This window comes from Podarcis raffonei, chromosome 8 (genome assembly GCF_027172205.1).
Source record: "Podarcis raffonei isolate rPodRaf1 chromosome 8, rPodRaf1.pri, whole genome shotgun sequence".
NCBI lineage: Eukaryota > Metazoa > Chordata > Lepidosauria > Squamata > Lacertidae > Podarcis > Podarcis raffonei.
The window spans coordinates 7,726,977-7,862,279 of NC_070609.1; the positions used below are offsets into that span (position 1 = coordinate 7,726,977).

The 135,303-nt window shown below is 49.4% G+C and overlaps 2 protein-coding genes across 4 annotated transcripts; both read left to right on the top strand.

Annotated features, from left to right (window-relative positions):
* The first annotated feature begins 10,052 nt into the window (after positions 1-10,052).
* HIF3A (hypoxia inducible factor 3 subunit alpha) lies at positions 10,053-66,799 on the top strand. Of its 3 annotated transcripts, none has more exons than XM_053401883.1 (15): positions 10,053-10,197; positions 37,390-37,580; positions 42,020-42,165; positions 45,841-45,925; positions 47,194-47,303; positions 49,079-49,293; positions 50,445-50,551; positions 53,229-53,376; positions 56,647-56,807; positions 56,918-57,159; positions 58,999-59,094; positions 62,196-62,578; positions 64,014-64,125; positions 65,087-65,192; positions 66,109-66,799. In XM_053401883.1, the coding sequence occupies exons 1-15, from the start codon at positions 10,172-10,174 to the stop codon at positions 66,261-66,263; spliced, it is 2,283 nt and encodes a 760-aa protein (XP_053257858.1). In that variant the 5' UTR covers positions 10,053-10,171; the 3' UTR covers positions 66,264-66,799. The 3 variants fall into 3 exon arrangements, with proteins under 3 accessions (XP_053257858.1, XP_053257857.1, XP_053257856.1); XM_053401882.1 differs by lacking the exon at positions 10,053-10,197 and adding an exon at positions 13,427-13,510; XM_053401881.1 differs by lacking the exon at positions 10,053-10,197 and adding an exon at positions 32,304-32,362.
* A 15,786-nt stretch (positions 66,800-82,585) lies between these two features.
* On the top strand, positions 82,586-108,397 carry PPP5C (protein phosphatase 5 catalytic subunit). The gene is made up of 13 exons (XM_053401886.1): positions 82,586-82,925; positions 89,163-89,404; positions 91,058-91,205; positions 94,469-94,590; positions 97,647-97,712; positions 99,129-99,227; positions 101,069-101,174; positions 102,834-102,976; positions 103,072-103,159; positions 106,132-106,172; positions 107,039-107,217; positions 107,426-107,507; positions 108,106-108,397. Exons 1-13 carry the CDS (start codon positions 82,601-82,603, stop codon positions 108,166-108,168), a joined length of 1,704 nt encoding a protein of 567 aa, XP_053257861.1. The 5' UTR covers positions 82,586-82,600; the 3' UTR covers positions 108,169-108,397.
* Positions 108,398-135,303: the final 26,906 nt, after the last annotated feature.

Here is a 135,303-nt window from a genome sequence, read left to right on the forward strand (position 1 = left end):
ACAACAATAAAATAATACAACATTCTAAAAACATTTCATTGAAATTAATTCAACTCAAATTGATGGCAACCATTAGGCTAAGGTTCTGTGAAGATTGCCAAAGGAGGGAGTCAGGCTGTGCCCTGGCCAAAGGCCAGGCGGAACAGCTCTGTCTTGCAGGCCCTGCGGAAAGATGTCAAGTCCCTCAGGGCCCTAGTCTCTTGTGGCAGAGCGTTCCACCAGATTGGAGCCACAGCCGAAAAAGCCCTGGCTCTAGTTGAGGCCAGCCTAACCTCCCTGTGGCCTGGGACCTTCAGGATGTTTTTGTTTGAAGACCTTAAGTTCCTCTGTGGGACATACCAGGAGAGGCGGTCCCGTAGGTACAAGGGTCCTAGGCCATGAAGGACTTTAAAGGTTAAAACCAGCACGTTACACCTGATCCTGTACCCCACCGGGAACCAGTGCAGCTGGTATAGTACCGGATGAATGTGATCCCGTGGCAAGGACCCCGTAAGGAGTCTCGCCACGGCATTCTGCACCAGCTGGAGTTTCTGGGTCAGTCTCAAGGGCAGCCCCACGTAGAGCGAGTTAATGCACACAGATGTATACGTTAGCGAACATAATGTACAAAAATGGCGTCGCTTTGCAGTGCAGTCCCCCACGCAAAAACTGCATGCCGAAATTCGCACACCATTAAAGAGCACACTGAATGTATCTGTGAAAACAGCGTATGAAAATGCATTATACTGAGAGAGAAAATTGCTTGCAGAAAAGAGGCACATCCAGCAATACAGTACATTAACGCATACAGTACAGAAATTCATACCAAAATGCTGACAAATTTTCATGAGGACTTTTTTAAAAAGTTGCAAACTGAGTAGGGTGGATGGCAGTTGTGGTCCAAAACTCCTGAAGGGCATCTCTCCAACGTTGTCTCATCCAGAGGTAGAGCTCCTGTGGAACTCCACACCACTTGGGGAAACGTTGAGGGTGTCACAAGAAGGCTGGACACAGGAACTTCTGAACTGTTAAGAAACCTCTTCTCTCCCACAGGTTCTCCAACTTTGTCACAGATCATGGAAAGGTGTATATATATATTTTTCTCACCGCCCCAATTCCCTCTCATCCCGCTACACCCCAAGGAGCAATTGTTTAGCCTCATGCTCTCCTGCTCGGGTCTGCCTGCTGACTTCTGCTAAAGGGCTTTCTTTCAACAACCTCATTAGTTAAGTGATGAGGTTAAGAGGGGACCCGTCTGCCTCGCTGCCCTCTGGTGAGGACGGACGAGATTTATCCATCAGCAAGATATTCCCATAAAGCCGACACTTCTATTGTGGCTTCCACAGATGGAGAAAAATGGAAAATGCAATGTAGCTGAACGACAGATTAAGACGATGGTTTCAGCACGGGATTAATTCTTCAAGGCGAGAGCTTGGGAGGGTCTCTCGCCAGGGCCATCCTCTGATCTTCTAGCAAAGTTTTGTATTTTTTGACAGACTAGCTTATTTTCACAAGCTGATTGTGGGCCTGAGTGTGGGCAGCGAACACAACTCAGTGATGGTGGCACCTGATCAGATTCACACCTGTTTTGCTACAACAAGGTGCAACATTCGGCTGTTCACTGAGAGTGCTTACTCAGGATCACAACGTAGAGGAATTGTGCCTTAACAGTTAAAATGAGCAAACACAAACCCCTGTGTTGCAAAATGTAAGGTAAAGGGACCCCTGACCATTAGGTCCATTAGGTAGATTAGGCTGAGAGGCAGTAACTGGCCCAAGGTTGCCCAGTGTCCTATGTGGCTGAGCAGGATTTGAACCCTGGTCTCCCAGGTCCTAGTCTGATTCCCTAACCATTGCTGGACAGGAGCCAGGATTGTAGGGGAGAGAGGGAATCTTTCCCCTATTGAGCTCGTAAAGGGGTAAAGGGACCCCTGACCATTGTGGCCGACTCTGGGTTTCCGGCGCTCATCTCGCTTTATGCCGAGGGAGCCGGCGTACAGCTTCCAGGTCATGTGGCCAGCAGGACTAAGCCGCTTCTGGCGAACCAGAGCAGCGCATGAAAATGCCATTTACCTTCCCACCAGAGCGGTACCTATTTATCTACTTGAACTTTGACGTGCTTTCGAACTGCTAGGTTGGCAGGAGCAGGGACCCAGCAACGGGAGCTCACCCCGTCGTGGGGATTCGAACCGCCAACCTTCTGATCGGCAAGTCCTAGGCTCTGTGGTTTAACCCACAGCGCCACCCGTGTCCCTGCTGCAAAATGTAACAACCTACAAAAATGCAAATGCAACACACTGGCTAATAACTGTTAGTGAATATATATATATATATATATATATATATATATATATATATATATTCGGTTGTGATGTCATTCAAAATATACGAACAAGCCACTCCAAAATTATGTATACAGTGGTATCTCGGGTTAAGTACTTAATTCGTTCTGGAGGTCCGTTCTTAACCTGAAACTGTTCTTAACCTGAAGCACCACTTTAGCTAATGGGGCTTCCTGCTGCCGCTGCGCCACAGCTGCGCGATTTCTGTTCTCATCCTGAAGCAAAGTTCTTAACCTGAGGTAATATTTCTGGGATAGCAGAGTCTGTAACCAGAAGCGTATGTAACCAGAAGCGTATGTAACCCGAGGTACCACTGTATATCATACACATATCTCTCAAAATATACAAGGAAGACGTCTCTCCGAAGTCTCAAAAGGACAGCATATCCGGAATAGTTCAACTGTTTCGGAATACAGTGGTACCTCGGGTTATGTACGCTTCAAGTTACAGACTCCGCTAATTCAAAAATCAAGGTTAAGAACTTCAGGATGAGAACAGAAATTGTGCTTCGGTGGCACAGCAGCAGCCGGAGGCCCCATTAGCTAAAGTGGTGCTTCAGGTTAAGAACAGTTTCAGGTTAAGAACGGACCCCCAGAACGAATTAAGTACTTAACCCGAGGTACCACTGTAAAGTCTTCATCAGCGAATAATTATCAATGAAATATTCATACTAGTGGGGATCATGGTAGTGGATCAGTGCTCACTTCGGAGAGACTTTGGAGAGACGTTTTCCTTCAAGACTTTTGTAAGACCTCTTCCTTTGAGAGACGGCCTGGCGTTCCTCGCTATTCATTGATTTGTTTGATTCTTTGTTTGGCTCTGATACATATAACAACTTGTAGTTACTTGTATATTTTGTGAGGTGTGTTATATGATTTATACATCATTTTGAGGTGGCTTATTGGTATATTTTGAATGACATCACAACAGATGGTATATTCACTAACAGTTATTAGCCAGCACATTGCCTTTGCATTTTTGTTAACAACTAAAACTGCAAGGGGGCCGTGGGTGGCGCTGTGGGTTAAACCACAGAGCCTAGGACTTGCCGATCAGAAGGTCGGTGGTTCGAATCCCCGCAACGGGATGAGCTCCCGTTCCTCGGTCCCTGCTCCTGCCAACCTAGCAGTTCGAAAGCACATCAAAGTGCAAATAGATAAATAGGTACCGCTCCGGCAGGAAGGTAAACGGCATTTCCGTGCGCTGCTCTGGTTCGCCAGAAGCGGCTTAGTCATGCTGGCCACATGACCCGGAAGCTGTACGCCAGCTCCCTCGGCCAATAAAGTGAGATGAGCGCTGCAACCCCAGAGTTGGCCACGACTGGACCTAATGGTCAGGGGTCCCTTTACCTTCACCTTAAAACAGCAAGGGAAGCCACAGGTGTGGGGTCCCACATCTAGCCCTCCAACCAACTCTATCTGGACCCACACTGGCCCAGTTTTGCACCCTTTTGAGTGTTTTCCCCCTGGATGGAGTAGAACCCCGATAGTGTAATTTGTTTGTCTGGATGGGGGATAGAGAGGGGTTATTGGCATCCATCTGTCTTGACCATAGAGAGGGGTTTGTGTGCAGAAGCTAGCCTACTTTGCAAAGGTACAATTTATAATCCTTGCTCCACTCACTTTCTCCTTTAGCTCTGCCCACCCCTGGGATGTGGCCCTCAACAGGTCTTCCTGAAGGGAGTGTGGCCCCCAGGATGAAAAAGATTCCCCAGTCCTGGTCAGAGGTATCCACGTTTCAAGGGTGAAAAGTCAGTCAAGCCCTGGGATGAGAAGTATACTGCAGAAAATGACTGGCACGTGAAGGCAATCAGGAAGGTAAGAACTGAGAATTATTTTGCTGGGTGACATTCAAAAAGATTGTACCCGTGAATAATATTTATTTGTAGCTGCAATGATATGCCTTGGCAAAAAAAATGAAATCAACCCCCCCTACTTCTCCCTGTAACATCTCTGGAAAACGGCCGAGGGGTACTGGGCTAATAGATTAATTAGGTTTTAAAACAATATTTATTTTAGCATTTTTTTAAAAAGACTCCAAACTTACAATAAGTCTCTGGTGATGATCATCTGCCAGCAGGCAAAAGCATTTCAGTTTAGTCAGGTCTCTGGCCTTTCAGTTGATCTGTACATATGGTGCTGCTTATTATAACCAGTGGTGGTTTAAAATATTTCTTTAACAAACAATTTTTAAAACAAGAGTACATTGTGCTTTCAGATTTGACGTAGGTGGTTAAAAATAATGTCCTTATAAAGCTTTTTTTTCTTCTCCACTGTAACAATAACTGGATGTCTAAAATGGATGTTTACATGCCTTTTTTGTTGTTTTTTTACTTTGCATATTGTTGATGTTCTTAACTGAATTTCATTATACTGGGTTGTATTTGCAAAGGTTGCTGTTAGCTACCCAGAATGTTTTGTGAATAGGCCGGGTGCAACTTGAACAAATTAATATACTGTATTTTTTGCTATATAAGACTCACTTTTCCCTTCCTAAAAAAGAAGGAGAAATGTGTGTGCGTCTTATGGAGCGAATGTAGGCTGCACAGCTATCCCAGAAGCCAGAACAGCAAGAGGGATTACTGCTTTCACTGTGCAGCGATCCCTCTTGCTATTCTGGCTTCTGAGATTCAGAATATATTTTTTTCTTGTTTTCCTCCTCCAAAAACTATAGAGCGAAAAATACGGTAATACACTGCTAAAATATACGACTGTAATACAATTTCACATAAAACGTCCATCTGTTATGGTACTTAGTTTGGATGTATAAAGAAAATCAAGTAGAAAAGATTTTTACAAAAGGAACTTCTAGAGAAAGGGCACGTTTTATCAATTCTGTTTTTACAGTGGCAATCTGTGTGAGTCCACATTTCCATACAAACTGCTTCTCCTGCAATACTGTACTGGATAAACTTCCCCCCGTTTTCTATGGCTCAATAGTTTTGCCATCTTTCCCTAATTTTATCACGGCCATTAATCTGAATGTACTAAATGAGCGTTGCAACATGCTAACTGTGTGCCAGTTTTGATCTCACTGACATTTGTGGTTTTACAAAATCCCTCTTTCAGTTGTGCGCTAGAAACATTTATTGTTTCCTGCAAAGAGGTAATCATTCAAATGTTAAGAAAGAGGAATGTTAAACTCAGATACTTTAGTGGCAACATGGCAGCCTTTTATTACATTATTTAAAAAACGGTGTGCAAGAACGTGATTGTGCAAATATTAACACACAGCTCAATAGAGAGTTGCGTGGATTAATGTGATCTGACAAAAGTTGCTGTGTTAGAGCAAAAGCTTATACTGTACCGGCTTCTTAAGAAAATATATTGAGAAGGACTGAAAAATATTATTTTGAAGACGGGAAAACACTGTGACTTAATCCCTGCTTGGTTCCGGGCAAAAATCAAATGTGTGGATGACAAAACTGCAGCCGCCTTTGTCAACATGACGCCCTGCAGATGTTTTTTGGGTTACAACTTCCATCAACCACATCTGGAGGGCATCAGGTTAGCAAAGGCTGCACTTCAGTATTGGTACATTTCTTCCTGTTGTGGAAAAGGGAATCATTACAATGGAATTTCAGCTGCACTGTTGGATCAGGTCCCTTTTCTCTGGTTCTAATAACCAGTAAGGCAACCAACTGGCTCTCCCCAAGGAACCTTGATTGTGAGCCAACAGTGCCCTCTGGTGGACAATGGGAAAATGTTGTTTATTGGCAGTTCTTTCCCTTCTCTGAAATATATACTGTACTGTATACATCAGAGGAAGACGTTTGTGCCGCTCCTTACTCAAAAGTGCTGCTCAAAAGTCTTTTATTGAGTATTCCAATAATTTCTGGATAAGCTACAAATTGGGGGGTGATCCTGGGTTACTGGAAGGATATTAATTTTTGAAGAAAAACGTGATTTAAAATGACCTCATCTAGAGATCGTTTGGAGGCAATTAATAGGGGGAATTGAAGGGAGAAGCAATTTATTTGGTGCAGGAATTTGTGGGATAAAAGAACCAAAGAGGAGGAATTGCTTTGGGTGATCTGCAGCGGAGTCAGTGAATCATTTATTTGAGGGTAATTTGGATGGGAAATGAGCCTTCTGCGACACTTTAATTCTGAATTTGCATCTTACGTGTATAACCGGGCACATGAAAATCACATGAAAATTTCTGTCTGTGGGCCCATGTTCCGAATCTTTTAAGTACTTTTGGTGGTATTCAACGAATTTTGCTCAGAGTGGACTTGCTGAAATTAATAGACTGAAGCTAGCCACCCTCATTAATTTAAGTGGGTCTATTTGGATGGGATCCTGCCAACCTAGCAGTTCGAAAGCACGTCAAAGTGCAAGTAGATAAATAGGTAAGGTATAATAATAATAATAATAATAATTTATTATTTATACCCCGCCCATCTGGCTGGGCCTCCCCAGCCACTCTGGGCGGCTTCCATAAAAACCAAAAATACAGTAAAATATCAAACGTTAAAAACTTCCCTGAACAGGGCTGCCTTAAGATGTCTTCTGAATGTCAGGTAGTTGTTTATTGCTTTGACATCTGCTGGAAGGGCGTTCCACAGGGCGGGCGCCACTACCGAGAAGGCCCTCTGCCTGGTTCCCTGCAGCTTTGCTTCTCGCAATGAGGGAACCGCCAGAAGGCCCTCGGCGCTGGACCTCAGCGTCCGGGCAGAATGATGGGGGTGGAGACACTCCTTCAGGTATACTGGACCGAGGCCGTTTAGGGCTTTAAAGGTCAGCACCAACACTTTGAATTGTGCTCGGAAACGTAAACGGCGTTTCTGTGCGCTGCTCTGGTTCGCCAGAAGCGGCTTAGTCATGCTGGCCACATGACCCGGAAGCTGTACGCCGGCTCCCTCGGCCAGTAAAGCGAGATGAGCACCGCAACCCCAGAGTCGGCCATGACTGGACCTAACGGTCAGGGGTCCCTTTACCTTTACCTTTATTCGGATGGGAAACTTAGCAATGCCCCTGTCTGTATTCCAAAATGAAACATCAGCAGCGTCTGGACTCTGATGCACTGGACTCTGGGGTTGGGAAAGTCATTTATATATCTGGAGCCATTAAAACACCCGGAACAACTCTTCCACAAACAATCCTTCACAACTTTTTCAGGCATCTCGTACATATAAATTCTTATTTCAACTAGCACGCTCCTCTATCATATAAATAAGCCCACAGGAGCTGGAAAGAGGGCAGGGAAGGTACCTGCCTATTATGAATAAATAGACAGGGAGTTCCAGTGTTTAGGCCCAGGGGTCAGCAAACTTTTACAGCGGGGGGCCAGTCCACTGTCCCTCAGACCTTGTGGAGGGCCGGATGATATTTTGAAGGGGGAAAAATGAATGAATTCCTATGCCCCACAAATAACCCAGAGATGCATTTTAAATAAAAGGACACATTCTATTCATGTAAAAACACACTGATTCCCAGACCGTCCACGGGCCGGATTTTGAAGGCGATTGGGCCAGATCTGGCCCCCGGACCTTAGTTTGTCTACCCGTAGTTTAGGCCCTGCCGCACAAAAAACTCAAAAAAGACAAATACAGCTGCATTGCAGGGGGTTGGACTAGATCAGGCATGGCCAAACTTGGCCCTCCAGATGTTTTGGGACTACAATCCCCATCATCCCTGACCACTGATCCTGTTAGCTAGGGATGATGGGAGTTGTAGTCCCAAAACATCTGGAGGGCCAAGTTTGGCCATGCCTGGACTAGATGATCCTCAGGGTCTTTTCCAACTCTACAATTCTATGATTTTAAACAAGACAAACATCCTAACGATTGGACACATGTGGTAAAGAGCCATTTACAGCATTCATCTGGGAAGGCTACACCCTCGCTTAACTTCAGGCGTGTTTTTTAAGGGAGGGGGGCAGGAATTGATGGAGAAGAATGTATAGTGGTACCTCGGGTTAAGTACTTAATTCGTTTCGGAGGTCTGTTCTTAACCTGAAACTGTTCTTAACCTGAAGCACCACTTTAGCTAATGGGGCCTCCTGCTGCTGCCGCGCCGCCGGAGCACGATTTCTGTTCTCATCCTGAAGCAAAGTTCTTAACCCGAGGTACTATTTCTGGGTTAGTGGAGTCTGTAACCTGAAGCGTCTGTAACCTGAAGCGTATGTAACCTGAAGCGTATGTAACGCGAGGTACCACTGTATTTCGTGTTCTCACCTTGGTCTGTGGATTTATTTTGGGTGAAGCCAGCGGGGAAAGGGTTGATCTGGGATTTGGAGAGCCTGAATTCTGTCTGTCAAGGAACCATGGGGTGGCCTTGGGCAAGTCCCTTCCTCTCAGATTTAATTCACCCGTGCATTAAATAGAGGGGCTCTATTAAAAACAAAAAACAAGTAGACCTCAATTAAGATTCCCCCCAAAGAAGCATGAAGTCTGCGCACACAGAGAAACCTTTTATAGAGATTTTATCACCCCATTGTATTGTATTGTATTGTATTGTAAGCCACTTGGAGATCTTTAGCTGAAGAGGAGCAAATAAGTGCTTCAAATCAAGCAAATATATAAATGCATTAAAAATTACATCATAACATTGCATACTATGCATCCCTAGGGTGTAGAAACAGCACATTTCAGACGCTGGATATGCTTAAATGCAAAGAAAAGGCTGCTGGAGCTTTCTCTCACCACACGGGGGCGCATTTATACAACCGTTTTAACATCTCCAGGCAACTGTTTTAAAGGCTGCGATCCTATATATCTGGATCCACTATGTCTGGGTGTGGAGTCGCTGAATTGGAGGGGGCTTCGCGGGCCAAACCCGTTCAATTCCGAGCTCCATGCAGGGAGTCACACTGAATTCAATTGGGAGGAATTTCTGAGCAGACATATTTAGAAAGCGTTGCACCGCTTACATCGACTCGAAATGAGCCTGTAAACTGGATTTGAAAGCCAAAAAGCAAGGTGATCCGGTGAGAGATTTATTACATGGGCGCACACGAGAGTCAACTCATCTCCATCACTGAATACCGAGCGGAGAGGGAACGAACGGCGTCGCGCTGCATTTTTTAAATCCGAATTGACTCCCAGAATCAGAGTCACTCCCTTTCCCACACAAGACCCTTGGAGGGGTAGGGGCGGGGGACTCGCACCATTCTTTTGCATTGAGCTGAAGGCTTGCTTCCGAATCAAAAGCCCCCCCCCCGAGCTTCAGTGGAGTCTACTACCAATTAAGCGTGCACACAGTCCTGCAGCTTTAATCCGGAGTCACTTCCCTTCGTGCCGAGCACACAGGTAGGACGCCCAGCTGATTTGCACGTCCCGGGTAAAGACGCTGCGATGGCCACCTTCGGAACGAATCCGGATCCGATGCACGGAACAGAAGCAGTGTGACTCTGGATTAACGCTAGCCCGGAGGAGCGCTCCGCCGTCCGGAGCACCCTGCGCGCTGCGATCCCTGCCCCTCCGCAGCCGCAGCGGAGCCCCCTCGCGCCTGCCAGCTGCCAACACAGAAAGTGGGGTGGGGGGGTTGGGTAGGTGGGGAAGACCCCCCCCCTTGGGCCTCGGACTGGCATCCCCGGCGCCCAATCGGCGCGCGCACCAGCAGCAGAAGGAGGCGTGCCAAAAGCGCCTTGGATCTGCAAGGCTGCGAGGGCGCGCGCGCGCGCCGGGCGTAGGGGGGGGCACCTTGGGGTGGGAGGGGGAGCCAATGGCACGGATGGGGGAGGGGCGGTGGGTGTAGCCTGAAGGGGAGTGGGCTTCGAGGAGGGGGAGAAGGGGGGGCGAGAGAGGCAAAGGAGCGCAGGCGGAGAGGCAGGAGGGGAGAGCGGAGCGCGCGGAGCCAGGCGAGGCGGCTGGACCCGGGCAGGAGGCGCAGGAAAGCCAGCCAGCCATGGAGAATGGATTGCAGTGTCCAAGGTAAAAGCAAGGAAATGTGGGTGGGGGTGCACGAAGCCCCCCTCCCCAGTTTTTTTTTTGGGGGGGTGTTGCACCGCGATCCAACTCTTCCCGGGTGCGCGAGAAATCTGCAACCCAGTTCCCCGATTTGGAGAGGGGGTTGCGCAAACGCAGGGGGAGGCATGCGCCCCTGATCTATAGATATTTTGCAATGGTTTGCGCGCCCCCCAGGCTATTTATCTATATGTGGGGCGGGGGGGGGGGCGGGAGAGGAAATTTGCGGACTCATCAGATTCCAAACGGGGGCTGTGTGTATTTTAAAATACGCAACCTATGTGCGCGCCTGAGTTTTGGGGTTCCATGGAAAGGGCTGGTTGGAGCCCTCCATTCCTTTCCTTCCTTGCGCAGCCCTGAGAACGTCCCACTCCCTTCCCCACCCCCCAAAAAACTTCTAGATCTAGGTCTTCAGTAGTATGTTAAAGGGTGCCCTTCTTGTGGGCAGCTTTTTCTGGCGCCACGGGGTGTGTGTCTGTGTGTTTGGAGGGGATTGTGTGTGACCTTCTTATTCTCATTATTATTATTTTTTAATGAGTGAAACGGCCAGCTTGTTTTCTTTTCATTCTTTTATTTGCATCTTGCTGGTCAATGTCACCCGACGGCTGCAGGAGGACGACATGGGGAGCTTGAGATGTGCAGTAATCCTGCAGAGCTGGAAAGAAGGAAGGGGGGTGTTCTCTTGGCCGCAAGGAGATCTAGTAGATTACAGTGGAGATATGTGCCAAATGTAAACCAGCAAGGAGGGAGCGCAGGATTCTGTAGCCAACCACAAGTCTGGTCACCAACCCTAGCCAGTGAGCTGAATATCATGGAACAGGCCCAAGAAAGCGACAACACAGGCTGTGTGATGTCTCTCTCCTCCTGCTTGTGGATTTGCTGCTTAATCTCCCCGCATACCTTGTTTACAGTGCTGCAATCTTTTTATCATGGCCTCTCTCTCTGCTGGTTGCCTTTAGACCCCAGTTGAGAAATGCAAGCATACAAGATCGGACGGTTTGTGCATATGGAAAAGGTTTTTTTGTTGCTTTCCTGGACAAATATTCCGGGAAATTCCTCCACTTCTATTACTTTTGCACCATTCCCCGATTTTGATTACCCGTTTAAATGGACGCTTTTAAAAAACGAAGCAGGCGAAAGCTGCAAGGTGCATCTTCGCAAAGCTCTGCCTGTAAATCTGGCAGCCTTTGCCAGAAGTGAGTTGGCAGGAATCTTCGTACAGTAGCGGAGGAGAGCAATCCCTGAAAGGGAACTTGCCTGGACGGTGAAATGCACACCCAGTCGCTTAATAATGTTTACCATTGTTGTTATTGACGATGATTTATAAGGTCCTTTGTAACTCAGAAAACTTGGCTTTCAAAAAAACATCTTGGATTTTGGAGATTGTGGAAGCTTTTGGTACTGTGGTGGAGAGAGGTTGTTCGCCTAGGCTGTTTAAATCGCCCACGAAGTTTTGAGGGGGAGAGAGAGAAAGGGGCAAAGGGGGGCGGCAGCTGTTGGTTGGCCAGGAAAATGCATGAAGTTTTGGTGTTCCAAAGGGGCATTTAAAATTAGGCAGTGGCCGCTGGATTGGTACAGGTATGCCAGCCAGCCAGCCACAGCGTCATTTCAGATGTAGGTCAATTCCGTGGAGATCATCTCAGAATTGGGTTAAGGCAAGAATGAACAGGGTGACAGAGAGAGAGATGCATATATTATATGGGGGACGGCACAGGTGTGTGACGTGTGCTTTTCAGCTTCGTGAAAAGTAGGTCTTCGGAAGTTGGCAGCCAGCGCGGGTATCTGGGTCTGGATGTGGGCTCCGTTGGGCGAATTCGACCGGAGCGAGCAAGGGCGTGTGGCCATGGCAGCGCCGACGTGCCCGGGTGGGTGTGTCGTGACTGTCCGCTCCGCTTGGTTTCTGGGCTGCGCGACTAGCTCCGCTAGACGTCCCGTGGACGATCTTGGAACCTGTTGCTGGGTAGGACACAAACTGGCACTGTGCCACCGAGGGCAGGAAGCCAACGTGGACTTAATTGTGTGTGTGTTTTTATCCTTTAAAAAAACCAAAAAACAAACAACCCCCCCTTTTTTTTTGCCTCGCAGGCTGCAGGTCTCTCGTTAACTGTTGGTAAACCAGGGGTGGAGAGGGAGCTTGCCAGGGTGCAGATGTACCCCCCCCCCCCCAATTTCCCCCGAATGAGGTCCTGTCAAAGTAAGGGAGAAAATAAGAACTCTCCCTTGAATTTCTCCAGGTCGGTTTCCTGGAATAGCCTTTTAAAAGAAGTCACTGGTCGCCGCTCCTTTAGGAGAGCTGGACCGAGGACCCTGGTCTGTCAAGCCCCAGCACTTAACCCCCCCCCCAGCCCTATTAAAAGCCAGAGCGCACCTCTTTGCAATTCCCAGCTCCTGCTCAGTTGGTTTGTCTTTCCTGCCCACCAAGGCATTCCTGCCCCCTGCTGGCTGGGGTAGGGGCTGCCGCTGACGATTTTACTTTTTTAAAGACTTTCTCCTTTAAGGCAGAGATCCTGCAAAGCTGGCGCTGCGGGCCCTGAACTTTTGATAAGGAAAATCCACCTGTGGAATCTGGTTTTGAGTGCTTATCTGTCCTGTATTGCTGTGCCTGGTTTGTGACACCAGTCCACCATGACCTTGCCTTTGGGAACATAGGAATCTGCCGGATACATTGGTCCATTTCACCCAGTGTTGTCTATTTCAGCGACCGACAGCACTGGCTCTCCAGCGATTCAGGCAGGAGTCTCTCCCAGCCCTGCCGGCAATTGAACCCTTTCCGTTCCAAGAAGCTCTCTGCTGAATTGGGTCTCCTTCTGCCTCCATGTGATTCCCCTGGCACAGATCCGGCCTGCTTTCCCCCCTGCCCTCCTCCGGCGCCCCCTTGTGGCATCCCCGGAACTCGCTCACTCTCTGCTTTTCCCTCCGGAGTTTGCAGGCGGAATGGACTGGCACCCGTCCCAACCCAGCCTCCTCCTCCTCCTCCTCACACATGTCCTTCCTCTGCAGCCTCGGCTGCTGGCTGTTCTCCTCCGGGCAGGGAAAGCCGGTGGACCTCGTGTGCCGGACGGCGGGCGCATGACGGCTCTTGTGTACATCACGTGCTCCCGGCCCCGTGCCAGGCTGTGACGCGGGGGGCGGAGGTAGGGGGCAGTTCCTATTTGGGGATAGCAGTGCTCTCGGCTTGGGGCTGGCAGCGGCGGTCAGTGGGCGATGGGGGACGGCGGGGCAACAGGGCAGGAAGAGGGCCCTGGAGGCACGTCGCCTGCGGGCAGGGCTCCTTCGGAGGGTGAGTGTGGCACTGCCAGGGGCAAAAGGCAGTGGCAGCAGATGTGCGCCTGGCTTGGCTCCTCTCCCTGTTCTCTCTTCTCTCTTTTCACTTTTCCTTCGGGCTATCTCTTCCTGCTCCTCGTTCTGCGCCCCTTTCATCTTGACACAACCTCTCTCCTCTGTCCCTTGACTTTCTTGTGCCCTCCTTCCCCAGCCGTCCTCTTGTCTGTTCTGTTACTTTCCCATTCACGTGGATTTTTTTCTCCTCCTCTCTTGTCCTTTGTGTTTTCTCATTCACACAGACCCCTTCTTTCCTTCTTTTGAGCTACTGAATTTTCTCCTTTCCTCCGTTTTCTCTGCCCTTTGGCGGCGGGGGGGGGGGGGGATGTTCTTCTGTTTTCCCTGTTCGCATCCCAAATTTGTGGTTATCTCCTCAATTACAGTTCGACTCACTTTCTTTTTATTTTTGTGCATTTTGCCTTTCTCTTCTTCCCTCGAGTTCCCTGTCGGCCTTTCCTTTCCCCTTCTCTTCTCATCCACATGTCCTTTTTAAATAAAAAAAATCCAGTTCGCCTTCCTTGCATTTTTGAAAATTTGGGAACCGTTCTGTTATTTTCCTTTCGATCTCCCTGTTGCACCTTCTCCCAATCCAGGCTGAAATGGCTCTTCTCCAATGAAGGGTTTACTTTTGGGGGGGTGGGACGGGGGTGTCTATGGCCCCCTAGGCCTGCCTGACCCAGACTTTGTTGGGGTTCCCAAGCCAGTCTTGGCTTGGACGAGGACAATCAGCGGCGGGAGAAATCTGGCGCCGCAAAAATTGGCGGCGGAAAAAACGTCTTGGCGCTAAATCACAGAACTGCTTTGGCTGATGTTGGTGAATCTTGAACCTTGGGGTGAGACGTTTTTCACCTTACTTGTGACCTGCATTTTGATTAACGGAATCTGAATGATGTGGTTGTGGTGGGTTTTTGTTGTTGTTGTTAAGTGGTGGCATATATATGGTTTATTTCTTCTGTTGATGGGGATGGAGGTTGATTGGCAAGAGAGATAATTTGATAAGAGTGGACTAGGAGTCAGGACTTAAGGGCTTGTTTTGCGTTTTTGTTCTTTCGCCATTTTGAAAGGGGCGGTAGCTGGAGCTTAGACTTGGAATATGTGACGCCCGGAATTTCTGAGGAAGGAGCCTTGGGATCCAGGACTCTGGAGTCCTGTCACGAGTCTCGCAGCGAGCTAGATCTCCACCATCAGCTTTGAGGACGTGCCTCAGTTTCCCCCTCTTGCAACCTAACTTCCCGACCGGGTGCCGTTTTTATGCATCGCTTTGTGGGTTCCGGAGAGAGCTAATGATGGGATGTCGGGGACTGTGACTCTGGAAGATGTGGCGACTGTGAATGGCCAGCAGGGGGTGCTGGAAAAGATGGAGGTATTTAGTCCTCCGGGACATACGAATTGTGTTGCTGTTTTCTCCTTTAACGCTTAAAGCCCTAAACGACTCGGGCCCCAAATACTTGAAAGACTGCCTCCTTCCCTGTAGACCCTCTCGGGTGCTAAGATCAGTGAAAGGGACGCTCTTTGTTGTTCCACTAGTCTCAGAAGCTTGTGGGGCCGTGGCCTGGGAGAGAGCGCCCTCTGCTGCAGCCGCTGGCCTGTGAAACTCTCTCCCTCTTTTGATGTTTGAGATGCATACTTTTCAAGACCCGCCTTATTTTTGTGGTTGTAAGTTGTTTAAAGCTGTTTTTAATACTGTTGTCTCCCGTCCTGCACATTTTAGACTTCGGGGAGTCCTCATTGCAGGAATTCTTGCCCACCTGCACTGTGTTTCAGAGGTTGTGATCACCAGGCACCCAGCGATTACTGTATTTTTCGCTCTATAAGACGCACCAGACCACAAGACGCACCTAGTTTTTGGAGGAGGAAAACAAGAAAAAAAATATTCTGAATCTCAGAAACCAGAACAGCAGGAGGGATCGCTGCGCAGTGAAAGCAGCGATCCCTCTTGCTGTTCTGGCTTCTGGGATAGCTGCGCAGCCTGCATTCGCTCCATAAGATGCACACACATTTCCCCTTACTTTTTAGGAGGGAAAAAGTGAGTCTTATAGAGCAAAAAATACGGTATTTTCCTAAAATGAGCACCTGGGCTCCTGGTGGCCTAATTAGAGGGCCATGCCCTTCCGACCTGCAAGTTGCTGGCTGCGATTGCACCCTTGGGAGGTATATGTACTTTGTGCATGCTCAGAAGGCACTTTTTTTTTACTATACATGTTTCAAGACCGGCTCTATGGCTGAGGCCTGCCTGAAATCTCGCCCCTCTGAGCACCAAAGCACAAAGCAGCGTTCCAGGAGGCAGAGGGTGACATTGTATTCTGGGGTGGTGGTGGTGCAGGAATCTAACATGGGGAACACTTGTCCCTCTTTCTTCTAGTTATTTATTATTTCACAAATGTGCATACTGGTCTTCAAGGGAAAAAGAAAAGTTTCCCAAAGTGGTTCACAAGTGATGCACAATACAATATAAAATTCAAAATCATTAAAAAAATAATTATTGCAAACATTGTTACATTGAAACGTTCAAAGCCACCGAAAAGCAGAATAGTCGTTTAGCTTCATGCAAAACTGCCAGAAGTCCTTAGATATGGTTTTTGTCTAATACCACGTGGGTTCAGATTCCACAGTTGTGGGGCCCTTGCCAAAAAAGCCTCGCCCTTGTGTGCCTGTCACCGTAACTTACCCTACCAGGTGGGTGCCTGAGCAGGTCTTCAGAAGTACACCTGGTGAGTTGATGCAGATGCGTACGTTCTTTTGGGTAACATCCTGTTGATATGGATTCCCAGTCCCTAAAACACAGAAATTTTTTTGATGAGCCTTACGGGACGGATGGGATGACTGCATGAAAGCCACTTTCTGCGTTGAGCATCCTTGATAATTTTCTTCTTTGAACATCTCTGCCCTGGCCCCTGTGCATAGACAAATTCCTTCCTTACACCCCATTGTAACCTCAGGCTACTGACTTTATATTCCAGCCTTCCTGCAAGGATCTCAGGATGGTATGCACAGGGTTACCTTGTTTTTAATCTACATAACAACCTTGTAAGGTAGGCTCAGCTGAGAGAGTCGTGACTTGGCCAAGGCTGCTCAGCATGGCAGCTGCCAGCAGGGTTGGATATATATTGGGGGGACGACCAGAGACTTTTGAGGATACGCACTTTGAGGATACTCCCATCTCCTCCGCTAGTGATTACATAGTGCTGGTAACATCCCTTGTGTTGGGAGTAATATTTGAAACAAACGTCCGGTGTCATTTTCATTAATAAAGTGAGAGGAACCAAGACCCTTTCCCCTAACCTCTGATGTGCCAAGGTTGGCTGTAATTGTGGAGCATTGAGAGAGAAGCCTTTGTACGCTCTCAAAGGCACTGTTTTTTAATTATTAAAAAAAATCTCATTTCATTTTGCATGCCTTTGACTGAACAGGACCTGGGAGGGACCGCTCCTGTTGCTTTCTCTGCCCCCTCCCCATTGGGCTTTATGGTCAAAAGGGGATTTGAATGCCGTGACCCACGAGATCCAAACCTGCTCTCTCTTTGTTCAACAACCTGTTGCCCCGGGGCTGATGGGAGTTGTAGTCCGAACTTCTGGAGGGCGGCCTTTTGGTAAAGGCCACTGTATGTTCTAGGCCACATTCCCTTGAGGAAATAGTCAGGGGCGATTTGAAGTTACAGGTTCAGTGTGGCCAGGCTAGTACAGAGGCACCTCGGGCAACATACGCTTCAGGTTGCATACGCTTCAGGTTACAGACTCCGCTAACCCAGAAATATTACCTCGGGTTAAGAACTTTGCTCCGGATGAGAACAGAAATCATGCTCCGGCGGCGCAGCAGCAGCAGCAGCAGGAGGCCCCATTAGCTAAAGTGGTGCTTCAGGTTAAGAACAGTTTCAGGTTAAGTACACAACTCTGGAACGAATTAAGTACTTAACCTGAGGTACCACTGTATTTGCTACCTGCCCACGGATGTGACCCCGGGCATTTATGGATAGCCTATTTCTGCTCCAGCCACACTGGACGTCTCACTTTGTTTGTTGCCTCTTGCTTTTCTGGCAATTGTACCAGGTTGTGGTTGTGGGAACGTAGGAATTGATTTGTGCGTCCAGCAGTCTGTGCAACGAAACCTGCACAGGTTGTTTATTCATAATTGCAAAATAAAGTCAAGTCTGCAGAAGTCTTCTCCTATATACTTCCAAGAGCTGGAGACAGGCCTCAGTGACCTTGGGGTGGGGGGGTGGCATTCAGGACCAGATAATACATAGGAATTGCCCTTTAACTTTCCAGCACAGTTTCTACCTGCAGATAGGGTGGTAAAAGTGTGTGTTTTTTTAATGCATGCTTATGAGTGGAACAGAGATTCTAGTCCACATGACTGTAATTTTCTTTTAGTTCCGCCTCCAGTTTCAAGGCTACTAGTCTCTTGTAGCCTAATTGACCATGCAAATACATTCCAAACAAATAAAAATGCAGGTGCTTTTTAATAACGAAGTTAACGTTCCTTGAGAGCGTGCAAAGTTTCTTTCTTTTTGTTCTTGGTGCAGAATCGCTGCCAACACATGCCTGAAATTAGGAAAAGGGGCTTGAGCGATTAGTGGGTGAGGTACTTGCGAGTGGCAGCTGTTGTGAATTAATTCATCTGGAGTAGAAATTGTGTACTGGCGCCTACCGTTTTCGCAAGCTGTAACCACTACGCTTGCCTTCCAGAACCAGAGATCCTGCCTTTCAACCCCCCCTCCCTGGAATGTAGGTAATAATTAAAAAAAACAGTGTTAGGAAATGAAATACTAGAACCTGGGTAGGCAGCCTAAGGCCCGGGGGCCGGATCCGGCCCAATCACCTTCTAAATCCGGCCTGCGTACTGTCCAGGAATCAGTGTGTTTTTACATGAGTAGAATGTGTCCTTTTATTTAAAATGCATCTCTGGGTTATTTGTGGGGCCTGCCTGGTGTTTTTACATGAGTAGAATGTGTGCTTTTATTTAAAATACATGTCTGGGTTATTTGTGGGGCATAGGAATTCGTTCATCCCCCCCCCCATATAGTCCGGTCCCCCACAAGGTCTGAGGGACAGCGGACCGGCCCCCTGCTGAAAACGTTTGCTGACCCCTGTATTAGAAATATTGGCGTGCAGGTCCCTTAGCTGAAACTGATATGCCGTGTTTCGCATCTGAAGACGAATTGCGCTTCTCTCGACACCCTCATCCCATTATAGATCATTAAGCTTCCCTCCCCTTCCTTTAAAGGGGAACAGACATTTGCATCTGGCCTAAGAAGTGCCTTGATGGGGGGGGCAAGTTTCAAGGGTATTTCAATTAGTCAGTCGTGCTTTGATCACCGCACATTGATTTTAATGGGCCCAATGGCACACCAGAAGATTTGCTGCCACGGATCCACTTCAGGTTAATGGACTGGGGGGGGGGGCGGTTATACATTTTTCTTGCTCTATGTGAAATGTGTCTGGAGTCTATTTTTGAGAATTTTCAGTGCTCAGAACTTCAGTATTGCCCAAATAATTGCTTTTCGCTTGCCGCCACCACCTGAAGATTTCATCGGCGTGATCGGGAGTCCGTTCAGATGGAACAGCAAGGAAAACGGAGGCTGCTTCCTCCCTTCGTGAGCTATGAGCCCCCACCCACCGTCCGATCCTGGCTTGAGACAAACCATAGCCTGTTCAGGAGTGCACCTGCCCTGCTAACCATAGTTGCGCACCATGGTTTGTTCCTGGTTTTCAGGGAAAGCGCAAGCTGTATGGAACAGCAACAAGCGAGGGTTTGCCTCAAAGCAGGAATGGAAGAAGAGGGGGTGTTTGGAGATAACTGAGCCGAAGTTCCCCCCCTGGCTTCTTGCCACAGTGGGAAACCATGGTTTGGGACTAAGTCTGAATCAGTCCCGTGTTTTTCATAGGCTATGCCCTAGTCTAGGGAGCAGCAGCTGGCGATCGCATGGTGACGTTGTGCCTTCACTCCCTTCCTCTCTTTTGCTCCAGAAGTGGAAAATAAACTTGTGGTTAAAATCGGGGGGACAGTTGTCTTTTCCAGAGAGTTGAATGTGGTTCAAGAGAGGCTTTGCTTTTCGCCATTGCCTGCGATCCAATGCATCTTTGTGACTGCATGAAAACCCAGGGCCAGCTCCACCATTTGACAGATTGTGGTGGCTGCCTGAGGTGGCGGATGCTGGGGGGGTGCAGAAATAGCCCCATGAGCGTTCCTTTCTTTAGAGGCCTGTCTTGTGCCCCACGTCTCGCTATCTCTTGAACCAGCTTTCCCTTCCTTGAAAACCAGAAGCGGACTTCCTCCTGTCCCAAAATCCTTACTTTTGCTACGGCTAAGCCAAAATGTCACAGCCCCTATGCACAGGCTGTCTTGCACAGGTGCCCTCAAGGCAGGTTTCAGCGCGCTCGTGCTTCCTGGAAACCGTTCATTTCTGAACCCCTGTAATGATGCCTCGGAAATTTCGCAGTCGGTGTAAACTGCTGGACCTGAACTTTTCACCCTGTGAGGGGAGAGTCCCCCTGCGGTGGGGTTTTGAAGCCGTTCAGATGAGAAAGTAGTTTTGGGTCACGGCCACGTCGTACGTTTAAAGTCCCGCCATGGCTTCCCCCATTGAATTCTGGGAGTTGTAGTTTGCAAAGGGTGTGGAGAGTTGTTTGGAGACCTCCCTGTTCTCCTCAGAGAACTACAGTTCCCAGAGTGGTTTGTCAGGCCCTCTTCTTCGCAGGCAGTTCCAGGAATTGTAGTTCTGTGAGGAGAATAGAGGACCCCAAACAAACTACAACTCCCAGAATGGTTTAGCTGCTTAAAGCGGTATCGTAGCGCTTTAAATCTGTGGTGCAGATGTGGCCTTGATACCTCAGTCCAAATAACACGATCTGGCAGGCCCTATTGAAAATGGTGGCTTCAGAGTCTTGCATTAAACCTGATTCTCACCAAAAGGGAAATAAATGCAAACACGTGATTCTGGATCAGTTGGTTTTCTCTCATTCAAAATGGAGGGGGGAAATTATTCTTGCATCTTCGTTGCCCTCCAAGATCCACCGGGTGCTTCCAATGTGTGATTTTACAAATGCCTGGTTAAGTTGGTGGGTTTGACCTGTGAAGGAGTGGAGCCTTGCACATTTTTGGGTCCCTGCCCTGTTTGGAGGAGGGTAGGGTATGTGGGTGGTGAAGGGACGCGGGTGGTGCTGTGGGTTAAACCACAGAGCCTAGGGCTTGCCGATCAGAAGGTCGGCAGTTCGAATCCCCACGACGGGGTGAGCTCCCGTTGCTCGGTCCCTGCTCCTGCCCACCTAGCAGTTCGAAAGCACGTCAAAGTGCAAGTAGATAAATAGGTACCACTCTGGCGGGAAGGTAAATGGCCTTTCCGTGCACTGCTCTGGTTCGCCAGAAGCGGCTTAGTCATGCTGGCCACATGGCCGGCTCCCTCGGCCAATAGAGCGAGATGAGAGCCACAACCCCAGAGTCGGCCACAATGGTCAGGGGTCCCTTTACCTTTACCTTTATGAGCTCAATAGGGGAAAGATTCCCTCTCTCCCCTACAATCCTGGCTCCTGTCCAGCAATGGTTAGGGAATCAGACTAGGACCTGGGAGACCAGGGTTCAAATCCTGCTCAGCCACATAGGACACTGGGCAACCTTGGGCCAGTTACTGCCTCTCAGCCTAATCTACCTCACAGGGTTGTTGTGAGGAGAACTCTGCACGCCACTTTGAGCTCCTCAGAGGAGCGGACGGGATGTAAATTAACTAAAATAAGTAATTAAAGTTATTAAATAAACAGGAAATCAGTTAACACGTTTTTTAAAAGTCATCCGAAGGCAGCCCTGTTTGGGGACGTTTTTAGTGTGTTGTATTGTGTTTTTACTGTTTTTGTTGAGAGCTGCCCAGTGTGGCTGGGGGCAACCCAGTCAGATAGGCAGCATATAAATAAGAAGTTATTTTTATTTTAAGTAAAATATCTGATACGAAACCTGAGGCAAAAATGCCGAATGGCCTGGCGAAATACCCTGAGCGCATACTCAAGAGGGCTTGGTAATTAACACAGGCTGGTTACCATGACTTAGTTTACTGTGCTCAAATGTGTATTAAAGCATGATAAATGGGTACATTACCCCAATTCATCCCCTTTCATTATTATATGCTTACAGGCAAAAGGCGGGGGGGGGCGCAGTTTGGTGGTCAGGAGTGCAGAACGAAAGGTGGTAGTTACCACAGGGTTACTCAGTGCAGATTACGCCGGCGCAAACTTGTATATCTGTCAGGAATGATGAGAAGAGAGTAATAAACATATATACCAGCGTGTCTCCAATACGAACTTGCGTGTGCAAATAAGGTGTAAAAATACCATTTTCCTTTAGTCCTTGGCACATCTTATTTTATGTGAAGCCATTTTTGTTGTTGTTGTCTCGTGTGCGTTAAAACAGGCCTTGCTCAATTTTCAAATTACTTTTGAAAGAGGATTGGGGGGGGGAATAATGTCTCTTTTATTATTTTAACCCTAAGTGCAGGAAACTGAATCTGCACCCTCAGTTATGTTTCTAAAAATGCACAGGGCGCTCTCAGAATCCGAAATGAAAAAGCTCGTTACTTTTGCTGCCTGCGATCTGGCGTGGTATTTCTTTTTTTACAGTTGCAAGCAGGATTGGAGGTGCCTGCGAAAGATCCTTGTGAGGCTTTTGGGGAGGACTTTTTGAACATGCAGTCCCCTCTCCCCCATTGCACACGGTTGTTTTTCCTTCTTGGGGGCTCCCTTTGCCCTGTGTCCAGCTCTCCCCGAGACGAGAGCAGCCTGGCGGCCCTGCCAGCGCCAGCCCATCTGGCAAAGGGCCCGGGCTCTGCGCATTCAAGCCGGGCGCCCAATGGCAGCGCAGTGTTCCCAGCCGAAATTAGCAGGCAAACAGGAAAGGAGGCCGGGCGCTGGTTGGCTGCTCCTGGCCTAGCCCGGGCCCCCGCCCGTCGCTCGGCTCACGTAGGCCTGGCCTGAGCGAGGGGCCTCTGGGCTGCTTTCCAAGCGGTGGAGGGGGGGGCGAGGCTGGAGAGGCACCGAGAGAGAGCAGCTTGGCCTCGCCAAGGCCGCAGGCCCCAGAGGCCTCGGCGGAGCTCGCGTCAAGTCAAGGCCCGCCTGGTGCCCGGGGGACTGGGCCTGCCGTTGCAGCGGTGCCTCTCCGCAGGGGGGATGGCAGCCCGGCACCCAGGCAGACCCCCTTCTCGGTTGTCAGCCTTGCTTGTGCACAGCAGCTGCCTGGCCGAGCTTTGCTAACTGAGCAAGGCTGCAAATAGCACTGTTTATCAGGCTCGGTGCAGCCTAATGGCTGCATTTTCTCCCTCTGTGTGTGTGTGTGTTTTATTTTTGGTTCTCTGTTTGGAAAAAGCTTGCGGGCGCAGATTGATCCGCCTGCCCCTTTGCTTTCTCCCCTCCCTGCTGCTCCAGAGAGAGAGATGCTGGATGCCTGCTGCCTTAAATCCTAGAATCCTAGAGCTGAAAGGCACCCTGGCTGTCATCTAGCCCAGGCATAGGCAAACTCGGCCCTCCCGATGTTTTGGGACTACAATTCCCATCATCCCTGACCTCTGGTCCTGTTAGCTAGGGATCATGGGAGTTGTAGTCCCCAAAACCTCTGGAGGGCCGAGTTTGCCTATGCCTGATCTAGCCCAAATGCAGGGATATGCAGCTGCCCCATACGGGGATCGTGATCTGCAACCTTGGCGTTGTCAGCGCCACACGATCCAGGCTTTATGGAGCTTAAATTCTGGGTGTCTTGGATGGTAGCGATAGGGCAAGATCACACATGACTTGTTAACCTGCCCTTAAAGTGATCGATTTTGCTAATTCCTGGAAGCAGGCTTGCTACGGCAGAAACTATTTGCCTTTTTCTTGCGTGTGCCGCGAACTGATTTATGACACTTAAAACGGCGCTTTTGTGCTCTGGCGGCAAGAAAGGTTAGAAAGAGAGAGCTAGGCGATATTGCATTAAGTTGCGCTGGAGATCAGGAAGGTCTGGCGGAAGTTAATCCAGGTACAAACTCCCAGATTATGTTTACGGACTGTGACTCCCTTTATTTTGTAGAATCGTCAAGCCCCGAGGGTCATCTAGTCCAACCCCCTGCCATGCAGGAATGAAAAAAGATTGTTGATGCTTTGTCTTTTGCAATTGCTTTATCCTGCATGTTGTTGTTTGCAGTTTGGCGAATTGCAAGTTGTTTTTGTTTTTTACGGCCTTTGGTTAATGCAAATGTACTCTTTGAAAGATACATGCATGATATCTTGCGGGACATTGATAGCAGCAGAAGTTGTTTAATTGAATATCCCACCTGGCCTCTAAGGGTGGTGCGTGAGGTCTCCCCACCCCAATGTTATCCTCACAGCGATCCTGCAAAGTGAGGTAGGTCGCGAGGGAGAGGCATAAAATCACCCGAAGAGTTCTTTGCTGAGCTGCAGGGGAAATAATACGAACTCGCCTCTCTTCAATCCTTGGCCAATAAATAAATAACTGCCCTGAATTAGCTGAAACTTGTTTTTAAGTGCTGCAAAAAGATGGAACTGCCCTTGTTCAGGTACAGGATTTGGGGTTGGCGTTCAGCACAGAGCGGCGGGAAATCCCTGGGCGTCTGGGTTATTTTCTCAGCTTTGGGGTGGCCTTGGAGCCTAGTGGCTAGAGTACTTACTAAGTTTCGGCCAGGGGAGTTGAGGCTTGTGGTTCCTTTTCACTGGGAATCATCTGTGGCTTTTTGGGTTGAAGAGAGGAGGAGCAAGGAATCTGAGCCGCTGAACTCTGCGAGGGTAGTGGGGCATAGCAGTCGCAGCAGAGCGCCCGGACACCTGGGTTCTATTTTTGCACTTTGTAGGGCAGTAGGTGAATCTGCGAGGCCCGGTGTCCTAAGCCTTGGCTCCGTATCTGGCTTGGCTGAGAGCAGGTCCTGTTCCGGCCTCCTCTGTTTATTCACACGCTGTGTATGTTCTTGGCTTCCACCGCTGGCTCAGCCAGAGAACAGGCCGTGGAAGAGGGCCAAGGGAATTCGGCTGCCTTGCCGGCAGCTCGCAGAGCCTCTCCACCCCCCAGGAATGCCAGAGGTTCCCTGGCCTTTCCCGGCTTGTCTCAGGAGCTTGCGATTCTCTTGCACAGCCGGGGGAATGGCGCCTGGTGGGTGAGAGGCCCCCTCGTGCCGTGGGAACCTGTGCGGGTAAACCAACAGGGTTTGCTTTCCCTGTTGCATCTCAGCCTGCAGGTGGAGAGGACGATGGCAGTAGAAATGGCTGCTACTGTATCAGGAGTAGCTGCATTTAGCTTTCAAGGAATCTCAGTGTGTGGGAAAACTTGTTTGTGTGTATCATTTATTCAGAGACTTTTTAAAAATCTGGCTCCTGAGTCAAAAATAATAATAAAATAGCCGCTACCTTCTGGTTTTTAATCTGAAAAGACACGACACAAAAGGACAAACGGATTGGGAAGGATGAGGACATAAGCAAACTCAAGTCCAAGTTTTTTAGTTACGACCGGGATGGAAATGTTCAGGGAGAGGAAGCAACAAACATTTGTGATCTCTCAGCTGCATTGCGGGATGCTGATGCTGTTTTCAGTGTGTATGAACAGTTAATTCTGTTGACTTTGTTTGTTTGTTTGTTTGTTTGTTTGTTTGCCTACTGCCCTTTATCCATAGATCTCAGGGTGGCTCACATGTTTCCGTAATATGAATGATTACTATTGTTATTGAAATGAGGATTTCTTTGTCAGCATAGTTGAAAAGGACTTTTTCTCCCATTTTCTTCTGGGGCAGTTGAACAGGGGACCCCCCCAAAAACACACACACTCCATTTACCGTATTTTTCGCTCCATATGATGCACCTGACCATAAGACACAACTAGTTTTTAGAGGAGGAAAACAAGAAAAAAAATATTCAGAACGAAACAGCAGGTGTATGATTTTTGTGGTTCATGCTGTGGCCGCAGACATGTGATTTGACGGTGAGTTTGGTGTAGCCCAATGCAAAAATCCTGAGAATCCATGTTTATCCGTGCTTTGTAACCACATTTTTGCGCCATTGCATGATCTGCTTTTCGCCCCTGGGCAATTCGGCTCCAGGGACCATGCATTCGTTCCATAAGATGCATAGACATTTCCCCTTACTTTTTAGGAAGAAAAAAGTGTGTCTTGTGGAGTGAAAAATACGGTATCATCAGCTGATAATGGTATGGAATCAGCCAGTCTGTGTGCACACACCATACATTTAAAGCACTTTCCCCATCCCAAAGAATCCTGGGAATTGTAGTTTACCCACCATGGAGCTCCAACTCCCAAGCGTCCTTTACAGACTACAGTTCCCAGAATTCCTGGGGGGGGGGGGGCCGCATGTTTCAAACACAGCCCCTCTCACTTTCCCTCCTGCCTCGCCTTGCGGGTGGCGTTGGCGAATGGCAGGGCAGAGCGCTCTTTGCCACTCTGGGTGCCTGGGTGTCGACATCCCTTGGCCTGGCCCGTCTGGCTGTGAAATAAATAAGCAAGGGGTGGCTAAATTTGCACAAAGCAATTGTGAGTGCGAAAGGGGATAAGGTCTAGTGTGTGAGCATAGAGACTTGGCTGAAGGCCCCGCAAGTTTTAGGATTAAATTCTAGCTTCACCGTGGGCCCCGGACCAAGTCCTTGCTCTGTTGGCCGCGGTTCTTGACCTGCGAAATAGAAATAACAAGCTGCGGTTTTGCGGATGTCAATAGCCCTTTAATAAATGCAAAGGCTGGGAAATCCTAGCAGATGGGCTCTGAAAGCCGAGAGTGGCATGCTGTTCTCCTGCGAGCTCAGCCCTGCCCAGCCCTGCAGTCCTGTGTTAGTTCAGGTAAAAGGTAGCTCACCCCTCCCTTATGAACACACAAACACACTCCAGATGGAAAAGCTATGGGGCGGGGAGGCCTGCGCCTTGCCAAGAACATTGCGTTCCCACCCAACCCAGAGGGATGAGGCCCTTGTGGGGGTGTGAGGAGCGGGGCGGGGGCTGGCTTTGCTGGTTCAGTTTTGGGGAGAAGGAAATGGCCTGACAGAAAAGCCTTCTCTTATTTCTGCTCCCCCTTCTACCCCCTTCCCTGCAAACAGAATCAGATTCCTCTCTCATCCTGACTGTTGGTTAGTGTGCGGTGCTGATAACACCCAAGGTTACAGGTTCGATCCCCGTATTCCTGCTTTGCAGGGGGTTGGCCTGTATGACCCTCATGGTGCCTTCGGACAATTCCAGGAGTTTGGTTGCTGGCTGAAGTGTTGCGTTGTTCCTGTAGAACAGGGGTAGGCACCCTAAGGCCCAGGGGCTGGATCCGGCCCAATTGCCTTCTCAATCCGGCCCGCAGACGGTCCGGGAATCAGCATGTTTTTGCATGAGTAGAATGTGTCCTTTTATTTAAAACGCATCTCTGGGTTATTTGTGGAGCCTGCCTGGTGTTTTTGCATGAGTAGAATGTGTGCTTTTATTTAAAATGCATCTCTGGGTCAGTTGTGGGGTCTGCCTGATGTTTTTACATGAGTAGAATGTGTGCTTTTACAGTCATACCTCAGACTGAATGTGCTTCAGGTTGAGCGCTTTCGGGTTGCGCTCCGTGGCAACCTGGAAGTAACGGAGTGCGTTACTTCCGGGTTTCGCTGCCCGCGCATGCGCAGACGCTCAAAATGGCGTCACGCGCATGGACGGAAGCGGCAAAACACGACCCGCAGACATTCTATTCAGGATGCGAATGGGGCTCCCAAGGTACCACTGTATTTAAAATGCATCTCTGGGTTATTTGTGGGGCATAGGAATTCGTTCACCACCACCCCCAAAATAGTCTGGCCCCCCCACATGGTCTGAGGGACGATGGACCGGCCCACGGCTGAAAAAGGTTGCTGACCCCTGCTGTAGAGCTTTCCTTCTTCTAGATGGGCTCCCTTCCCAGGTGGATGAACCCCACTTGCCTTCTTCTCTGTACAGCAGGTGCAGAAACCACCTTCTTGACCATTGGACTACCTCTTGGTCTCAGCTGCTCAACCCACCAGAGCCTGCCTTTACATGCAGGGAAGTCCCCAACCCAAACGAGGATTTGAGACCCCTTAGCCACGCTCACCTGGTTTAGCCGGCCAATCGAAGCCATTTTTGGCAGCTGTCGCCTGCTGACAGCTTCTAGGAGCCCCAGGTGAGAGCTGAGTGCAGGATAGGGACCCAAGGTGGACAAACTACCCCAGAAGGAGCATGATGTGTCCCCCGCCAGAGGTACTACCCTCCCCCTCACACCCCATGCACCCTATTTTACATACACAGCTGTGCACCCCCTAATTTAAGGGGTGAAAGCCCCTCTATTTTTAGCAGTGACGCTGATGATTTATGGGAAGCTAGCTGCGCTGCTTGCAGATCTTTTCCTCTTCCTCCAGCAGCGTCATCTTTCCTCCCACCCACAACCTTTCCTCTCCTCCCCCCTCCTCTCCACCCCCCCCCCCGCAGCCATGATGAGTACTTGGCATTGGTCCCCGTCTACAGTACACAAAGTCCCGGGCAGACGTGGACAGAACAGCTAAAGGCACTGCCAAGTGCACGTGCAACAGGATTCCTGTTTGGTGGAAGGAGGAGGGGGCGGGTTGTTGAAGAGAGTGCAGTGATTAAGGGGCTTGAATCCGTGCTGGGGGTGGGCGGGGAGAGGGGAGGGCCTGCCTGCAGCTGGCTATGCAAGGCTAAGTGGGAAGGGCCTTTGCTCAGTGGTGGCAGGGCATCCGCTTGGCACACAGAACTCCCCCAGCAGAGAGAGCCTTGCTGGGGCGGGGGGGGGGGAGCTGCTGCCGGTCCGTGTTGGCAGTACCAATCTAGATGGGCCAGCGGTCTGACTGGGAGTATAAGACGGCTTCCTATGGAGTCTGACCGGATAATTTTGTAGGAGTTGGGATTTGGGGAGATGTTTTAAAAGGAGGAGATTAGGAGCAGGCCAAGTGTACCAGCTGAAAAGTGGGGATGTGTCGTGGGGGTTGATTTGAGCTGTTGTTTCGTGGGGGGGGGGGTGTTTCCCCCAGTTCCATAACTTAGCCCTGGAATGCAGGAAGTCCTGGAGGGGACAGTGTTTTGTAGTGCCTTTCTCTTGCACATGTGGGGAGGGTCTGAAAGGGGTGGAGGATAATAGAGGGCAGGAAATGGAACAGAAGTGAGCCCTTGAACCTCTTACCTTGGAAATCCAAAGACTGCATGAGCCGTGCTTATTAAGCAGAATTGCAAGCATGGCTGGGACACACACACACACACACATATAAATAGAACCGGGTACTGTAAAACAGGCTGGCCGTAGCCTTGGAAGGGGTCCAGAGGTCAATGAGTCTGACCTGCCTGCTGCTACGCTGTGCCAGTCGCAGGGTGCAGAAGCAAGAAGGAAGTGAGCCAATCTCTGTCTCTCAGGGCAAATTTAGCCCACCCATTAGGGCTGCAAGCCAACCTGATCTTTAAAAGGTAAAGGTAAAGGTACTCCTGCCCGTACGGGCCAGTCCTGACAGACTCTAGGGTTGTGCGCCCATCTCACTCAAGAGGCCGGGGGCCAGCGCTGTCCGGAGACACTTCCGGGTCATGTGGCCAGCGTGACATCGCTGCTCTGGCGAGCCAGAGCCGCACACGGAAACGCCGTTTACCTTCCCGCTAGAAAGCGGTCCCTATTTATCTACTTGCACCCGGGGGTGCTTTCAAACTGCTAGGTTGGCAGGCGCTGGGACCGAACAACGGGAGCGCACCCCGCTGCGGGGATTCGAACCGCCGACCTTTCGATCGGCAAGCCCTAGGCGCTGAGGCTTTTACCCACAGCGCCACCCGCGTCCAAGGGAGGGTAAATTCCGATCTAGAGTTCAGATGTGATGCCCTGTCAGGCCGTGGCTGGTCAAGCCACTGGGCCATCCATTGGTGCTGGTCCATACTGTCTCCACTTAAGAACAGAAGAAGAGTTTGCTGGGTGAGTCTGGTGACTTGTCCAGCATCTCCACAGATGCCTGGGGGGAACCAGAATCTGAGCACAAAACCCCTGTCCCCTCTTGAGCTTTCCAGCAACTAGTCTTCAGAAGCATTTCTGCTTCTGACTGCCATGGCTAGTAGCCATCGACAGCTCTCTCCTCTGTGAATTTGTCCTCAGACAAAGGTTTGTGGGTGGGGAGAAGCTAACTTATTGAATGTACGAGCCTCTTCGGGTGTTCAGTATCTCTGGCATTTGGTTTGCTTGTCTCCGGGCATCCATGTGCATGGATCAGATCGATGGAAATACCAAATGATGGGTCTGCTGGAAATTCATCGGAATCGATTTGGCTGTCCTGATTGAACGGGGTCGCTTCAGCGCAGCTGAGCAGTGCCTTGGGGGAAGCTTATGGTGCTGTGGACTGGATGTTGGGGGTGCAGGGGGGTTGTTTTTTCCTGCCCACCTCTGTCTCTCTCCCCCCCCTCCCCCCAACTTTTCCAATTTTGCGCTAATAAGGAAGAAACGGTTTGTGTGCAAAGTAGCCGGCTGGCAACGCTCTGCATGTGCAGAGCTGAGATATTCTCAGTGGAGGAAGGAAGTTTGACGTCAGAGATGCTTGATCTCAGCAGAAGGCATCAGAGATGCATGCGAGCTTTGCGTAGGCAGCTGTTATCGAGCCGTGCCGTAGTGCAGCAGAATGAGGGAGGGCGCGTGGGTCTGGCACCCTCCAGAATGGTGCCTTCACAAACAGGGGCTCTGTTCCACATTGCACACAGCAAAGCATTTCTACAGCAGATGGCTGTGCAGGGTATATTGATGCCTTCTATCTCTGACCAACTTCTAACCTGCTTGCCGTGGTTTTGCAGACCTCTCTTTTCTTCGTTAATAGGTTCCCCCCCCTTAAGTCACAAATAAATTTAAAAGTGGGGTGGGTGGCAAGACTCTGCATACCCAAACAATTTCCCAAGGCTAAGGCATTCCTGTATTGCGAGGGGTTGGACAAGATGACCCTTCTAACTTTACAACTCTATGGTAATTTGGGGGGCTTCCGAGGCTGCCTTTTGCATCCTTGAGGACTAGGTGCTTGTAACTGTTTGCTGAGCAACATCTGGCGCCCATCTGGCGACTTGGAAGGCACATATTACGGAGTGGAATGTGACCCCCCCCCTCTTCTTTCTATCTTGTTATTTATGTGAAGATTATTTGATCCTAGTTTTTGCCCTATTCCTTTAATTTCGGTGATTATGTTTGAAGGAGGGTAAACACCGTTTGGTGTGGGGAAGGAAGCGGATCTGGAAAGGGGGAAATACAAGAGGGTCTGTTGGATGAAAGGGACAAAGAGAAACGTGGAAATCTAGAAGAAACAGCTGGTTTAGAAAAGCAGGAAAGCAAGCGGAGGTTCTGTGCCTAAACCCAAGTTCTGTGGTGCCCTGATGTTATGACTACAGAACTAGTTTGCCCAATAAATCACCATTAGCCATGCTAGCTAATGTCAGCATCGCCCCAAGTGACAACTGCTGGAGGCAAATGCCTTCATCCTGTCTGCTTGTCAGCTTCCCAGATGGAGCATCTCGCTGAGCCTCCTGGGAAATGGGGACCGGACCTTTGGTCCAAGTCAGCAGGACTGATTAAATCGGATCAGTTTTATCAGTGGAGTGGAAAATCCTTCCTGCGGTGGGTGGGAACGTCAAATTGGCAGCAGGTTTAGGTGATCCAAAAATGGGCCAGAAAACAAGTCTCTTTAATATGTGTAGATCCCGTCCTTTAAGACGTTTTGGAAAGTGAGTGGCCCAGCTTTGGAATCTCCGACAAAGAGTGCCTCTGTTCATGTGCAGACTTCCTTAACACTGGAGCACGCTGACATTCCATTCTGGGTCACATGCAAGAGAGCGAGTCACTTGGAAGGATTTAGAGCAGGGGGAGAGTTTAAAGAATTGCCCCTTCTCTCTCAATCGCCTTCTCCAAAGAGTCGCTTCTCTCCTTTGGCGAAATGCCATAGCTCAGTGGTGCAGCAAAGGGTCTTGGGTTCAATTCCTGGCATCTCCCAAGTCGAAGAGTTAAGGCCTGTGACCCAAGGGATCTGCTGCCAGATAGCATTTCTAAGCTCGATGGGACGGCAGCGTTCAATGTTCCTAAAAAGTTTTACAATTTAAAAAAAAAGTGGCATGAGGCTTCAATGCTGATGCCAGCTGCTAACCGGAGTATGTGTTTCACATATCCAGGAATAGTGAGAACCGCTTCCGAGGCAAAGCATATAATTTCCAAAAAGAGGCTCGTCGTCCTCTTTCTAAAAATCAACCGCTGCCTGATCTGAACTCTCCCTTGCAAATTCTGCCGGGGATTTCATATTCTGGCGCAACATCGCCCCCACAATGCATTTCTCTGAGTTGTTGTTTTTTTTTGGGGGGGGGAGAGAGTTGTATTGCATTTGTCCCTCTCATTCGCCCGGCCGGTGTGTTCCTGCAGTGATCCTTCACTGCGTTCACGCCCCCCTTGCCCATGTGCACCCATGCTTGTCTCAGGCACGTGGTCGCGCATGAGGATTCGCCGCTTCCCTCCTGCCTGCTGCCAGCCCTGTCTGGTGACCCGTTGGCCCACCTGGCCACTGGCCAGGCCCCCTGGGTGAACTCGCTTGTTGGAGAGTAAGCCGAGAGCAGCCACAGATAAGGCGCTCGTCTTCATCCCTCGCGGCAAAACGCAGCTTGCTCTGCGCAACCCGGGAGTGAGTGGCGCCGTGCCAGGGGACAGGAATGGAACAGCATGTACCCTAGATGGGACCTGGGAGGGACGGGTGGCAAGAAGACTGGGGAGATCAAAGCCCGGCTTTATTCGACTCAGGGAGCTGAACGGAGAGCCAGTCACCCGGCGATGCGGCGCCGCCGGAAGAGGCTGAGGTTCAGGATCTGGTACAGGTGAGGTCCCCATCCCTCTTTTTGGGTGGAAGAGTTTTGTGGTCTGCTGCTGGTGTGGTTCTTTCATGCTCCAAAGCGGCGTAGCTTTGTGGCTTCCCACAGATCCCTGGGGCTTGTTCTGCAGGATTCTTCAAAGATCTCCAATCTCCCAGATATTGTGTGGGGTCTCCTTCGTGGGCCAGGGAGGGTCTTTTGGTGGGTTTCCACAGGGTCACACAGAGGTTTTCTGGGTCAGGGACTACAGTCTCCCACCTGCCTTTGCTGCTTGCGTGTTTGTTTTTTAAGAGGAAGGTGGGGACGTAATTGTAACAACAAACGAAATTAAAAATGTTTGCCTCGGGAATCTCTGAACGGCGTGGTTTTCCCCCCTGGAGCTTACAAGGGCGTTTCTTTCTTCGATATCCCGAGGAACTGTAAGCTTCTTGATGGTGTGAGGTTTTTTTTGTGCGAGCCAGCCTGGGCAAATAAGTTTTATGCAGTTCCCTGTTTGGGGGCGTTTGAGGTATTTGGGGGGAGGTGTGGATCTCAGGATACTTCCCATTGCCCAGAGCTTGGGGTGCCTGGGCTTTCAGACACTGACACCCGCATGCAAGCTCCGGGAATACGGTTCTGGGTGTCTGTGGTGCTTGGAGGTCATTCTAGATCTGTGAGACTTTGGGGTAGATGCTACAATGCAAGGGTGTATTTTGGGCTGGAAAGAACTTCCAGTGAAACCCATCAAAATGACTGGCTGGAACAAAATGGGGCACTTTGTGGGGGTTTGTTAAGAGAATAGCACAATTCAAAGTGTTGGTGCTGACCTTTAAAGCCCTAAACGGCCTCGGTCCAGTATATCTGAAGGAGCGTCTCCACCCCCATCGTTCTGCCCGGACGCTGAGGTCCAGCGCCGAGGGCCTTCTGGCGGTTCCCTCACTGCGAGAGGCCAAGTTACAGGGAACCAGGTAGAGGGCCTTCTCGGTAGTGGCGCCCGCCCTGTGGAACGCCCTCCCATCAGATGTCAAAGCGATAAACATCTACCTGACATTCAGAAGACATCTGAAGGCAGCCCTGTTCAGGGAAGTTTTTAATATGTGACATTTTAGTGTATTTTTCATCTTTGTTGGAAGCCGCCCAGAGTGGCTGGGGAAACCCAGCCAGATGGGCGGGGTACAAATAATAAATTATTATTATTATTATTATTATTATTATTATTATTATTATTATTCCAGACACCAATAGGAACTGGACGGGAATTGTTTTTTTTTGGGGGGTGCAATGCAATGAGGCCTAGATTGGTGTGTTTCCAGGTGAGCAACATCAAGACAAGCAGAATTCTGGGTCAAATGAGAAACTGTGAGATTTGGAGGTGCATGTGGGCCCTAGGTCTCAATTTCGGCAGTGGGATATCAGGGCGAATGCTTCTTTTTTTGAGGCGTTGATCAGAATCCAAGGAAAGCGTGTCGCTGTTTTTCAGCTTCTGAGAAAGGGGCCTTGCCAGCCCACTCGCCAGCCCACCACACGACTCCAAAATCTGCATGCATCTTCCTTTGTGAGGAAATCCCACGAAAACAACAACAACAGAACACAGACTTCCCATTTTAAGGGTGCTTCTGTTGCGGGATGGGTTGTGGGTTTGCGGGAGGCTCGGGGGTGGCGCTTGGCCCTGTGTCGGCTTGGCTTGTGCCTTTGTGTGTACAGTTGTGCTTGGAGGAAGAAAATTGCCATAGATGTGCCATTAGCAGCAATTTTGGCGGGCACTGAGAAAATCTGAGGGTATGTTATGTGTCTCTTTGGTTTGGAGGCTCGGACCCAGAGGACGGGGCATTTGTTGGGGGCTCTCCTCAGAAGCCACAGCGAATAATTAGAAATCGTAAGACTTTGATCGACGCAAGCCTTCAAGTATAATGGGGAAATCATAGAATCGTAGAGTTGAGGGGCCCTTGAGAGCCATCTAGTCCAACCCCCTGCAATGCAGGCATTCACAGCTGTCCCATTTGGGAATCGAACCTGCAACCTTGGCGTTCTCAGCGCCACACGCTATCCAGGCTATCTCAGCTCCAGCTCCCTGCCTCTTGAGTCGGCCTAGAGTATGATGTAACGGACTGTGGGAAACCCAGGCTCAAATTCCTACTGAGCCAGGAAGCTTGCCTTGAGCAACGTCACTCATGGCATAGCTTACCTTGCAAGGTGGACGGGAGGATAAAAATCGGCTTAGTGAACTCCTCAGAGAAGAACGGGGAGTCCTGTGTGATAAATGGGATTGTGAATGTTGGGTGTGTTGTTCCATATAACCTGTGGCTTTGCTGTTGTAGAACATGGTGTGCCTGCGTGGGTTGGTGCCACCCATAAACATGTCCTGGCGTGGGTGACGAATCACAGGGTTGCGTTGCTTTATCTTGTGTTTGAAGGTTGCGTGCGCCTGTTGTCGAACCTTTACCCTTGAGGTACTAGATAACCACAAGCAGGGAGAGCTCTAACTTTTCAGACTCCGCCTCCCCCTTACCCATATTCTGACCCATGTTCCCAGGAGAGCTGTCCCTTCTTGTTTCTTCCAAATGAGTGCACCTGTCTTTAATGGTCATCAAATCTTTTATCTTCTTCTTTTCTTCTGCTTTGAGTTCCTGCATTGGAGCGGGTTGGACTAGATGACCCCGGGGTCCCTTCCAACTCTCCAATTCTATGGTTCTGTAAGTGGAAGTTGCAGGAGTCAGGTGTTTTGGAGGGAGAGTTGCCTCCTTTGGTAGGTTATCCTGGGAATAAATGCCCAGGTTGCAGAGCTGATCTCCTCTGTTTATTGGGCCTGGGTAGGGTTGGCGCACTCCCCAAATATTGTCAGCTTGGTCACCTATTATTTGACCATGGGTCAGATATTTCAAGAAGGCCACTTGGTAGATGGCAACTTTTTTTCCTTCCCTGATTTTTCTTTTAGAATTCCTTAGAGCGTTATTTTGTAAGCAGGGGGCAAGAGTGAGGTCTGCCTTTCTCCCTAACCCCGCAGCAAATCTTACTGAAGCTTTCCCTGGTATATGTGAACTCACCTCCAAGTTCAGATCAAAGCCCCTTCCAGCACAGCATCCTCTTCTCATAGTGGCCGGCCCCTAAATCTCAGCCTAACCTACCTCACAGGGTTGTTGTGAAGGTGGAAAGGACAACATAGGGCTCCCTGTGCAAAGAAATAAAATCAGATGTGCTTTTTAAGAAGCTAATGGCTATCTTGTGAAACAAGGATCTCTGGTCCCCGTCCCCCTCTTCGTTTTGTCAGTGGCTTGTCAGTTGTTGTTTAGTCGTGTCCGCCTCTTCGTGACCCCCTGGACCAGAGCACGCCAGGCACTCCTGTCTTCCACTGCCTCCCGCAGTTTGGTCAAACTCATGCTGGTATCTTCGAGAACACCATCCAACCATCTCATCCTCTGTCGTCCCCTTCTCCTTGTGCCCTCCATCTTTCCCAACATCAGGGTCTTCTCCAGGGAGTCTTCTCTTCTCATGAGGTGGCCAAAGTCTTGGAGTCTCAGCTTCAGGATCTGTCCTTCCAGTGAGCACTCAGGGCTGATTTCCTTCAGAATGGATAGGTTTGGTCTTCCTGCAGTCCATGGGACTCTCAAGAGTCTCCTCCAGCACCAGAATTCAAAAGCATAAATTCTTCGGCGATCCGCCTTCTTTATGGTCCAGCTCTCACTTCCATACATCACTACTGGGAAAACCATAGCTTTTACTATACGGACTTGTCAGACTTGTTGACTATTGTCTTCTGCTCTTCTCATAACATAAATCCATAACAAAAATATTATTTGACCGGTCACATCCTCATCCCTTGACCTGGGAATAGAACTCAGAATAGCATCTTCTGTAAATGGGAGTCCTGAGACAATTTTCTTATTTGTTTTCTTGAAAGACCTACATTGGCTCCCAGTACGTTTCCGAGCACAATTCAAAGTGTTGGTGCTGACCTTTAAAGCCCTAAACGGCCTCGGTCCAGTATACCTGAAGGAGCGTCTCCACCCCCATCATTCTGCCCGGACACTGAGATCCAGCGCCGAGGGCCTTCTGGCGGTTCCCTCATTGCGAGAAGCAAAGCTCCAGGGAACCAGGCAGAGGGCCTTCTCGGTAGTGGCGCCCGCCCTGTGGAACGCCCTTCCAGCAGATGTCAAAGCGATAAACAACTACCTGACATTCAGAAGACATCTTAAGGCAGCCCTGTTCAGGGAAGTTTTTAACGTGTGATATTTTACTGTATTTTTGGTTTTTATGGAAGCCGCCCAGAGTGGCTGGGGAGGCCCAGCCAGATGGGCGGGGTATAAATAATAAATTATTATTATTATTATTATTATTATTCTGTATTCCATTGATATCTTGCTTTTCCTCCAAGAAGCTCAGCCTAGCGTGCGTCGTTCCCCTCCCCAGTCTTCACAACAACCCCGAGAGGTAGGCCAGGCTGACAGGCCTAAAGTCACCTAGGGAGCTTCATTGCGGTCGAGCGAAGATTTGAACTGGTGTCTCCTCAGTCCTCCTTGTCTAACATGAACAACATGACACAAGCAGATATCCCATAATAGCCCTGCCTGGAGGCCTACCTCAAAAGTGCTGCTTTACCCTGATGTTTCAGTGCTTTTTCTGGGTGTGTGTGTTTGTTGTGGGCCCAGTTGAAGTGGCCCCCCGCCCCTGGGCAGCGGCTAAATTCAAGATGTGATTAATAAACTCAAGCGAACAAAGATCTGGATTTGAAATAGCTACGATTTTATGGGTTACAGATAGAGGTGGATTTTTGGCTCACCCTGACAAAAAAAGAAGTACCGTATTTTTTTCCTAGGTTTTTTTCCTTAAAAAACAATGTCAAAAATTAGGGGGCATCTTATACACGGGATACATCTCCCCCCATTGTCTTAAATCTGAGTCCCCCAAAATAGGGGGCGTCTTATACATGGGGGGCGTCTTATAGACGGAAAAATACGGTCGTTATTTAATTTTAAAAAGGTAAGGGAGCTCAGTTCTCTTGCTCAAAAAACACATACAAACAAACAAACCCCTGACCTTCCTTCCTTTCCCTGCAGGTCCACCACAGAAATCCGGAAGGAGAAATCGAGGGACGCGGCGCGATGCCGCCGCAGCAAGGAGACGGAGGTTTTCTACCAGCTGGCGCACACCCTGCCCTTTGCCCGGGGGGTCAGTGCCCACCTGGACAAGGCCTCCATCATGCGGCTGACCATCAGCTACCTGCGGATGCACAAGCTACTGAATTCAGGTGAGGGCCGCCATGTTCTCTCGGGGTTCCCCTCTTCCTTGCACCGCCACCCATCCCCAATGGCCCAGTCCTGCTCCACTGGCAGTCCTGAGCCCCCTGGCTTCTCGAAGGGGTTCTGGATCATGCAACGTGCCGTCTCAGTGCGCTGTATTCTGCCTTGCAGACGCCTCAATGCTGGGACTCGACATCTGAGCCGCAGCTGAGCAAATGCTAGCTAGAACCCCAAACACATGGGGGAAAGTGGTAGGCGGGAAATCGAAAGCCACCTGCTGCCCCTTAGAGCCTCCTCCACATTTATGTTATCGCCCCCCATGGACCCCGTTGCTAAGCGACTTCTAGAATCTCCTCCTCCTTTCCGCTCCCACTGGTAGACCCGTGTAGCGGCTGCCGCAGAGGGATGCTCAGTGGACAGGCATTGTCCGATGGGAAGGAGCGCTTGCCCGCCGATGCCTGACAAAAGGACGGCTGTTGGACCAAACCGGCAGCAGCCTTGAACCCGAGACTCCCTGCCTTCCTTTGAAGCTCAAAAAAAGCAAGTTTCTAGTCCTGTTTGTGGCAGCTTGGAAATGCGACGGGCAGTTCTGATCTCGGGACTTGGGTGTCACTGAGGCAGAAGCCTGGGCTAGCTCTGGTGGTGATTTTGAAATTGAGGAGTGGGGCAAGGATGCCTAGTGGTCTGGCTGTCTGAAAGCAATGAGGTCCAGCGCCGAGGGCCTTCTGGTGGCCCCCTCAATGCAAGAAGCGATGTTACAGGGAACCAGGCTTGAGGGCCTTCTTGGTAGTGGTGCCATCCCATCAGATGTCAAGGAAGTAAATAATTATCTGACCTTCTGTAGACATCTGAATGCAGCCCTATATCAGGAAGCTATTAATGTGTGATGTTCTGTTGTGTTTTTGTATATTCTGTTGGAAGCTGCCTGGAGTGGCGAGGGCAACCCAGTCAGATGGGCAGGGTGCAAAAAATAAATAATAATTATAATAATTAAAATTAAAATTTGTATACCACCCTTCATTCATAGATCTCGGGGTGATTCGCAAAATTGAAATACAAGATTAAAAGAATACAAAGTACATAATAAAAACAAGAACAAAACAAAACAATAACCCCCCCCCCGCTTCCTACAAACACATTTAAAAGGTTTAGGATATTAATCAGCCAAAGGCTTGGTTGAAGATGAATGTTTTCACTTGGCGCCTAAAGGTGTATAACGAAGGTGCCAGGCGAGCCTTCCTGGGGAGAGTATGCCACAAATAGGGAGCCACCACCAAAAAGGCCCTGTTCTCGTGTTGCTACCCTCCGGACCTCTCGTGGGGGAGGGACATGAGTAAGGACCTTCAATAATGATCTCAGGGTCTCAGGTAGGTTCATATGGAAAGAGGTCTTTGAGGTATTGCACTCCTAAGTCGTTTAAGGCTTTATAGGCCAAAAGCAGCACATTGAATTGGGCCCGGAAACTAATTGACAGCTGGTGCAGTCAGGCCAGGATCGGTGTAATATGCTCAAACTGCCTTGCCACCATGAGCAACCTGCACCAGCTCAAGTTTCCGAACCGTCTTCAGAGGCAGCCCTACGTACATTGCAGTAATCTAAACTAGAGGTTACCAGAGCATAGAAGCCTGGCTTTCCCTGTCCAAAAGCATCCTAGTGGCTGGGCTGTGTGGAGCTGCGATTATCCATTTTTGTTATCTGTACTAAATTCCACGATTCCTAAGTTGCAAGCTGACCCCCTGCCCTTTGCTGCTTGAAGGGCTTTTTGCCAGCTTCCTGATAGTAAGGTAAAAAGGTAACGGGACCCCTGGCCATTAGGTCCAGTCATGACCAACTCTGGGGTTGCGACGCTCATCTCGCTTTATTGGCCGAGGGAGCCGGCGCACAGCTTCCAGGTCATGTGGCCAGCATGCCTAAGCCGCTTCTGGCGAACCAGAGCAGCACACAGAAACGCTGTTTACCTTCCCGCCGTTTACCTATTTATCTACTTGCACTTTGACGTGCTTTCGAACTGCTAGGTTGGCAGGAGCAGGGACCGAGGAATGGGAGCTCACCCCGTTGCGGGGGTTCAAACTGCCGACCTTCTGATTCTGCAAGTCCTAGGCTCTGTGGTTTAACCCACAGCGCCACCAGCATCCCGATAGTAAGGTAGCTACAGGTATTTCCTGGAGGCAAACATACATCTGTCCAGGTGTTTATAACTTCAGGGCTGAATTATTACAATGAGTTCTGGGTGGACTGCTGAGAGAGCTTCTCTTGGCTGCCAGTGTGCCCGCGGCCCAACAATTTTGGTACTTGTATACAAGGTGCTAGACAACACAGGGATTGTGTTACTTGAAAGATCTTCTTGTTCCCTAGATACCTGTTCAGGTTGTGTACTCATTGGCAAGTGGTGTGATAGTTGCTGAAGATACCTGATTCCTGCCCTGTGACATCCTAGCATTGCATCCCTTTTTTCATGGAGTCCTCTCCCTGTACAAATTAGACAGGCGCCAACCGTACTGAATTGGGACGCGGGTGGCGCTGTGGGTTCGAAAGCACGTCAAAGTGCAAGTAGATAAATAGGTACTGCTCTGGCGGGAAGGTAAACGGCGTTTCCGTGCGCTGCTCTGGTTCGCCAGAAGTGGCTTAGTCATGCTGGCCACACGACCCAGAAGCTGTACGCCGGCTCCCTCGGCCAATAAAGCGAGATGAGCGCCGCAACCCCAGAATCGGTCACGACTGGATCTAATGGTCAGGGGTCCCTTTACCTTTAACCGTACTGGCCTTTCAGCATCCATTGAAAGCCTTCTAAATTGACAACTCTTCCCTGACAGGTGATCTCAGCTGTGGCTTTCGTCAATTTCTGGGTGTTAAAATATGTACTGTGTCTACTGTGTCATGTTTCCTGAAGGGTTTTGCTTTGAAAGTTTTGGATGTAAAGCAATATCGGCCCCATTCAAACCATACATTTAAAGAGTTTTGATTCCACTTTAAACAGTCATCACTTCCCCCAAAGAATCCTGGGAGCTGTAGTTCATTAAGGGCACTCAGAGTTGTTAGGAGACCTCGCTGTTGCCCATCTTAGAGCTACAATTCCCTGAGAAGAGGGATTGGTTGATTTAAAAAACAAAGGAGCAGTACAGTGGTGCCCCGCAAGACGAACGCCTCGCAAAACGAAAAACTCGCAAGACGAAAGAGTTTTCCGTTTTGGAGGTGCTTCGCAAAGCGAATTTCCCTATGGGCTTGCTTCGCAAGAAGAAAGCCCATAGGGAAATCTCCGCCGGCCTTCAGAAGAGGTCCTGGACCTCTTCTGAAGGCCGGCGGGGGGCAAAAGTCTTTGCTCCCCCCGCCTGCCTTCCCGGGACAGCAGAGACTTCTCCGCTGTCCCGGGCGATCTGAAAATGCTGGAGGGCGGCAGCGAAGGCTGCGCTGCCGCCCGCCAGCATTTTAAAAGCCCCCGGACAGCGGAGACTTCTCCGCTGTCCCGGGGCGATCTGAAAATGCTGGCCGGCGGCTGCGAAGGCTGCGCTGCCGCCCGCCAGCATTTTAAAAGCTCCCGGGACAGCGGAGACTTCTCCGCTGTCCCGGGGCGATCTGAAAATGCTGGCAGGCGGCAGCGAAGGCTGCGCTGCCGCCCGCCAGCATTTTAAAAGCCCCCGGACAGCGGAGAAGTCCTTGCCCCCCCCCCAGCCTTCAGAAGAGGTCGGGGGACAGACTGTCCCCGGACCTGGTCTGAAGGCGGTTTCCCTAGGAACGCATTGATTGATTTTCAATGCATTCCTATGGGAAACCGTGCTTCGCAAGACGAACAACTCGCAAGAAGAAAAAACTTGCGGAACGAATTAATTTCGTCTTGCGAGGCACCACTGTACATAGACTGTATTTCCCCCCCCAAAAAATTCACTTATTAAATTGATGTACCTCCTTTCATCACAGGATATCAGGGCGGTTCACAGAATAAATAAATAAGGGAGCAGATAATGTTGAAAAATGAAAGCATCCAAACACATAGAGGAACCAAATTTCACATTAGGATGAGGGAAGAAAGTTCTGCATATTGAAATTCAACACATAAGAAATGTTCTGGGTTTTGTGAGTTATTTTCTCTGCAGTAGCCAAAGCCCACATAACGTTGTACCACAGCCAGAGGTTTAAAGTTCGGTAGCGTCTTCCATTTCTGGGCCCAAGGAGTTCTCACTGCAGCCCAGGATCATTGTAAGAAGTTCCTTAGGTCAGAAATCTGCAGTTTGATCACCCCACAAGTTCCAGAGAGCGAATGGCAAGGAGGCTTGAAAGGGGCAGTCTCAGCAGGAGCCTTGAACTTCCAGATTGGTTGTTTCCAACAAGGTGTTGTGTGTATGTGCCATCTAGGCTGCCCCAGAGTTGAGGGTCCTGTCTCTGTGCCATGGCACGTACCTGAGCAAGCTTTGCCCTGAAGCAACTCTTTTTCTGCTTCCTTTAAAACCAGGAGAATGGAGAGATGAGGTGGAGGCAGAGGAGCAGGTGGACGCGTATTACCTGAAGGCCCTGGATGGCTTCCTCATGGTCCTGACCGAGGAAGGGGACATGATCTACCTCTCCGAGAACGTCAACAAGCACCTGGGCCTCAGTCAGGTGAGGCGCTGCCACCTGGCCAGGACCAGAGCGCACCTGTGCGGGTTGATGACATGGGGGACCTACGAAAGTCAGGGGGATGCTGTTTTGCAGTTCCACAAAAGTGGCAGGAGGTATTTTGCCTGGACAGGTTAACCAGGGCGGGGAACCTTTCTCAGCTTCCCTTCCAGGGGCCACATGCGAAAAATGTGCGAGGCCAGGTGGGAAAGAGGGCAGGGCAGTGGGTGTGACTCCTACCTTTGTGCACTTGGTTCTGTTCCCAGTCACATCTTTCTGTCCTGGCCTCTTTTGGTGGTGGGAGATGAACCTGCTCTGATTCTCCCGCAGCCAAGAACTTCCTTGAGGCTAATTTTATTTCGGGCACTGGGGAGGGGAAGGGACGTCTTACGTGGCTCTGAGGGCAGCTGAACTAAAACCACACACAAACACATTCATTTGCCACAAGCGGGTTCCCAGCAACTCTCTGCGGATAGAGAGACTGGTGGTTGGTTCGCATCCGTCTGTCTTGGGAGACAAAGGAAGAGTGCGGTTTGGGGGGAGAAGCCCAAACCATTGGAGAATCACAGCGCCTGCTGTGGCTGTAAAGACCGATGCAGGAGAGACATGTTTTGTTGCAGCTGGGGCAGAGGAAGGCGCCCGGTTGTGCTGCCACAGATGCACCATGGCGTTCACCATATTTTTTGCTCTATAAGACGCAACCCACCATAAGATGCACCTAGTTTTTAGAGGAGGAAAACAAGGAAAAAAATATTCTGAATCAAATGTTGTTGAAGGGGAAGGAGGAGGAGGGAAGATCAGGCTAAGGCATCACGACAAGAGGTGCTGTGCAGCTCTCCCTCTTGCTGTGCTGGGTTCAGCAGAGCAGCGCAGCGCAAAGCCTCTTCAGCAAAGTGGGAGGAGGAACGCTCCCGTGTCGCTGAAGAGGCTTTGCGCAGCTATCCCTGAAGCCAGCAGCAATCCCTCTTGCTGTGCTGGCTTCAGGGGTAGCTTTGCAAAGCCTCTTCAGTGAAGCAGGAGGAACAGCTCAGGAGTGCGGGGCATCTGCATGCAGCCTGCCCGCTGCTCCCGAACCTTCCCGGGGCTGCAGGGGGAAGTGGAGGCTGCCGGTAGAGCAGCGCGGCTCCACACCACCACCAAAGAGCTGCTCAGGAGCGTGCCGCACTCCGGCAATTTGGCTCCAGGGACCACACATTCGCTCCATAAGATGCACAGACATTTCCCCTTGCTTTGTAAGAGGAAAAAAGTGTGTCTCATGTGTGGGATGTGAAACACAAGAGCAGTCAAGTACAACATTCCTAGAGTGAACATGTTTACACATGGGGAGGGATGTTTGTCCAGCCAGCAGGTGAACTTCCTGTTTCCTTCTGGGCTGGGACAGACTTCCTCTGCATGTGACTAGAGGTGGGTGTGGCCTCACCTGTGCAGGTAACGACAAAAGCACAGGGCAGCCATCTCTCTCCTTTTGACTACATGCATCGAAGAAGCAACATCTGCTTAGCCAAAGATGTTCTCTTGGCTTCCAGCCAAGAGAGGACAAAGGGACTGTCTTCTTATAAGATAGATTCCAAGTGTATGTTACTTCATTAAGATAAGTCTGCCTTCTGGGATCTGATTGTGAACAGAATGCGAGTAAACTCTTTTTATACTTTTGTAAAAGACTGTGTCGTCTCTTCTATTTTATGAGGGAATAAGGGGAAAATACCAGAACAGTTATTATAGAGGCTTTAGTGAGCCTGAGCAAACGCAGCCGTTGCAAACTTAAAATAAAGGGGAATGTGTTACTCTGCTGAAATTGGGGAACTTGTTAACACAAGTTGGATAAGGATATAATCAGACAATATATCCTCTCCTGCATCCCTGAACATTGCCACATTATGGAGTGAAAAATACGGTATTCTCTCTGCGCTCCTCCCAGTGGTCATTTCCCCTCTGGTCACTGCTGTGGATGCACGGCCTGTCTGTCTCCAGAAGAAGAAGAAGAAGAGTTTGGATTTGATATCCCGCCTTTCACTCCCCTTCAGGAGTCTCAAAGCGGCTAACAATCTCCTTTCCCTTCCTCCCCCACAACAAACACTCTGTGAGGTGAGTGGGGCTGAGAGACTTCAAAGAAGTGTGACTGGCCCAAGGTCACCCAGCAGCTGCATGTGGAGGAGCGGAGACGCGAACCCGGTTCCCCAGATTACGAGACTACCGCTCTTAACCACTACACCACACCAGGCCCTTCGCGTCATGTTTGCAGACATAACACAGATTTGGTCTGCCAAACGGCCTGGTGCCTGAAGCTCCCCAGAGATCACGCCCTCTCTAATGGGGGACTTGGCAAATTGTTTTTACTCTGGACATTTCTGCCGTGGGCAGCATAGGATCTTAAGATGGGCCCTGCTGGATTCAGCCAAAGCCCAGCATCCTCTTCTTCCAATGGTCAACCAGTGGGAAAATCACCAGGAGGACATGAGCACAACCCTGGCAGCTGGCATACAGAGGTTTCCTGCTTCTGGCTTCCTTGATCTGTAATAGGAAGATGGCAAACTCCCCTGTTACTGTCAGGATGAAGAGGTCACCCCAAGATTTTTCTTCCAGGCAGCTGCTTCCTAACCAAGACCCTGAGGGCAAAGGGCTGTGGGTGGGCCTGACCAGGAAGACAGCAGCCCAGAATGTTAACAGGGCAGCCCAATGAAGATCAGTGTTTGGGGCGAGAGCCTGTGACCTTTTGAAAGAGAGTGTTCATTGTGGAAGTGGTTGCTATGCACTTTGAAATTACTTGTGCAACTTGGCAGTCCGGAAACAAAGGCTTCATATTGTCTTTATTTTGTGTGCACTGGAAAATTAAGGACAACGCTTTTCTTTCATGCTTGCTGAATCGCACTCAGTGTTGGCATTCCTCTGGGTATTTTCTAAGGCGGGAAAAAAATCCCCTGGGGCAGATTGATTGCTGAATGGATTGTTTTATTTTACTGGAGTAGTTACAGCGTGATGATGTCTTTGACGTTTCACTCAGCCCTGTGATTTTGGGAGTGGAGATCTCGCCCTCAGGAAAGGGTTGCTAGAAAATAGCATTTTCCAGTTTCCACTTCCAAAATCTTGCTTTTCTTAATCATGAGAATTATTACATTTGCTCCAAAATATTTTTTCAAATCATGCTGGGGTTCCCCCCCCCTTAACTTTCCTCTTTTTGGAAACGGAATGCACTCAAGTTGCTGAAAACCAAGTTGAACCAATGCGTTTCTTTATCACTAAGCAACCAGAATTCTTGACATGGGCAAAATTCGCTTTCCACTCTGACGGTGCTGGTTGTACTGAGGCCGGTGGTTTTCTCCTCTAAGCGCCTGCTCTGAAACGGCTGCAGAAGTTTTTGCTCGAGCCTCAAAAGCAATCTAAAAGCAAAACAGAGGCTTTCGGGAAAATGTGCCCTTTGCGATATGTGATGCGGCTTTATTGAATTTCTGGCGTACGTGGGAGAGTGAAAGGGAACACAGGAAGGGGGTGGGATTTCTGATTGGCTGGCTCCAGAGAGCCCAGACCAACTGACTGCTTTCTAGCAGATCTCGGCTCCTTTGCATGCGCTGCTAGCATATGGTGTCCCGCTAGGCTTAGCGGAGGCAGTGTGCTGGCTTCAACCTCCCCCCGCCCCGTGCGTTGCTTTCTGATGTCCCCAATTCTCTTTCCTTCCGCTAGCTGGAGCTCATTGGTCACAGCGTCTTTGACTTCATTCATCCCTGTGATCAAGAAGAACTGCAAGATGTATTGAGCCCAAGGCAGGGTGAGTGCTTCTCCCCCATCCTCTCCTTTGCATGCCCGTTGGGCCTTGAGAAATGTTCCTCCCCATGACCCACACACAAACAGAGCGTCTTTATCTCACAGACTCCTCGTGATGTGCTAATAGCAGACGTGGACCCCCCCCCCACCTGCACTGTGCGTTTTGAAGCAGGAACATTGCCGCTTTAAGCAATCGTGGCTTCCCCCAAAGGATTCTGGGAAGTGTGGAACTATGGGAACTGTAGTTCCCGGAGGAGAATTAAGAGTCTCCTAATGACTCAGCACCCAAAACAAACTACAACTCCCAGGGTTCTTGGGGAGAAGCCATGTCTGTTTAAAGTGGTAGCATAGGACTTTAAAAATGTATGTTGTGGAGGTGGCCTTGTTCTCCCACTGTCATGAAAACAACCAGGGAGGTGTCCGCAGACTCGCAGGAGTAACAGAAGTACAGTCATACCTCGGGTTAGATATGCTTCAGGTTGAGCGTTTTCAGGTTACACTCCGCGGCGCCCCGGAAGTAATGGAACGCGTTACTTCCAGGTTTCGCCACATGCGCAGAAGCTCAAAATGACGTCATGCGCGGAAGCGGCGAAACGTGACCCGCAGACGCGCAGTCACGTGTTACGTTCTGCTCAGGATGCGAACAGGGCTCCGGAACGGATCCTGTTCGCATCCAGAGGTACCACTGTACAAAACGCTTTTTAAAGAAATGGGTGGAGGGTGAACTTTCATGGAGTTGGGGAGGCCTGAAAAACTACTTGGTGTGCATGCTCGCAGTAGGCATAGAATGTGTGGCTTTTGGTGGGGAGAAACAGCAAAAAATGGGGTGGAATGCAATGGAACGGAATATCCTCACAAGGGCCCTGTGAGGGTCAGGTTGAGAGATTGCGACTTGCCCGAGGTCACCCACCAGCTTGGATAAGTGTATGCTGCTCTCTCCCCCTCCCTATTCTATCCTAAAAACAGCCCTGTGAGGTAGGCCAGGCTGAGAGACAATGACCAGACAGAGGCCACCCATGGAGCTTCATGGCTGAGGGGTGGGATTTGAACCCGCTTCTCCCAGGTCTAGTGTGGCACATGGCACTGCCCTCCCTACATTTTCTTACGTTTATATGTGCGGAACTAGATTTCCCCTTCTCCGCTTCCTGCCACAGAAGAAGCACATTCTCCTCCCTCCCCAGACCCCCAACTCCTGCTCCCTCACTGCACCAGCCTTTGGACTAGTGCCCCCCAGATCTTGACAGGCTTTTCCATCTCTAATCCACCCCCCAGGTTTCTCAAAGAAGAAGGAGGTGAAGACGGAACGCAGCTTCTCCCTGCGCATGAAGAGCACCCTCACGACCAGGGGGCGCACCGTCAACCTCAAGTCCGCCACCTGGAAAGTGAGCGAATGCGTCTTAAGAGGGTGTGCATGGAACCAAATGGGTTTTCTGTTGGGAGTATGTGGGAAAGAGGGCTCTTTTCCCAAAGTGGGGCAATACCGCCCCACTGGGGGGCGCTGGAACAGCCAGAGGTGTGGTAGTAGCCTCGGTTGCAAGGTGGGTGGGGGGGCAGGCAGGGAAGGAGCGTTGAATAAAAATAATGGGGGCGGTAAAGAAACACAGATGAATAAAAGAAAACAAATTTGTCCCTGCATCTTTCTGTTTGTTTTCTTAAAGAAGGTAGCTTTCCAGGGGGGCATGGAGTAATAGGTTGTTGTTTTTTCCCTGAAAAGGGTTCAGATAAAGAGAGACATGGGTGGCGCTGTGGGTTAAACCACAGAGCCTAGGGCTTGTCAGTCAGAAGGTCGGCGGTTCGAATCCCCGCGACGGGGTGAGCTCCCGTTGCTCGGTCCCTGCTCCTGCCAACCCAGCAGTTCGAAAGCACGTCAAAGTGCAAATAGATAAAACGGCGTTTCTGTGTGTTGCTCTGGTTTGCCAGAAGTGGCTTAGTCATGCTGGCCACATGACCCGGAAGCTGTACGCCGGCTCCCTCGGCCAGTAAAGCGAGATGAGCGCCGCAACCCCAGAGTCGTCTGCGACTAGACCTAATGGTCAGGGGTGCCTTTACCCTTTACCCTTTACCTTTAGTTCAAATAAGTTTGGGAATCTGCTCTAGAGCAAAGTGCCACTCTGGAAAAAGGCCTCACTGTGGCAACGCCACCGAGGGCATAGTTGTAGAAATGAGGGGGCTGAAAACCATGGCTTGGACCAGCACCAAGGCGGCACAAAATGATGATGATGATTGTGATTATAATAATACCTTTTTATATTTTTGGGTGGGATTGCACATATGACTACTATCTTTCTTCAGTGTGTGTGTGTGTGTGTGTGTGTGTATTTACAGTGGTACCTTGGTAATCAAACAGCTTGGCTCCTGAACGACGCAAACCCAGAAGTGAGTGTTCCGGTTTGCGAACATTTTTCGGAAGCCAAATGTCTTCCACAGCTTCTGATTGAAGGCAGGAAGCTCCTGCAGCCAATCGGAAGCCGCACCTTGGTTTTCGAACCATTCCGGGAATTGAACCGACTCCCGGAACAGATTAAATTTGAGAACCAAGGTACCACTGTATATTCCTTTCCCCATCACTGTTAAGGTGGGATAGACACATCGTACAGACGCGCGACGGGTGGTTTTGTATTTGCAACTCGTTATTTGAAAATTAGGGACGTGGGTAGCGCTGTGGGATAAACCACAGAGCCTAGGACTTGCCGATCAGAAGGTCGGCGGTTTGAATCCCCACGACGGGGTGAGCTCCTGTTGCTTGGTCCCTGCTCCTGCCAACCTAGCAGTTCAAAAGCACTTCAAATGCAAGTAGATAAATAGGTACCACTCCGGCGGGAAGGTAAACAGTGTTTCCATGCGCTGCTCTGATTCGCCAGAAGCGGCTTAGTCATGCTGGCCACATGACCCGGAAGCTCTCTGCGGACAAACACCGACTCCCTCGGCCAATAAAGCGAGATGAGCGCCGCAACCCCAGAGTCGGCCACAACTGGACCTAATGATCAGGGGTCCCTTTACCTTTACATCTGAAAATTAAAGTCTTAGAAACCCAAGCAGCATGAATGAAAATGTAAGGATGTTTCTGAGAGGCAGCGCCATCTTAGAACACCTTCTGGAGGGGGGTCTGTGAATGAATTGGTGGGTTGGAACTGCCCCAGTTCTTCTTCTCTCGCAGGTGCTCCATTGCTCCGGCCATATGCGGTCCTATGCGCCCGCCAAGCCAGCAGGGGGGAAGGAGGCAGAAGGCAGCTTCGTGGAGCCCCCTTTGCGGTGTTTGGTGCTGATCTGCGAGGCCATCCCGCACCCCGCTAACATCGAGACCCCGCTGGACAGTGGCACCTTCCTCAGCCGCCACACCATGGACATGAAGTTTACCTATTGCGACGACAGGTGAGCATGAGGCACGGAGGGCTGGGAAATTGCGCCGGGTGGGGCTGAGGGGAATTGCCATCCTAAACGGCCATGGTGGCTGGCGCTCGCAGGGCAAGCAGAGCGACTGGGGTAAAGCAGACGGAGCCCAGAGAGAAAGGAAACTTCTAATACGTCACCCAATGGCAAACGGAACAAGAACACTATATAACTTGAGGAGGATTGTATTTACAGGCCATGTTGAGGGCCGGGGGACATGTTCAGCCACGCTTTCTGAGGTAAACTTCCTTCAGAAGGGCTTTCCCCTCCAACGGTCAAATCTGAATGGTCTTCCTCACTGACAGCGAATTTCCAGCTGACTCCAAACAGTCAGTGGGTTGCGATTTGCAGCTTCTGTGCATGCGCGTGGTGCCATTTTGTGCATCTGCGCATGCGCGAGCGGCGAAACCCGGAAGTAATCCTTTCTGGTACTTCCGGGTTGCCGCGGGACGCAACCTGAAAAAACGTAACACAAAGCAAGCGTAACATGAGGTATGACTGTAGCAGAATTAACTCAGGGTCCTCAACATTGAACTGATGGGAGTTGTTGTCCATAGCATTTGGAAGAAAACCAGGCTGACAAAGACCAGGATCAGGCCATGAGCTGAGGCGGTCCGTTGGAGGCAGTTGGTGGGGAGCCTGGGGGTCCCATGTTCCGGCACTTTCCGGGAACGGGCAATGCAGCACCCGCCTCCTGCTTGAGAATTAGGATCTCCGCTGGGTGTCTCTCCCACCCTACTTTGCCCTGGCAGTTTTTGAGGACCTCCCCCCAAAGTTACAGGAGGAAGTGATGGACAAGATGGAGATATTGGCGGTGACAGAACTTCTCTGACTTTTTCTGCCATCTTGCCTTGAGGGCAGTGAAGAAAGAAGCATGAGGGATATCCAGAGCCCATAGTGGTTCCTATAGTCATGATCTTACGCAAAAACCACTTTGCAAAGTCTGTCTGAAAAGCGATATATAAATACTGGAAATAAATTAAATAAAATAAGGGAGCTGTTTTTGGGTATCTGAGCCCCTAGGCCATTGATGTGGTGGTTTTGTAAAGGTACATGTGAACTGGAACAGTTGCCTCCACCCTTGGGTAGAGATCTTCCATTCTGCCTCTCTCACATGACATCTCCCCGGGCAGGATTGCAGAGGTGGCTGGTTACACGCCTGAAGACTTGCTGGGCTGCTCCATTTACGAGTATATCCACGCCCTGGACTCTGATTCTGTCAGCAAGAGCATCAACACCCGTAAGTTACACCTTCCCTGAGTGTCACACACACACGGAGCGGGATCCTGATCTGGGGAAAACCATTCCCTGCAGCAAAAATGGAAAAGAGAAGAACTTTGACTGCATTCACGTGCCATACTTTAAAGAGTCATGGCTCCTCCCAGAGAATTCTGGGAGATGAGACTTGTTAGGAGGCCCCTCTGATCCCAGAGCTACAGTTCCCTGAGTGATTTAATAATCCATCCTTCTGCCCAGGGAATTATGGGAACTGTAGTTCCGGGAGAGCAATGGGGTGTCCTAACAACTGTTGGCATTTTTAAGCAACCGCAGCTCCCAGAATCCTTTGGGGGAAACCATGGCTGTTTAAAGTGGTATCATTGCACTTTAAATGTGTGCAGATGTGGCCTTCCTCCAGTTTGCTTTATTGCGGGCTTGGCGCAGGGTACAGAACGTAGTATCAGGAATCAAAGCCATGGCTCTCACTTCTCCTAAACTAAGTTTCTAGTCCTTAAACTTGAAGAGGTGTTGGGTAGAACCTCAGAATACAGAGACGGCTGGGGACTGCTTGCATTGCCTTATTCTTTGCCTGTTTGTCTGTGGCTGGTGGAAGCAGGGTAAACGAAAGGCCACATGATCAGATAAATACTAACTTCATTTGCATGATTCATGCAGGCTGGTGGATTCAGCTTTTGCTTGTGTGTGTGTGTGTGTGTGTGTGTGTGTGTGTGTGTGTGCAGAATGTATATTTTTTACACACATTTAAGCACACACAATATGGAACCAAACAGGACAACTGCTGTGTCCTGGGCCAGTTCCTTCTGTTAATCAGGCATCGTAATACAGAGAAGCCAATTTCTTTGCAACGTTGCCTGTCTCTATTTTTAAAAGCAAGTTCCTAGTCCTCATTATTTTAAAGGCAAAAACTGGGAAACCAAAATCAACAGAGTGGGCTGGTGCCTTCCTCGCGGCTCCCAGTTTTTCTTGCTTCCCCGCATGCGCTGTCATTCAACGTCCCTGTCGCTGTACATTTCCCCCCAAAATTCCCCACAAATTCCTCAGTTTCCTTTCTTTCCCTTATTGCCGGCACTGAATGTAGAGTGGATTCTGAGGTAATTGAGCCAACATGAAATGATGTTTCTGGCAGAGTGGACCATTCCTGTGCAACACTTCAACAAGCCACAAACAAGGCGGGGCGAGAACTGTGGGGTCCCTTCGAAAGGGGGTGACTTAGTGAGGGAACAGTGGACACAATCTCTCCAATTTCTGCTGCAGATAAGAGCAGGTCTTTGCCAACCTGGCGTTTCCCCAGTTTTTTTGGAGTACAGCTCCCATGAGCTCCAGAAAACATGTTCCTGCTGGCTGGGGCTCATCTGAGTTGTCACCTGACACGACCAAGCTGGCTGAGGCTCATGGGAGCTGTAGTCCAAGATAGCCCCGCTGGCTGGAGCTGGTCAGAATTGTAGGCCACATTCACACTAAGCAGTCCTGGCTTACCGCAAGGAATTTTGGGACCTGCAGCTTGTTAAGTGTGCTGAGAATTGTTTTGAGACCCCAGTATACCTCCCAGAGCTGCAATTCTCAGCATCAAGAGGGGTTGATTGCTAAACCACACTAGGAACTATAGTTCTGTGAGGGGAATAGTAAAGGTAAAGGGACCCCTGACCATTAGGTCCAGTCGTGGCCAACTCTGGGGTTGCGGCGCTCATCTCACTTTATTGGCCGAGGGAGCCGGCGTACAGCTTCCGAGTCATGTAGCCAGCATGACTAAGCCGCTTCTGGTGAACCAGAGCAGTGCACGGAAACGCTGTTTACCTTCCCGCCAGAGCGGTACCTATTTCTCTACTTGCACTTTGACGTGCTTTCGAACTGCTAGGTTGGCAGGATCTGGGACCAAGCAACGGGAGCTCACCCTGTTGCGGGGATTCGAACCGCCGACCTTCTGATCGGCAAGCCCTAGGCTCTGTGGTTTAACCCACAGCACCACCCGCGTCCCTGAGGGGAATAGGCCTCCCCTAAACACTCGTCTAAACCACAGAGCCTAGGGCTTGCCAATCAGAAGGTCGGCAGTTCGAATCCCCGTGACGGGGTGAGCTCCCGTTGCTCGGTCCCTGTTCCTGCCCACCTAGCAGTTTGAAAGCACGTCAAAGTGCAAGTAGATAAATAGGTACCGCTCTTGCAGGAAGGTAAACGGCGTTTCCGTGCACTGCTGTGGTTCGCCAGAAGCGGCTTAGTCATGCTGGCCACATGACCCGGAAGCTGTACGCCGGCTCCTTCAGCCAGTAAAGCGAGATGAGCGCCGCAACCCCAGAGTCATTTGCTACTGGACCTAACGGTCAGGGGTCCCTTCACCTAAACACTCTCATCACCCTTAACAACTAAATACAGCTCCCATAATTCTTTTGGGGAAGCCAGGACTGTGTCAAGTTGTAATGCCTTAAATGTGGATGCAGCCTTAGCCCAACGCATCAGGAGGGCACCAGCGCAGCGAAAAGGGCCTTGCAGGCATTTAAAGATGAGTGGGACGCTCTGCGTCAAGAGGGAGAAAATCTGCCTTGGTGGGGGATTTCCAGTTCCGTAAGCTTGTAAACAAGAGTGGCTGCCGCCTGTTCCGCCTTCCTGTCTCGCCGCCTCCACCTCCCAGCTTATCCGTTTGTCTGTCTGTTCTAGACTGTCTGTGTTTCACTTCCTTCTGGTAGTGCTGAGCAAGGGGCAGGCGGTTACCGGACAGTATCGTTTCCTGGCCAGGAACGGCGGCTACCTGTGGACCCAGACTCAAGCCACGGTCATCTCCAGCAGCAAAAACTCCCAGCCCGAGAGCATCGTCTGCGTACACTTCATCTTGAGGTCAGAGTTGGGGAAGGGGTAGTGTGTCTCTTGTGTGTCCGTCCCCCCCAGATAAATGAACAATCCTGGACTGGGAGGCTTGTATGAATGTTATGTAGAGATGCGCTGGAGGTGAATGTTATGTAGAGATGCGCTGGAGGTTTTTTGTTTTTAGTTTGTTGGCGTGGTGGTGACAAGAGCGACTTAAATTTTCTTGCAATCAAATGACTACGGTCTCGTCATTACGTTCTCTAAATTGACAACATTCCCACCGTGGAGTCCTTTACCACTTACATTCCCTTTCCCGCAGAGTGTTTTTTAATTAATTTTAAGTGTAGAGAAATACAGAAGGAAAACAAAGGAACCAGAAATGTAAATTGTCACAGTCTTGGAGAACAGAAATATAATACAGCTCAGAAGGAACAACGAACTGTCATCTAGCACTCTTGGGCTTTCCTCAGAGATTTAGCATATAGAGCAGGCATAGGCAAACTCCGGTCCGCCAGATGTTTGGGACTACAATTCCCATCATGCCTGACAGTTGGTCCTGTTAGCTAGGGGTGATGGGAATTGTAGTCCCAAACATCTGGAGGGTCGGAGTTTGCCTAGGCCTGATAGAAAGCATATGAACAAAAGAAAGCACGCAACCCCGTGCGACTTTCAGATTTTTACCATTTTTGGAACTGATCTTGTGGCAAAGCTTCCGAGAAACATGAAACCTCAGGTTTGGGGGATTGTGCTGTTTTTAAGTTACTCAGTGGCAAGTGTTATGTTTCTTCGGAGGAAAGAAAGCCAGGGGCTTATCATTAGCTACCAGCCACAAGGAATCCTCCTTGTTCCTAATTTGGTTTTGGGGAAGTAGCCTGGAGATCTTGTCAACAACTCTAGACAGGGAAATTTTGTATTTTCAGTATGAACAGTAGTGTTGGGCAACACTGAGTTCAGTTTTTAAGTACAGTCGTACCTTGGAAGTCGGACGTAATCTGTTCCGGAAGTCCGTCCGGCTTCCAAAACGTTCGAAAACCAAATCGCACCTTCTGATTGGACACTCAGGTTGCAAAAGAACATTTGCAAAACTGGAACAATCACTTCTGGGTTTGCGGCGTTTGGGAGCCTGTGCACATTCTGTTTGGGCTTCTCTGGCCACTTTTGGAAACAGGGAGAGTGGACTAGGTGGATCCAAAAGCGCTCATCTTGTGTTCAGATGTCAAAGAGAAAAACAACTACCATACTTTCAGAAGACCTCTGAAGGCAGCCCTGTTTAGGGAAGCTTTTAATGTTTAATGGGTTATTGTATTTTAATATTCTGTTGGAAGCCGCCCAGAGTGGCTGGGGAAAGCCAGCCAGATGGGCGGGGTATAAATAAATAAATAAATAATGTAACTGCATCTGGCTAGTTAATACAGGCAACTCCCCATTTACACACATTCAAGGCACATGTGAACGTGTACGCGTGCATTACCACAAACCCAGAAGTGGCACGAAAAGAGGCAAGAATGGCCCTAAAACAGGAAAAAAATGTGAGAAAACAATCCCACAAGCCTTTGCAAGTGCAGGTCCCAGGACCCCTTGCACTTACTTTGAGACCTGTGGAGAGTTGGAGTTTGAGCGAGGAAGTTCGGAGGGAGCGATTGTGCTGAAGTTCAGTGGATTTTTGCTATTTTTGAAAGGGTTTTCCAAGAGTTTCCAGAGGTGTAGCTTGCTGACTTTTTCTGTGTCGTTCCCTGTGTGCACGATTTCACTTAAATGCACGGTGCTTCGGAACGTAAACCCCACGTAGGTGGGGAGTTACCTGTAGTTTAACATGACAGCCTCAAAACTGCTAATCAAAGCTCCCCAACACACGTCATAGCTGCGTCCTCATCACTGGATAGGTCTGGGAGCTCTTACTCAGCAAAAGCAGAGGTTTGGAGCTTTCCCAGTCATTGATTTGATGCCAACTGCATTCCCTTTTTTTATTCTTCTGCCCGGGAGTAGAATTACCGTATTTTTCGCCCTATAGGACGCACTTTTCCCCCTCCAAAAATGAAGGGGAAATGTGTGTGCGCGTCCTATGGGGCGAATGCAGGCTTCAGGAAGCTATCCCCCCAGCCCCGCAAGCTCTGGGAGCGATGGCGAAGCTGCGCGCAACTTCGCCATCGCTCTCGGACCCGTTCTGGGGGCTGGCGTCGGGGGAAGCTCGGGCTTCCCCAGCCCCGCAAGCTCCGGGAGCGATGGCGAGGTTGCGCAACCTCGCCTTCGCTCCCGGAACCCAAGCCCCATCCCGCTCGCTGTCATGGCTTCTTTGCTCATTGGGGCTCGGGGGGGGGGAATATTTTTCCCCCCTTTATTCCCTCCCCCCAAAAAATAAGTGTGTCCTATAGGCCGGTGTGCCCTATAGGGCGAAAAATACGGTAATGTGCACCTGCTGCCACTTTATGCATCAGAGGCCTTCTCAAGGCAAGAAGACAAAGAGCTAGGCGCCCACATTGCTTGGTAGCAAGTCATGCCTCTGCATTATTTTATTTTATTCTAAATGAATATGAATATTGTGTGTGTGTGAATAATAATAATAATAATAATAATAATAATAATAATAATAATAATTTTTATTTATACCCCACCCTCCCCAGCCAGAGCCAGGCTCAGGGAGGTAACACCAGTAAAATTACAATAAAAACATAATGGGGGGGGGACCAATTTAAAATACAGGTTAAAATGCAATTTAAAATGCAGCCTCATTTTAAAAGTAGCCGATAGATCAAAACCATAAGGGGAGGGAAACATAAGGGTCAGACTGAGTCCAAACCAAAGGCCTGGTGGAACAGCTCTGTCTTGCAGGCCCTGCGGAAAGATGTCAAGTCCCACAGGGCCCTGGTCTCTTGTGACAGAGCGTTCCACCAAGTCTGGGCCAGTACTGAAAAGACCCTGGCCCTAGTTGAGACTAATCTGACCACCTTGCAACCTGGGACCTTCAAAATGTTGTCATTTGTGGACCTTAAGGTCCTCCGCGGGGCATACCAGGAGAGGCGGTCCCATAGGTACGTGGGTACACACAGAGAGGGGAAAAAAAGAGATGTAAAATATTGGCAACCACACCCTCCCTGCCCACTCAGGTGTCTGTGACTGCCAGTTGCATTGGCCCTGCCGTGCTCGGTTAACCAGATTTTTTCAATGAATCCGGGGACATTTTTCAACTACAATGGATTTTGTATGGGGATTGATTTGTAAATCAGGGGACTGTCCCCGGGAAATGGGGACGTCTGGTATCCTTAGGTTCACAACCTCTTTGCCTCAACGCCCTTTTTACAGCCAGGTGGAAGAGATGGGCTTGGTGCTCTCCTTGGAGCAGACTGAGCGGCAGGGGGAGCACCGCCGGCTGCCCCCGCCCTCCCTCGAGGGGCTGGACTCCGACGGGGCCCTTGACGACCTGGACGCCAACGGGGGAGACACCATCATCAACCTCAGCTTTGGTATGGAGTGGCAGGAGTCATGGGCGGGAGGTTTTCTGCGGGACAGGGAGGTCGGAAACCAAGCCGGACCCTCGCCTGTGATGCCGCCGCTCCCTCTTTCCTCTCCCCAGAGCTGCGCGGCCCCAAAGTCCTGGCCTTCCTGCGCCCCGCCAACATCAGCGAAGAGGAGCTGCAGCTGGACCCCAAGCGCTTCTGCAGCCCCGACCTCCAGAAGCTGCTGGGCCCCATCTTCGACCCCCCCGGGGCCCAGAGCCAAGCGTCAGGGACCCTGCGGGCAAGGCCTCCGGCCGCACCGCTCAAGCCGGCTCCGGTTGCCAAGAACACTTCTGGAGGCAGGAGCCCAGTGAACCCGGTAAGGAGACTTTGGGAAGGGAGTCCTTCTCCATGGGGGATGAGTTTAGGGTGCAGGCGGATGGCCTGCCCCGGGGATTTGGTGCCTCTGAGGCTGTGTTGCAGAGACAGGGTCACCTGCACGGAGGGGGAGAAGAGGAAGGTTATTTGGTGAAGGAATGGGAATGTAAAGGTAAAGGGACCCCTGACCATTAGGTCCAGTCGCGGACGATTTAAGGCATTACATCTCGACACAGTCCTGGCTTCCCCAAAAGAATTCTTGGAGCTGTATAAGGGTGATGAGAGTGTTTAGGTGAAGGGACCCCTGACCATTAGGTCCAGTCGCAGACGACTGGGGTTGCGGCGCTCATCTCGCTTTACTGGCCGAGGGAGCCAGCGTACAGCTTCCGGGTCATGTGGCCAGCATGACTAAGCTGCTTCTGGCGAACCAGAGCAGCGCACGGAAACGCCGTTTACCTTCCCGCTGGAGCGGTACCTATTTATCTACTTGCACTTTGACATGCTTTCGAACTGCTAGGTTGGCAGAAGCAGGGACCGAGCAACAGGAGCTCACCCCGTCGTGGGGATTCGAACCGCCAACCTTCTGATCGGCAAGCCCTAGGCTCTGTGGTTTAACCCACAGCACCACCTGCGTCCCTAATGGGGATGTATCACTGCGCAAATGACAAGGGTGACCAGGCCTGTGCATTTAAGAATGTCGGAATGGCCCTGGACCTGTCAGGCTTCAGGGAATCGGATCAACCTCCCTCACAGCATGCTGCCAGTAATGGAAAGACGAGATGGTCTTACCAGTGCCTTTTATTCCATATTCACAGAGAGAGGTGTAGAAATGCTGCCTCTTGGAGTAATGGCGTTGCTCCAAATAATCTCCGCCCTTCCCATCTCAGTCGTCAACAGCTCCACCCCGCTTACGGTGGCTCCTTAGGGTCAATTGTCTCTTCGCTCTCTGCTCCCCTACTTTCACTGCTCGCCGGTTTCTGGGAGAAGCGGGGTCTGGGATGCTCTCTAGTGGTCAGCCAGCTGTTGCTGCTCTGCTCCTCCTGTTACTTCCCAGCTTTGCCCCTCTTCCCTCTCTGAGCTGTGACCCTCAGCAAACCACCGTTGTAAATCTATACTGTCCTCCTCTTCTTGGGAAGGTACAGGAGAAGACGGAGGCGGTCGCCACCATTCATCCTTCATCCGGTCCTTGACAGGATCAGACCAAAAGCCCTTTTAGACCAGCATCTTGTTCTTGCAGTGGCCAACCAGGTCCCTGTAAGCAGAGCGCCCGCAGTATGTTCCTAACCTTGTGATCAGGTTTCCAGAGTCCCTAAGATGCTTGGAGGGTGCCTTGTACGCCTCCTTCCGGAAACTCCTGTAGCCAAGCTGGCGCCAAATGCCTTGCTCCACATTCCTTTGGACCAGGCTTTTTCAACCTGTGGGTCCCCAGATGTTGTTGAACTACAACTCCCATCACCCCTAACTAGCAAGGCCAGAGCTCAGGGATGATGGGAGTTGTAGTCCAACAACATCTGGGGACCCACAGGTTGAGAACCGCTGCTTTGGACCAACCCAGCGAGGCTGAGAGGAGGGTCTTGTCATCTGGGCAGTCCAGGATCTCCAGACAACCTGCCCAGGCTTCCCGGGGAGGTCACTTTAACCCTGCGCTTTGACTTCATCCCCCGAGGCACACTGCGTTGTGTGTCTCAAGACAGATGGGATGACAACAGATCAGGTTTCCCTATAAGAAATGAGACTCTGCTTGAGATCCACGCTTGGAACTGTCGGGGGCTTGATCCTAGAAACATTGGCAAAGCGAGAGCATCTTCATAAATGTTTTTGCTTTTATTTCCCCCTCCAGGTCGAGCTGCCAGAAGAGCTGCTTTTTGACATGGAGAACGTGCAGAAGCTCTTTGCTTCCAGCAAGGAGACGCAGTCAATGGAGACGGCTCTGCAGGTATCATTGGGCAGGGAAGAGCCAGTGAGAGCCAGTGAGAGCCAGTGTGGTGTAGTGGTTAAGAGCGGTAGACTCGTAATCTGGTGAACCGGGTTCGCGTCTCCGCTCCTCCACATGCAGTTGCTGGGTGACCTTGGGCTTGTCGCACTTCTTTGAAGTCTCTCAGCCTCACTCACCTCACAGAGTGTTTGTTGTGGGGCAGGAAGGGAAAGGAGAATGTTAGCCGCTTTGAGACTCCTTCGGGTAGTGATAAAGCGGGATATCAAATCCAAACTCCTCCTCTGCTTTGGGGGCTCCCAGCCTCGGACGGAGAGGGCTCAGCTCCATTGCGTGGCGAGTTCCCACCCCCCACCGCCCCGTGGAAATAATGACACATGACACAATTATTAAGGTTAATGGGCTAAATAAGGCCACAGCTTTATTGGTTATAGATGATGAGCAGTATTGGCTTAGGCATTGGTCGTAACCGACTACATCCGACTTCAGCCCATCCGCTTGAAGTCTGGGAGGGGTTAACCACCAGTAGGGGAGTCCTGCTGATGCACATCAACTAGGAACTCCCCCGGGGTCACCGATAGGAGGCGTGCCTTAGGCCCTCACCTCCCCAGGCTTTGGACAGGGCCACGCCCCTCGGAATCCTTTACCGGGCTACCCTTCAGTATGCAGGGCAGGCGATGCCGCTACCTCCCCTCGTCCGTCTACAGAACAATACCAATGCCTAACTGCCAATACCAAGAAAGTTGTGATGATTTGCTCCGAGGTAGGCAAAAACCAAGTGGCTGGTGCCAATTTGCCAAGTGGAAAAATTCCTACCAGGCCCCTCAACGGCGACCAACCAAGTACTCAGGTCCATTCCCATGTGTGTTCATTCAGTTTGGTACTGAACTCACTGACCTTCAAATGCCAGCGTTCATTTTATTTTTACAAGCCAAGTTTCTAGCCCTTAAAGTTATTGAAATGTCACAAGCCAGAGTGGGAGCCTTCTGTCATCAGGGAGGGAGCAGGCTTCCAGTAGCCAACACAATAAAGCAGTTGCTGCGAAGCAACGAGAAGAAAAAGCCACATGTACACAGGTAGTCACATTCAAGGTGCGCAGGGTCCCAAGTGCCACACTCTTCAAGTATTTCAGCATTGGTTCAGTGCCAACAGCACGTGCATGGAACATAGAAATGGCTTCCTTTATGCTTAAAGGTAAAGGGACCCCTGACCATTAGGTCCAGTCGTGACCGACTCTGGGGTTGCGGCGCTCATCTCGCTTTATTGGCCGAGGGAGCCGGCGTACAGCTTCCAGGTCATGTGGCCAGCATGACTAAGCCGCTTCTGGCAAACCAGAGCAGCGCACGGAAACGCCGTTTACCTTCCCACCGGAGTGGTACCTATTTATCTACTTGCACTTTGACGTGCTTTCGAACTGCTAGGTTGGCAGGAGCAGGGACTGAGCAACGGGAGCTCACCCCGTCGCAAGGATTTGAACCGCTGACCTTCTGATCGGCAAGTCCTAGGCTCTGTGGTTTAACCCACAGCGCCACCCACGTCCCTTATGCCTAGGTGACTTAAAACATGACTTAGATGGGTGCCGGGGACGTTGGGCCACAGCTCCCATCATTCCTGACTGCTTGCCATGCTGGTGGGAGCTGGTGCCTCATACTTGTTCTGTGGCCCTTCCCTCTCCTTCCTTCGCAAGCGAGAGAAGGGTTGTGAAACCTTCCAGTTCCACTTCTGATGAAAACCACAGCTTTCTGCTATGTATGCACTCCGTGAACTGTGATTTAGTGGGAGGAAAGAAACCCAAGCTATCGGCTTACGGTTTGATTATCCTGGTTTGTTTTCACTAACTCGAATTAGCATGAATTTCAGTTCCCCAAGTTTGCGCTTGAAAGGGAAGCTCTCCTCCTCTCGAGGAGACAGATGGAGAAGAGGTGCGGGTCATTCACTGTCATTGAAGCCATGCTTTAGGTCAGCTGAGGGCTGATGGGAGTTGTGGTCCAAACCAACTGGAGGGCATCAGGATGGCAAAGGTTGGCACAGAGCTTTGCCGCCTCAACCAGTTGGCCTTTAAAGGTGTCACAGGACTTACCGTATTTTTCGCTCTATAGGACGCACCAGATGATAGGACGCACCTAGTTTGAGGGGGAGGAAACAAGAAAAAAATAATTCTGAATCCCACAAGTAGAACAGCAAGAGGGATCTGGCTTCTGGGATAGCCGCTGGGATAGCTGGTCTAGCTTTGCACGAAGTCTCTGCAGGACACGGGGAGCCTTATATTTATATTCCTCTTAACAATTACAAAGTCTCTAAGCAGCTTACAAAAAACGAATGCAATATAGCAAATATAAAATCTGTACAGTTTTATCTCTAGTTACGGACTCGATCCGTTCCGGGTTGCCGTTTGCACCCCGAAAAGTCAGTAACTAGAGTGCCGCTTCTGCATGCACACGCGGCACGATAGAGTGCTTCTGTGCATGTGCGAAGCGCGCAGAACGTTTATCGCACGTATGTGCGGCAAAACCTGGAAGTGTATATACTTCCAGGTTTGCCGCATTTGCAAGCCAAAAAGATGCAACATGAACCCAATGCAACACGAGGTATGACTGTACTGTAGAAAATACATTTTTTTCTTGCAAAATTATCCCTAAACAATTATTTAAAAAACTCAAATGTGTTTTCTTTATTTTTAGAGTATTTGTTCTCCCTGCTCCCCTAAATTCTATAGTACCTGTCAATTTAGGAATGTTGTGTTTTCTTTTAAAAAATGGAATCTGTGAGGCCGGCACTATCATTTGGCATCCTTGACAAGCTGATGGTCACTGGTCCCCACTGATGCTTGTCCTGAGTTTACTATTGCTATTATTTTATGATTACCTGGTGTCGGGAGCAGCAATGGACAGCCTTGGTGTAGCCGCCATTAAACTCCCCGCAGTGCCCTTGGCATATCTGCGTTTGCCTGTCGCCAAGTAAGCCTGACATTGTCTGCCGGCAAAGCAGGGAGCTCATCAAAGGACATTTTGCCTCTTGAGAATGTGAATTTCCCGAGCTTGTTCCCATCCCGTCCCCCGCAAACGTTCCCATTGCCGCTGACAGCTCTCTGCCGCCCCCTGCAGGACTACGAAGGCCTAGACCTGGAGATGCTGGCCCCGTACATCTCGATGGACGACGATTTCCAGCTCAGCAGCACCGACCACCCGCCCTGGCTGGCCGAGAAACGGGGCGGGGTCCCGGGGCCGGGGACCCGGCCAACCTCGCCGCCCCCGCGGCCTCGCTCGAGAAGCTTCCACGGAGTCTCCCCCAGCCCGCCCGAGCAGACCACTCTCCCCCGCTGGGGCAGCGACACCAGCCTGAGCCACCCCCGCCCTGCCCAGCCCCCAGGCAGCCCCCCGTGTGGGGCAGAGCAAGTGGTGGAGATGGTGGCGTCCGTCAAGATCCAGGCTGTGCAGGACGGGAGCGGTCAAAATGGCCAGGCGGCCTCCGTGGGTGGGAGGAAGAGGTAAGGCAGGGTCAGCAAACTTTTTCAGCAGGGGGCCGGTCCACTGTCCCTCAGACCTTGGGGGGGGGGCGGACTATATTGGGGGGGGTGAACGAATTCCTATGCCCCACAAATAACCCAGAGATGCATTTTAAATAAAAGGACACATTCTACTCATGTAAAAACACGCTGATTCCCGGACCGTCTGCGGGCCGGATTGAGAAGGCGATTGGACCGGATCCGGGCCCTGGGCCTTAGTTTGCCTACCCATGAGATAAAGGGAGGGTTGGCTTTTATATAGCAATTTTTAAATAAAAAGTGATATGTTTTCCCCCTGCCCCCCCCCAGGGTGGCTTGCAAGTGAAATGATCATTTGGGAGCAGAAATAATAAAACCAACACCTTTATTCCACTCTCAGAACTAGAGTTCACTGTGAAGAGGGGTTGATCGTTAAATCACTTTGACAACTTTGCACATCCCCCCTTTTTAAAAAAACAACATCTTTTTAATTTTATTTTAATATTTTATTAAGAGAACTTCATTTATGAAAAGATACAGGGGGAAAGAAAGAAAAAAGTGAGAATGAAAGAAAAAATACATTACCATACATGAATATACAGATGTGTATATTCGTATCATTCTAATACACACATAATTGTCAGTAACCTAATATATTCTGCGTAAACTCAGTCCAAATAGGAGTTCCCGCATCCTTAACAAACTACAGCTCCCAGAATTCTTTGGGGGAAAGCCATGCCTGTTTAGGAGTGGTGTCATCATGCTTTAAATGTAGCCTCAGTTTCTGGCAGTGTTTTAGCATTAATACTTAACTGACCACCTCGTTTTTACATAATTAAAAAATTAAGTAAAAAGGGTGGGTGGGGAGGATGTTGGATTATAGTTTTAAAGTCCTGTTCTTTGTTCCCATGCTACATTCTATTTTTATCTGTGAGCCACCTGGAGTTCCGCCAGGGAAAAAGGTGGGGTAAAGGTAAAGGGACCCCTGACCATTTAAGTTTAGTTGTGACCGACTCTGGGGTTGCGGCGCTCATCTTGCTTTATTGGCCAAGGGAGCCGGCGTACAGCTTCCGGATCATGTGGCCAGCATGACTAAGCTGCTTCTGGCGAACCAGAGCAGCGCACAGAAACGCCGTTTACCTTCCCGCCAGAGTGGTACCTATTTATCTACTTGCACTTTGACGTGCTTTCGAACTGCTAGGTGGGCAGGAGCAGGGACTGAGCAACGGGAGCTCACCCAGTCGCGGGGATTCGAACCGCTGACCTTCTGATCAGCAAGTCCTAGGCTCTGTGGTTTAACCCACAGCACCACCCGCGTCCCATAAAAAAGGTGGGGTATGAATGAATAAATAAATAAATAAATACATAGGTAACATTGTCTGGGCATAATCTCATATCATCTTCTTTCTCCCACCTCCTTCCGCCGTTCACCCAACAGGGCCCGGGAGCTGAGCGTGGAGGAAGAGAGAGATGTCTTCCTGGAGGCAGGGCTCCCTAAGCGCACCCGTGGCCTGGAGCCCGATGGCTTCCTGATGCCCTCTCTTAGCCTGGTAGGTGCTGAAATTACACATCCATAGCAGGGAGGGAAGCCTCTTCCAACCCATTTCTGCCCAAGCTCCCTCTCCAGGTGGGGCTGGGAGAGACCCACTGCCTGAAACCCTGGAAGATTCACTTTTGACGTTGTCCATTAGGTGTTAAAAGATAAAGGTAAAGGGACCCCTGACCATTAGGTCCAGTCGTGGCCGACTCTGGGGTTGCGGCGCTCATCTCGCTTTACTGGCCGAGGGAGCCGGCGTACAGCTTCTGGGTCATGTGGCCAGCATGACTAAGCCGCTTCTGGCGAACCAGAGCAGCGCACGGAAATGCCATTTATCTTCCCGCCGGAGCGGTACCTATTTATCTACTTGCACTTTGACGTGCTTTCGAACTGCTAGGTTGGCAGGAGCAGGGACCGAGCAACGAGAGCTCACCCCGTTGAGGGGATTCGAACCACCGACCTTCTGATCAGCAAGTCCTAGGCTCTGTGGTTTAACCCACTGCTCCACCCGCGTCCTCTCCATTAGGTGTTACGGCAGGGTTAAATCCTGTGTTGTCTGCGGGCCTCTGGTCCCTGCAGTGAATGGCAGCGCGCAGTCAGATCAAGCAGGATTTGACCCTCGTTTATCAGCTGTATAGGATCCCTTGTTAAGTAGATGGGGTTGGGAACATACTCCCTTTGTGCGTGCAATTCTGAGACACACTCCTCTCAAAATCAGGGGTGCATCAGAACCTCCAGCTGAAACAGAGGATTTTTACAGCACTGTTTCAGCAAGGGGATCCATGGACCCCTCTGCGAAAGTTGGGGGAGGAGCCATTCCTTTCCAAGGTGCTTTGAAGACCCAACTCTGGGATTTCAAAGCACTTTTTACACGATGCCACGGTAACACCATGTGGTCGGCAGGTGGACCGCCTGCCCACCAGATGGACCAGTGGCCTGGCTTGACCTAAGCTTCCTGTGCCCCCCTCCCCCAGGGTTTCCTGCTGAGTGTGGAAGAATGTTTGGATGCCAGGTCCGAGCGGGGTTTCGGGGGCACCGTGTCCCTGGGCAAGAAGCTTCTGTCTCTGGAGGAGCCGATGGGTGAGTATTGTGCAGTTCTGATGGGGTGAAGCAATAAAATATTTGAGGAGGGGCCAGGCTCTCCCAAAGTTGACGGGCACTGCCATTCAAATGATGGGCGCATGCCACGTCCTGCAGTCAATTACGTGGGTGGCGCTTACTTGGGCCCCACAATATGTATGTCCCACAGAGGAACTTACGGTCTTCAAACAAAAACATCTTGGAGGTCCCAGGCCACAGAGAGGTTAGGCTGGCCTCAACCAGAGCCAGGGCTTTTTCGGCCGTGGCCCCGATCTGGTGGAACGCTCTGCCACAAGAGACTAGGGCCCTGCGGGACTTGACATCTTTCTGCAGGGCCTGCAAGACAGAGCTGTTCCACCAGGCCTTCGGTCAGGGCACAGCCTGACCCCCTCCTTTGGCAATCTTCACAGAACTTTAGCCTAACGGTTGCCATCAATTTGAGTTGAATTAATTTTGTAATGAAATGATTTTAGAATGTTGTACTATTTTATTGTTGTTAGCCGCCCTGAGCCCGGCTTCGGCTGGGGAGGGCGGGATATAAATAAAATTTATTTATTATTATTATTATTATTATTATTATTATTATTATTATTATTTCATTCAAGTCAGCACCCCAATACCTTCTGAAGACCACATCTTTTTAAAAACAACGGGTTGTATCATTGCTAGGATTTCCGCTCACACAGCGTGACTTTCTCTCTTCTCCCCCCTCATGCCCCCCCAAATCTGTTCTTGGGGTTCCTGCAACCCTCCAGAGCAGATTTGGAAAAGTGGGGGGAGTTTGGTGAGCGGATACCCTTGCGCTGAGGGGGGCGCGTGGGCCAGGTGCCTCCCAAACGGACAAAAACCGCCCTCCTCTCTCCTGACTCCTGGCCTTTTCTCTCTCCCTGTCTGGCTCTGCCTCCTTTCTCTCTAGGCCTCCTGGGGGACATGCTGCCATTTGTGGTGGACGGACCAGCCCTCTCTCAGCTGGCCCTGTTTGACGGTGAGGACGAGGCCTCCTCCGTGCAGAGTGGCCAGCATTTCCAGCTGGGGGAGGAGCTCCTGGTGGAACTGGACCAGGCCACCTGAGGTGGTGGCCCCCCCTGCCGCCACCGCTGCCGCAAAACCTTCACGCCACACTCCTTCTCCGCAGATGGGACAAAAACAGAACCAAACCTCACCCGAAATCACCCATGAGAGGCAGAGGAGGGGAGGGGGGGCCCTGCTTTCCCTCCCCTCCTCCTCTTCCAACCGTCCCCCCCACCCAAATGCCCTGCTCTCTCTCTCTCTCTTTGCCTCCCCCCACCCCCAAATCTCCGCCGGCGTCCTTTGAACTCTTCCTACCTCAGTCCTGTCCTCATCGGGCAGCCTCTCCCTTCCGGAGACGGCGAGGGAGGAAGGCTTAGCCGAATTTAGGAGCCTGCGTTCATAGGGACTGCCCCTCCCCACTCCAAACCAGCTCTCCCCCCCCAAAATATATTGGTGCTTATATATCCTCTTTTCCTGAGATGGGAAGCAGAAGTGGGGTGGAAGGAAAGGAGTTGGGGGCCCATATTCACGCGGGAAGACACCGTTCTGTCAAATCCCCAAAATTGAGAGGAGAGTCGGGGCGAAGGGATGGTCAGGGGGTACCGCTCTCCCCTGAGAAAAGAGGGAGGCAGGGCGACGCCTGAATGTGAAGGAAGCCGCCCCTCCGCTGTGACCTTCCTGCTGGCTTCCATCACGAGTTCACCCATTCCAGAAGGAACTGGGACCACCCAGGAGGCAAACTTTAGGGTTGGGCAGCACTGGGCTTGCTCTTGCACCGCCAAGACTTAGGGAGGGAGCAGCTGAATCACTGCTCTTGCCTCTCTGATGTCCCAGAATCCTTCAGGGGAGCCTCTTTGGCGACAGCGCCGTACTCATTTACCTCCCCATAGCTCTTGCCTCGTGAAAGAGATCCGGGAGCACTTCTGGGGAAGAAAGTTTTGGGTGTTATTCAAGCACCCCTGGCCCCCTTGTTCCCGATCGTCCGGACTGATTTTTCCCCCCGGAAGTGGCCCAAAACTTAAAAGAGATGGAAATGGATTTCTCCCAGAGGAGAGGAAGGTAACCATGGTGCTCTGGCCGAATTTTTCGACCCGCTTTTAAGGTCTGTTTACGCTTATAAAAAGAGGCCGAAATGTTTCTGGTGGTCGAGCGACCACAAGTTTTAAAAGGTCTAAAAACTTGAACGTATTGTACAGGGAGCAGAGAAATATTTTCTTCTTAAAAACAAAAAAACCCACCCTATTATTATTTTTTCCAAAAAAGAGATGGGATTCTATATCTTGTTCCTGCCTCACCAGATATATTTCTAATTTTTAAGAAGTCCTTCCTCCCCCCCCCTCCTCCGCACTTTGTCACTACTTAGGGGTGGTTGGGTTGCTTTTTTTTGGGTGGGGGGGGAGTTTCTTGAATCCCAAAAATGGGTGGGACCTGTGCAGACCACTCCCCTCCCCACCCCCCACCCCACTCTCACAAACCTTGGCACCGAAAAAGGTAGGTTTCTAACCTGACAATAGCCACAGGTAGCTGGGCAGTGGGTGGTGATTTTGAAATTCTAAAAGGAAAGTTTAAGGAGCCTAGATGTTGCTTTCACAATCTTGAAACTTTTAAAGACAATCTTTAGAAAGTTCCTGAATTTGAAATGGGGTGGGGTGGGGAGACTGACCTATTTTTAAAAATTTAGGATTGGGAACTTGCCACAAAGATCACAGTGGTTCTTAAACAAAGTAAATTTGAACTGCAATCAGCCTAAACATAGGTTGCCAGGAAATGGCATTTTTGCCAATAAGTTCTACTTAAAACAGGGCAGGAAAAGGACATTTGAAAGAGGAAACCTCCCTCTTTCGTGTGTTTTTTGGCCCCCTGATCCTGAACGCGTTTACACGTTAAGACTTAACTTCTGAGTAGCTGTGTACAGGACTGAGATTCCACCCTTCACTCTCGCTTTTTTAAAAAAACAGCCTGATCTTGCACATTTACTCAGAAGTAAGCCCCCATGGTGCTCACTGGGCTTACTTTGCTTCTGGGTTAGCATGCCTAGGATTCCAGCTTAGTTGCATCATGCGCTGTCAGCATGGAAAGGTCGGTCATTCTTGGCTGCTGCGAAAAATAAAAGGCAGAAGTTTTGCGGTAAGACTCGCAAAACCCTGTGACTTGAAGCGACGCAAACGCTCGCATTCGCCACCAATTTTTCTGTTTCCGCGCTTAAAAATGAGCTACTTTTCCATTCTGCCCAAAGAGGAAGAGTTCTGCGTAACTCGAAACCTTGCATAATTCCTGCACTAGCAAACGTCGCCTAAGATTGAATTGCCTTACCTCTTTTATACCCTTTTGGTATAAAAGGCCACCGTAGTGTTAGCTGGCGCTCATAGTAGGGTTGCTAAACATTTTAGGAGGGATGGGGCTTCCTCTGCCTCTTTAATTATTACCCAGAAAAGAGAATATTGGCGGGTGCAGCTTCCTCAACCCTTAACCGGTTGGGGAAGCCTCACTAGCTAGGATTCCCCCCATCAACACCATTCTTAAAATCACAGGAACCCTTTTCCCACAGGAATGCTGGTGGCCGCCTAGTTGAAAGCCCGTGTGGTGGGAAAATTTTCCCAGTAGTCTCCAATTTAAAAACAAAAAAACTCTTTTCTCTTTTCCTTCTTTCTTTCTTTTAAAAACCCCCCTGACAATTCAGTTGCTTAGCCCTTGACGCCGTTACTTTAACCACAACTTTCAGGAGTTTCGTGTCTGTTTTTTATTTTTAATTGGGTTTTAGACCCGGTCCCAAGCCAGGCTTAATCACTGCACCCCGTCCCTGCAGTCCAGAGCCCTCGGATGTGAAAACAGGAGCGTAGGAGACCGTGCAAGTCAGTGTTTCGCACGGCCGTCTGTGTCTGTACGTGTGTGTTTGTGTATGCCAGCCTGGCTCACAGCCTGACTCAGCTGAGGGCGTAGCAGTTTTCCAGGGAGAGAGACGCTCTCTCGACACCCCCACCCCCCAAAAAGCTTTCCCTTCTCTTTCTGCTGCATGCCTCATTCCCTCAAGATCCCAGAGCAAATCCTGGGAGCCCACTCAGAGGTAGGAGTGGACTGGAGGCCCTATAGCAGGGGTCGGCGACCTAAGGCCCGAGGGCCACAAGCAGCCCACTTGGGTCGTTTAACCGGCCCACGAACCGAGCCGCCCGCTCGGCGAGTCCCGGCGCGCTGTGCTAAACCGGCGCGCCACAGAGACTTGCTTTTGCGGCGCCGGAAATCACGTCTGCGCAGGCCCAGATGCCGGAAATCGCATCTGCGCAGATGCTGAAAATTGCAGGCGCGATCCGGCGAATGGAAGGATCTCCGCTGGAGTGAACCGGCCCAGGCAAGGTACACCTTGCCGACCCCTGTCCTACAGAGAGGAAAAGGAGATTTGGGACATTGCGGGTCCCCCGGGGTCAGCCTCTGCGTTCAGATCTTGCACTGACCCACTGCAGGAAGAGGCGGGGGGTAGGGGTTAATTCAGAAAGTTTGATTTAGACAGAGAATCTGGCAAGTATTTGGCGGGGACTCCTGCTGGAGTGATGCCCGTTTTGCAAGAACGCCTGCAATGCCAGGATCGGGACCCTTGTCACTGAGGTGGGTGGGGAGTCAAAAGAGTGCGCACGCGCTCTCTCTCTCTCTCTCTCTCTCTCTCTCTCTCTCTCTTTCTTTCTTTTTCTCTCTTTTCTTGACGAGCCGCATTGAGAATTGCAGTCTGAGCGGGACGAATAGCTGCCCTTGAAACCACTTTTGCCTCGTCCGCCATTCACCTGTGCCTTCTCGTTACACCAGCACCAAAAAAAAAAAGAGCGAGCGTCCTATACGTAGATAAACACACACATCATACGGGGGTGGGGAGAGGGAAGAAACAAAGCACCCAACCCTCTCCGATATCTTCCGCGTTGGTGAGGGCAACCGTGAGTGGCACGGGGAGAGTGGGGGGTGGGGGGAAACGGGCTGCCGTTTCCCCCGGGTCTGCCCCCCCGAGCAAGGGGAAAGAGGCCGCCCCCTACACAACTGCCTCCCTGTTCCCAAACACCCCTTCCTCTCCCTGCGTACAAACCTCACGCCAACTTCCAAGCAGGGAGGTTGGCGTGGCAGTGGCAGGAGTGGAGATCTGGGTAGGAGTTGCAGACGTAAGGCATTGAGATCTAACAACGCAGACTGTTCAATTTCATTGCGAGCAAAACGCACACACAGAGACACACACGCACACGTATATACATAGATATCGCATACACACACACGTGTAGAGAGACACAAAACGCACCGATACCTGCACACAAGCATGCGCAATTTCACAACGACGGGCCGCGTTCGGCCCAGGCAGCTCTTTTCTCCGAAAGCCGCAGTTGACCACACGCACAGAACAATAGAATTCCCAAGCCGGGTGAAGAACACAGGATGTTGCGTCTATCTTTTCTCCTTTTAATTATTGCGATGGTTCTAATTGTTGTTCTTCTGATTCCTGACCCGTCGTCGTTTTCCCCTCCCTCCCTTAAGCTGTTTTCGTTGTGTTCCTTTTTTCCAAGAGACTTTGGTGAAACGACTATGGCACCACCCTTTTTATTATGATTAATGTCGTCGTTCTGGTAGGGTTGTAGCTGTTTTTTTTTAAATTTCCTCGTCCGCCCCAAAGCCTGGCGCTGCGCCCTCTGCCGCCGCTGCCCCCTCCTTCGATTTTTAACAACTCCTGCTACTTTTGTAGAGGGAAGGGGGGGGGAAGAAAGGAGGGCAAGAGAGGTTGTGTCTCTTTCGTTCCTGTGACCAGCACTCGTTCCACAAAACCTCAATCCCCAATCCGCTGTCGTTTTCCTACAGGGCGGCTTCTCTCGCCTGCTCAGTGGCATTCCTGGCGCGGCAGACCCGGGCCACCCCCTTCTTCCCCCGGGGACGTGCCATGCGGACCACGCATGAGGTGCTAAACTATACACGCAAAAGCTGTGACGTCCCGTCCCCGGCGGCGGTTCTTTGAAGGCCACGCTGTGGCCATGGTGCTCTCTCTTCACGCCTCCCTTCCACCTGCGATGGCTGCAAGCCCGGCTCCTCTACCTTCACTCAGCTCTCTGACCTCGTATTGGCAACGGGTAGCCATACCCAAGTGCCGTGGTGCTCAGCTCACTTCCTTGTCCCTCCGTCAGTGTCTCACGCACGCACACTCAAGGGGGTTTCGCCAGGCACCTGCCAGCCAAAGAGCCGGCGAGGCTTTAAAGCCCGCACAGAAGGCAGAATTTCGGCAGGTCGCCAGGGACGTGCCTGCAGGTTGCAGCATGGGGAAACTGCATGCAGGAGGAAGCTGCCAGCCAGTGTTGGTAGCGCTAGAGCAGCTTTGTATGATGCCCTGTAACTCAACTGCGATCGCAGGGCCGGGACAGGAAGAGGCGGCGCGTGCTCGAATTCTGCCTTCTGTGTAACTCAACGCCACGAGCGCCTTTTCAGGGTCCAGTCCTGGCCATCCCTCAGCCAGGAAGTGTGTGCTCTCGCCGAACCGTCCATCGCTGCCGCCGTGCAGCCCGATGAAGGCGACCCCGTACCCAAAGACCGCCACGCCCTGTCTCCAGAACCACTGGAGAGGCCCCGGTGCTCCACCCTTCTGCTTTGCGGAAGGGGCGGCTGGGCCGCTCAGAGGCTGTGGCCCCCTTCCCTCCCTCCCTGTAACTGTTGCTCTGGTTACCGGGCCGCACAACGGCGCCCTCCCCGTGGCCAGTCGTGGTGTGCGTGGGCCCAGCCATCTTGCCGGGAAACCCTCGAAGGAGAACCCGCCGCGTTTTACCGCGAAATGCACACTTCCGCAAGAGACACAACCGCCTCACCTCCCCATGCCTACATACGCACATTGCTCCCTGCCCCAGCGTTTGTCATGGCCGGCCAGCACAGAATGGAAAATTCAGTGGCGTTCAAACTGCCTCCTGAGGAACCGCCTTCTGAAAGGCCCCTCAAGAGAGACCTAATAAGAGTACAAGCCGTCCTGAAAGGAAATCAGCCTTCCAGTACTGACCGCCCCCCTGCACCAAGGAGCGCATAGCGCGCCTCTTCTAAGGCACACTTGGTTCAGCTTCGGCGATAACGAGGCCCACGAGTTCTGATCGGGGCCGTGCGTGGCGCTGATCGCGTGCCTTGGGACGTAGAACCAGAATCATGGCCAACGTGGAGAGGATTCCCTGAAGGAAGAGAGCTCTCGGGTGGTGCTGAGGGGAATCGCAGAACTGAAATCTTTGATAAGGTCAGGGCCTTGCAGACTTGAAAACTGAGGCCTACGGTGCTTAAAACTCCTTTACCTGGGATTAGGAATCCGTTGTTAACCGTACTCGGGCCTGTCCATTTAGTAGAACTTAAGCCGGCTACAAAACACATCCTCCAGGGTTGAGAATGCCAGCAAGCTTTGACTTTACGCCAAAACCGAGGCGGCTTTTCCTAGACCCGGAGGAGAACTGAGTGGTGCCACTCCCAATGAGTCCCTGCTGCTCTTGGGTGGGAAGCGGTCAGTCTGGCATTTTTTGACACACTGTGATAACCCAGAAGGAACCCGCCGCTGACTGGCAGGTCAGTCTGCGTGGGCCATGAAATCGGTACACAAGCCTATTGCCGGATGTGCTGACTGGCTATGACAAAGGGGTGTAGGAAGATGTCCTTCAGAGGGGAGCACTTCGTAGCAGGCTTCAGCGTCTGAAAAGGCTTTGGGGATTTGTTTATATATAATTTTTTTTTAAGAAAGGAAGAAATCTATATATTGTTCCCTCTACCCTTGTGTGTGGTTAATTTTTTCCCTCTCTGTGGCGGGATCAGATTTGCCCCCTGCCTCGTCTGTATCTATCGCTGTTGTGAAACATAAAATACGTCTGGTAACATACAGGACAGTCTCTGTGTGTCTTTTTTTCCCCCCCACACAAAAAGGGTTTACCGAATGATAAGGGACGAATGCTGATTGAGCAAGCTGCTTCAAGGGGGAAGGGGGCAGGTTGAGAGTGATGGGTCTGGGTCATGACCCATTAAAGAATTGGCCCATCAAACCCCAAAACTTTGCAACCAGCCACATGGGAAAATTTGGATTAGCATTTTTTGGGATGTCATTTTAGACGTGCGCTGAACAGCTTCTCATATTTACACTTCAGACACTTCTTTCATAATTATGATGACCCCTTTAAATTATTTCCAGAGGGGGTCTCTATTTCAGGGTGGGGGGAAACAACAGCCAAAAATGTAGCTGTACTTTAAAATACTTATTTGTTATGCTACGAGCTTTTGTAGACTATAGTACATCAGTGTTATCCTGGCCTGCTGGCATACACATTGTTTTTTGGGCAGGTGTGGATTGGGAATGGCGAGGGAGTGAAATGAAATGCAGAAAGTACATTTAGATAGTGATCATTTGCAGAATCTTTGATAACACAGCCATCTTAGCATTGGCTTTCCAATTAAGCCATGGGCGTGTGATAAGAATCCGTTATCCGGGTTCAATCTGCAATTGATAGCGTTTACCCTTAGTTTTCATGAATTACAATTGAGCAGTTCACATTCGTGATTTCAAGTTGTTGCCGGCTAAGGACGCTCTGTCTCGTGGCTAAATTCAGCATTTCTGAACAGGTACATGTGCTGTGAAAACAAACGATCAGAGCGTCTGTCTTGCAGTTTTTAATAGCTTGGAAGAAGACCCGTCGTAAGTAGTATATGATATGAATCATAAAACGACAAGAACAATCTTTATTACGGTCCAGAGACCCAACAAATCGTTACAAAGCAATACACAATTCAGACAGCCTACCTCCAGGTTAAACAAGCATTTTGTTCAGAATATAGGGATCATTGGTTCTTGCAACCACCGATAAAAACTTTGCCACTGCTAATGTTCTAGCCTTTGTCCGGTCTTCCAATAGGAACCTGACATAGTGAGCCTCTGATTTTCCTGGGAAAGGTACCAGCAAGGGTAGTATCAGTTCAGCCCTGGCTTGCTCATATTTTGCACAGTGCAACAAAATATGTTTTATGGAATCGATGTCTTGAGCACACGAGCAAAGTCTGTCCTGGTAGGGAACTCCTCTCAACCTGCCATCCAACACTGCAGAAGGAAAAACGTTTAGTCTGGCTTTGGTGAAAAGCCTTTGATAGTTTGGTACTGTCAGGTTTTTAATGTAAGATGTTAACTGAAAGACATGCCCATATTGTACTCCTACCGCCAGCGGACTACAGACTGTGTGTGATCGAGATCGCAAGTCACTGTGTGCATTGAATCATAAAAGTGAAAGAAGAATAAAATCGTTTTAACTTTTTCAACATTTTAACAGCGTAAAACTAAAGAATTCATTTGCTTGCTTTTTCTCAAATTCTGCACCAATAGCAAGCAAGATACAAGTTGATTGTTTAGTACTGCATATAATCTGTTGCAAGTACCTTAGAGATCGTTTGATCGAAAGGCCGGATCGTAGAAATGGAGGTTGACCAACCTTTGGGCACATTTTGAGAGTTCTGGGGGTGCCAGTCACAAAATTGCTGCAATGGGGATGAGGCATAACACACTGTGGCTGCTGGTAGCGTATGTGGGCATAACACAAAATTAAGAGAGAACCATCCCTGGCAACCTTACGCTTACTGCGAGAAGTCAACTGTGCCCTCCTGATCCCCACTGTGTGGAACCTGGGATCACACAATACAGTGGTACCTTGGGTTAAGTACTTAATTCGTTCCGGAGGTCCGTTCTTAACTTGAAACTCTTAACCTGAGGTACCACTTTAGCTAATGGGGCCTCCTGCTGCTGTCGCGCCGCCGGAGCCCAATTTCTATTCTTATCCTGAAGCAAAGTTCTTAACCTGAAGCACTATTTCTGGGTTAGCGGAGTCTGTAACCTGAAGCGTATGTAACCTGAGGTACCACTGTATTGGTTTTATGTGCACACATTAAAGGTGTTGCCGTCTAGTAGCAACAGGAAACATTCCTCTGCGCAGAAAGAGTACCAAAAAGGAACACAAGCGAACAACAAAGAACCTGCACAAGCAACGCTGACACAAATCCCTCCATATAGTAAGTAAAATAGAAACATTGTCACCCGACCCTACCTCCAGCCATCTTTCCCCCCCTCCACCTCTTTCCCACTTTTCTTCCCAATGTCTCAACAAATGAAACTGATTTGTAAAAATGTTACATGGGAAAAAGAAATACGAGAGAGACATTGCAAACATTTTTGTAAATCAAGAAAATCTTTAATAATAATAAAAAAAGAAAAGAGTACCAAAAATACGCTTGCCAATTAAACTTAAAAGCTGCTGGCACATTTTGCTCCATAACTTTCTAGGAGGACTGGATACTTGCATACATACAGTGGTACCTCTGGATGCGAACGGGATCCGTTCCAGAGCCCCGTTCGCATCCTGAAGCGAAAGCAACCCACGTCTGTGCGGGTCGCGATTTGCCGCCTCCGTGCATGCGCGTGACGTCATTTTGAGCGTCTGCACATGCGCGAGTGGCGAAACCCGGAAGTAGCGCGCTCTGTTACTTCCTGGTCACCACGGAGCGCAACCCAAAAAGGCTTAAGTTGAAGCGACTTCAACCCGAGGTTTGACTGTACTGTACAGTCATACCTCGGGTTACAAACACTTTGGGTTGTGCGATTTCGGGTTGCGCACCACGCCGAACCCGGAAGTCCCGGAACGGGTTATTTCCGGGTTTCGCTTATGCGCAGAAGCGCCAAATCGCGCTTTGTGCATGTGCAGAAGCGCCAAATCGCAACCCGCACCTGCGCAGACACTGTGCTGCGGGTTGTGAACGTGCTTCCCCACGGATCACATTCACAACCCAAGCGTCCACTGTACATATAGGTGTGTGTGTGGATAGATAGACAGACAGACAGACAGATAGATAGCTTTTACTTGGGCACCAGTGAAAGCCTTTTACAGGAGCCAGTTTGCCAACCTCTGATTTAAATTCACAAAATAGATAAGCATTAACATGGATAGTTAAACACGGGGCGAGGGTAGGATTTGTGGTTAAACATATGGCATTATCACCGTCTATCCCATATTCCACCACAGTTTTCAAAACCCAGCACACGCTAGCAGGATGATGCATAATTTCCCAAGTATGACGTTACCATAAACAGATGCAGAAGCCGTCGCCAGCCCTTTGAGGCGGGGCTGGCGTGCGGGACTCTGTGGAAGTCTGCTTTGACATTCTGTAACTGCACGGCTCGTGTCTGGCTCAGATCTAAATCCTGCTCTGGGAAGGCAACGCAAGGGAAATGAGTCACTGGGTCATTAGAAACTGAGCCAGAGCAACTGTCATTGAATGCAGTGGGGGTTGGGGGGTTGATCCTGGCTTTGAGAGTGTCTGGCTGCAGCATACAACCCAGCCAGTACTCTTTTGAAACAGGTTCTTCGAAGGAACCATAGAGTTGGAAGGGACCCTAAGGGTCATCTAGTCCAACCCCCTGCAATGCAGGAATCTCAGCTCAAGCATCCATGACAGATGGCCATCAAACCTCTGCTCAAAAACCTCCAAGGAAGGACAGTCCACAACCTTCCCAAGGGAGATTTTTCCACTGTCAAACAGCTCTTACTGTCAGAATGTTCTTCCTGAGGTTTAGTCGGAATCTCCTTTCTTGTAACTTGAAGCCATGGGTTCGAGTCCTACCCTCCAGAGGAGGAGGAGACAAGCTCGTTCCCTCTTCTATGTGACAGCTATGCAGTGCTACCTTGGTTCTCAAACTTAATCTGTTCCGGAAGTCACAAACCAAGGCGCACTTTCCCACGGAAAGTAATGCAAAACAAATTAATCCGTTCCAGACTTTTATAAACAACCCCTAAAACAGCCATATTTTAACATGAATTATACTAACGAGACCATTGATCCATAAAATGAAAGCAATAAACAATGTAATAATAATAATAATAACAGCAACAACAATAATTTATTATTTATACCCCACCCATCTGGCTGGGTTTCCCCAGCCACTCTGGGCAGCTTCCAACAGAACACTAAAATACAATAACCTATTAAACATTAAAAACTTCCCTAAACAGGTCTGTCTTCTAAAAGTTTGGAGTTGTTTTTCTCTTTGACATCTGGTGGGAGGGCGTTCAACAGGGCAGGTGCCACCACCAAGAAGGCCCTCTGCCTGGTTCCCTGTAGCTTGGCTTCTCGCAGTGAGGGAACCGCCGGAAGGCCCTCGGAGTTGGACCTCAGTGTCCGGGCAGAACGATGTACTGCAGTCACACAATCGATCAGTCAATCAGTAGCTGAACTGGGTTCTACAAAGCCACAAAAACAAAACAAAAAGCCGCAAAAACAAAAACGCAAAATAAATAGCGAAAACAGACAGACCTCAGCGTAACGCTGAAAACGGAAGTGTGTCATTCAAATCAGAAGCGTAACACTCAAAACGGAGCACGTTCAGCTTCCAGAAAAAGTTTGCAAACTGGAACACTTCCGGGTTTGCAGTGTTTGGGTTCCAAGTTGTTTGAGTACCAAGGCGTTTGAGAACCAAGGTGCCACTGTGTATCATCTAGCATACTAGGGACTCTGCCCTTGCTCCCTCTCTGCCCACCAACCCCACCTACTCCCTTTTGCCAAACCCCCACCCACCTGAGCAACTTGCGGGGCCAGGGTCTCCTCACCCACCATTAAACTTCACTGTGGGTGCATTTCAGCTTCCTCCCCTTCCGTTAAACAAGTAGCCTGGGCTGGCATTTCTCACAGTTCAGTTGGTTTAGCTGTCCGACTGCAGAGTGTGGTGACATTCAACATCTTTATCAACAACTTGGATGATGGACTCAAGGGCATCCTGATCAAATTTGCAGATGACACCAAACTGGGAGGGGTGGCTAACACCCCAGAGGACAGGATCACACTTCAAAACGACCTTGACAGATTAGAGAACTGGGCCAAAACAAACAAGATTAACTTTAACAGGGAGAAATGTAAAGTATTGCACTTGGGCAAAAAAAAATGAGAGGCACAAATACAAGATGGGTGACACCTGGCTTGAGAGCAGTACATGTGAAAAGGATCTAGGAGTCTTGGTTGACCACAAACTTGACATGAGCCAACAGTGTGACGCGGCAGCTAAAAAAGCCAATGCAATTCTGGGCTGCATCAATAGGAGTATAGCATCTAGATCAAGGGAAGTAATAGTGCCACTGTATTCTGCTCTGGTCAAACCTCACCTGGAGTACTGTGTCCAGTTCTGGGCGCCACAGTTCAAGAAGGACACTGACAAACTGGAACGTGTCCAGAGGAGGGCAACCAAAATGGTCAAAGGTCTGGAAACGATGCCTTATGAGGAACGGCTAAGGGAGCTGGGCATGTTTAGCCTGGAGAAGAGGAGGTTAAGGGGTGATATGATAGCCATGTTCAAATATATAAAAGGATGTCACATAGAGGAGGGAGAAAGGTTGTTTCTGCTGCTCCAGAGAAGCGGACACGGAGCAATGGATCCAAACTGCAGGAAAGAAGATTCCACCTAAACATTAGGAAGAACTTCCTGACAGTAAGAGCTGTTCGACAGTGGAATTTGCTGCCAAGGAGTGTGGTGGAGTCTCCTTCTTTGGAGGTCTTTAAGCAGAGGCTTGACAACCATATGTCAGGAGTGCTCTGATGGTGTTTCCTCCTTGGCAGGGGGTTGGACTCGATGGCCCATGTGGTCTCTTCCAACTCTATGATTCTATGACATTTCACATTCTTGTGCGTGAGCCGGGGGTGCCAGGTCCCCCTCAATTCCTGTAAAGTGTTAGAATTTAATCAAGCATTAAGTTGGAACCTTGTGGCAGATGGGTGGAGCCCCGCCCTTAGCTCTGAGCTGGTGGGCAGAGACAGAAGCGTTTGGAGTTTGTAGGATGTCGGTCAGCTGTGGCATGTTCCAGGAGAAAATGCTGGCAGCCTGTTCAACACAGCAAGCTGAAGCAGAGAGACAGAGCATCCATGACTGATTTAGGCCGGCATCCAAAACTCTGGCCATGGGAGAAGCAGGAGCCTCTTGGAGTGTAATGTTTTGAGCCCCTCCATCATTGGCTGAGGTTGTATATATGTGTAAATAAACCATATGACCACTGGGAGGAACACAGAAAGCAGTTACGCCATGATACACCTACATCAGCACAACCAGATCCCTTTATCTGCCCCAACTGCAACAAAACATGTCTCTCCTGCATTGCTTTTTGTAGCTAGAGCAGGTGCTGCAACTCTCCAATGGTTTGACTTCACCCCTCCTCCAATGCACACTGTTTCATTGACTCCCAGCAGATGGATGCCAATCTAAACCATATATAATAAAGACACCACAATCTCCGCTTTGCCTCATTTCCAAAGGAAACATGAACCCCAGGTAAGTGCCTAGACCCATGAAATCTCGCACCGCTTGGAGAGTGGGATGGCATGTAACAATACATATAAAAAACAGACTGCTTCCACAGTTTCCCTGCTGTTGTTGTTGTTTAGTCATATCCGACTCTTCGTGACCCCCTGGACCAGAGCACGCCAGGCACTCCTGTCTTCCACTGCCTCCCGCAGTTTGGTCAAACTCTGCTGTTATGCTGAGCCAAAAGGCTTTCCTTTGCCCTGCATCTCAAAAAATGACCTTTTTGGCCATGCCCATTTTTTTTACGCTTTAACAAGGGACCCCTTACCATTAGGTCCAGTCACGGACAACTCTGGGGTTGTGGTGCTCATCTCGCTTTATTGGCCGAGGGAGCCGGCGTACAGCTTCCGGGTCATGTGGCCAACATGACTAAGCCGCTTCTGGTGAACTGGAGCAGCGCACGGAAACGCCATTTACCTTCCCGCCGGAGTGGTACCTATTTATCTACTTGCACTTGGACATGCTTTCGAACTGCTAGGTTGGCAGGAGCCGGGACCGAGCAACGGGAGCTCACCCCGTCATGGGTTTTTGAACTGCCGACCTTCTGATCAGCAAGCCCTAAGCTCTGTGGTTTAACCCACAGTGCCACCCGTGTCCCTTTTTTTACGCTTTGCCCAGTACAGTGCTTTGAACTGGGCTGGCAGCCAGTGCTGATGACAGAGCACCCACATAACATGGTTCTATCACTCATTCCCAGTGGATTATCTTGCTGCATTTTGGACCAACTGAAGCTTCCAAATCATTTTCAAAGGCAGGCTCACATCTAACATTCACTGCAGTTAACTGTATTGGCACAGATGGTTCATAACTTACCGTATGTAGTGGTTATGTTCCGGGGATTGTGTGTAAAGCCAAAATTGTGTATAGTCAAAACAACCCCAGAACCACCCCTGCACAGCCATCCGTTTATTTCTGAAGCTGGCGCACTGAGCTAGCCTTGCCCCCCCTCCATGCAGGGCAGAGATCTTTTTTGAGCTCTGGGAGGATCCTATGCAGAAAGACCTTTTAAGCTCTCTGCCTCGCGTGTGTTTAATTTGTGTGATTGCAGCCGGCAAGCATGTAAAGCTGTGATTACGCAAATTAAAGTTGCAAGTTGACCATATGTGCAATTTGCAAGGGAAGGAAAATGGATTTTATATGGTATGGACTAACATGAATACAGCCAAGCTTTACGTTGTACAAAATGGGAACCAGTCATTCTCTCCCCCCCAAAAAGATAATTTTTACTTATTTTACTTATTTTCCAAATTATTACAAATTTAACCAAATTGTTCTTGTTGTTTGTTGTTGTTGTTTAGTCGTGTCCTACTCTTCGTGACCCCATGGACCAGAGCACGCCAGGCACCTCTGTCCTCCACTACCTCCCGCAGTTTGGTCAGTTGTTTAGTCGTGTCCAACTCTTCATGACCCCATGGACCTGAACATGCCTTCCACTGCCTCCTGCAGTTTGGTCAGACTCATGTTGGTAGCTTCGAGAACACTGTCCCACCATCTCGTCCTCTGTCATCCCTCTTCCAGGGTCTTTTTCAGGGAGTCTTCTCTTCTCATGAGGTGGCCAAAGTCTTGGAGCCTCAGCTTCAGGATCTGTCCTTCCAGTGCGCACTCAGGGCTGATTTCCTTAAGAATGGATCGGTTTGATCTTCTTGCAGTCCGTGGGACTCTCAAGAGTCTCCTCCAGCACCATAATTCAAAAGCATCAATTCTTCGGCGATCAGCCTTCTTTATGGTCCAGCTCTCACTTCCATACATCACTACTGAGAAAAATATCTATATATTATATATATATCTATATAATACAGTGGTGCCTCGCAAGACGAACGCCTCGCAAAACGAAAAACTCGCAAGACGAAAGAGTTTTCCGTTTTTGAGTCGTTCCGCAAGACGAATTTCCCTATGGGCTTGCTTTGCAAGAAGAAAGCCCATAGGGAAATCTCCGCCGGCCTTCAGAAGAGGTCCTGGACCTCTTCTGAAGGCCGGCGGGGGGCAAAAGTCTTTGCTCCCCCCGCCTGCCTTCTCGGGACAGCGGAGACTTCTCCGCTGTCCCAGGCGATCTGAAAATGCTGGCGGGCGGCAGCGAAGCCTTCAGAAGTCTCCGCTGTCCTGGGGGCTTTTAAAATGCTGGCAGTCGGGAGGAAAGCCCTCCTGTCCCCGGAGCGGGGTGGGAGGTGGGGAGAAGGGCTTTTCTTCCCACCGCCAGCCTTCAGAACAGCCTTCTGAAGGCTGGCGGTGGGAAGAAAAGCCCTTGCCCCCCCCCCAGCCTTCAGAAGAGGTCGGGGGACAGACTGTCCCCGGACCTGGTCTGAAGGCGGTTTCCATAGGAACGCATTGATTGATTTTCAATGCATTCCTATGGGAAACCGTGCTTCGCAAGACGAAAAACTCGCAAGAGGAAAAAACTTGCGGAACGAATTAATTTCGTCTTGCGAGGCACCACTGTATATAGATATTGATATCGAATATATTAATTGATATATGCCTAATAAATATTAATATATAGTATTAAAAATGATCTGAATATATTGCTATAAGAATAAAGCAACACAATACATATTTTGTACGCTGCTCTGGATTCCTTTAGGACGAAGGTATTCTTCAATTAAAAAAAAGCGTCCGATTCATGATTTAGATTCCCTCGCATGCATCAGCATCGCTGCGCAGGACGTCCCTCTTTGCACTGATCCTCCCCCTCCGGTGTTTTCCAACGCAAGTGACGCGCTCCGAGGACGACAGGCCGTCCCCTGCCAGCTGTAAGTAGCCACGGGCCAATGACATTCCACCTCGCTCTCGAAGCCGGCCTATCCTAACAAAGCAACCAATCGTGGCTCTCCGGGCACCGCCGCGGCTAATCGTGTAACGCCTCCTTCTAAGGCTGCAGGCCTATCATGGCGCTGGCTCCGCCTCCATTCGCCCTGGAGGACGCTCTAGGCCGGTGTCTGAGGCAGGAATCCCCTCCACTGAGGGGTCTCTGTGGTCAGGCGCGTCGCTCAGGCCCCGCCTCCTCGGCGCGAGAGAATGGAAACCACCAGGATTCCGCCCAGCTTCGGTTCTGCGCATGGGCGCCAAGCCCCTCCTTTTCCCTCCGTACGTCAGTCAAGTGACGTCGCCGCCGGCTCCGCCCCCCGCTCCGCGCTCTTTTCCCGCTAGGTGCCTGTTTGCGACCGCCGCGCTTGACGGCTGGTGGGCTCTCTCTCCCCCTCCTCCTTTGCTCGCTGGTTGTCAGGGCAGCTCGCTTTACGGCCCGGCGGCGATGGCGGAGGGAGAGCGGGCGGAGAACGGCGGCGGCGGCGGGAGCTCCGGGCGGCCGCCTCAGGAGGGCGAGCCGGGGGCGCTGGAGCGGGCCGAGGCCCTCAAGACACAGGCCAACGACTTCTTCAAAGGTAGCGGCCGGCAGGGAGGAGGAGCCGTGAGGGGAAGGGGGCGGGGCACCTTGAGGGAGGAGGGGAGGAGCCGGGAGGGGAGGGGCCACGGGAAAGGGGCGTGGTTTCCCAGAGGGGAGGAGCTAATGAGGGGCATCTGAGTGGAGAGGTGGCCAGTGGGAGGGCTGGGCTGCTTGTGGGGAGGGGGCTTATTGATTAGAGTTAGGGGGTCCCATTGTGGGGAAAGAGATGGGGAGGTGGAGGGAGGGAGGGGCCTCCTGTGCCACCCCTGGGGGGTTGTTGTGTGAGAGAGGACTAATGAGGGGGAGCATTAATAATAATAATAAATTTATTTATTTATTTATTTATTGCATTAATTTCCTGCCTTCTCCAAAGAGCTCAAAGTAATCTGCATGGCTCCCCCCCCTTCACCCTCCCATGCTTCCCGTCGAACCCCCACAACAACAACCCTGTGAGGTAGGTTAGGCTGAGAGGCTGCCGCTGGCCCCCAAGGTCATACCCAGTGAGCTCCCTGACCGAATGGGGATTTGAACCCTGGTCCTAGTCCAGAGCTCATAATCTGAGTGCCTCCGCTCTGAAGGAGCGTCTCCACCCCCATCGTTCTACCCGGACACTGAGGTCCAGCGCCGAGGGTCTCCTGGCGGTTCCCTCACTGCGAGAAGTTACAGGGAACCAGGCAGAGGGCCTTCTTGGTGGTAGCACCCGCCCTGTGGAACGCCCTCTCACCAGATGTCAAAGAGAACAACAACTACCAGACTTTCAGAAGACATCTGAAGGCAGTCCTCTTTAGGGAAGCTTTTAATGTTTGATGTATTACAATATTTTAATATTTTGTTGGAAGCCGCCCAGAGCTGGGGAATAAATAATAAATTATTATTATTATTATTATTATTATTATTATATGTTGAAGATCAAAAAATAGGACATATTTGCCGACTTCTGCTTTTAACCGTGGAACGCTGTGATGACTCTTACTGTACACACCCTTGAAAATGAAGACGTGTCCTGGAAAAAGAGGACATATGGCAACCCTACCACTGGCTCCATTTGATGGAGGAGGAGGATTCGAGGAAGATGCTCTCTCGGGAGTGTGTGGGGAGAGGGGCTCAGTCAGTGAGGGAGGAAGTATGAAACGTGTCCTGGGCTGGTTGTCTGCGAGAGGGAGCTCATGGGGTAGAGGGCATAGAATCATAGTATTGGGAAGGATCCCAAAGGTCATCTAGCTTAAGCCCTTTGGCTGAGCGGCGAATTTGGCTGCAACAGCATCCCCTGATAGGAGGCCAGACGGCTCCTGCCTTAGAAACTTGCAGTAAAAGGGAGTCTATCACCTTCTGAAGTACATTATTCTGCTGTGGAATAAGCTCCTGCTGTCAAAAGGCTCTTTCCAGTCTTCAGTTGGAGTCAACCACGTTTGTAATTGGAACCCATTGGATTTTGCAGCAAAGCAAAGGACTTCATTTTAGCTTGGAAGGAAGAAGAGTCCTGTTGGGACAGAGCAACTTATGGGAACACAGGTCTGCCTACAGTGGGTTCCTTGGAAGGTTTTTTTTTTTTGCGATGTTGGTGGGTTATCTGTGGTTCCATGGGGGAGAAGAAGGGTAGTTAAAGGGACCGTGTCATCTTGGAGAAACATGTGCAGAGGTATGTGCTTCACATGGGGAGTTAAAGGTGAGATGTGTTGGGCAGCCATGACTTCCCTTGCTTCCCGTAAGGAAACAAATAACTCTCTGTGACTTGAATGTGTGAAATTAGCCATACTTGGGTTCATGATGTCCTCTAGGTAGGAAAAACACCAGGCAAATTACAGGTTAATGGTCTTCCTTCCTCCCTGTTACATTAAACCTGTTAATTGCAAGCAAGTAGACTTTCTACTTTCCATCCCATGACACACGGTCTGTCCACTAGAATGATCTATTCAGGGGGGGAGCATTGTGATCAATTTGCAGGATTAGCATTCAAAGGGATTCTAATCTCTGAAGGTGGCAGCAGATTTGCAGAGTTTTGCAGGCATTGCTGAACGGCAGGCTGGATTCACAGCACCCAGTGAGGAAGTAGATGACCTTGTTGAAGAGGTTTTCTCCCCAATAACTTTCTTAGGAGGCTTGAATCTAAGATGAATGGGGAAATTCTGGCTGAGTAAGTGGTGGAGGTGTGTTGTTTAGGAGAGTGTAAAGGAGTGACCCAGATTATTAGAGCAAGTGTGATAGCTCAGGTGTAGAACATCGGCTTGGCATGCAGAAGGTGCCAGGTTAAATCCAGGTAAGGCTGTGCATGTCTCCTGCCTGAAATCCTGGATTGCTAGTGCCAATCAAGACTGGGCTATATAGACCAATGATCTGACTTGGTCCATCTTCCCATTTTGGGATATGGCAGAAAGGGGTTTCCTTCAAGTAGACCTCTATGAGCTCTTGTTCTTAAGCCTCCAACACCTTCCTTGACACCAGACTCTTAAAGATGGATTTGGGAGGCTTTTCTGCCTTCCCGCAGCCATGATGCTTAACCTTTCGTTGTGCCCTCGGGTCACATGATGACCAACTCTGTAATTAAACAATCCAGGCCTCTTGGACTCTGTTGCATTTGGTAGAACCTCGGCCAACTTTCAGAATATGGTTCTCCTTTAATCCCCTGTGATGTTGGCTCATGCCCTGAAACAAGATGTTTTTATAGCCTCGCAATTCTGGCGTCTACGGATCCATGGAGACAAGTGAGGGCAGCTTCACATATATGGAAATGTGCACATTTCTCTTTATTTTCTGGAGTAATTCTGTCTCTTTATATTTTGTCAAATAAGCTGCGGGAACTTGCCCCACATTCACATGTTTGGCTATTTCAGTTCAGCAGAGCCGTAATGTACTCTTGGTTTCTGTCCTCACTGGCACTGCATACATAAAACGCATAACTTGTAATTTGTTGGGGGAAATTTGATTGTGTTGTCCGTCTAGCGTTATTTCCACCCTAGTTCTAACTTTAAATCCTTAAGGCAAATCAGAATCTTTGCTTCTTGCCGAAATATCTTTTAAAGGTTCAGCCCTTCCATTTTGTCACTCTTTATCACCCTGATTCTGGGTACAGAAAGTTGTTTAATGGCACAGTCCTGTCTACTCAGAAGTAAGCCCCATTGGCAGTGTTAGAAATTAGCTGGGCTCTAGGTGCTCCAGTGTGGTGTAGTGGTTAAGAGCAGTAGACTCGTAATCTGGGGAACCGGGTTCGCGTCTCCGCTCCTCCACATGCAGCTGCTGGGTGACCTTGGGCCAGTCACACTTCTCTGAAGTCTCTCAGCCTCACTCACCTCACAGAGTGTTTAAGGGACGCGGGTGGCGCTGTGGGTTAAACCACAGAGCGTAGGACTCGCTGATCAGAAGGTCGGTGGTTCGAATCCCCGCAACGGGGTGAGCTCCCATTGCTTGGTCCCTGCTCCTGCCAACCTAGCAGTTTGAAAGCACGTCAAAGTGCAAGTAGATAAATAGGTACCGCTCTGGTGGGAAGGTAAACGGCTTTTCAGGGCGCTGCTCTGGATCGCCAGAAGTGGCTTAGTCATGCTGGCCACATGACCCAGAAGCAGTAGACTGGCTCCCTCGGCCTATAGAGCGAGATGAGCGCCACAACCCCAAAGTCGGTCACAACTGGACCTAATGGTCAGGGTCCCTTTACCTTTACCTAGCAGTTCGAAAGCACGTCAAAGTGCAAGTAGATAAATAGGTACCGCTCTGGTGGGAAGCTAAACGGCTTTTCAGTGCGCTGCTCTGGATCGCCAGAAGTGGCTTAGTCATGCTGGCCACATGACCCAGAAGCTGTACACTGGCTCCCTCGGCCTATAGAGCGAGATGAGCGCCACAACCCCAAAGTCGGTCACAACTGGACCTAATGGTCAGGGGTCCCTTTACCTAGGTGCATTTTGTGGCTTGCCTGGGTCTATTTGTGACCACATGGACATTTCTGGACGGCATCTTGGCTACTGATATCTCCATCTGGCTGGTCTCTCCAGCTTCCTGAAGCAAGTAAGCAGAAGAGCTTATTTAAAGAGGAGTATGTTTGTCATTGAGAATGTCCCCTCCTAGCTGCCCCAAGAGATAGGAGTCATTTCCTTCCATAATTTCATTGGGCCTCCAAGGTCTGTTTAACAGCTCGTTCCTATGCATGCGCCCAGCGGGACTTGCTCCTAGGTAGGTGTGTGCATGGTTAAAAATGATTTTAAAGGAAAAACAAGCTCTGGGGACAGGATTGGGTCCTGGTTGCCTTTGCTGTGGAGAGAGCAATAGCAAATGCTGTCCCACCCTATGTTTGAGGAAGGGGAACCTTTCTAGGCTGTAGGTGGAAAAGCAAAGCAAGGAGCTGCTTTTAACTAGTGCATTTTGGGCGCAGGAAGTTGGTACGCTGCTTGTTATGCTGTCCAAAGCACTGCCTCCGTTGGCGTTTTACAGCTCACCAGGTTTGTAGCTTAGAGGTGGTGGATCAGTCTCATCAACCTTTCTGTCTGGAGGGGGCCTGAGGACGGTTGTTCAGCCTTAGAGGGCGCTGATGACCTGGATCCATTGCAGTCTGGCTTCAGGCCCAGTTATGAGACAGAAGAAGGCTTACTTTGCCAGCGGATGACTTTACACCTGCGAGTGGGCCAGGAGGATGGAGTGAGGAGTGCTGCTCTGTTAGTTTTCCTGAACCTCAGCTCCTTTTGATACCACTGCCGTTGGTATCCGCCTGGATTGGGGCTAGACTTCGGAGGCTCTTTGGTGGTTTTGCTCCTTCCTGGACGGGCATGCCCAGATGATGGTGAGGGAGAGCTCTTGCTTTTTGCCTCTTAGCTTCCAGGCTTCCAGGGGGTCTGTATTGTCCCCCGCGCTCTAACATCTACATGGAACCACAGAGGGGAGTCATCCAAAGGTTTGGGCTTCCATTTCACCAGCGTGCCGATAACATGCAGCTATGCCTTTCTTGTCCATCTCTGATCGGGTTGTGGGAACCCTAAAACCATGTCTGGGGGCTGCTTTGAGATGGGTGAGGGCAAAGAAACTGAGGTTACATTCCTGCAAGGGGGGGCTGCAGCTGTGGAGGTTTATAGTGAAGCTGAATGGGGGATTGCTCCCCCAAAAGACCCACCCACCTCTGCACTTTGGGAGTAGCCAACAGTCCCAACTTACCAGCATCACAGTGTGGGAAGGGAAAGTCTGCAGGGTGGGCATAATAGGAACAGCGGAAACACATGATGACTGGAGCACCTGTGGATCTGCATTTGTGTTTCTGATTCTTAGGAACAGGGTGGTTGTTGTTGTTCATAGATTGCCTCGGGGCTTGGGTAGCAAAGGAAGCGGCTGCACAGACATGTGTCTGCTTACCATACAGCAATCATCTTGGTCTAAACCAGCTTCCACCAACCTGATACTCCCATCTGGAGGCCAGCAGCTTGGGGGAAGCTATTAAGGTATTGTCTAGAGGTGACCTTGGGTCATGTTCAGGCAGAGGTCCATGTCTTTCACTGGCCAAGAAGGTAACACCAGAAGGGAGCTGAAATGCGGATTCTTCTTTATAGAAGAATCATGGAATTGGAAGGAACCGTCTAGTCTAGTCTAACCCCCTGCGATGCAAAAATCTTTTGCCCAATGTGGGGCTCAAACCCACAGCCCTGAGAGTCTCAGGCTCTACCGACTGAGCTATATGCACTGTGTGCCTTTAGGTGAATTGCACCAGAGTTAGGTCCCCCTTCCCAGGGTGCCTCTTCCTGGCATGGAGGAATGTTGCTTCCTCTTGACAGAAGAGAGGAGAACTCTGGGATATCCCGACCTGCTTTTCCCCAGTCTCTTTGTCCTCTTCATGCCAACTCTGATGACTTTAAAAGCAGTTTAGACATACTCAGGCAAAGCTAAGCGGGTTGAGATCCCTGCATTGGAGGGGGCTGGACTAGTTGACCCTCAAGGTCCCTTTCAGCTCTCTGATTTTGTGCATAGCCCACTCGTGCGTGTAAACGGCACAGGTGAGCCTTCCACGGATTAGCTTCTCACACCTCGCCTTCCTTCTCTTCCTTGTGTGAATAACAGTTTTTGTTTGTTGCTTTGTTGTGCATTTTTGTGCTTTTATATTTTAAACCGCCCTGTCATGGCAGTATTGGAAATTTAATGAAATAATAAAAGCTTGGCATCTGTTTAGTTGCACCTCCGGGCTCCGTAGCCAAAGGGGTGCTTCTGGCAGCATGCAATGGCTCCCTAATAACAGCCGTTTCCTGCCTTTCCTCCCCTCTTCTCCCAGCAAAGGACTATGAGAACGCCGTGAAGTATTACACCCAGGCCATTGAACTGAACCCCACCAACGCCATCTACTATGGCAACCGGAGCCTGGCCTACTTGCGGACGGAATGCTACGGCTACGCCCTGGCCGACGCCACGAAGTCCATCGAGCTGGACAAGAAGTACATCAAAGGCTATTACAGGCGGGCCACCAGCAACATGGCCCTGGGCAAGTTCAAGGCAGCCTTGCGGGACTATGAGACGGTAAGCAGGGTGGCGGCTTTCTCCTCTTGAGCATCTAGGGTTGGCGCAATGGCGGGGGGGGGTGTTGCTTCACACTGGGCTAAGATTGCGAAGCCAGTGTCAGCTTTGAATAATTCCTCAGAAGTCCACAAATCTTCGCTCGGCTTTCTAGCCAGCCATTATTTGTGGACAATGCCAGACCATCACCACCACGGCCCTCTTCCTCTCCCCAGTCCCGTTACTCAGACAGAAGACTTTTGGGAGGAGTGTGGCCTTCTCTCATTCGCACGAGAGTGTGGCAAAGTAACAAAGGAACCTCTTTTGAGCAACGTAGCAGATTCCTGATGTTCCATGTTCTCCAAGCTCCAGGACAGAGTTAGAGAAGACACATGTCCAAACACACAGACACACCTTCATTTCGGATGGCATTATTGTTCTGGGCAAGATGGGGAAGGGTGATTGCGATTGGCCACCCAGCAATTGGCTTTGTGGAGCTCTGACAATGAAAGGTAAAAGACCCCTGGACAGTTAAGTTCAGTCAGAGGCGACTATGTGGTTGCGGCGCTCATCTCACTTTCAGGCCGAGGGAGCCAGCATTTGTCCACAAATATCTTTCTGGGTCATGTGGCCAGCAGGACTAAACCGCTTCTGGTGCAACGGAACACTGTGATGGAAACGCTGTTTACCTTCCCGCTGCAGCAGTACCTATTTATCTACTTGCATTGGCATGCTTTCAAACTGCTAGATTGGCAAGAGCTGGGACAGAGCAATGGGAGCTCATCCCATTGCGGGGATTCGAACCACCGACCTTCTGATCGGCAAGCCCAAGAGGCTCAGTGGTTTAGACCACAGCGCCACTCGTGTCCCCAGCCTTGACAGTGGTCAGAGACGAAAGGAATATCAGGTTAAGGACAGGATATGCAGGGGTTTTGGGGTGGGGAATGCTCTGACAATTTATCCCCTCAGAGCTGCTAAGAGTGGGGAGGGGCAAAACCTCGAGGTAAATGTAGATGGCTTCCAGTTTCAGCCGGAAGGTAAACGGCGTTTCCGTGCGCTGCTCTGGTTCGCCAGAAGCGGCTTAGTCATGCTGGCCACATGACCCGGAAGCTGTACACTGGTTCCCTCGGCCAATAAAGCGAGATGAGCGTCGCAACCCCAGAGTCGGTCACGACTGGCCCTAATGGTCAGGGGTCCCTTTACCTTTACCTTTATCCTGTAGCTCAGTGGCTCAGGAATGTTCATAAGCATTCTATTTGCTCAGAAGTTTTTAAGAGTGTGTGGCAGACGAGGCCTGTGGACAAGGGGAGCTCGTGTTGTTTGTTGGAAAGGTTTCGGCAAGAAATGGAGCAGATGCTGGAAAAAATGGATACAGCTCCATGTGCCAACATGGTGCGTGTGAGGACATTGTAGGTTTTTTGTGATGGAGAGCAAAAAGAGGAGAGAAACATGTCAAAGTAGCTTGTTTATTACCTGACTTCATAGGCCACATTTCAGGACGGTTTACAATATCTTGTAAATACACAGTAATAATTGTAATACAGCATAATAAAATTGTTATCCGCTTAAAACCGCATTTTGAGAAATTGGTGTTGCACACAAAGGCTCAGGCCTGAATTTACGAGATTCCCAACTTGTAGATGATGAATATATATAAATTCCCTCCTCTGCCCACAGGTTGTCAAGGTGAAGCCGAACGACAAGGATGCTAAGATGAAGTATCAGGAGTGCAATAAGATTGTGAAGCAGAAGGCTTTTGAGCGGGCCATCGCCAGTGATGAGCACAAACGGTCTGTGGTTGACTCCCTGGACATAGAGAACATGAGTGAGTTCATAGAGGATGTGGCAGGGGGAAGCTGTTAACAGTGGATACTGGGGGGGGTTGACTGCGACCTGACTGGGGCAAGGTGCTCAAAGTGCAGCTGAATCCCAGAGGGGAACTTCCAAGCTTCCTGCTAATCCACATGAGACATCTTCAGCGAGGCTCTAATCAGTACCCCATTGCTAAAGTTTCAGGCATCAGCCGTTCTGACAGGTGTTTTAACATGCTCTGTGCGGAGACCAAACCCTCATAGTAATGATCACAGGCAAAGAGAGGGCTGGAAGAGGCAGGAACAAGCCCTGTGATGGCCTGAAAGATGTGCCACAGGGCCCAATTACCCAGCATGCTTTGTGTAGTCTCTGATTTGGGGCACGACTCATGATCGTATGCATCGCCTCCTGTACTCCCTGTTCCTAATTGCTTGTCTCCAGTTTCTTCCCAAGGCTGTGTGCTAGAGTAGATCTTTTAACTGCTGGACTCGAGCCCAGTGGTTCTCAAACTTCCTGTGCTCGGGAGTCTCTGCATATCTGCTGTGGAACTCTTGCATACTGCAGAGGATTCTGGGACATACTTCAAGGTGCTCACACAGGACTCTAGCATTGCTGTGGGTCAGGGCTGGAGCCAGATGAAGGTCAGCAGGAAGATGCAGAATCAGTAGTCAGTGAACTCAACTCTTTATTCAAGGAAATGGTGTACAACTCAGCAACACTTCCCAGCAGGTCTTGCCCCCATAGAGCAGTTGCCAGGACTGAAGGTTCCTGCCTTCCACCCACTCTAAGGCTCCTCCTCTCCCGGACGTTTCCCAAGCAGTCTCAAACTGTGTCTGCGCACCTCTGATCTCTCTTCTGCCCTCTTCATTATTCTGTGCATTCTTGTCGCAGCAGGAGGGGGACACTCCCTGAATTCTCCAGCAGCCTCTTCACCCCCTCTCCTCTGCTTCAGCCTCAGAGTCTGAACTGCTCCCTGTCACGGGTTCCTCCTGCTCACTAAACCCTGTTGTTTCTTCAGTATCCCAAGGCTCTGAGCCATCCTCCTCTGGGATTTCTCTTGGGGGTTTTCTGGTCGGTGCCTCCTCCTCAGTCTCTTACACCTTGAGTTAATAGTAGGTGTGCTTGAGAAGAGGCCCACTGCCTTCACCCCTGGCAGAAACTGCAGGAGAAAAAATAGGTTACGGCAGGCCAAATATAATAATAATAATAATAATAATAATTTATTATTTATACCCCGCCCACCTGGCTGGGTTTCTCTAGCCACTCTGGGCGGCTTCCAACAGAACACTAAAATACAATAACCTATTAAACATTAAAAGCTTCCCTATACAGGGCTGCCTTCAGATGTCTTCTAAAAGTTTGGTAGTTATTTTTCTCTTTGACATATGGTGGGAGGGCGTTCCACAGGGCGGGTGCCACCACCGAGAAGGCCCTCTGCCTGGTTCCCTGTAACTTGGCTTTTTGTAGTGAGGGAACCGCCAGAAGGCCCTCGGCGCTGGACCTCAGTGTCCGGGCAGAACGATGGAGGTGGAGACGCACCTTCAGGTATACTGGACCGAGACCGTTTAGGGCTTTAAAGGTCAGCACCAACACTTTGAATTGTGCTCGGAAACGTACTGGCCAAAGTATCTGCCATTACTGATCTTTTCACTCGAAAATCCTGGGGATTCTCTAGAACACTGTCTGAAAGAGGTTTCAAGAGAGGCTTGAGATAAGGACCAGAAGGAAAGAGATCATGCTTGTTAGAAGTAAAAAAAGCAAAGGCAATGGGAGGTCTCTGCTTTGGTGCAAGGCTAAGGTTGCTGCTTGCAGCCACTTCACGCTTCTGTTGGATGGAACCCCTTTTTAGCTAGTTTGGACCCCTGCTTGTTAGGGTCTGGATTGGGGGCCGCTGCCATCGCCGGGCAGCACCACCTCCTCATCCCAGCATCCCTCCTTTCCAAGGGAGCCCTGCCATCCTCACGCTGGTGACTAATGCCATTTCGCACGGGAGGCTGCGCCAAGGTTTTTCTGCCAGCGCCCGAAATAGATCAAGATCTCTGATCATAAATAGATCCCTGGCGTGGAGAGGCTTAATCAGGAAAAATAAATAGACTGGTCTTCTCCTCTGCGGGCCAGCTGCTGGCACGAGCTGCGTCCCTTAATCTCACTGTCTGGACTAAGCCACCGCACGCTTTCATCCTGGACGTCTGTGGATTCTGCATTCAAAGCTTATTTCTACAAGCAGGGGCCTTCCTCGCGCCTCCTGGCATTTTGCTGTCCTTCGAGTTTGGCAGTTCAGCCCAATTAGCGGAAAGGCAGCTGCAGGCTTTTCAATTACAGGAAGGGAACCCTGGCAAGACACTTTGGTCTTGCAGAAACGGTACTGTTCTGAGGTGAACATGCAGACACTTGCCCGCCTCCATCTCGGGCAAACAGTTGGTAGAGCATGATCTTAGGGTCGTGGGTTTGAGCCCCACTTAGGACAAAAGATTCGGCATTGCATGGAATTGGACTAGATGATATTCACAGTCCCCTCCAATTCTAGGTTTCTGTGATTGTTTCTGGGGATCAGGTGTCCTGTCCACACTCAGGAAAATGGTAAAGCAATGCGGGAGGGCGATGAGGTGCCCTGCTTTGTCTACTTGGAACTTTTAAAAACTCTTCTGCCGGAAGGAAAAAGGCTCCCAGGGCAGCTTGGGATGGAGCCATTAGTGAAAGGCAAGGGGGGGAGGTATTGAACCCAAAGTTGCTTACCTGTAACGCAGTGGGTGTTACCTGGGTGGTTGCTTGGGGTGCCAAGGGGCAGGCGGATTCCCCCCCCCCCCCCCGCCATAGCTGTCAACTTACAGATTTGAAATTAAGGGACCAGCAGCCTCGAAAATAAGGGATCAGCAGCCAAAATTGTCCCGCAAGGGACAATGACAATAAAGATATCGTAATCGTAAATAAGGGATCAACAATTTGATAAAATACATATTTTGTTGCGTGCAAATGGCTTTAGATACCTATTAGGTCCATAAATTACCATATAGCATATATTCAACACAAAAAAACAGCAACAATGTGTTGTTGGCAAAGGACAGCTGGACATAGAAAGGGCCCCATTACCTTCAGTAGCTTATTTAAGGGACATCATCAATAAGGGACAGCAGCGGGACATGGCGCTGGGATAAGGAACTGTCCCGCCAAATAAGGGACGCTTGACAGCTATGCCCCCCGCCCCCGCGTGATGCTAGGCTGGCCTTGTGTTTGCGTTCTGCCCCTCCACTCACTTCCATCTTCCTGCTTCCCCAGCCATTGAGGATGAGTACAGTGGCCCGAAGCTGGACAACGGGAAAGTGACGCTTGCATTCATGAAGGAATTAATGCAGTGGTACAAGGATCAAAAGAAGCTCCACAGGAAATGTGCCTATCAGGTAACTCCTCCTCCTCCTCCTCCTCTTCTTCCTCCCTTGAGTGCCGCCCCCCAGGGCTGCAGAAACGCTGGGTTCTCTATGCTATGGCATGGAGCTGCAAGAGGTTTAAAGGGTTGCTCTAAGGCAGGGATGTCCAACCAGTAGATCGCGATCTAGTGGTAGATCCCCAGCTGATCCTGGTACAGTGGTACCTCGGGTTACATACGCTTCAGGTTACACACTCCGCTAACCCAGAAATAGTGCTTCAGGTTAAGAACTTTGCTTCAGGATAAGAACAGAAATCATGCTTCAGCGGCGCAGTGGCAGCAGGAGGCCCCATTAGCTAAAGTGGTGATTCAGGTTAAGAACAGTTTCAGGTTAAGAACAGACCTCCGGAACGAGTTAAGTACTTAACCCGAGGTACCACTGTAGATCTCTTGGGAGTTGGACATGCCTGCTCTAAGGGGATCATTGCAACCTGCCTGTAATTGAAGGCATATCTCATGCACAGTACATACCGCAGCAGGCCATTGGCACTTGTGGACCACAGTCACGTGACATTTTCGCCAAGTACGTGTTTATTTAAATTCCTCCCCTGCTCTTCCAAAGGAGGCCAGGATGGCAGGCAGCAGAACAGGCTTTTCAAATCATTAAGGACATTTAAAAACAGTCGCGCATATACTCCCAGCTCTCAGCAGTCCTGGCCGGGGATGATAGGAGTTGTAGTCCAAAACCTCTGGAGGGCAAGAGAATGGCAAAGGTTGATCTAAGCTAATCCAAGCCATACGCATTGGAAGCCTCGACTCTTCTTCCCCATCCTGTCCCCCCTTGGTGTAGAGGTTAGAATAGGGGTTCTCAAAGGGTGTGGAAGGTGAGGATGGTGGGTAGATTCAAGGACAATCTAAAGAAACATTTAAACATTTCAGTGTAGTATAGGATAGTGTAATTTTTTAATTTTTTTGCAGAATATGGATAGAGATATTTTCAGAACTGAGCACTGCTAGGAGTTGTTTCTTCTTTATTTTTAAATATTTTTTATTAAGGATTTTCTTGTTTTACAGAAGTGTAGTGCCTCGTATTTTTTCTTCTTCTTCCATGTAACATTTGTACAAATCCGTTTCATTTGTTGAGGCATTAGGGGGAGAAGAAAAAAGAAAGAAAAAAGAAAGGGGGGTGGAGAGAGGGAAGATGGATGGGGGTGGGGTCGGGTGGCGGTGTTTCTATTATGTTTAATGTATGTAGAGTTTGGTGTCAGCGTTGCTTGTGTTGTTCACTTGTGTTCCTTTGGTGGTGAGAGAGGTTGGGGTTGGCCTAGGGTGTGATTGTTTGCTTGTGATTGGCTGTGGTGATCTTTGTTTTCGTGTGTGAGTGAGGTGGGTGTGTGTTTTGGATCAGGTTAGCCATATTGATTTGTATGCTGTTGGTGGATTATTGTCATTGTCCTGTTGGGCTGTGTATGTGATAAAGGGGAGCCATACCGGGGTGAAGGCGTCTTCTTCTGTTTGTCCCTGTGTCAGTTTCAGTTTATTAGTTAATTTTTCTAGTAGGGCTGTTTCCCATACTATTTGGTACCATTGGTCCATGCTTACTCCTGACAGGTCTCTCCAGTGTCTGGTTACGGTGTTCGGAGTTGTTTCTTCTTGTTCTCCAATGTATTTCTTATCAATTTAAAATTTAATAATAATTAAAAAATTATTTATACTCCGCCCTCCCCGCCCAGAGCCGGGCTCAGGGCGGCTAACACCAGTAAAATTACAGTAAAAACATAATAGGGAAAAAACCCCAATTTAAAATACAGGTTAAAATGCAGCCTCATTTTAATAGTAGCCCATAGATCAAAACCATAAGGGGAGGGAAACATAAGGGTCAGACTGAGTCCAAACCACAGGCCAGGTGGAACAGCTCTGTCTTGCAGGCCCTGCAGAAGATGTCAAGTCCCGCAGGGCCCTAGTCTCTTGTGACAGAGCGTTCCACCAAGTCGGGGCCAGTACTGAAAAGGCCCTGGCCCTAGTTGAGACCAATCTAACCACCTTGCTACTTGGGACCTCCAAGGTGTTGTCATTTGTGGACCTTAAGGTCCTCCGCGGGGCATACCAGGAGAGGCGGTCCTGTAGGTACGTGGGTCCTAGGCCGCAAGCAAGTGTGGCGCAAGCAAACTTTTATTATGTAATAGTAGTAGTAGTAGTACCCTGCCCATCTGGCTGGATTGCCCCAGCCACTCTGGCCCAGAGGAAAAACATTTGAGAACCACTGGGTTAGACTGCTTGTGAGACCAGGGTTCAGATCCCCACTGGTCCTGAAGCTCCCTGGGTGACTCTGGGTCAGTCGCTGCCTCTCAGCCTAGCCACCCTCACAGGGCTGTCATTTGGGTAAAACGTGGAGAGGGAGAATCATGTACGCCGCATGATTGAGCTCCTTGGAAGAAAGGTAGTGTGTATTGAGGAGATTTCACCCCTCCCATATCCAAGAATCTGCTGATGTTCTCTGCTGATTCTCCAGGGAGGAGGGGGCGGTTTCTGCTCTCTACTTATTCCGTTCCAGCCTCACATGAGAGAGAGAGAGAGACTGAGTGTTAGAGAGAGACTGTGTGTGATCTCTGTATAGATAAGGTTGCTGCTAAGAGCAGCTGCAGACACTCATTGCAGTTCAGCATTTTCGTTTAGACCTCATTTAGCTCTGTACATAGTTGTGTATTATAGTTGTAGATAGAATAAAGAAGATATTCTACAGAGCTGCTCTCTGAGTCGTTTATATACTCTGCTGTATACTGCTATACTCTGCTGTGCGACGACTGTCTTCTTGTGGGAGTGAATCCGGTGCTCACAACTCTAAGCTGTGAGTCCACAGCACTTTGACCTGTTCCTGTGCAGAAGGTGGCCTCTGGAAGTGCTACCCAGCTCGCCTAGCCCAGTCGGGGCTGAAGTGGATGAGTCCAGTTGGTGGCACTGGCTCAAGGGCGATGCAGACATATATGTGTAATAATAATTTGCATTCATCTTTCTTCTCTGCCACCGTGCCTCTATTTGCTCTCTTTCTCTCTCTCTCTCTCTGACTGACTTCTCTCTTCCTCCTTGCAGATCTTGGTGCAAGTGAAAGAGGTGCTATCAAAACTCCCCACCCTAGTAGAAACGACGTTAAAAGAGGTGCGTGTCTCTCTGTGCTCCCACAACACTTAAATTGAAAGCTGCAGGTCTGTTGCCTCCCTCCTTGACAATTTTTTTCTTCTCAGAACTCCCATTTGGGGGACAATTTATGTTATTGATTGATTTTTAAATAACATAAAAAATTCAAACCAGAAGGGAAAACATACAAAGAATAATACAGTCATACCTTGGGTTACTGACGCTTCAGGTTGCGCGTTTTCAGGTTGCGCACTGCGCTGAACCCGGAAGTACCAGAATAGGTCACTTCCAGGTTTCAGCACATGCGCAGAAGCACTAAATCACGGTTTGCGCATGAGCAGAATACCAAATCGCAACCCACGCGCGTGCAGATGCGGCGCTGCAGGTTGCGAACGTGCCTTCCGCACGGATCACGCTCACAACCTGAGCGTCCACTGTATCTCTAAAGACGTTCCTCAGCTTCCCGGGATTACAAAAAGACAGGGAGCTGTAAAAAAAAACTCCACTCCAGAATACTGCTCTGTAGATGTGCAGGGCAGTAACCGTGCCTTCTTCAGTCATTGCATAAGACATAAAACCAGTCAAAATAATCTGAAAATCACCTGCAGTCTTACTATTTTTCCATCAAGGCCTGGGAGATCCATTCTGCAAATAGATCTCCAGGTTTTCAGAACTCCTTGAACAGCCATTCTTTCAAAAGTGTCTGTGCTGCATGCCATCCTTAAGGAATTTTAACGTTCCATTAGCTTGAGAGTATGGGGATTCTGAGAGAGATCATGGCTCCCCAAGTGATCTCTCAATCTCTCTCACTACACACACACAGAGTGCAGCCATGCCTTGCTTCGTGACTGCTGTCCCCATGAGCCGCCACGGCAGCACAAAAGTTTATCCACGTTACAGGCTCAGATTGCTTATTGCTATCACCTCTGCTGTTCCTTCCTAGGAAATACTGGGAATAATCATGAGAGCCTAGGGCTCTTTTTGGGGTTTGCCAGCAGATTTGCAGCGCTGTCATTCTGCAAAGGAGGCCAGAACAGTTAAAGGAGTCTGGGTTGGCGTACACCGCCTGCAAATTGTGCGGACAACCCATCCCTTTAAATCAGGGGCTGGGAGTCTCCTGGGCTTTCCAGGCACTCTTGGATTCCCAGCTCTCCTCAGCCCTGGCCAGCATGGCCAATGGTCGGAGTCCAGAAACCTCTGGAGCAGGGCACCTCTGCGCAGGTTCACCACGCCAGCCCCATTGGGCCCTGCGTAGATTCCTTCTTGCGGGATAGACCGTGATGTCTTGTGTGGGGAAATCCAAAGAGTGGGAGGAGGAGAAGCATCCCAAAATAGTTGGTTATAAATAAGCATTATCTGGCTGAGCTTCACGCCTCTTCCCTCTGTTGTCTTATTCTGCCTCCCCACCACCACCACCCCACTTCTTTTTTGTTCCAGACAGAGAAAATAACTGTTTGCGGAGACACCCACGGACAGTATTACGACCTCTTGAATATATTTGAATTGAATGGGCTGCCGTCGGAAACGAATCCATATGTATCCTTACTTGCCGCTCCTCTAGGGCCACTGTAGGCCTTGTTCACCTGTTTCTCCCCCTCCTTGGGTGGAAAGGGAACTGTGCTGGTGGGTTCCTGGCAGGGGACAGATGGACGGACTTCGGAAAGGGAGAAATGGCAGGGAGCAATGACTTCCCGCAATTCCTGCTTCTCCGCACACCCAGATGTGAGGGAACCGGCCTGCTGGGGGCAAACACTTCATTCCACCCGGGAAAATTATAGGCCAATTTGTAGAACTTCTGTGTGCACCTGAATTTATCTGGGGAAAAGTTCTTGGAGGCTGCCACCTTCCCTGCAGACCTTTTCTCAGGTGCTAAGATCAGCAGAGGGAGCCATCTTGGTAACTTTCGGAAACCCCCAAAATTTCAAGGGGTGTGTGCATGTGTGGTGGCCCAGGTGAGGGCCTTCTCTGCGGCAGCCCCTAAGTTGTGGGACTTCCACCAATCCACCCAGGAAGTGTGTCTGGCATCTTCACTATGCAGCTTTTGGCAGATGCTGAAGATACACCTCTTTGACGCCTGAGATGTGTTTTTTCAGGGTCTGCCCGATTCCGGTGGCTGTTACCGTATTTTTCGCTCTATAGGACGCACGCGACCATAGGATGCACCTAGACAACAAGGAAAAAAAATCTCTCCCTCTCTGCACAGCACCCCTTCAGCAAAGCGGCAGGAGAACCGGAGCCCCTTCCATTTCTCCTCCCGCTTCGCTGAAGGGGCGCTGCGCAGAGAGGGAAAGCTGCTTAGTGCCTCTCCAGCGAAGCCTCTCCGGAGGCTTCAGGCGGCTATCCCTGAAGCCTGGAGAGTGAGAGGGTTTGGTGCACACCGACCCCTCTCGCTCTCCAGGCTTCAGGAAAAGCAATGCGAAGCCTCCGGAGCGCAGCGCTCCCGCTTAATTTTTGGAGGGGAAAAAGTGCGTCTTATAGAGCGAAAAATACGGTACTTGCTTTAGGCCACTTTTAGTACTGAATTTTAAATGGTTGACTCCCACCCTGGGACCTGCTAATTAGGGGCAGGTAAAAAAGTGTGTGGCTGCTCCTTAATTAATTTGTTATGAATTAAGAAGTAATGCTCATTCCTGCCAATCCTCTAATTTTTGGGGTAGGCAATGTGAAGACTTTCTGAGCTGGAAATCTCACTTGGAAATGCCCTCTGGCCAGTGGCCACTTCCACATATTTTGTCCATGCATGCTCAGATTTCTCTCTCCAAATGTGAGGGATAGAAACTCTTCCCTTTCTCCCTCCCCCCTTTGCTCTCCCCACCCCCTGTTCTTGCTAATGAATGTTGAGGCTTCCAAGAATTCTGTACAGGCTCCTGGGATCCACATTCAGTCTGCAATCCTAGATGCCCTTACTACAGAACAAGCCTCCCCTGAGCTCATGGGACTTCCTTCCGTGTAAACATGCCTAGGGTCATGCTTTCAGAGCTTGTTTTCAGAGCCTCCCTAGAACCACGGGAGCTGGAATGTTCTGGAGGTTCATCCAGGTGAACCTTTCATTTTGTCTTTTTGCTCTGAGGGCAGGATCCTTGCATAGCAACGTTTACCTGCTTCTGTCATTGCTCCCTGAGCTCTTCTGAAGCCACGTTTGGCACCTGCTTTCATTGTCACCCTCTGCCCGCATCACAGCAATCTATCCTTGAGTTTGTGTTTACCTGTCTTGCTTGCCTTCCCAAGAGCTCTAGACAAGGCCTGGCATTTCTTGGGGAAGTGATGCATCAGATGACAAGAAAGAAGCTGGGTGTGTGTGTGGGTGGAATCCACATGGATCCACAGGCTGCATTTTACGGTTTTTTCCCTTGAGCACAGCTGCTTCCCCACCACAGATATTCAACGGGGACTTTGTTGATCGTGGCTCCTTCTCCGTGGAGGTGATCCTGACGCTCTTCGGTTTTAAGCTGCTATATCCAGATCATTTCCACCTACTTCGAGGTAGGAACATCAGAAGAGCCCTGCCTGATCAGGCCATTGGCCCATCTAGTCCAACATCTGCCCAGCCAGATACCTGTCGGATGGCCACAAGCAGGATTTGAGCCAGTGTGGTGTAGTGGTTAAGAGCGGTAGTCTCGTAATCTGGTGAACCGGGTTCGCTTCCCCGCTCCTCCACATGCAGCTGCTGGGTGACCTTGGGCCGGTCACACTTCTGTTAAGTCTCTCAGCCCCACTCGCCTCGCAGAGTGTTTGTTGTGGGGGAGGAAGGGAAAGGAGAATGTTAGCCGCTTTGAGACTCCTTAGGGTAGTGATAAAGCGGGATATCAAATCCAAACTCCTCGTCTTCTTATCCCCTGCTGTGGTTTCCAGCATCTGGTATTCAGAAGTCAGAATCTTGTTTCTTGTGATTTGAATCCTCCTCCTGCCTTGTCTTTATCAAATGCTATTAGATCAGTCCATTGGCCCACCCAAACCGTGAGAGGGATCGCTGCGCAGTGCTCCCTCTCGCTGTTCTAGCTTCTGGCTTAGCCCTGCGCAGCCTCTTCAGGGCAGTGGGGAGCCTTCATCCCGCTTCCTGAAGAGGCTGTGCAGCTATCCCAAAAGCCAGAATAGCATGAGGGATTGGTGCGCACCGATCCCTCCTGCTCTTCCAGCTTTGGGGATAGCCACGCAAAGCCTCTTGAGCGCAGCGGTAGCACTCCTGCCTCTTCGCTCAAGAGGCTTTGCATTGCTTTCTTGTTTTCCTCCTCTAAAAACTAGGTGCGTCTTATGGAGCGAAAAATACGGTAGTCCCGTTCCACCTTAAAAGGAAACAGGCATGACTGTTGTGTGTCACATGCCTGTTTACTTCCAGCACAGTCTGCTGGGAACTTCCATTTTATATATTGCTTTTGCTAGTATTGCTGTTTGCTGGACACGAAGGGAAGCAGACATGTTTTTCCCTTTGTTCCTGAACTATGCTGAATAAATGCTGTAAATATGCTTACACATTTCTCTGTCCACCACTTCCATTGTGAGAAGATTTATTCACTGCTGATAGAGCGTGCCGAGTCTCTAAACGTATCTGAGGCTCGTGTCGCTGTTTGATGCTGTTCCAAGGGAGACTGGTGATTGCCCAGCTGCTGGCCAGTGGCTGGAGCTAGCTGGGGGCTTGCCTGATGCCCCTGTCTCCCCGGCAGTATCCCAACACAAACAACTCTCACATCCTTAATTTTTTTTCTAATATTTTGTTGGAAACTGCTCAGAGTGGCTGGTGCAACTCCGCCAGATGAGTGGTATGATGAGGATGATGATACAGTCATGCCTTGGTTTTCAAACAGCTTAGTTCTTGAACGTTTTGGCTCCGAACGCACAAACCCGGAAGTGACTGTTCTGGTTTGCAAACTATTTTTGGAAGCCAAACAGCCGACGGGGCTTCCGCGGCTGCCGATTGGCTGCAGGAGCTTCCTGTATCCCATCAGAAGGAAGCCGCTCTTCGGTTTCCGAATGTTTTGGAATTCAAAGGGACTTCCGGAACGGACTCCGTTCGACTTCCGAGGTACGACTGTAATATCATCAGCCCTGGAAGTTTAGGGATGGGAGGGAGGGTGAAGCCCTTTCCTGCAAACTCGAACCAAAATCCCCCTTCATTTTGGCCTTTTAACTCCTCCTGCTCTCTAGGGAACCACGAAACGGACAATATGAACCAGATCTATGGGTTTGAGGGAGAGGTCAAAGCCAAATACACAGCCCAGATGTTTGAGCTCTTCAGCGAGGTCTTTGAGTGGCTACCTCTGGCGCAGTGCATCAACGGCAAGGTCCTGGTGAGCAGCCGGCCGCTTGGGTGGGGGGCTGCAGTTCAGCTGAGCAGTCGTGGTGACCCTTGCTATTCTTTCTCCTTTTCTCTCCCCCTGGGTAGATAATGCACGGTGGCCTCTTCAGTGAAGACGGCATAACGTTAGACGATATCAGGAAGATCGAGAGGAACAGGCAACCTCCAGATTCGGGTGAGCGGTGGCGGGGTCAAAGGGCTGGGGTGATTTGTCTGGTGGGGATTGGGCAGCCTTGTGTACCCATAGGAGCAAAGCAAGCAGCCTTACAATGAGCCAGGCGATCGGTCCATCTAGCTCCATATTGTTCGCACTGACTGGCAGCAGCTGCTTTCCTACCTGGAGATGCTGGCCCTGGGACCTTCCTGGTGCTCCCGCCCAGAGGGTATGGCTATCAATGCTACAAGCAAGGGAATAGTCACGAAAGGAAATATTTGTTAATTCATTGCATCAGGTTTTGGTCAACCAAGCCAGGGTTTCCCAAACTCGGATCTCCAGCTGTTTTGGGACTACAACTCCCATCATCCCTAGCTAGCAGGACCTGTGGTCAGGGGTGATGGGAATTGTAGTCCAAAAACAGCCTGAGATCCACCACGTTTAGGAAACTCTGGACTAAGCGATTTAAACAGGCATAAATTTGCACAAGAGAGGGGAAACTGTTCTTTTTTAAAAAACAAAACTTTTTTTATTCAAAATTAAAACAAAACTTATTATCCAGAAACATATCATCCTTATTTTTCCTCCCTCCCCCCACCCTCCCACACAAAACCCACCCACCCCCCGACTTCCCTCAGTTCCAGTCTTTGGTTTCTCTAAGAATGCTGTTTTCTGCATGTTACACAGCTGTATAGATCCTCAAACTATTTAGCTGATTATTATCAATAAAAAGCTTGTGAATGTTTATTCAAAGCCAGCCAAGGAGTCCAGTTCGCTTTGTTGCGTCTTCAGATACTTTGTAAAGGGTTCCCATTCACCTTTAAAGTCACAGTTATCCTTGTCCCGTAGCTTATATGTCAGTTTTGCCAGTCCATCTGCATAGTCCATCAATTTTTCTTGCCATGATTCTTTAGTTGGGGTTTCTTCAGTCTTCCATCCTTGTGCTATTAAAACCCTCGCGGCCGTTGTCGCATACATGAAGATGTTTTGCAGCTTTTTTGGCAGATCTAAGAGGGGGGAAACTGTTCTGAGCTGCAACGAAAGCAGCGCTCTCTCTTTTGAGGATGCACCATCTGAGAAGAGACATCCCCTTCTCTTCCAAGAGCACCTCTTTTAAGATGGCACTTGCCACTTGCACTTAATTTACGGCTAATTTTTGGGAGGGAACGAGGGTGGCTTTTCCTGCCGTGGAGAAAGGGATCTTGGCTGGGTTGTCTCTCCCACAAACTCCACTAGGACGCTTTCTGAAAATTAGGACATACTTACCACCCTGTGTGGGAGAACAGCCCTGCCCCCCCTTCACTTCCTTCCTGCCTAGCAGGTTGTGGTTGCCCTTCTTAGAATTCACTAGGGGCACCTTTTTGTTAGCTTAAACCTTTTGGGATTGACTGGCGAATCTGACCAATGTAGTCATCTAAAAGTTTTAGGCTTAGCTGTCTTTCTGTTTTCTCCACCCACCTACTGTCCTGCTGTTCTTCTTTATTTAATTTCTATACCACCCTATACCCAAAGGTTTCAGGGCGGTTCACATAAAATATAAAATACATAAAATCAAAACAAAAACAATAACCCAATAACCCCCCCCCAAAAAAGCCAGAATTTTTAAAAGGGTATAGGGTGTAGAATCATGGCTAGGCAAACTAAGGCCCGGGGCCTGGATCCGGCCCAATCGCCTTCTCAGTCTGTCCCACGGACAGTCTGGGAATCAGTGTGTTTTTATGTGAGTAGAATGTGTCCTTTTATTTAAAACGCATCTCTGGGTTATTTGTGGGGCCTGCTTAGTGTTTTTGCATGAGTAAAATTGTGCTTTTATTTAAAATGCATCTCTGGGTTATTTGTGGGGCATAGGAATTCGTTCATATTTCCCCCCAAAATATAGCCCGGCCCCCCACAAGGTCCAAAGGACAGTGGACCGGCCCCCTGCTGAAAACGTTTGCTGACCCTTGATGTAGATCAAGTCAGGCAAAGGCCTGGTTAAAAAGGAACATTTTTTCCTGGCGCCAAAAGATGTCTAGTGAAGGCACCAGGCAAACTTCCCTGGGGAGAGCATTCCACAGATGGGGAGCCACTGCTTCCCCTGTTTTTGAGGAGCAGAAATTTGGCAGGTGAAGCTTGCCTGGCACAGAGACAAAAGTGATGGGGAAGACTGCTGCCAGTCAGCTGCTGTTAAGAAAGAGAAGCCATGCTTGGAGAAGAAGAAGGGAAAAAAGAGGTGTAAACCCTAGATCTGAGCAGATTAGGGGTAGGGCAGAAGGCCTCAGAGTTGGCTCATAGAATTATAGAGTTGGAAGGGACCCCGAAGGTCCTCTAGTCCAACCCCCTGCCATGCAGGAATCTCAACTAAAGCATCCATGGAGGACGGACACCCAACCTGTACTTAAAAACCTTCAATAAAGGAGAGTCCAGTCCAACATCGCTAGAGGGCACCAGGTCGGTTGGCAAAGGCAGGTTTAATTCTGTGATTAATGGATTGATTGAATTTATATCCTGCCCTCAACTCCCCAAAGAGCCCTGGATAGCAAGCGGAAGCACCGTTTAAAACAAAAGCAAAGCAGACATTTGAAAACCGGTGAAAGCGTTCTCAAAACGACTGCAATTAAAAACAGCTAAAAGCAGTTACAATTAAGAGCCATTCTTCCGCCCAGTGACCTTAGGGTTGCCCAGAACAGTAGTCTTCAGCCACCACGTGCCTGGGTGCAAACAGGAATGTTTTCAAATTCCTCCTGAAAGTTAACGATGATGGAGAGTCTGGCGCACCTCACCAGGGAGGGCGTTCCACAACTGGGGGGCCGCCACAGCAAAGGCCCTGTTACGTCTCAGCACCAGCCAGGCATCCCCCAGTGGTGGCACCACCAGCAAGGCCTCACCTGGCAATCGTAGAGTCCGGCAGTCAGCTGGCAGCCATCATTGGTGCCCACCAGCCACAGGCCTCACTTTCTGTGTCTGCGTTCCTCCCTGCTCATCTATTGAACTTGCCTCCTTCTCATTTGCAGGTCCCATGTGCGACTTGCTCTGGTCAGACCCTCAACCCCAGGTAGGTCTTTGGTGAGACTCGCGAGCTGCGTGCCCGTTGCTCCATGATTACAACGTCTCCTCTTTCGGACGCTTCCTTGATTTCATTCTTCATCCCGAGATCTCCCTGGGCATTTTGACCGGGTGGGGAGGGACAGTAGCATTTCCCCAGGTCTAAATTACTCTTGGGGCCTGGTATCCCAGCCCACAATGATTCTGTGGAGGAGTCTGCCCCTTGCTGGGCTGAGTGCTGTCTTCGATATACATAGCGGCACCACCACTAGTACGGCCTTCTCTATCCAGTGAGAGAGATAGCCAGTGTGGTGTAGTGGTTAAGAGCGGTAGTCTCGTAATCTGGGGAACCAGGTTCGCGTTCCCGCTCCTCCACATGCAGCCGCTGGGTAACCTTGGGCCAGTCACACTTCTTTGAAGTCTCTCAGCCCCACTCACCTCACAGAGTGTTTGCTGTGGGGGAGGAAGGGAAAGGAGAATGTTAGCCGCTTTGAGACTCCTGAAGGGGAGTGAAAGGCGGGATATCAAATCCAAACTCTTCTTCTTGTTGTTCTTATCCTGCCTTATAGAGCAGGGTTCTCCAAACTTGGGTCCAGCTGCTTTTGGACTACAGTTCCCATCATCCCTGACCACCCTGTTAGCTAGGGATGATGGGACTTGTAGTTCAACAACAGCAGGAGACCCAAGCTTGGGGAATTCTGCTGTAGAGTTTATATCAAGAGCTCTTCTCCTTTTTGCTTGGTTCTGTCTACCGAGACAGATGGACGCCAGTGGATTTCTTGGTGTCGCCTACATACTGGGCACCCGAACCCCTCACCATCTCATGTTTATAAGGCTGCCGTTGCACCCAAGGGTGTCTTTCTCTCCTCCACCCAGAACGGCCGGTCCATCAGCAAGCGTGGCGTGAGCTGCCAGTTCGGGCCCGACGTCACCAAAAGCTTCCTTGAGCGCAACCACCTAGATTACATCATCCGCAGCCACGAAGTCAAGCCGGAAGGGTATGAGATGGCTCACGATGGCAAGTGCGTCACTGTCTTCTCTGCCCCCAACTACTGGTGAGTGTGCGAGGGGGCACGCTGCCGTGGTGGTGCTCTACTTCCTAATTTTTATATATAAACAATTTTTTATTAGTTTTCAATTACAAAAATCCAAAATACGCCTCGTTATATCCATATCAAATCAAAATACCAAATCAAATATCCTGAAAACCCTGAGAAAATGCTGCCCTAACCCTCTTCTTTTCCCCCACCTTCTCTTTCCCAGTGACCAGATGGGCAATAAGGGTTCCTACATCCACTTGCAAGGCTCAGACTTGCGGCCGGAATTCCACCAGTTCACAGCAGTGGTGAGTCCTTCCCCCACTGGAACCATGCGCTTAGCGGTCGCATGCAGCTCTCAAGTGCGCCTGCACCGATGCCCCAACTCCTTCTCGGCCCCCTGCCTGGGATCTTGCCACACAAACAGGCCTTTAATCTCAGGGCTGTGGGTTCAAGTCCTGCATTGGGCAAAAGATTCCCAAGTCCATTTGTATTCACAATCCTGAGTTGGCACAAGTCACAAGGTAGCCGATTATTGGCAAGAGCTGTTGATTTCCCCATGAATTACTTACTGAACACCTGTGGTAGGTGAAGCCGTGTGTGCACGTTCAGGAAAGCCGTCATGTAAAAACATTTTATGCTGTCAGTTTCCTTGACCCTTCTTTTTGCAAGAAGGCGTAAAAATATTTTCCACACTGGATCAAGTGTGTCGGTTTTGCTGAATCAGTTAAACCAAAAAGCTTTAATTGGAACAGTTTGCTACAATTCTGAGTGGTGCTTTTGATGGGGCAGGGGGCACCGGGGAGGAGTTTATGGAAGCAAGGGGACAGGGACCTGATTTGGGGACCCCTGCTCTTGGAAGGGGGTGCACCTTTGCTAACCAAACTTCTCTTCCTCCTTCCCCAGCCTCATCCGAACGTCAAGCCAATGATGTATGCCAATTCGCTGCTGCAAATGGGGATGATGTAAGCTGCCCTCCAGCTCTGCCAGCTTGCCCCCCCCCACCTTCTTGCCAGGAGACCCCAGCGCTAGGCAAACAACAAATCCCCCTTCCTTCCTTCCTTCCTTCCTTTTTTTTTGGGTTACATTTCCTTCCGACATCAGCCTTCACTACAAAGCAAGGGATATTTTGGCAGGTGGGCTGGTGGTTACGCCTGAGCATCTCCTGCAGGGTGGGTGTGTGCTGAGGACTGCGTCTGCCAGAAGGCAGATACTGTCCCAGGGCGACCCTCGTTGTGTAATGCGCACAGGCAACACGAGAAAACGGCAGCCAGAACGTTAGATAACAATTTTTGTTTTAATATATTGGAAGACTGTATTTATTCCTTACCTACTCTGATTTTTCCCCCTGCCCTCCCACCGGTTCTCCTTCATCTTTTCCCAGCTTGAAAGCACTCACGATTCTGCAACTCACCAGCCTAGAGGAGTGGGGCGGAGATGGAAGGCTGCCTTTGCCAGCCTCTCCCCTCTTCCCCTCCTCCAGCTGATGGCTGTAGTCCCGGAAGATCAGAGCTCGACTCCGTTAGGTGTGTGCAAACACACCCGACCCCTTCCACCTTTCCCGTGGGTTCTGCGTCGCTGCAGAGAAGCTGTTCGGTTTGCCCAGGCGCTCAAAGCTCAAGGGGAAGAGCTGTTCCGTTACCTCTGCCTCTTTCTTGCGCCGCCTTGTCATAGTGACAAGGGGTCTTCCGTCTCTGGGCGAGGATGGCTTCTCAGCCTAGCTGCCCGCCAGCTCTAATCTCTTCCCGGGTACTTTGTTGGTCCTATCATCATGTTCCCAGCTAGCCTAAGCCGAAAACCCCAGGAGAACGTGTAGCCTGTTTGCATGTTTGTGTGTGTGAATTTTTCCATCCTGATGCCAACTGTGGATTAGCCTCAGCTGGTCTATTACTGGCCACCGTCCCCCCAGCTCATTACGGAGCAGGGGAGGGGGGCTCCTGGTAATTTTGGGGTGGAGGCAGGAAGGGGATTGGGGAAGGGGATTGGGGAATTGTGTAGGGCTGACCCTTGGCTTTCAGGGCCCCTCATTCCAGCCTCGCAGAGATTGTTACGCGTTCCAGGGAGGGGAAAATTCATCGGGGCATTTTTGACGACTCTCCCGTCTTGAGATCTGCAGGCTTCGGGGATCCGTTTGTCCAGGGGGTGGGGAGACTTAACACCGCTTCCGGGGCTTTGATCCTCTCGAGATCCTTCTCGACCTCTTCCCTGTGACTGATTTGAAGGGATCGCTCTTTTAGTCCAGGATATGCTGCTGGCGGGATCTTGGGAAGGTCAGGGTCCTCTCTCTCTAGGTGGGACCTTCCAATTCTGATATCGCACAAGCTTGAGAGAGAGAGAGAGACAAAGACCTCAATCTTAGCGGAGATGAGCAGAATCTGACTTGTGGTTCCTGGTTCCCTCCTGGGTGGTTTTATTTCCTTCCCCTAGCTTGAGCGTTATAAGTTTTCGTCGCCAGAGGATAAAACTGCCTGGGGGTGGGAGAATCAGGCCTGAGGGGACCAGCTTCGCCCAAGGGCTGAAGAACTGGGAAATGGAAAAATTTGGTGGTTTGTTTGTTTTTTGTTGCTCCTGCTCCCCGCCCCCCCCAAAACACTCACACCTTCTTGGGACCTCCCCTTCTTGCTCCCGCTCTGGCAAGGCATTGTCATTTCGGCTTTTCCAAACTGAAACGAGGCTGCTTTCTTCCCCTATCGTGGCCGAAAAGAGAAACCAGCGAATATTCCAGAAGCACTTTGGATGTTCTTATTTCCATCCTGACCATGGAGGGTTTTTATACATCCAGGATTCCCTCTCCACTCGCCCTCCTACCTATTTGAGCTATTTTACTGTCTGTAATTAAACAAAAGATGTTAAAATAAAGTAACTATTGAAAGACCTGCCAGGTTGGGTACAGCCTCAGTTTTTTCCTTCCCAAACGCTTCATTCTTAATGGCCTCCTTCCCCACAGGTGTGCTCTGGTGTGTTAAGATCCTCCCTCTGAAGCTCAGTGGGGCAGGTTGGGAGAGGGCCTTCTCTGCGGCAGCCCCTAAATCAGGGATTCTCAAACTTTGGTCCCCAGCTGTTGTTGGACTACAACTCCCATCATCCCTAGCAAGCAGGACTAGTGATCAGGGGTGATGGGAGTTGTAGTCAAACAAGGACCGGGGACCCATAGTTGTTGTTGTTGCTGTTTAAACATTTATTTACATACAAACAAACAAAAACACACAAACGCTACATACCAAGAAAAGAATAATAAAGACATTGAACAACCTACTTAAACATACAAAAATTACCTACACCCATGTGACTTCCCTCCACCAGGGCTCGTCTTCACTTAGCCTGTAATTTTGTTATTCACATTGCAATTTTTATCTCTGATCTTTAAACCTCTTGTTTTACTATTGTTTTTTTCTAAATCAGCTTTACAAACTTAATCTAAACGGATCAACGTGTTGTTTTTGGTGCAGTGTTTGCTCATATAGTGTTCAAACCATTTCCATTGTTGCCTTAAATTATATTGTTTGATATGTTATTGCTGCAGCTAGTTTTGCCATTTTGATGAATTTTGTTAATTTCTTTAGCCAATCTTCTTTTGTGGGGGTGTGATTTCCTTTCCAGTTCTTTGCTACTCGCAGGAGCCTTGCTGCGGCAGTAGCGTATAAAAATAATGTTTTCCTGTCTTGTAGTATATCCTTGCCCAGTATACTCAATAAATAAGCCTCTGGGTTTTTTCCTATAGAGATTTGGGGCATCTTTTAAAATTCCTCATGAATGCAAAGCCCCCCCCCCAATTTTTAACTCTTCCGCAGCCCCACCATGAGTGCATCACAGTACCCTCCACCTCCTTACATTTCCAACAAAGACTGGATTTTGACTTGCCTATTTTGGCAAGCTTTGTGAAATTTATTTCCTTCACCATGCGGTCTGAGGGGAGGTTACAACAATATAAAAATGCAACCTTGAAATAAGTTAGGACAATTAACAGTTGGAAGAATAGGGCGGGCCTTAAAATAGGTAGCATCTGGTTCCTCCAGCCTATCAGGAGATGGATATTCACCTGCAAAGAGGGACAACTGCTATGGAGACCTCTTGCTCTGGCTGCCCTGCTAGCAGTGAGGGCATCAAGGAGCCATGGCCTCGGTCCAGTATATCTGAAGGAGCATCTCCACCCTCATCGTTCTTCCCAGACACTGAGGTCCAGCGCCGAGGGCCTTCTGGCAGTTCCCTCACTGCGAGAAGCCAAGTTACAGGGAACCGGCAGAGGGGCTTCTCGGTAGTGGCGCCCTCCCTGTGGAACGCCCTCCCACCAGATGTCAAAGAGAAAAACAACTACCAGACTTTTAGAAGACACCTGAAGGCAGCCCTGTTTAGGGAAGCTTTTAATGGTTGATGTATTACTGTATTTTAATACAGCGGTATCTCGGATTACATACGCTTCAGGTTACAGACTCCGCTAACCCAGAAATAGTGCTTCAGGTTAAGAACTTTGCTTCAGGCTGAGAACAGAAATCGTGCTCTGGCGGCAGCAGGAGGCCCCGTTAGCTAAAGTGGTGCTTCAGGTTAAGAACAGTTTCAGGTTAAGTACGGACCTCCTGAACGAATTACGTACTTAACCCGAGGTACCGCTGTATTTGGTTGGAAGCTGCCCAGAGTGGCTGGGGAAGCCCAGCCAGATGGGCAGGGTATAAATAATAAATTATTATTATTATTATTATTATTATTAGGGATTGCCAGGGGTGGAAGGCAAAAGTCTTTGGTTCCACCAGTGTGCACAGAAAGCCTTGGAACTGGGGTGGTTGTTTTGCTTCCCTTTGAAAAGAATGGGACTTCTTGCTGAAATAGGCCCCTCCTTACTGTCCTTTCGGGGAAAGGATTTAAAAGGGGGTGGAGTGGGGGGGCTCTGAGCAGATTGACATTTCAGCCAATGAACCAATGAAGGCCGAGGAAGAGAAACTAGTGGAGTGCTGCCCCCAAATCTATGAGGGAAGCAGTGGAAGTTGGGAGAAAGCACACAGTGTCCGGACACTGAGTCTATGCAGCTAACTGAAGATGGATCCAAAACTCCTGCCCAGTTCATCATCTCCCATGAACTAGGTGAGTGCGACGGTGGAAAAATGGCCAAAGGTAAGCAGACCGCTGGGGAGGTTTACTTTGACCCACAAACTGGAGGATCCCCTTTCGGTTGCCTGGGATTTGCAGCCGTTTCTGTCCCAACGCCTGGGTTCCGGTGACGCCAGAGAATTCATAGAATCATAGAGTTGGAAGAGACCACATGGGCCATCGAGTCCAACCCCCTGCCAAGCAGGAAACACCATCAGAGCACTCCTGACATATGGTTGTCAAGCCTCTGCTTAAAGACCTCCAAAGAAGGAGACTCCACCACACTCCTTGGCAGCAAATTCCACTGTCGAACAGCTCTTACTGTCAGGAAGTTCTTCCTAATGTTTAGGTGGAATCTTCTTTCTTGTAGTTTGGATCCATTGCTCCGTGTCCGCTTCTCTGGAGCAGCAGAAAACAACCTTTCTCCCTCCTCTATGTGACATCCTTTTATATATTTGAACATGGCTATCATATCACCCCTTAACCTCCTCTTCTCCAGGCTAAACATGCCCAGCTCCCTTAGCTGTTCCTCATAAGGCATCGTTTCCAGGCCTTTGACCATTTTGGTTGCCCTCCTCTGGACACGTTCCAGTTTGTCAGTGTCCTTCTTGAACTGTGGCGCCCAGAACTGGACACAGTACTCCAGGTGAGGTCTGACCAGAGCAGAATACAGTGGCACTATTACTTCCCTTGATCTAGATGCTATACTCCTATTGATGCAGCCCAGAATTGCATTGGCTTTTTTAGCTGCCGCCTCACACTGTTGGCTCATGTCAAGTTTGTGGTCAACCAAGACTCCTAGATCCTTTTCACATGTACTGCTCTCAAGCCAGGTGTCACCCATCTTGTATTTGTGCCTCTCATTTTTTTTGCCCAAGTGCAATACTTTACATTTCTCCCTGTTAAAATTCATCTTGTTTGTTTTGGCCCAGTTCTCTAATCTGTCAAGGTCGTTTTGAAGTGTGATCCTGTCCTCTGGGGTGTTAGCCACCCCTCCCAGTTTGGTGTCATCTGCAAATTTGATCAGGATGCCCTTGAGTCCATCATCCAAGTCGTTGATAAAGATGTTGAATAAGACCGGGCCCAAGACAGAACCCTGTGGCACCCCACTAGTCACTCTTCTCCAGGATGAAGAGGAACCATTGATGAGCACCCTTTGGGTTCGGTCAGTCAGCCAGTTACAAATCCACTGAGTGGTAGCAAATGCGATGCTTCAGAAGCAAAGCAGTTAAGGCAGTTGAGACGAAGAGGTTCAGTTGAAGCAGCTTCAGCCAAAGCAGGTTCAGGAGAACTAGGACGATGGTAAGGTAAAGTAAAAGGACCCCTGACCATTAGGTCCAGTCGCGAATGACTCTGGGGTTGTGGCGCTCATCTCGCTTTACTGGCAGAGGGAGCCAGCGTACAGCTTCCAGGTCATGTGGCCAGCAGGACTAAGCCGCTTCTGGCGAACCAGAGCAGTGCACGGAAACACCGTTTACCTTCCCGCCGGAACAGTACCTATTTATCTACTTGCACTGGTGTGCTTTCGAACTGCTAGGTTGGCAGGAGCAGGGTCCGAGTAACGGGAGCTCACCCCATCGCAGGGATTCGAACTGCCGACCTTCTGATCGGCAAGTCCTAGGCTCTGTGGTTTAACCCACAGCGCCACCCGCATCCCTAGGACGATGGTATGCCTCATAAATGCTGTACATCACCCCAGAATTAGCATTTGAGGAAGGGCTAGTCCATCTCTCCCTGCCTTTATCTCTTTATCTCCTGATCCTTCTCCTCAGCTCCCTTCCGGTCCTTCATCTCCACAAGCTCAGAAACCTGGTAGCACATAGCATCCTTAGGCAGCTACTAGGGTCCCCACTTGTGCCATTATCATGCCCCTCAGTCCTGGAGTGTTGGCGAGTTTGGAGCCATCGTTTTAACTTTCCACACTGTGCTGAGAAATTAGTGCCGCCAGCAGGGCTAGGAAGCCCTTAGTCCTTTTTGTCAGCGACATCCCGGCAGGTATGTCATCTAGGGTTGCCATACTTCAAGAAGTAAAAATCAGAACACAAAAGTTGTTGCGCTTTTCTGGGGAAAGTTTCAAAGAAAACCCCAGACATTTTACTGCTTTCTCAAAATTCCCCATGGACGCTAATTCTGTCACTGGGATCCTGGACATGTCTGGGGAAATCCAGAACGTATCAATCAATGTATGGCAATGTAGTGTATGGCAACCATACACAGGAAGCAGACATAGGCAAAGTTAGGATCCAGGCATGCTTCTAGCTCCAGAGATTTTAGCCACAGAAATACTCAAAAGGTGTGTGTGTTTTTTTCTTTGTTCCTTCTGCTCTTCACAGGAAATTGCACCAAGGAGCGAGGTGCATGGCCGGGACCTGTCAGCACCCTCTTTCTCCAGGCTCCGCTTATACCTATCCCCAAAACCCAAAACATTCCTCCGTGCCCTCCACAAACCACCTGCCCGCCCTACCTCTCGGGTTCCTGTCCCCCACATCCCAAAAATATTCCTTCCCACCCGGCAAAAACCCATAATTCATACCCCACAAGTTTCCACCCTCCGCACCTCTCAAGAACCCCCCTGCCCCCCCGACGACCGCCCCTTATAATTAAGCCCTCTCTCCCACTTAAACCCACCATTACCCTTCTGATCCCACCCCAAAACCTGCCTTCTTCCTCCTTGTCCCCCTCTCCCTCAAACCACACTGTATTGTTGTAAACAAAAATTGCCCTTTTCCCTTATGGGGTATCCAAGAGCCCATATAGAGTGCTTACATAGGTTCCCTATTGGTAGGAGAAAATAACAGAGACCAACCAGAGAATATTGAGAAGCAAAGCAGCTAGTAAGCTTGATCTTTATTGATCTGTTGCAACAGGGTGCTCCCCTCAAATGCAGGAGAGAGGAGGAACCCAGAAAAATGGCGTGCAAGGCCTTATAAAGACTTTTGAAATTGCCACTCTGTAGATAAAGACCACCCCCAGAAACATCATACATACATCACAGACGGGGTGTAACCTAAGACCACCCCTCAGATACATCACACCTACATCACAGAAAAGGTGGTCGAAAACAGAACATTTGAATGTTGTTTTTCTCCTATCGTTGTTTATTTCGTGTCTGGCAGGTTACTTGATTGGATTGCCTGGGGAGCCTGGCTAGTCTTTTGTTGTGATAAATACTTAGTTCCTGGGCCAGGTCACAGGCTCACACCCTAGTCAAACACAGACATACCCTTAAGACAGGATTTGTGAAGGAAAAGACAATGGGGAGGCTTTTCCATTTTGACCTTGCAGAGAAAAGATTTGGTCAGTTTAGGAATCAAAATGGTTCCAGGTTGGTCTTCCTGTGCTGATCTATGTATGTGCTTGGTTGGTACACTTATGAACATTACCATATATCTAAGACCATAAAATTCCTATTGCAGTATCCCCCTCCCTTCTGGTCTCCCCTGAAAATATCCCCCTCCCCCCTGAGTCCCCCTCAGAAATTGTCCCATATTTCTGCTCCCTCTCCCTTCAGCCCACTCTAGAATATGCCCCTGTTATGTACTGGGTAGTATATTTCAGCCCCCCTGAAACGCTCCCTAAATATGCCCCTTCCCCCCTGAAACTTTCCCCAAATATGGCCCCTTGCCCCTGACACCCTCCCAGAATATGTCCCCTCCACCCCTGAAACTCTCCCTATATATGCCCCCCTTAATCCCTCCCTGAATATGCCCCCTCCCTCCCTGAAAGGTTCCCATCATATGCCCCCCTTGCCCCTGAGCCCTCCCTGTAAGAGACCCTTTTTTGCCCCCATCCCAGCTCTGCCCTTGCCCTCTTTAACCTATGCCCCGGAATACTGGGCTGAATATGATGATTAAAAACCCTCCCCCCTCCCCAAATATGCCCCCTTCCATTCTTTGCGCCGCCCCCCCCCCCGTCGTAAGAGAGCCAGGGTCGGGGGGGGGGGAAGGAAAATGACCCTACCAATAAAATATCAAGTTATAGTATTCTGCCTTAGAACCCCACAAGAATGTAAATTGTGCCTTGGAGAATGCATCATTTGAGAATGTATTGTTTTCGCAGTAAATGAAGGATCGAAAGTGACATTCAGTGATTTCGCTCAGTGATTCAGCTCAGTTCATAGGATGGCCGCATCTGGCTGTGCTCTGATGTCCATCGATCCCATCCTCGTCGCCAGTGTTAAGTTGTGGGCGAACATATCAGACGACACAGCGATTCTTCCAAAGCAGCCCTTTATTTGTAAGCTGCAACAGAACTGAACTGAGGAGCTCAGTCAGCCTGCTTATATAGAGCTCCAGAACAATGTAACTGTTGCCATTTTCTAAAACTATCCAATCACTGAACATCACTTTCGATCCTTCATTTGCATACAAACTATCCAATCACTGAACGTCACTTTCAATCCTTCATTTGCATAACTATCTACAGTATCCCCCTGCTGGCCCAGGGTGAGAACTTCAGTACATAACAGTATCTTTCCATGAATGTAAAGGTAAAGGTTAAGGTAAAGGTACTCCTGCCCGTACGGGCCAGTCTTGACCGACTCTGGGGTTGTGCGCCCATCTCACTTAAGAGGCCGGGGGCCAGCGCTGTCCGCAGACACTTCCGGGTCATGTGGCCAGCGTGACAAAGCTGCATCTGGCGAGCCAGCGCAGCACACGGAACGCCGTTTACCTTCCCGCCAGTAAGCGGTCCCTATTTATCTACTTGCACCCGGGGGTGCTTTCGAACTGCTAGGTTGGCAGGCGCTGGGACCGAGCAACGGGAGCGCACCCCGCCACGGGGATTCGAACCGCCAACCATGCGATCGGCAAGCCCTAGGCGCTGAGGCTTTTACCCACAGCGCCACCCGCGTCCCATGAATGTATCTTTCCATAAATGTATTTTTCCTCAAAATGCTGTACTATGCTGTACTTTTCTGAATGGATCCAATTGTAGCTGCCAAAACACTCTCCACACCGCCATCTACTGGGCTGGGGACCCATAGTTGAGACACACTGTCCAAATGTTGGAACCCACAGAGGTGAGTCTGGCATCTTTGTAGTACAGCTTTCGACGAATGCTGAAGGCGCACTCCTCTAACCTGGCCTTTGACACTTGGGTTGTACATTGTTAACGGAGGAATCCGAGGGCTCCCTTGGACAAAAAATAAGGACACCAGCCAGGAATACCAGAGCAAAACAGCAGCCAGTAGGCTTGGTCTTTATTGAAGACTGTCACCACAGGACTCCCACCTGCCACCACGTGGAACAAGATGGAAGCACCGAACAAAAGAGCCCCCAAACTTTTATTAGCTGCTAATCCCCGTGTTACACCCCCCAAACTACATCACTAATACACCACGGTTGCATCATGAAAGGGGAGTAATCTGAGCATCCTGGACCCTGCCCCATGGTTCTCCTTGCCCTCCACCAAACACCCATCAAGTGAAGCAAAAGAGATCTTTACATTTCCCTGTTTCCCAGCCAAGTTGATTACACCCTTTTGTCTTCATCTGGGTTTGTTATTTCTGGAATGGCTACCTGCCTGGCACTCAGGTATCCAGATGCCAGGGATTATCACTCAGGCAGAGGGGCTGCTGAGCAGCTGAGCTCACATGTCTAGATGAATTTCTGAAGTTTTCCCTGTGAGTCAGTACATAGATACATTTATCAGTGAATTCTTATATTTGGTATAGTGCAGCAAAGGCCCTTAGAATAGATAGGAAGAAACTGCGATGAAGTGTTTTGTGGGGACAAATCACAAAAGTCCCAAAAGCGGTTGTGCTGGTTTTGGTAGTGGGCTGCATGTGCATGATATCTGCTGGAGGGGCAACCCCCCCCCCACCTATACATAAATTCCTGCAACAACATTTTTAGCACCTACCTCCATCTGGTTGTTGTTTCAGACTGTTTTTAACACTGTGCTTTAACTGTGTGGCCTTAGGGCAAAGGGATTATTATGAATTGTTGAGTCACTTTGAGTGAACGTCACTCTTGTTTCCAGTCCAGGCTTCCCCAAACTTTGGTGTTCAGCTGTTTTTGGACTACAACTCCCATCATCCCTAGCTAGCAGGACCAGTGGTCAGGAATTATGGGAACTGTCGTCCAAAAAACAGCGGGGGACCTAATTTTGAGAAACACTGCTTTAGTCAGAGCCCATTGGGACTGTTGCACCCAGGTCAGAGTAGTTTTGCTTGAGACATTCACCGGTTTACCGGTAATCGCTTTTCTACATAAAAAGGCAACCATAATTTTAAGTGACAGACGTTGTTGTTGTTTAGTCGTTTAGTCGTGTCCGACTCTTCATGACCCCCGGACCAGAGCATGCCAGGCACTCCTGTCTTCCACTGCCTCCCGCAGTTTGGTCAAACTCATGTTCGTAGCTTCGAGAACACTATCCAACCATCTCGTCCTCTGTCGTCCCCTTCTCCTTGTGCCCTCCATCTTTCCCAACATCAGGGTCTTTTCCAGGAAGTCTTCTCTTCTCATGAGGTGGCCAAAGTATTGGAGCCTCAGCTTCAGGATCTGTCCTTCCAGTGAGCACTCAGGGCTGATTTCCTTCAGAATGGAGAGCTTTGATCTTCTTGCAGTCCATGGGATTCTCAAGAGTCTCCTCCAGCACCAGAATTCAAAAGCATCAATTCTTCGGCGATCAGCCTTTTTTGTGGTCCAGCTCTCACTTCCATACATCACTACTGGGAAAAACATAGTTTGAACTATACGTACCTTTGTTGGCAAGGTGATGTCTCTGCTTTTTAAGATGCTGTCTAGGTTTGTCATTGCTTTTCTCCCAAGAAGCAGGCGTCTTTTAATTTCGTGACTACTGTCACCATCTGCAGTGATCATGGAGCCCAAGAAAGTAAAATCTCTCACTGCCTCCATTTCTTCCCCTTCTATTTGCCAGGAGGTGATGGGACCAGTGGCCATGATCTTCGTTTTTTGGATGTTGAGCTTCAGACCATATTTTGCGCTCTCTTCTTTCACCCTCATTAAAAGGTTCTTTAATTCCTCCTCACTTTCTGCCATCAATGTTGTGTCATCTGCATATCTGAGGTTGTTGATATTTCTTCCGGCAACCTTAATTCCAGCTTGGGATTCATCCAGCCTTGCCTTTCGCATGATGAATTCTGCATATAAGTTAAATAAGCAGGGGGACAATATACAGCCTTGTCGTACTCCTTTCCCAATTTTGAACCAATTAGGCTAGAAGAAAAAGATTGAAACAAACTTCATCTCTCTTAAGAGTGCGTGCAGAGAATATAGCTCACATTTGTACCGATCAGGCTGCTTGGAATTATCAAATGTTTTTGTTTCTGGCAATGATCTATTTGGCTAAGAAAAGTACTTTTAACCAGTGCTTTTCTTCTAGGAAACAAAAAAGGTGCAAGTACTCCGTGCCCCCAGGAAAAACCCACTATCTGGAGTTGCCCCTTTATAGTTTTGCTCTGTAAAATGTGTGTAAAATTGAATAGAAATAATTAGTAATGATTGCCAAGTACTTGCAGTTATCCATTAATATTTAGCATTGACATTTTCAGATTCTTTGGGTTTCTGAAAGCAGTTTATGCACTTTTCCCATCAAATGTAGACTTACCAAGCTAAATGTTGTCAAATCACAAAAAAAGGAGCAGTTTTGAATTCCTCGCACCCAATATTTTCAAGACCCCTCACTGAAGAAACTCGCAAAATTAAGTTTCGCCCCCTTAAATGACGTGCCCTAATAGAGTATGTATTTAAAACCATGATGGAGTTTTTAAATGCTTCAAGAAAACCACTGACCTTGGAGCCAAAGTGGGTTGCAAGGGATTCTGGGTAAAGTGGTACCCAGGATTATCAACCGTTCCTCATAAGGCTTGGTTTACACACCTATTATAATCTTGGGTACAACCCTGATGGCAGAAAGTGAGGAGGAGTTAAAGAACCTTTTAATGAGAGTGAAAGAGGAGAGCGCAAAATATGGTCTGAAGCTCAACATCAAAAAAACCAAGATCATGGCCACTGGTCCCATCACCTCCTGGCAAATAGAAGGGGAAGAAATGGAGGCAGTGAGAGATTTTACCTTCTTGGGCTCCATGATCACTGCAGATGGTGACAGCAGTAACGAAATTAAAAGACATCCACTTTTTGGGAGGAAAGCAAGGACAAACCTAGACAGCATCTTAAAAAGCAGAGACATTACCTTGCCAACAAAGGTACGTATAGTTAAAGCCATGGTTTTCCCAGTAGTGATGTATGGAAGTGAGAGCTGGACCATAAAGAAGGCTGATTGCCGAAGAATGGATGCTTTTGAATTGTGGTGCTGGAGGAGACTCTTGAGAGTCCCATGGACTGCAAGAAGATCAAACCTATCCATTCTGAAGGAAATCAGCCCTGAGTGCTCACTGGAAGGACAGATCCTGAAGCTGAGGCTCCAATACTTTGGCCACCTCATGAGAAGAGAAGACTTCCTGGAAAAGACCCTGATGCTGGGAAAGATGGAGGGCACAAGGAGAAGGGGACGACAGAGGACGAGATGGTTGGACAGTGTTCTCGAAGCTCCCAGCATGAGTTTGACCAAACTGCGGGAGGCAGTGGAAGACAGGAGTGCCTGGCATGCTCTGGTCCAGGGGGTCACGAAGAGTCGGACACGACTAAACGACTAAACAACAACAACAACACTCTACCCAGAATCCCTTGCAACCCACTTTGGTTCCAAGATTGGTGGTTTCTGGGTTAAGAGCGGACAGTGTGGAAAATGTTCTTTGTTCTGCAGGAGGAAGGCTGGAAAACGCTGCGGGACTTTCTCTCATTTGCCTACTTGAAAGACAGGCTATAAAGGGAGAGGAAGGAAGCATTGAAACACTTAAAGGAGGGCAAGAAGGAACAGGTTCAAGGCAGAGGAAATGTCAGGCCAAGAGCTGGGAAACGGAGGAGCCTGCCTAGGCAAACACTGGGAGAAGAATATCAAACCGCGCTTGAATAAGGAGCTATTTGTTGTTGTTGTTTAGTCGTTTAGTCGTGTCCGCCTCTTCGTGACCCCCTGGACCAGAGCAGGCCAGGCCCTCCTGTCTTCCACTGCCTCCCGCAGTTTGGTCAAACTCATGCTGGTAGCTTCGAGAACACTGTCCAACCATCTCATCCTCTGCCGTCCCATTCTCCTCTTTATACCCCCAGAACCGGGACTTTGTGTTCGGACTCATCCCTGGGGTATGCTACAAGTTACTCTAATCTTTGAGATTGCCCCCCCCTAAAAAATGTAGCGATTGAAATTAAAAAAATTAAGGTCTTATATATATAATAAATGTTCATGAATGTACCAAGCAAACACGTACATAAATATATAAACCACATATTTGAAGCAGCGCAGGAAAACAGCCATTTTGGCTCCCAAACTGACCAAATGTTTTCTCTGCAAACTCAAAGGAAAATGGAAAAGCCTCCCCATTGTCTTTTCCTTCACAAATTCTGTCTTGAGGGTTTGTCTGTGTATGTATAGGGTGAGCCTGTGACCTGGCTCAGGAACTAAGTATTTGTCACTACAAAAGACTGGCCAGGCTCCCCAGGTAATCCAATCAAGTGACCATTAACAGGTAACCTGCCAGACAGGAGGTAAACAACGCACTCAGATTTCTGCTGTAGACCGCCATTTCTGTGATGTAGGTGTGATATGTCTGGGGGGTGGTCTTGAGCTACACCACTTCTGTGATGTATGTATGATGTTTCTGGGGGTGGTCTTGGACTCCAGTATGGGCAATTTAAAATGTCTATATAAGGGTGGGCACACCTGAGTTCTGGGTCCTCCTCCTTTCCTGCGTGTGAGGGGAGCACCCTGTTGCAACAGTTCAATAAAGATCAGGCTTACGAGCTGCTTTGCTTCTCAATATTCTCTGGTTGGCCTCTGTTATCTTCTCCGACCGATGGAGAACCTGCAAAGGACTCTATAAGGGCTCTTGTGTCCCCCATAAGGGAATCAGGGCAGATTTTCGTTTATTACATGGTATAAGAAATGAAATGAATCACCACCACCATCAACATCATCATCATCATCATCATCATCATCATCATCAGGGCTTTAGAAAACGTGGTGAGTTCTGGCACCTCTTTTCCCCAGAATAATAATAATAATAATAATAATAATAATAATAATATTTCCTTCCTCAGCTGTAAACCAGTTTCCCCCAGGGCAGAGATCCTGCTGGAGAACAGGTTGCTTCATGCCAGCTCAGGGGGTGGTTCGGAGCAACTGCATCACAGGGGGTTGGACTAGATGACCCCTGGGTGTCCCTCTCAATTCTACAATTGTCTGCCGGATGCATTTCTCTGACCAATGCTTGCTTGTAATCACACACACACCCTGCAAACCCTCCCTCCCAAAAAACCCCACTCAAAACACTTCTAGGCTTCACAGAGTGATGGGGAGAGGTTGTTTTCTATGTGGAATTCACTGTTTTAAGGCAATGGAAGCCCTGCAGAGCTTTCAAGCGTCCCTTATTAGGCGGGACAGTCCCTTATCCCAGCGCCATGTCCCGCTGCTGTCCCTTATTGATGATGTCCCTTAAAGAAGCTACTGAAGGTAATGGGGCCCTTTCTATTTCCAGCTGCCCTTTGTCAACAACAAATTGTAGCTTTTTTGTGTGTTGAATATATGCTATATGGTAATTTATGGACCTAATAGGTATCTAAAGCCATTTGCACGCAACAAAATACGTATTTCATCAAAGTAATTGTCGATCCCTTATTTTGGCTGCTAGTCCCTTATTTTCGAGGCTCCTGGTCCCTTATTTTCAAATCTGTAAGTTGACAGCTATGAAGCCCTGCTTGCTGGTGAGCTGAGGGTTAATTCCTTTTTTGGGGGGGGGGAGGCTTGAGAAAGGCCTGACCCTTGGCTGCAGCCAGTGGGGGCTTTTCTTTTTTCCCAGCGTTAAAGCCCATGGACTCCTTTCTGCTGGCTGCCCCCCTCCTCCTCCAAGAGAACAAAAGAGGTTTTGTGGGATTTCTGGAGAGATTTCCCAGTGAGTGGCTTCTGCTAATGCCTTAAACAAACAGAAAAGGGGGCAGTGTCCATTTTTTTGGGGGGGGGAGGCTTAGTAGGGTCAGATCTTCTCTTCCCCTCTTGGCTCATTTGCTACCCCACTCTTTTTGGGGTGGAGTGAATGACGGTGGAGCAGAGTCCCATTCTCCTAGCCCAGCTCAAAGGACAGAAGGATGGGGAAACAAAGGACATGTGATAAATTCTTCCATCATTTCCTAACTGAGGTGTCTGGGGATCCCCCCCCCCAAAAAAACTGGAAGCTCTCCTTCACTTCCCTAAGCAGGCGTTTCTGTCAGAAGCCAAAGGCATTCTGTACGTGCCCAGAGACAATTTCCCCGCAGTTTCTCTGAAGTTTTTATAATTATTTTTCCCTGGGGAGAAGGCTGCTGTGTATTGGCTTAAATATCCCTTTCCTCTAGCTTGTGTGTGAGAGAGAGAGGGAAAGAGAGATAGATGTTGCTTTCCCTTGGGAGAAAGGCACTCTGTGCATGCCCAGGGGACATTAGGCATAGTTTTGGAATATTTAGATGCAGAAGCTGGGGCGCTGCATTCAGCTTACGGGATCTGGACTTCAGCCCAGAAGAGATCCCTGCAGTGCCAACTGGCTGGGAACTGAGAACCCTGGCCTGATTTCCCACCCCCCTTTCATTCTTGGATCACATGAAGATTTAAGAAGCCCTTTCAGAGAGCTGGAGATGGTTTTTATCCTGGGAAACGAAGGCTGGAGGCTTTTCATCAACTCATTTTTCTCTATAAGTGATCCAAGACAGCATGTTTCTACATGACACTAGAAGCTAAAGTTAAAGAAAAGTTAAAGAACTTTTTTATGTGCAGGGAATTATTTTTTTAAAAAAGCACCTATGACCTCCTCTGAGCATCTGGCGTCCAAGAAACGTACCCCATCTTGCATCCAGGTTCTCATGAGCAGCTTCCTTAAACCTCCTCTTTTATATTTAAAATCCCAGAGGCCATGTTGGTGTAGCAACTTCTAAGACGTTATTTACCTCCCCTTCGCCGTAAGATCCCAGAACAGGTTACAACAACGTTAAAAAAATATCTAGATTAAGATCAGGTAAAACAATTTCCAAACAGAAAAATAGGGTGGGTCCTTTAATTTTTATTATTATGATTCCTCTAATAACTTGTGTGGTCGGAAATGCTCAAGCAGTAATGCTGATGTCGAATTGTTGTCGTTTAGTCGTTTAGTCGTGTCCGACTCTTCGTGACCCCCTGGACCAGAGCACGCCAGGCACTTCTGTCTTCCACTGCCTCCCGCAGTCTGGTCAAACTCATGCTGGTAGCTTTGAGAACCATCTCGTCCTCTGTCGTCCCCTTCTCCTTGTGCCCTCCATCTTTCCCAACATCAGGGTCTTTTCCAGGGAGTCTTCTCTTCTCGTGAGGTGGCCAAAGTACTGGAGCCTCAGCTTCAGGATCTGTCCTTCCAGTGAGCACTCAGGGCTGATTTCCTTAAGAATGGAGAGGTTTGATCTTCTTGCAGTCCATGGGACTCTCAAGAGTCTCCTCCAGCACCAGAATTCAAAAGCATCAATTCTTCGGTGATCGGCCTTCTTTATGGTCCAGCTCCCGCTTCCATATATCACTACTGGGAAAACCAAGGGTTTAACCATACGGACATTTGTCAGCAAGGTGATGTCTCTACTTTTTAAGATGCTGTCTAGGTTTGTCATTGCATTTCTATCGATGTCGAATAGAATGTCCCTATTTTTGGAGGAAAGTTGGAGGGTGTGCATATTTGGGGGAAGCCAATCTTACAGACCCTCTAAGCATCCCTGCTTTCCAGGGACATTCCTACCTTTACAGTAGCCATCCCAGTTTCAGATTTGATCCCGGAATGTTCCATTTTTTCCTTCAGAACGTCCTTATTTTCATCGGAGAAATGTTGGAGTAGAAGACATCTGAAGGCAGCCCTGTGTAGGGAATTTTTTTTTTAAGGTTTAGTGTTTTATTGTGTCTTTGAGGTTGAATCCTGACAAGACAGAAGTACTGTTTTGGGGGGACAGGGGGCGGGCTGGTGTGGAGGATTCCCTGGTCCTGAATGGGGTAACTGTGCCCCTGAAGGACCAGGTGTGCAGCCTGGGAGTCATTTTGGACTCACAGCTGTCCGTGGAGGCGCAGGTCAATTCTGTGTCCAGGGCAGCTCCATCTGGTACACAGGATGAGACCCTCCCTGCCCGCAGACTGTCTTGCCAGAGTGGTGCATGCTCTGGTTGTCTCCCACTTGGACTACTGCAATGCGCTCTATGTGGGGCTACCTTTGAAGGTGACCCGGAAACTGCAACTAATCCAGAATGCAGCAGCTAGACTGGTGACTGGGAGCGGCCGCCGAGACCACATAACACCGGTCCTGAAAGACCTACACTGGCTCCCAGTACGTTTCTGAGCACAATTCAAAGTGCTGGTGCTGACCTTTAAAGCCTTCAATGGCCTCGGCCCAGTATACCTGAAGGAGCATCTCCACCCCTATCGTCCAGCCCAGACACTGAGGTCCAGCTCTGAGGGTCTTCTGGCAGTTCCTTTGCTGCAAGAAGTGAGGTTACAGGGAACCAGGCAGAAGGCCTTCTTGGTGGTGGCGCCCGCCCTGTGGAACGCCCTCCCGTCAGATGTCAAGGAAATAAACAACTTTCTGACTTTTAGAAGACATCTGAAGGCAGCCCTGTTTAGGGACCCCTCTGCCCATCTTGAATGCCTGAGAGGCTCTGCAGGGAATGAGGCAGTCTTTTAGACATTTGGGACATAAGTCATTTGGGGCTTTTGACACCGATGCTTCTCTGCTGCAAAACAAACACCAACATCTTGTTGCACTAACCCATTTATTTGAGGCATACAAAATGCCTCAGTGCACCTGTAGCAGGAAAACCGGACCGTTTGACTTCACAACCCGGTAGCACAGTCTTCCGTTGTCTCCCGAGGCAGACGGATGCCCACAAAAGTATTGGTGGACTAGGGAGCACTTCACGAGACGTACGAAAGGTTTCAGCCACAACCGATCTCTTAGCCTTTAAGGTGCTGCTAGACTCAGTTGCCTTTCCATTCAGAAGGCAAGCACAGTGCAGGAACCAATATAAAGTTATTGCTGTGCTGGAAACAATTCCTAGTTTTCCGCACAATAGGTGGGTGTCTTTACAGTAGCTAAGCAGAAGGGGGAGACTGTATCCTGTTTCTGACTTAAATAGTCGGCTGAGGGAAGTTTGCAGTGACAGGGCCGTCTTTACCCGGGGGTGCAAGGGGTGCAGGGCACCCGGGCACTGAATTCTGGGGGGCGCCAGGCACCGCCTAAGCTCTTAACTATCTACCTGTTATGAAATAATAAATAATTTTGATCAAGCTAGAAAAACAAAATACATATAAGGTGGTACCTCAGGTTAAGTACTTAATTCATTCTGGAGGTCCGTTCTTAACCTGAAACTGTTCTTAACCTGAAGCACCACTTTAGCTAATGGGGCCTCCCGCTGCCGCACGATTTCTGTTCTCATCCTGAAGCAAAGTTCTTAACCCGAGGTACTATTTCTGGGTTGGCGGAGTCTGTAACCTGAAGCGTATGTAACCTGAAGCGTATGTAACCTGAGGTACCACTGTATACCTTTTGTTGTTGTTTAGTGGTTTTGTCGTGTCCGACTCTTTGTGACCCCCTGGACCAGAGCGCGCCAGGCACTTCTGTCTTCCACTGCCTCCCTCAGTTTGGTCAGACTCATGCTGGTAGCTTCGAGAACACTGTCCAACCATCTCGTCCTCTGCCGTCCCCTTCTCCTTGTGCCCTCCATCTTTCCCAACATCAGGGTCTTTTCCAGGGAGTCTTCTCTTCTCATGAGGTGGCCAAAGTATTGGAGCCTCAGCTTCACAATCTGTCCTTCCAGTGAGCACTCAGGGCCGATTTCCTTCAGAATGGAGAGGTTTGATCTTCTTGCAGTCCATGGGACTCTCAAGAGTCTCCTCCAGCACCAGAATTCAAAAGCATCTATTCTTTGGCGATCAGCCTTCTTTATGGTCCAGCTCTCACTTCCATACATATATACCTGTATACATATATATGTATATATACCTATATACCTATACATATAAACTTCCACACATATATACCTAGGTATTATCAAAATTTATACCTACTGTTTCACTAAAGGACTTTTGACTTTGTGTGCTCATTTACCAAAGATGCGCCATGCCAGCGGTGGTGCTTGTCAGACTCAATGACGGCGCTTGTCAATCTCAACAGTACCGTGTACGCGAAATTTGGGGGCGCTGGGTGGATCTTTGCGCCCTGGCGGCGCATATGTTAAAGATGGCCGTGTGCTGTGATGCTCATGCGCATGGGATGGGGTACCTGTGGGCAGTATGTCAAAGATCAGTAAAGAATGCGCAGAGATACAGAAATGCACTTTACTGAGGTCACGGATCACTGCCAATGAAGTGTGCAAGGTTGTGAGAAGCACAGAGCTCTTCATCAAGAGGAATTAAACGGGAGGCACTGGGAGTTTCATTTTAAAGAAGCAGTGTGGTGCAGTGGTTAGAGTGTCAGACTAGGACCTGGGTGAAACCAGAGTTCAAATCCCCACTTGGCCATGAAACTCACTGGGTGTGACTTTGGATGGATTGGCGGCCAACAGATTGAGGTTGAATCCTGACAAGACAGAAGTACTGTTTTGGGGGGACAGGGGGCGGGCTGGTGTGGAGGACTCCCAGGTCCTGAATGGGGTAACTGTGCCCCTGAAGGACCAGGTGCGCAGCCTGGGAGTCATTTTGGACTCACAGCTGTCCATGGAGGTGCAGGTCAATTCTGTGTCCAGGGCAGCTGTCTGCCAGCTCCACCTGGTACGCAGGCTGAGACCCTCCCTGCCCGCAAACTGTCTTGCCAGAGTGGTGCATGCTCTGGTTATCTCCCGCTTGGACTCCTGCAATGCGCTCTACGTGGGGCTACCTTTGAAGGTGACCCAGAAACTGCAACTAATCCAGAATGCGGCAGCTAGACTGGTGATTGGGAGTGGCCGCCAGGACCATATAACACCGGTCCTGAGAGATCTTCATTGGCTCCCAGGACGTTTCCGAGCACAATTCAAAGCATTGGTGTTGACCTTTAAAGCCCTAAATGGCCTCGGTCCTGTATACCTGAAGGAGCGTCTCCACCCCCATCGTTCTGCCCGGACACTAAGATCCAGCGCCAAGGGCCTTCTGGTGGTTCCCTCATTACGAGAAGTGATGTTACAGGGAACCAGACAGAGGGCCTTCTTGGTAGTGGCGCCCGCCCTGTGGAACGCCCTCCCTTCAGATGTGAAGGAAATAAGTAACTATCTTATCTTTAAAAGACATCTGAAGGCAGCCCTGTTTAGGGAAGTTTTTAATATTTAATGCTGTATTGTTTTTAACCCTCTATTGGAAGCCGCCCAGAGTGGCTGGGGAAACTCAGCCAGATGGGCGGGGTATAAACAATAAATTATTATTATTATTATTATTATTATTATTATTATTATTATTAGGGGCCAGTCACTGCCTCTCAGCTTAACCTGCCTTGAAGGATTGTTGTGTTTGGCTTAAATGTGGAGAAACTTGTATGTCACTTTGAGCTTTTTGGAGAAGAAGGTGAGCTATTAATGCAAATAAATGGGATGGAAGGTTCAAAAGTGGATTAAAAGAAAAGTGATTGCCCTGACTGGCGTGAATTAGGTGAGATGCAGAAACGGCGTTTCACAACCAGGATACGAAAAGCCGGCCTCTCCTTGCCCTTTGTGTTCTCCCACGCTTCCAACAATCAAAATTGCAAAGGTCTTTTGGCTTGTGTAGCTTTGTGAGGCGGCTGATGCATTCATGACAACATATAAATATGAAAAGGGCAGAGAAACAACCCCCGTGCTCTCTGTGTGCACAGATTCATACACGGATAGATAAGGAGATCAGTCAGCCCAAGATTTATTGCTTAATGAATTAGCCTATGCCAAGACTTTGTCATTCCCGCAAGCAGATAAAATCGGGAATTAAACTGCACCCAAAGTAAAACAAAAACAAAACACGCCAGCAAACAGGGTGCAGTTTGGCAGCCCATATATTTAAAGTTATATCTTAATGTGTGTTGTCTGACAGTTGATGGCATTTGCTGCCATGAATGATATTTTCAGTGTCTGTGTGGCCAAAGCAAATTTCATAGCTCTCACTGATTTTTCTCCATTGGACAGAAGGCAAAGTCCTTGGAATTGTCCAAGCGATCCGGCAACGGCCGGATTAATTTCTTCCTGGATGCGCTGGAGGTATATCGGATAAACGGAGTCCAAGATGATCCTATACCCATATTCCTGTTACCAGGACCAATTAAACATAGCAGTACTTCTTAGTAACATGCAAAATGCTGTGGGATGGGGAGAGAAAGGGTTCAGTTTTAAATAGGGTTGAAAATTTTCCTTTTATATATATATATATAAATTTTATTAGTTTTTTAACATATCATTTTCAACAATAATCAAACATACTTTTATATCTTATACAATTTTTTTGACTTCCATCAATCACATCTGAAAATTTTCCAGTCTCTTCACTTAATTTACATTTCTTACTTCCACTATTACATTTAAGTCTCATAACTAATATCTCTATTCTTTCTCTACTTTGTAATGTTTCATATATTTCTCCTTACAAAATTTATTGTTGTCCTACCAGCGTAATTTGTTGATTACAGTTGCTCTTCAAATAATTTGTATACTTTTCCCAATCTTCTGCGAATCTCTGGTCCCGCAGGTTTCGAATCCTTCCTGTCATTTTATCTAATTCTGCGTAGTCCATTAATTTTGTCTGCCATTCTTCTTTCATCGGAATTTCTTCTTGCTTCTATTTCTGGGCTAACAATACTCTTGCCGCTGTAGTTGCATATAAAAACAATTTAACATCTTGCCTATTAATGTCACCTATAATACCAAGTAAAAATGCTGCTGGCTTTAAAAAAAAATGTATATTTCAACATCTTTTTCATCTCATTATATATCATTTCCCAGAAGTTTTTTTTTACTTTCTTACATTCCCAACCATTCCCATTTTTCCAACCAGCACAAGTGGCTGTGCCTTTTATGGCAGCATATGCATCTGACTAAATAAGGGAGCCAATGGAGATCTTTCAGGACGGTGTTATATGGTCCAGGCGGCTGCTCCCAGTCACCAGTCTAGCTGCCACATTCTGGATTAATTGTAGTTTCCGGGTCACCTTCAAAGGTAGCCCCACGTGGAGCGCATTGCAGTAGTCCATGCTGGAGATAACCAGAGCATGCACCACTCTGGCGAGACAGTCCGCGGGCAGGTAGGGTCTCAGCCTGCGTACCGGATGGAGCTGGCAGACAGCTGCCCTGGACACAAAATTGACCTGCGCCTCCATGGACAGCTGTGAGTCCAGAACTGGTCCTTCAGGGGCACAGTTACCCCATTCAGGACCTGGGAGTCCTCCACACCCGCCCGCCTCGTGTCCCCCCAAAACAGTACTTCTGTCTTGTCAGGATTTAACCTCAATCTGTTAGCTGCCATCCATCCTCCAGCCGCCGCCAGATGGTTCTGTCTCTCCACTGGAAACCACAGAAGGGGAGTGGGTTCGAATCCTGCATGCAGGTTTCCCATTCAGGGCAGCCAGTTGGCCACTGTGAGAAGAGGATGCTGTTCTTCTGTTCCTCAGAGCAAGCAAGCCACACCTTGAGCCTTCTCAGCAGGCGGCTGCCACACCAACTGCTTGAAGACCCCCAACCATCGCTGTCCATACTGTACTGAGTCATCTAGAACGACAGGGAACCTACGCAAGGCTGTTGTTTGTGGACTACAGTTCTGCCTTCAATACAATTCTGCCAGACAGGTTATTTCTTAAAATGACCAACTTGGGTATACATCAGAAGATCTGTCTGTGGGTAAGGAATTTCCTGACTGATAGGCCGCAGACAGTGAGAATGGGACCTCACTATTCTTCTACTCTAGTGTTAAGCACAGGAGCCCCTCAGGGATGTGTGCTAAGTCCCTTTCTCTATTCCCTGTACACATTTGATTGCACCCCACTGTATAAGTCCAACACAATCATCAAATTTGCGGATGATACAACGGTGGTGGGGCTCATTAGTGAGAACAATGAGACTGCTTATAGGAAAGAAGTACAGGGGTTAATTCAATGGTGTAAAGAAAACAATCTTATGCTTAACACCAAAAAAACCAAAGAACTCATAATTGACTTTAGGAGAAAGAAAAGTGTATTTTTACCATTGCACATAAATGGCGAGGAGGTGGAGAGGGTTGGTAGTTTTAAATACCTGGGCATTTATATCTCTGAGGACCTCTCATGGACTGCAAATATTAATATGGTTGTGAGGAAGGTGCAGGGGAGGTTGTATTTCCTGAGAATGCTCAGGGGACTGAATCTATCTCAGCACCTACTTCTGTCCTATTATCACAGTACCATTGAGAGTGTCTTAACCTATAGTGTATTATCGTGGTATGGGAGCAGCTCTGAAACGGATAAAAAAGCTTTACAGAGAATAATTAAAATTGCCCAGAATGTTATTGGGCTCCAACTACCAACCCTGGATGAGATCTTCACGTCTCGCACTTTGAAGAAGTCACACAATATCCTGAGAGATCCCACCCATCCTGCTCACAACTTCTTTGAACTGTTGCCTTCGGGCAGAAGATATAGGACAATGAAAACACGAACCACACGCCTTCTGAATAGTTTCTATCCAAGAGCTCTGATTGCACTAAATAATGATCTTAGGGCCAGTTGCAAGAAATAGCAAGCAGGAAGTAGGAAGGAATGAGATAGGTTTTAGGTTATGTTATGCCTTTAAATAGGTTATGTTATATTCTGGATTATGTTATGTTTTATAGATTATGTCTGAATAGGATGAGAATGTTGGAGATACGTGCAAATGTGTATGTGAACCCGGTCTTTGGGTGGGTGTTTGATTTTCGTTGTTGTGTATACTGTGTATATATGGACAATGACAATAAATTTATCTTTATCTTTATCTTATCTTAACCAGGGAGACCACCATGCAGTACCACTTTCTAGGTTAAAAGCAAAGTGTTTCTCCCTTTAATTGTACGCCATTTTAAAAAGAGGAGAGTGGCCAGTTTTGTGGCCCCGTCATATTCATATATATATACACACACACATATATATATATATATATATATATATATATATATATATATAAAGGTAAAGGTAAAGGGACCCCTGATCATTAGGTCCAGTCGTGGCCGACTCTGCGGTTGCGGCGCTCATCTCGCTTTATTGGCCGAGGGAGCCGGCGTCCAGCTTCCGGGTCATGTGGCCAGCATGACTAAGCCGCTTCTGGCGAACCAGAGCAGCGCACGGAAACGCCGTTTACCTTCCCGCCGGAGCGGTACCTATTTATCTACTTGCACTTTGACGTGCTTTCGAACTGCTAGGTTGGCAGGAGCAGGAACCAAGCAACAGGAGCTCACCCCGTCACGGGGATTTGAACCGCCAACCTTCCGATCGGCAAGCCCTGGGCTCAGTGGTTTAGACCACAGCGCCACCCGCGTCCATATATATATATATATATATATATATATATATATACACACACACACACACACACATATATATATATATATATATATATATATATATATACACACACACACACACATACACACACACACACACACACACACTGTGCATATATATATATATATATATACACACAGTGGTACCTCAGGTTAAATACTTACGGTAATTTGTTCCGGAGATCCGTTCTTAACCTGAAACTGTTCTTAACCTGAAGCTCCACTTTAGCTAATGGGGCCTCCTGCTGCTGCTGCGCCGCTGGAGCCCAATTTCTGTTCTTATCATGAAGCAAAGTTCTTAACCTGAAGCACTATTTCTGGGTTAGCAGAGTGTGTAACCTGAAGCGTCTGTAACTTGAAGCGTATGTAACCTGAGGTACCACTGTGTGTGTGTGTGTGTGTGTGTGTGTGTGTGTGTGTGTATATATATATATATATATATATATAAAATAAAAATTGAAAGAGCTTTGTCTTCCTTCCAGGATCTCACAAAAGCCGCTGCCTTGAGGTTTTGGCAAATGCGGCCCCTTATTCCACAGGGGACCTCTTTCCATGAGTCAAAATACAGCAAGTGCAGCCTTCCAGATGTTGGAGCAGCCACTCCCCTCATCCACCCTGGACCTTGGCCAGCTGCAGCCCCCGTTTCCCTGCTCTCTTCCACCCAGGTGGAGCCAACTGAGTCCCTTCGGACATTGTTGGACATTCACCAGCCCTGACCACTAGCCCTGAGGGCTGCCGCAGGGGCTGATGGGAGTGGGGGGTCTTGCAACAGCCAGTTGGGCTGGCCTAACTGGAGAGAGTCTGTAACTGCAGCGCTTCTTGGGTCCCCCAGCTGACTGTTGCTGGACTACAATTCCCATCATCCCTGACCACTGGTCCTGCTAGCTAGCGAGGATGGGAGTCGCAGTCCAGAGCCCCACAGCGGAGAAGCACTGGAAGGGGCTGGGACCACCCAACAGAATGCGGCAGGAGGGCCCCGGATGGATTCCCCCCCCTGCCGCAGGTGGGATGGCCCAGTGGGTAGAGCACAAGACTCTTAATCTCAGGGCCCTGGGTTCAAGCCTCCTGTTTGGCAAAAGAGTGTTGCATTGCGGAGGGGTTGCGCTGGATGAGACTCGGGTCCCTTCCAACCATGGGCGTAGCCATGATTTATGTTGGCACAGGAGGGGGGCAGGATCTATGTTGGGGAGGTCTGAACCGAGCTATCTACGACCCGTTTGGTCGGTTAGTTAAGTGTTTTTATTTATTCACTTGATTGGGGGGGGCAGCTGCCCTCCTTCGCCTTTGAAGCTTCCCAGCTCTCCAAATGCATGATTCCACGACTTGGCAGAAGGCAGCCACCCACCACGTGCCCTAGGATTAAGGCTTTCTGGGAAATGATATACAATGAGTTGAAAAAGGTATTTAATTATACCTTCTTGAAGAAACCAGAGGCCTTTCTCCTGGGTATGGTCGGCCAATTGGTGTCAAAGAAGGATAGAACGTTTTTTATGTATGTTACAACAGCAGCAAGAATACTCATCGCAAAGTATTGGAAGACGCAAGATTTACCCACGCTGGAAGAATGGCAGATGAAACTAATTGACTGTATGGGGTTGGCAGAAATGACTGGCAGAATCCGTGACCAGGGAGAAGAGTCGGCAGAAGAAGATTGGAAAAAATTTAAGGACTACTTACAGAAATATTGTAAAATTAAGGAATGTTGAATGATGCTGGATTGAAATTGAGTGGTTTCTAGCTGTAATGATATAAAGGAATATGAAAAAATGGTTGGATAGAAAATAAGGTGTTTTTATAAGCTGTAATGCTTTGAGTTAAGGATTTGCTGAACAAATAATTTGAAATAGAATACAAGAAGGGGAGGTATGAGGGGGTCAGAGAAATATGTTATTGAAAACTACGTATTATGAACAATATGTCTTTTTAATTTTTTTGTTTGTTTTTTGTTTGCATAAAAAATTTGAAAACTTTAATAAATATCTTTTTTTTTAAAAAAAAGAAGGCAGCCACCCACCTACTCAAGCGAACCCTTTCTTCCTAACCACGAGGACTAGCGCCTTAGCATCTCCTTTTGCAAGAAAGGGAAGCAGCTCTGTGGCAAGCGCGTCTGCCGGGCACGCGGAAAAACCCCAATCCCTGATCAGTCCATGTGCGCGCAGGGCTGGGGACGTCCCTCGCCTGGAACCCCGGAGAGCTGCTGCCGGCCAGTGCAGGCATCACGGAGCTGGCTGGGTCGCCGGTCCATCCAGGAGGAGGAAGAAGAGACGCAGCCGCCCCGGCCGCGCTTCCTGAACGCAAACTGGCCCCCCGCGCGTTTCTTCTTAACCACGAGAACTAGCGCCTTAGCTTTTCGTTTTGGAGGAAGGGCTGCAGCCGTGTGCGCGCAGGGCTGGGGCAGTCCCTCGCCGGAAACCCCGAAGAGGAGCTGCTGCCGCTGCTGCCGGCCCGTGCAGGCACCCAGGGGCGCGCTGCCGGCCC

Bases quoted from the DNA above. Each gene is read 5' to 3' on its own strand.
- HIF3A (XM_053401881.1), top strand. From the start codon at position 32,319: ATGCGGCGCCGCCGGAAGAGGCTGAGGTTCAGGATCTGGTACAG. The intron at 37,581-42,019 runs GTGAGGGCCGCC...CTTTAAAACCAG, and splicing joins GCACAAGCTACTGAATTCAG to GAGAATGGAGAGATGAGGTG. The intron at 50,552-53,228 runs GTAAGTTACACC...TCCTTCTGGTAG, and splicing joins CAGCAAGAGCATCAACACCC to TGCTGAGCAAGGGGCAGGCG.
- PPP5C (XM_053401886.1), top strand. From the start codon at position 82,601: ATGGGCGCCAAGCCCCTCCTTTTCCCTCCGTACGTCAGTCAAGTGACG. The intron at 89,405-91,057 runs GTAAGCAGGGTG...CTCTGCCCACAG, and splicing joins CCTTGCGGGACTATGAGACG to GTTGTCAAGGTGAAGCCGAA. The intron at 103,160-106,131 runs GTGAGCGGTGGC...TCTCATTTGCAG, and splicing joins CAGGCAACCTCCAGATTCGG to GTCCCATGTGCGACTTGCTC.